Here is a 134,853-nt window from a genome sequence, read left to right as displayed (position 1 = left end):
TATTGGTGATCCTATGCATGGGGTAAGAACTCGTTCTTCACTTAAAGATGCATTCAATCATTTGCTTTTGTCTCTCATCTTGAACCTAAAACTATTGAAGAAGCTGAAAATATTATAATTGGATTAATGCAATGCAAGAGAACTTAATCAATTTGAAAGAAATAATGTATGGACTTTAGTATTAAGACCTAAAAATTATTCAATAATTGACACAAAATGATTTTTAGAAATAAATTAGATGAACATGAAATATAATAAGAAATAAAGTAAGATTGGTTGCTAAAGGTTATAATCAAGAAGAAGAATTGATTTTGATGAGACCTTTGCACCTGTTGCTAAATTAGAGGCAATTAGACTTCTATTGCATATACTTGCTTTATGAAATTTAAATTATTTCAAATGGATGTCAAAAGTACCTTTTTAAATGGATACATTGCTGAAGAAGTCTATGTAGAACAACCCTCCAGATTTTGAAAATCATGCTTTTCCTAATCATGTTTTTAAATTAAATAAATCTCTATATGGTTTGAAACAAGCACCCAAGGGCTTGGTATGAAAGGCTAAGTAAATTTTTACTAATAATAATTTTTCAAGAGGCAATGTAGACACAACCCTTTTCATTAAAAAAATCAAGATGATATATTAGTTGTACAAATATATGTTGATGACATTATTTTGGGTATACTAATGAATCTCTTTGTCAAGATTTTGCAAAGCTTATGCAGGGAGAGTTCGAGATGAGCATGATGGGAGAACTTATATTCTTCCTCGGACTCTAAATCAAACAAACAAAGGAAGGAATCTCCATCATCCCAAAGCAAGTACACAAGAAAATTACTCAAAAGATTTGGAATGGAGAACTCCAAAGCGATTGGCACACCCATGAGCCCTTCATGTAGCTTGACAAGGATGAAGAAGGTAAAAGTGTAGACTTAAAATATTATAGAGGTATGATTGGCTTCTACTATATTTAACTGCAAGTAGACCTGATATCATATTTAGTATCTGTCTTTGTGCTCGATTTCAATCTAATCCTAAAGAATCTCACTTGAATGCTGTTAAAAGAATCCTTAGATATTTGAATGGTACTCAAACTCTAGGATTATGATACTCTAAGGACTCATTAATTGATTTAATAGGATATTCAGATGCTGATTTTGCTGGAATGTAGATTAGATAGAAAAAGTACTAGTGAAACTTGTCAATTTTTTGGAGTTAACCTAATCTCCTGGTTTAGCAAGAAATAAAATTCGGTAGCACTGTCTACGGCCGAGGCCGAATACATTACAGCCGAAAGTTGTTGTGCTCAAATCTTGTGGATTAAGCAACAACTCGAAGATTTTGATATCAAACTTAATGAAACTCTTATAGATGTGACAACACTAGTGCCATAAATCTTACTAAAAATTCAATTCAGCATTCTAGGTCTAAACATATTGAAATCAGGCATCATTTTATAAGAGAACATGTTCAAAATAAAGACATAATTCTTGACTATGTTTGTACTGAAAAATAATTAGCCGACATCTTTACAAAGGTCCTAAGTGAAGGTAGATTCTGTGAAATTAGGAGAGAACTAGGAATCCTTGATCTATCTGCTTAAATATCTCTCTAATCCCAAGGGTTCAATGTCAAAATCTCTTTGAACTCAATTCTCATCATTTCTCTTGGGCTTAAAAGCTCAAAATTATCATTTCATAATTGATTATTGAGCAAATATCCTTCTCCTAAAGTTTCGAATTTTTCAAAAATTGTTCATCATTTTTTCTGAATTTCTGTGAACCATGAGTCGAACCCCCTAGGTAGGGGTCGACCCAATGGCAAACTTGTAGTTTTGGCCAAAATCCCACGGGCTTCTTCTTTTTGTTAAAATCCCATTCATTGAGCCGACCCATTCCACCATCTTCTTCCTCCCTCCAAAACCTTAAGTCCCCTTCTTCTTTTCTCCAAATCCAAGTCCTACCCCCAAGATTCTTCTCCCATCACCCCTTACACCTCAAACCGACCCTTAGGATCAAGTTTTTCCCCATTTCCTCCTTGTTTGGAATGGATTGAGCGTGCCCTAAATTCTATCCTTCTCCTCCAAATCGGGTTTCACTCCTCTAAAGATTCCTATCCTTCCCCTAAAATCCCTCTATCTCTTCACACATTTGACCTCCTAAGACCCTTGCTTGCTCTGGTGGTGGAAATGGGTCCAAAAATGAAGCTCTCACAAAGAAGGAAGTCGGTCCGCGAGTTGGAAGAAGCGTGCGTAGGAAGAGACAGGCTTCTCAGACCTCATCAGCTTCCATCCCTGTTTGGCATCTGCTCCAGGTTTTTCTGGTCTCCATTAAGTCCCAGTAAAATTTCTTATCTGTTAGAAAGGTAGAACCCGGAAAAAATATAGATTTCAGATTTTTTGAAAAAGAGGGGTTCTCCATTGGCTCAAAAATCAGAGATCAAGGTTGGAGGTTTTACTGCTCACTTAAATAAATTACCTATGTGGATTTGGTTAGAAATTTTATCTGAACTTGAGCTATGGCAATGGAACAGTAACATCCACTGTTAAGGGTATAGATATCTGTTTAGATCCTGTACTTTTGGGAAGAGATTCTTCATTTGCCCTGCGAGGGATACTCAAACATGGAACTCCCAGTCAAGGAAGAAGGAATTAATGTGATTTTAGGAGGAACCTTCTCGAGAAGTCTAAATAAAATAGAGGCCAAGATCTTTCCATTGAGATGAGGATACTACATCAACTGGTAACAAAGCTTTTCTTCCCAAGAAGTGGTAGACATGACCTCCTCTCAGGCCGAGACATCTGCATCATGTTTCATGTGATTACCCAAACCCCCCTAAACCTCCCAGCATTAATGATGAGGCCATGAGAGAAACACTGAATAGATCCAAGGCACATCTGCCTTTCGGTATGGCCCTCACTTTGGTATTCAGGAGGTTTGGAGTTAGTTTTGAGGAGGAGGCAGCAGCTAGGCTTTCTCACTCTGACACCATCAACCAACATACTTTGCACCGTATGGAATTTACTAAGACAAATGGTGGTTGGACTAAAGGTGTAGAAGAGAGAGTTGAGGATAGAGCTGAGGAAGAAGATCCTTCATCACCTCTCCATGATATCAGGGTAGCATCTCCAGACATTCAGTTCGTTTCATATCTCGAGGCTAGCCCATCAGAGTCTACTAGGAGGCACACTCCAGTCCAGCAGCCAGACAGCAGAGCATATCCCTCAGAGATCAGATTGGCTGATGACCAGATTGAGATGATCTCTCAGCATGTGGCTTCCTTACTTTCTCGACAGTGGGGCACTTCAGCTTTTGCACAGGGATCCACATCACATGATGTATTTGATCAGACTTTGATCCCTCATATCTCCACTATCTTTCAGATGATTTCAGATCAGTCAGTTCGCATTCAGCAGCTTGAGGGTTATATATTGAGACTGATTGGGAGAGTACTTGACTTGTAGGGGCAAGTGTTAGCTCTGGCACATCTACAGCCACAGGAGTGCATCACTGAGGTCTCAGACCTATCTACGGAGGCAGCCAGACTTAGAGAAGTTTTGGAGAGCGGATTTGATTTCCTGAGAAGAGAGATCAGAGGCTCTAGTGAGCATGCATCCACCCAGTTCACTGCACTGCTACAGTCTATTTCGAGAGCCTTGAACCTTCTAGATACCATCAAACTCTCTCTTGCAGTTCAGTCTGTTGCTTCTCAGCCTTCAGGATCATCTCACCCGCCCACTCATGCCGGCACCTCCACTCGTGGCAGAGGTAGACGGGGTCGAGGTCGAGCCCTTGGTCGTGATCCTTCATCTCCTCACCCCATCTCCGATTCATCTGACTCTGATCCATCCAGTCATGATCTCTACTAGATCCTTGTAGTTAGTCTTGTCTTTAGTTTCATTCTAGGATCTATCTTTTGAGCCGTGTAATGATGTTGACTGATTGACTTTTGTATTTTGGTATATGTATTGGAACAACTATGTGGTATCAGTCACTTTTTGATTGTATATATGTATACTCTTTGACTTTCAATGAAAGACCTTCAAATTGAGTTACTTTCAATTATGTGCATGCTTAAAATACTATGAATTGCAATATGCTATCCATGATATCTGGTATATCTTTTATGTTTGCTGTATTCAGGGGAGTAAAACAATACGCAACTAAGAAACAAGCAATAAAGAAGGAAGCTAAAGAAGTAACATTAGTAAAAGGAGGAGTAAACAAAAGTAACATTAGTAAAATTAATTCCATCAAAAAAAGAAATAGAGAAAATTTATTCAGAAAAGGGGGAGTAAATAATTTTTGTTGATGCTGTCAAAAAGAAGAAGAAATTAAAGAATCAAAAGCAAATTAATAAAAGAATCAAAAGCAAATTGATAAAAGAATCAAAAGCAAATTGAGCAAAATGTTAAGCAAATGAGCAGATTTTCAAATTCTTAGGCATGCTCTGATACCAAAATTAAATAATCAAATGAGCAAATGAGCAAATGAGATATTTTCAAATGAGCAAAGAGCAAATTTTTAAAATTCTTAGGCAAATTCTGCTTTGCTCTGATAACAAAAATTCTACTCTGATACCAAAATTAAATAATCAAATGAGCAAATTTTAAATTATTAAGCAATAGATAAATTTTTAAGCAAATGAGCAACACAAGCAAATGGGCACATGTATCACGTGCCAAAGAATCAATCTTCTTTTCAAACAAATGTACTTATAAGTAATTTTCAATTTGGTAGCAAATTTTCTATTTATCTTCAAACTACCTATGATGTATTTCATTCCTTTGAAATTCATGCTCAATGTTTCATATATATGCTTTTGCTCAAGTATTTTGTCATCATCAAAAAGGAGGAGATTGTTGCTCCTTGGATTGATTTTGATGATTACAAAGTATTTGAAGGGGTACTAATGATTTTCGTTTGAAAAAGACTTATTGCTTTTCAGGGATAAAATTATAATTTTATCAAATCCTGATTTGAAAGCATCAAGTGATAGAATAAAAGATTTGTGATCCATTGATGAAAATTTTATTATTTTTGGATATGTATTTTGAAAGATATCCATGTTTGAAAATTTGAGTCGACCCCATGAGTCGACTCATGGCACAATGAGCTGATTGGTACGCAGAATTTTTGGCTGGCACAGTCTTGGCACTGTTTGTGAGTCGACCCCATGGGTCGACCTCCAGGCATGAGTCGATCCATGAGTCGACCTCTGCTATTTTTAGATCAAATTTACAGAACCTTAGTTTTCTGTTGGTTTTCTATTGTTTTTCCACGGAGGTCGACCCATGAGTCGACCCCTGTGACGGAAAAGTTCTGCAACGGCTAGTTTTTAACCCGTTTTAAGTACTTTTAATGCTCATTTAATGTGGTCTAACGGCTCTATTTCAGTCCAGATTGTTCTCCACCATTTCTTAAAGCTATAAAAGGGACAAAAAGGTGGGAATCAAGAAGGAGAGAGATTTTTGAAAAGAAGATTTCAAGCTTACTTTTCAGTCCTAAGCAAGAGCTCACTCAAAGCATTCAAGAAGCTTTTAATTCAAGCTCACCAACTCCTCAAGTGCACATTCAAGTCTCCAACCACCTTGAGAAAATCGAAAAGAGCTTTCTTCTCTTTGAGTAAAGTGTATTTAAAGCCTCATTCGCTCATTAAAGGATCTTCTTTTATATTTTCTGTGCTATTGATTGTTATACTCTGTTTGAGTTATTGTTTTTATTTTGGAAGTATTTCAAAACAAGGGAAGGTTGATCCGAACCTTGAATCGGAGTGTATTGGATTGGCTTGTACCCGAAAAATAAGTGGACTAGCTTGGGATAGCTAGAGTCAGAGTTTCCGACTAGTGTATTCAGGTTGAATACAAGTTAGTGGATTGAAATTCTCAAGTAGGAGCTTGGAGAGTGGATGTAGGTGCAAGGTTGGCACCGAACCACTATAAATCTTTTTATTTGTGTTGTGCCTAATTGCTCTTCTTTAGAACTTCTTTATTCTCTTGCATTCTTGCATTTAACCATTAGCCTTGAATCAACTATACTCTCCTTATTTATTTAGCTATTGTTAAACATTTTTCATAAGACATAAGTTAAGTTCAAAATTTTTAGAAACCTAATTCACCCCCTCCCCCCTCTTGGGTTGCATAGCTGGGCAACAATTATCTATTTCGGAGCCAAATAAATGTCATGGACGCTTTTGAATTCTGAAATGATGGTGCAGATTGAATTAGATCAGCTTCTTTTATTGAGGCTTTGGCGTGATCTGATGGAGGAAGATGCCGAAGGGAAGAAGCGACTGGAGCTAATTACATTTAGTAAGATAAGACCGATGAGGGTTGAAGTATATTTACGACTGAAGTCGGAGATCGACTAATTCAGATATCTGGTCGTTTATAGATATTGGATAGATGTTGGATGTCAGCTGTCATGAAGATTAAGATAGGTTTGAAGTTGAAGTCATGATCGATTGATCCCATATGTTCTACTTAGGGGAATCACCAGGAGTTAAGGATTGTTAAGGGCCGAAGTTGGGATCGGAAGGTCCCAGGTTATGAATTGAATAACCTTAAATGGTTCTTTTATGATACAGGAGAAACACATGTTCCTTTAGGATAGAACATTGCCATTCCTAACTGTGCTGTGATATTGGCCTTGCATATCACATCATCTATTTTTCCATTAATCTATATCTCCAGCCTAGGTGATGAATTTTTCTCAAATAATACATTTTAACAAGTCTCTTCAACCCTCCTTTCTTCCTTCTTACAAAGCCATGGATCATCGTTTCACGCATTGAGGGTCATGATAGCATCCTTTTTTCACCATTCCATCCCAAACTTCAGTCAACCAATTTTTTCATATGTAATTTTGAAAAAATATTTTAATTATTAGAACAATTAGTAATTTATTTTTTTTGAAAAAATAGTATTTAGCTTTGGTGGGTATTTTTTTATTTTTTAAAAATATGGAATTGATACAAAAAATATGTTTTGTTCGTCTATTTCTTTTTTTTTAATAAACAACATCCATTATTTATTAAAAAATAGAGGTAAAATTTTCAATTCCATTTTTTAAAAAGTGTTTACCCATTTCATCTTGATCCTTTTTCTCCTGCCTCACCTCACTCTTAATCCTGTTGCCCCTACCTGACCGTATTGACTTCTCAAGTCTTGCCAATCATCTCTCCACTGCAATCTATTCCTCATCTTTAGTTGCATTATTGACCCCATCCTCACTTCCTCTCCCTCTGTTGCTCCCTAAATTGTCTATTTGTTTGATGCCTAGCTCTCTTTTATTTTTGATTATACTGTTGGTCTCATTATCTCTCCCTCTTTTTATTGCTCTTTTGGCTGTCTCTCTTGATGTTGAGATCTTCCTCGTTACCAACCATGTCACAATTCCTATACCCCCTTCTCTCTCTCCTTATACTATTTCCTTGGCCATTTTTTCCTCAATGTTAAGTTCTCTCGTATCCTGGACATATGGTTTGCTATTGTGTATTTTAAAAAAAAAATAAAATACATTTTTTTGTTGTTAGCAATATGAAAATAATGGAAATAGAATTTTTATTTTTTTTTTTAAATTGATAGCAATGCTAAATGAAATCTTAATTTTTTTTTTATTTTTTATTTAATAATATCATATATAGGTTAATGATTAGTATTTTATCTTATTTAACTAAATCTTGTATATCTTAAAATATTCTATTACCTTTACCATTTGCAGTCATAATTATGTATTGCACGATGGTCCATGATATTAAATTCTTAATGGATAATATACTAGGGGTATATTTGGTTATAAGGAGTTAGATTCTGGAATGAGAATGAAAATGAGTGATTTTCATTCCAGTTGCTTGGTTGAGAAAAATCTCATTTTCATTTCGACTACAGAGGGAATGGAAATACTTTAATCCTCTAAAATTCAATCCTTATTCTTTCATAGTATTTGTTACGGCCAATCTCCTCGTCGCCTGGTCACCGGTAAAGAGCGCCTGCAAAAGAAAGTCCGCACTGATCGGAGGTGGCTCCGGTGGGGATCCTCCGATGGTCAAGTCAGAAGGGAGACTAGGCAACAGTAAAAAAAAACAAGGAGCTCAACGAGAGAGGGTGAGAGAGCTAGAGAGGAGGGAATTCCAGAGTTTCGAAAGGGACCTCCTTAGCACTGTTGCCTTCCCCGATTTATAGTAGGAGGTATGGTCCCACCGTCGGTGATGTAGACAACTGGTGAGTTATCAAATCGCCAGGGTTGTCACGTCGTTGACGAGCTGACAGGTCCTAGGAATTAATTCGCATCCTTGGCAGGACAGTGCCCCAGGCTCTTGGCAGGACAACGCCTCCTGACGGTTGCACGATATGTCCTTGATAGGACTGCAGTCCATACCGCCCATCCGGCATGTAGAAGGGCCTGCAGAGGTCAGACGTCAGTTGTCCAAACCGATGGTGAGTCAGTGGTGTCCCACCCGATAGGGGGTCGGCGACGGGGGATCGGCCTTAAGGCGATCGGAGGTGGCGTTGGCCCGTTAGGCCGATCAGCTCCGGTCGGGCACAATCGGTAGTTATCGTCGGTGTCGCTCACCGTCGGTCGGACGAAGTCGGTCGGTCCATTCTCATGGATGGGTCGGCATCGGGACTCGCAGTTGAGTCGGCGTCGAGGATCGATCGGCGTTGGTGAGCCGACGTTGGGGTCGGTCGGTACATCACAACAGTTGCCCCCCACTCCTGAGCTTGATGTCACATCGGCTCGCATTTCCACGTGGGTGGGGCGTTGGACGAAAGGAGTGGATTCTTTATTGCGTCCTGCCTTGATTTTGCTGACCTCACCAGCGGACGATCCGGACAAACCGATGTCAGGTGTTCCGTCATTCGATGACTCGATGTCAGACGATCCGGTGTCAGATGACTGGGTGTCGGACGATCTGGTGTCAGATGACCCGGTGTCCGACGCCTTCTAGGGAATGCAAACCACCACCCGACGCCTACTTTGGGAGCGCGGGCCGTTGTCAGGCATCCCATCGGGGATGCGAATCGCCGTAGGCGATTTAATTCTGAGGCGCAGTCTTCCTGCCACACATCGGGAGGTCGTTGGGCCGGCGTCATTCGTATTAATGAAGGCGACGTGGCCGGATCTGGGATGGGTGCGCCGAATCGTCGGGCCGGGGGAGGGCCCGGATGCCGCCACATGTCGATCATCCGAGAGGTTCTCATCGGCGCGCCCATATCCCGGCCGTCGAAAGGCCCTATATATATGGGGCCGCTTGTACCCAAAGCCTCACTTCTCACGGTCTTGCTACGGAGACTCTGCCCAAACGGTCTCTCCTCCATCGCAGGTAGCTGCCCCCATCCCCATTCTTCGGAAGGTTCATCCAAAGTTTATGTTTCCTTTTGTCTTGCTCTTGCTTCCTTTGAAATCTTTTCTTCTCCTTCTTCTCTGGTTTTTCCTTCTTCTTGGTTCTGGTGTCATGGCCAGGACCTCTCCTCGGGAGGCTCGGTCGGGGAACCCGACCGATGATCTTCAGTCGACCCCGGAAGTGGAGGTTTCCTCACTTTCGGGGCCGAACGTCGATCGGCTTCGGGAACAGTATTGTATCCCGGAGCAGTTCCGACTCTCCGCCCCTGGGGTCGGAGGGTGGGTCAACAACCCGCCTGCGGGCCAAGTGGCTCTGTACGTTGAGGACCTCCGGGCTGGTCTTCAGCTTCTGATTCTGGAGTTTGTTCGAAATCTGCTAGATTATTACGGACTTTGTCCGGTGCAACTAGCGCCGAACTTAGTTCGGTTGATAATTAGCTTCGCCCTGTTGTGTCAGCTATTGCCGACCAACCCTCAGATCTCTCTCTTCCGAGCATTCTTTGTCCTCCGATCCCATCCTAAGGCTCGAGGGTGGTGGCTCTTCAACCCCCGTAAGGGTCTTTCTTTCATTATTGGTCTTCCATCGTCCATCCACGGGTGGAAGAACCAGTTTTTCTTTGTTTCCTCTTCTTCTCCCTAGGGTTTCCCTTCTAGCTGGGGCGTACCTCGGATCGAGGCAGGGCCGGTCCTGACGTTCTTTAGGCCTGGGGCCAAATAAAAAAATGAAGCTTCTCTATTAAAAATTAATATATTTTAAATATTAATTATCATTAAAAAATTAATCTACGTGCATTTTGTAATGCAAAATTTCTTATAATTTTTTTGTAATCAATATTTGACAATAATTTTTCTTCAATAGACAGTATAGCTAAACCATTTAATCTTTCTTGTAACATCGTTGATCGTAAATATGATTTTAATAATTTTAATTTTGAAAAACTTCTTTCAGTAGAGGCAACGGTGACAGGTATGGTTAATAATATTCTATATGCAATTGATACATTTGGATAACAATTCATTTCATTAATATAATTAAATATATTCATAGCAGTATTTTTTTCTTTTGGCATAATTATTTTTAAAACTTTTAATTCTGAAAATAAATCAATCCTATCAAGATCATAATGATTATCATTTGTTAAAATACTTTGAAGATTAAGATAAAATTTTTTCAGACTTTCTTCATCCAATGAAATTAATGTTTTGAAATCAATCAAAAATTCAAAATTATTTTCATATAATTGAAATTGTTCAAACCTATGTTTCAATGAAAAGATAGCTTGATCTACTAAATATAAAAAATAATTAACTCTAAATGATTCTTCTGGTGATTGTTCAATATCCACATTAACATCTTCATCAAATTATTTTTTCTTTTTACTTGATATTTTATACGAAATATAGAATCAAGGGAGGTGTTGCGAGGCGATGAGAGGGGATGAGAATTGAGAAATTATGAGAGAAATCGAGATGACGAGAGCTAAAAAGCTCTTGCTAGGAGCCGTTGGGGAGTCGGGACTCCGGAGAGGAAGAATGACATTTGGTTTACCCAAAAAAAGGGAGAAAGGCGTTGTGAGGTGATGAAAAATTATGGGAGAAATCAAGATGACGAGAGCTAAAAAGCTCTTGCTGGGGCTTGGGAGCCATTGGGAGTCGGGATTCGGGAGAGGAAGAATGGCGTTTTGTTTGGAGAGTCGGGACTCCAGAGAGGAAGAATGACGTTTGGTTTACCCAAAAAAAGAACAGGAGAAAGGCATTGCGAGGTGATGAGAAATTATGGAAGAAATCAAGATGACGAGAGCTAAAAAGCTCTTGCTGGAGCTTGGAGCCGTTGGGAGTCAGGACTCAAAAAAAGGAAGAATGGTATTTCGTTTACCCAAAAAAAAAAAAAATTGGGGCCTGGGGCGGTCGCCCAATTTGACCCGCCCCAGGGTCGGCACTGGATCGAGGCGAACGAGAACAGTCGAGTGGAGGCGGATGACTGGGAGGACTTCTACCGACTCAAAGACATGTCGGTACCGAAGCAAAGGGAGCTTGTTACCGAACAAGCCCTCTATGATGCTAGCCTAAGCTTGGTCTCCCGTCTAGGTACCGCTCGATCCGTCGGTTGTCTTTTCGTTTCGCGTTTATCCCCGAACATGCACTGATTTTCTTGTTGAAACTGTAGGGATGCCACCAAGGATGAGGCCGACTGATGTCGAAATCAGACAGTATGCGGTGAGGAAAAGGTCGACGTCCGGTGTCGGGCCCTCACGGCCCTCGAAGAAGCCCTCGAGGGCAGTGCCGGCCGCCACCACGTCGGAGGCCGATCAGTCGGAGCCGGTCATCGTGCTTTCGGCTCTGACTGTGCTACCGAAGGAGCGACCGGTGGAGGGAGTGATCGAGGGAACATCGGCAGTTTCGCCAATGGAGGAGGCACCGGACACCGTTCGGAAACCCGAACATCATCCGTCGGCGCCCGCTGCTGCCGTCGGGGGTGCTCAATCAAGCTCGAGCATCCCCTCCTTCCCCGACCTATGGGCCTGGGCGGTCGATCGGGGGAAAGCCCCGATGGCCCCCCCTGACGACCCAAGATCGGGGAGTCGCGCCGTGTCACCTGGCGCTCGGGCCCCCGAGGGAGCATCAACCCTGGCCGACCATAACTTGGCCAGGAGGCTATGTCAGGGAATCCTCCTCCCAGCCGACGTGGAGGTTCTGAAGGCTCGGTAGGTGATCGAGATGCTGTCTTCGTTTTATCCGACCATGGTCGGGGTAAGTTCCGCCTCGTCCCTTTCCTTCTTATTGTTATTTCATCTTTCTGACGGTCAGCTCTTGTTTGCAGTTGATCTACACTATGTCCGAACTGGAGGCTGAATATCGGAGGTTCGGGGACATCCGGGCGGCCTAGAAGGACAGGGCGACGGCTGTCGAAGCCGACAGGGCAGTACTGGTCGAGCAGTTAAAGCTGTCGACCGACTGCGAGGCGAGGCTGGAGGATGAGATTTTTCATCTCAGGGCCGAACTCAAGTCGGCTCGAGGGGAAGTCAAGCGCAAGGGTCGGACCGTGCATCGAATGCGAGCAGCTCTGGGTCAGCCTGGAGAATCTCGCCAAGGTCGAGGAGGACATGTCGATCGCCCAAGCCGACGCCGACATAGCGAAGGCGGAAGTAGAGTCGGCGAAGGAGTCCTTCGATCGGGTGGAAGCGGAGGCGAGGTCGGTGAAGGAGTTACTGAGTCAGGCGGTGGAGGACTTCCGCAGCTCCGACAGATATCGAGAAGAACTCCTGGAGAGCATTTTGCATCGTACCGGGTGGGGTACAAAGACGGTCGGGATGCAGTCCAGGCCCTGTACCCAGAGCTAGACCTCAGCGGTATCGTCCCTCCTGGATCCGAGGACCAAGCCACAGAAGAGGTGGCCGACCCATCGTCGGGAGACGCTGCTGCAGTGGAGGAGACCGTCCCGGAGCAGATCGTCGAAGAGGAGACGGCTCCGACTGCCGACCCGGCTCCGACTCCCGACCCAGCACCGACCACCGATCCTGCGCCGACCGTTGATGCTGCACCGACCATGGTGGATACCCCGGTCGAAGAGATCGACTCCGAGGGATGATCGGGGTCTTATATTCTTTTTGTTTTTCTTCACATACTTGTAACCGGGCTTCGGCCCAATTTTGTAGACTTGAATATACTTAAGAAATTTTTGATTTCGTTCTCAACTTCTTTCTCTCGCCTGTCAGGATGTGCTGTGACTTAGAGTCGTAGAGTCATAGGGTCGGAGAGTCGCAGACCCGACGTACCACATTAGGTCACTTAGCGACATCCCAAGTCGTTAATCGAGATAGTCGGTAGCACACGCCATAGGGTAGGCAAGGCGAACTCCAATCACGAACCGTCCATCCTAAGGCCTGAGCCGAACGTCCATGAGTCGTGGGCCAAAGTCGAACGTGCATCGTCCTGGCATGAGTCGGGCACGTTCGTTAAGTCGGGGGTCAATCGGCCTTCAGACATGTGTCTGTTGGGCCGAATGACGTCCGACATTATCAGTCGGATGGCGTTGACGCGTTTGGTCGGAAAAATGATGGTAAGTTGAGTTTTCATTACCCAGACTTAGGTCGGGTACTTGCACCGCACTGTGTGATAAACGATGGTAAGCCGAATACCCTTCGACCGATCGTGACTGGGTCGGTAAGTTGCGAACGCGATGTTAGCCACGTCGATGCTTTGTCTTTCTCGACCGGGGCTGAGTCGGCAGGTCGGCTGATCATTCTGCCGATTGTTTTGGCTGAGAGTTTTAGCTGTAGAAGGAGTGTAACTCCCGTCGTCGCGGATGCGTCGGTCCCTTTAAGCATCTAATGCATTGGGGTCGGTCCGTCGATCCGCGATGGAACGTTAAGTTGAGTCGGGACGTCGGAGGCTCGCACTCCTTGGCGAGCGCCGAACAACAGTCGAAGAGTCGAGATTCCAGACTCCGAAGTTTGAAACTGAATTCGTATTCCAAGTGAGGGGATACAGAGTTCACTGGTAGTACAACCTCAGATTGTCGGCATTCCAGGTCCGTGGGACGGCCGTCCCCTCCAAGGTCTCTAGCCGGTAAGCTCTCGGCCCGTAGGTGTCGGCTATCTTGTAGGGTCCCTCCCAGTTCGGGGACAACTTTTTCGATCCAGGGGCTTCGAGACTTCCGCCTTTCTCAAGACCAGGTCTCCGGGTCGGAAAAGCCTCGGCTTAACCTTGGCGTTGTAGTACCGGGCCACCTTTTGTCGGTAGGAAGCCATACGGAGTTGTGCCTCCATCGGAGTTCGGGCAAGAGATCCAAGTCGGCTCTCCGACACTCGGAGTTGTCTGGCTCGCGATACTGCTCGACTCTGATCGATGGCAACCCGATCTCCAGCGGGATCATGGCTTCCGTTCCATAGGCTAAGTTGAAGGGAGATTCCCGATTGGGACACGGGGCGTCGTTCGATACGCCCACAAGACAGAGTTCAATTCTTTGACCCACAGGCCTTTGGCTTCATTCAGTCGGGTCTTTAGTCCATGCAGGATGGTCCGGTTGGTCACCTCGACCTCACCGTTGGACTGTGGATGCCCGATCGAGGTCAATCGATGCGTGATTTAAAACTTCGCACAGAAGTCTCTGAAGTCCTGGTTGTCGAACTGTCGTCCGTTGTCGGTAATGATGGTGTTTGGCAATCCGAACCTGAAGATGATGGACTTTTGTACGAAGTCTTCCATCTTTCGCTCAGTGATTTGTGCCAAGGGTTCGGCTTCCACCCACTTAGTGAAGTAGTCGATCGCGACGACGATGAACTTTCGTTGTCCGGATGTCGGAGGAAAAGGTCCGAGTATGTCGATTCCCCACTGGGCGAAGGGCCACGGGCAACGACTGGAGCAAGCTGGCTGGCGGTCGGTGTTGTATGTTGGCGTACCTTTGGCATGGCTCGCACCTCCGAACCAACTCAGCCGCTCCTTCTTCATAGTGGGCCAGTAGTAACCCTGTCGCAAACTTTGTAAGCCAAGGACTTGCCCCCCAAGTGGTCACCGCAGATCCCTTCATGTACTTCTCTGAGGGCATAGTCTGCATCGGTCGGCCCCAGGCACTTCAGTAAGGGAAGGGAGAATGACCTTTTGTATAGTCGGCGTCGATCATCACATATTGGGAAGCTGCCCACCGGAGTCGTTTGGCTTCCGCGGGGTCTTCGGGGGGATCCGTCGGTCAGGTACTGAGCGATCGGATCCATCCAGCTCGGCTCTGTCGCCAATTGTAGCACCTCTTCGACCTCGTCGATGCTTGATTGTTCAAGATTTTCTATGAACGTCCGACCCAAGGTGCCGTAGTCGGATGTCGCGAGCCTGGAGAGTGTGTCGGCCCGAGCATTTTCCGCCCTGGGGATGTGGAAGATCTCGAAGTACTTGAAGGGTGCCACGAGATCTTTCACTTTTTGGTGGTATTTGGCCATGGTCGGATCCCGCGCTTCGAACTCGCCTTTGACCTGTCCAACGATCAGTTGAGAGTCGGAGAAGACCTTGAGTCGGTCGACCTCGAGCTCCAGTGCCAACCTCAAACCCGCGACGAGCGCCTCATATTCGGCCTGATTGTTGGAGGTCTTGAAGTCGAATCGGAGGGCGTGTTCGGTAACCACTCCCTCCGAGTTGGTGAGCAGGAACCCGGCCCCGCTCCCTCGAGCGTTGGAGGCTCCGTTGATGTGCAACACCCAGGTTGAATCGGGGTCACATTCGGAGGTCCCAACCTCTTCGGAGCTCCCTTCTCCCGACGCTCGGTCGGTCGTCGGGCATTCGCGATAAAGTCGGCCAGAACTTGGGCTTTGAGAGCAGGTCGCGGCCGATATTGGATGTCGAATTCGCTCAGTCTCACAGCCCACTTCGCCAGCCATCCCGATGTGTCAGGGCGGTGCAGGATTGCTCTCAGGGGTTGGTCGGTGAGGACCACGATAGCGTGTGCCTGAAGTACGAACGAAGCCGCTGTGCTGAAATGACCAGAGCAAAAATAATTTTCTCTGCCTTCGAGTACCGAGTCTCAGCTTCGTGAAGCACTTTGCTGACGTAGTATATCGGTTGGTGAACTCGATTTTTGTTCTCTCGGACGAGCACCGAGCTAACTGCTTCCGGGAGGTAGCCAAGTAAAGGTACAGGATCTCCCCGACCTCCGGCCTTACAAGTAAGGGTGGAGAAGCCAGGTATTTCTTCAGTTCTTCGAAGGCTTGTCAGCACTCGTCCGGCCAAGAGAAATGCTTTGCTTGCCGCAGATTTTGAAGAACGGGAGGCATCTCTCGACCGACCGAGAAATGAATCGCTGAGCGCGATGATCCTTCTGTTGAGTTGCTGCACCTCCTTTTTGGTGTCCGGATGTCGCATGTCGATGATGGCTTTGATCTTCTCAGGGTTGGCCTCGATTCCTCATTGCAAAATGAGGAACCCGAGGAACTTCCCCGAGGTCACTCCAAAGGTGCACTTAGTCGGGTTCAGCTTCATCCGGTGTCGTCGTAAAGTGCGGAAGGTTTCTTCGAGATCGCGCACGTGATCCGAAATTTGGCACTTTTCACCAGCATGTCGTCCACGTACACTTCCATGTTGCGTCCGATCTGATCTTTGAAGACCTTGTTGACAAGTCACTGGTAGGTGGCCCCGCGTTCTTCAGTCTGAAGGGCATTACCCTGTAGCAGTAGAGGCCCTTGGCGGTCACGAAGGTGGTGTGCTCCTCGTCTTCGAGCGCCATCCGGATCTGGTTGTATCCGGCGAAAGCATCCATGAAGCTGAGCAGTCAATAGCCGGACGTCGCGTCTACCAGCTGGTCGATCTTTGGGAGTGGGAAGCTGTCCTTCGGGCAGGCGCGGTTTAAGTCGGTGTAATCGATGCAGATCCTCCACTTTCGTTAGCTTTTTTCACCATTACGATATTGGCGAGCCAATCGGGGTAGGTGGTCTCTCTGATGAAGCCGCCTCAAGTAGCTTGTCCACCTCTTCGTCGATGGCCTTCTGTCTTTCAGGAGCAAAAGACCTTTTCTTCTGCCTCACCGGCCTCATCGCTGGGTCGATATTGAGTCGGTGTGTCATTGTCTCTGGGGGATGCCCGACATATTCGCTGCCGACCAAGCGAATACGTCGCATTGGCCTTCAGCAGCTCCGCCAACCGTCGTCGCTCGGGTCGGGTAATTGTGACCCGACCCATACCTGGCGGTCGGAATTCTTCGCCATCGAGATGGGAACGAGCTGTTCGGCCGGTTCACCCCGTCTTCTTCTTTTCGTTGGTCCAGCTTGTCGACCGTCAGGGGGCCCTTCGATTCGTCGCTTTGAGCGGAGATCTGGAAGCATCGCGAGCGAGCTGTTGGTCTCCGCGCATCTCCCCGACTCTATTTTTGATCGGGAACCGAACCAGGAGATGATACGTTGAAACTATCACCTTGAGGGCGTTTAGTCCGGGTCTTCCAAATATGGCGTTGTAGGCCGAAGGCACTCGGACGACCGCAAAGGTCAAGTGGACTGTGCTTTGTCGTGGTTCGGTTCCAGCCGTCACGGGCAAAGTAACTTTCCCTTCGACCGTGACAGCATCTCCAGCGAAGCCTATCAAGGGCGTAGAAACTTTCTTGAGTCGGTCGGCCGACAGTCGCATCCGGGAGAAGGTCGAGTAAAATAAAACGTTTGTTGAACTTCCATTATCTACAAAGATCCTTTTTACATCATAATTGGCTATTGTTGCCAAGACAACAACAGCATCATCATGGGGAGTTTGGATGCCCCGAACATCTTCTTCTGTAAAAGTAATTACATCGTCCGGACGTGGCTTCTTCGTCGGCTCCCCTCCAGCAGACGTCCCCGGGCTCAGTCGTTTGGAAATCATATTGATGACCCCGGCCATAGGTTGGTTATTCGTTGCTTCTTCAGTCGGCTGGAGTCGTCGGTCGGCGACGGGCCGGGTCGGTGGATTCCTCCGAAACTTGTCGAGGTATTTCCGACGTATGAGGGCCTCAATTTCATCCTTAAGTTGGATGCATTGCTCGGTATTATGGCCGTGGCCCGATGAAATCGGTAGTACTTCCGTCGGTCGAGGCCCTTTGCCTTCAGAGGCGGAGGCCATCGCAGGTACTCTTCCCTTTCGATCTCCATCAAAACTGTGCACGAGGAGCAGAGAGAGGAGTATAGGAGTCATACCTGGGGCGTGTCGGCCTTGGGCTCGCCGTCGGGGCGACCTCTGGTTTCGTTGCGGGGGTGAGACCCGACTGTCGGTCGGGGGCCTGCTAGGCACGGCAGGGTCCCGACCCTTCCTTCGCTTCTCCTTCGGGCCCTTGGGCTCTGTCAGGTGCCGGTCGGAAGCTCCTTCATCCACATGCATGTACTTGTACGCGTGCTCCCGCAATTCAGCTACGTTCGGGGGAGGATCTTGTCCAGAGAGTAGGTGAATCGGGATGCCCTCAGTCCCCGCTTCATGGCGAGATGGCCATGTCTTCATTGAGGTCCCGAACCTCAAGCGTGGCTGCGTTGAATCGTGCCATGAAGTGTCGGAGCATCTCATTTTCTTCCTGTTTGAGGGAGAAAAGACTGTCCGACATTCGCGGCGGCTTCCGACTGGTGCTGAAGTGGGCCACGAAGGAGTGCTCGAGCTGTCCAAAGGAGTGGATGCTTCCAGATCGAAGATCGGAGTATCAGGCCCTGGCAGCTTTGCGGAGCGTGGCGGGGAAGCCGATGCAAAGAAGAGCGTCGGTTGCCCCTTGGATCGTCATGAGAGCTTTGTAGCTCTCCAGGTGGTCGATCGGGTCGGTGGAGCCGTCGTAAGGCTCTACGTGCGGCATCTTGAACCGATTAGGGATCGGTTCGTCGAGGATGAGTTGGGAGAGAGGTTGGGCAGTCTGAAAGTCGACGTCGTTCGAGGACTTCTGCCCGTCCACCTGTAGCTGGGCAAACCGACGGTCGATTTCTTCGAACCTATGTTCGTAGTCGTCGATCCGTCAGTGCTGGGAGACCCCGAGGGTGGAGTCTCCCGATGAATCCGAGAGGGAAGCAGATGGTGTTCGTGGCCGCTTCTCCTTTCTCGCTCGTTCCAGCTGGGAAGGAGATGGCCGTCGAGACCGATGGGTGCCACGTCGCGGGCGCCCCTCCTCCTCTCGGTGGGAGCGCTGTGGCAAGTACTCCGGAGGAGGCGACGGAGATCGGTGCGGGCGTCGGCGGCTGCTCCTGGAGGGCATCGGATGTGCTGCCGGTTGCTCGATCGATGAGGGCGGCAACCGGATTGGTTGTTGTTGAAGGCTTTTGACCGCGTCTGTCAGCACGGTCATCTGTCGCACGATCGCCGCGATCTGTGCCTCGTAGTCACCGTAGGATGCGGAGAGCTGGGTTCCGCCATAGAGGGTGGCAGAGAGGCCTCTTCTCGGCGGGAAGAGCGCCTCGCCGATCCAGTGACCCTCGACCGCTGAGCTCTTGTCTTTGTCATCTTGAATTCTGTGGGGGTTATAATCCTTGGTGCTGTTGATCGTCGTCCCCCTTCCTGGCGTGCCAAATCTGTTGCGGCCAATCCCCTCATCGCCTGGTCGCCGGTAAAGAGCGTCTGCAAAAGAAAGTCCGCACTGACCGGAGGTGGCTCCGGGGGGACCCTCCGACGGTCAAGTCAGAGAGGAGACTAGGCAACAGTACAAAGAAACAAGGAGCTCAGCGAGAGAGGGTGAGAGAGCTAGAGAGGAGGGAATTCAGGGTTTCGAAAGGGACCTCCTTAGCACTGTTGCCTTCCCCGATTTATAGTAGGAGGTGGTATGGTCCCGCCGTCGGTGATGTAGACAACTGGAGAGTTGTCAAATCACAGGATTGTCACGTCGTTGACGAGCTGACAGGTCCTAGGAATTAATTCGCGTCCTTGGCAGGACAGCGCCCCAAGCTCTTGGCAGGACAACGCCCCCTGGCGGTTGCACGACATGTCCTTGATAGGACTGCAGTCCATACCGCCCATCCGGCGTCTAGAAGGGCCTGCAGAGGTCGGACGTCAGTTGTCCAAATCGATGGTGAGTCGGTGGTGTCCCACCCGATAGGGGGTCGGCGACGGGAAATCGGCCTTAAGGCGATCGGAGGCGGCGTTGGCCCGTTAGGCCGATAGCTCCGGCCAGGCACGATCGGTAGTTACGTCGGTGTCGCTCACCGTCGGTCGGGCGAAGTCGGTCGGTCCATTCTCATGGATGGGGCGGCATCGGGATCCGCAGTTGAGTCGGCGTCGAGGATCGATCGACGTTGGTGAGTCGGCATTGGGGTCGGTCGGTACATCACAATAGTATTCAAATTCTATTTAATTTTGATCACGAACCAAATGTATTAGAGGTATGGCCATTCTAATTTAATTTTAATATATTTTGATTTTATTTCAATCGTGAACCAAACACACTCTAAATGATTTGATAAAGTTCGATAATTATGAGCTGTTGCAACCCTATAAATAAATGGTCATGATTGCTGGACCAAACCTTTCTAATTCAACCTTAAATCACATCCAACTCACCAGTCACCACCCTAGATATATTAAAAGTGGTTGTACCTCTCCCCCATCCCCCCGCCACCCCAATAAAAAAAAAAAAAAAACTTAAAAGTTAAAATCTAGTTTATATAACACTATTTATTTTGGATTTGAGCCATCACAGTCATTTATCTTTTTTTCACATCCATCATGATAACATCCATGCTTTAGTGGCATCGAGGGAAGTTCAATGATCCTTACATGGGTAGCCTCACAAAATTGTTCCTACCTGCAGGCTTAAAAAAACCACAAAGCTTCTTTATAATAAAAAAAATAAGTAAAAGATTATCAGATGAAAGAAGTTCTACAAATCTGATCCACTGATCCACTCACCGCAAGGTCCAGCCCCTCCCATCCCGCCAGCCGCAACGGTTTCTCGCCAGCACCAAATTCCAGCAACTTTTCATTTTATTTTCACTCGAAAACCCAAAAGGCTATTCCAAAAATATATATAAAAAAACGCAAGAATCGGTTTCCGAAAGAAGAAAAAACCGCAAGAATTTGATTCCGATGCAATGCGGACCGTTACGCTATATAAAGCCTCCAGCTTCGACAGCTTTATTCTACTCGCAGCCGCCATCATTGTTATTTTCTCCCCCTTTTCTCTCCTCCACCTCGCCCCTCTTCGGTGGCAGCAGAAGAAAAAGGTTATCGAGGCTAAAGAAAAAAGGCGTAATTATTAGGGCAATGCCTTCTTCTTCTCCTTCTTCGCCTCTTTCCCCGCCTTCCGAAGCGAAGAACAACGCCCTCGGATCCTTCAAACTTAGCGAGTCCACCTTCTTGGCCTCTCTGATGCCGAAGAAGGAGATCGGAGCAGATCGCTTCCTCGAATCCCATCCCGAGTATGACGGAAGAGGCGTCTTGATTGCGATCTTTGGTAATCTTTCTTGACTTCTGTCCATTGTTGATCTTTTAGGGTTCTGGTTGTGCTTGATTTGACTGGGAACTGGGAAAAGATGGGTTCTTAGATGAAATCTTGGAAGATTTGGTCTGATTAAGTTGAAAGGATTGTGTTTTTATCTTTTAGTGTAACTTTGCCAGGTGAAGCTGTATTATTGTTTTCTTCTGATTCTTTTTCGTCGAATGTCCACATGTCATGTTCTTTGTCACTTGGAGAAGCTTAGCTTATATATGTCTGGTAGGTAGATGTTGGCCTAGTATGATCCATGCGCTTAGACTCCTTTCATTCAGTGTCAGTTGATGAGCTTACAGGAGACTGGTTTTTGTTGAAATATTGAGACCCTAAAGCGAACGTTGCTTTTTTTCTTTTCCTTTTTTTAATTTGGGTGAAGATGGGTTATTGTGTAAAATATTGGAAGATTTGGTCGCTTAATGGTGAAATGATTGTACCTTTATTAGGACCATAATGACTGGTGTCAGTAGATTTTTTAGTGTTACTTTACCAAATAAAGCAGTATTATGGTCAGCTTCTGCCTCTTTTTCGTTCAGTGTCACGTTGTTTGCCCTTGTAGGAGCTTATATATGTCTGACATGTCCCGACTCCATTTTTCCAGCGTCAGTTGATGAGCTTGGTTTGATTTCGGAATGAGAAAAGACTGGTCTTTGTTGAAACGTTGAAACATTAGATTGGATTATATGCTGGAAAGATTGCAACTTTTTTTTTTCCTTATGGAAATATTGTTTACCGATATTAAATAGGAAAAATACAAATCCTAATTTAGCTGTGAATGGGGTCATAAACCTAATCTTTTAGTGCTGTTTTACTAGTTAAATCTTCATTGTTGTTTGTATTTGATTTTTCTCACTCTCTTGCTTTATGTGGTGAGGTCCGACACATTCTGATTCCATTCATACATTGTCACATTGTTTGCCACCTTTAGAAGATTATTTATATACACTTTAAACTTAGCCAATTATAATTTTTTCTGAGTTTTTTTTTTGAATTTGACTGCTGCGTCCAGATTCTGGTGTGGATCCAGCTGCTGCCGGCTTACAGGTGACATCAGATGGCAAACCAAAAATTATTGACATCTTAGATTGGTAATTTGACTATTACTTGCAAGTTAATGATCTCTTGAATGTTGTATAGATTTTCTGACTATCATTATGCCTTAGGTATCTGTAAACCTGTATTCTTGTCTTCTGCAGCACAGGGAGTGGTGACGTTGACACCTCCAAAGTGGTGAAGGTTGACATTGATGGTTGCATTGTAGGGGCATCAGGTTGGTATTGCTGGAAACTGCACTTACAATTAGTTGTAGAAGCAAATTTGTATGAGGAAATTAAATAGTCAATTACTGGGTAGGTCCTAGCAAAAGAATATCTTTTGGAGCAATGAGGTTACTTAGTGGGCCTGACCTGGAAAAATGTAGCCTCGGGTCTTGGGCTGCCCATTTCTATTTAAGGCACAACACTTAATCTGAGGAGGGTATTCTTCTTGTATATCTTCTGTCATCTCAACACCTAGGTGGACATTTTTGATGAGTGTTTCTTGATCAACTTAAATGCTTGATCCAGGTAACTTATTATGAATGGTTGTTTTGCACTACTTGGATAGTCATACAGAATCACATTTCTTTTTCTTTTAAATTTACCAAAATTTTCTTATCCTCCCTTTTATTTTTTGCTGATGCTGAAGACCAAATTCACTAAAGGACAATTAGTAACAACACCAAAGGTGTCTATAAGAAAGATAGTAAACATGATAGAAATGTCATCCATACTACAAAAAAGTCATGATGGAATGGTTATGCATGGGTTTAACCACTAAGGGAAGTTATGCAAGAGAAGTCTGGCAATAACCATGATGAAAGTTATGTATGGAGGTGGCTACCAAGGGAAATGTGCTGGGGGTAGCTACTAAGGGAAGTTGTCCATGGAGACAGCTACCAAGAGAAGTTGTGCATGGGGATAGCTACCAGGGTCCTTTCATTAAAAAGTTAAGGGGGGCTATTAGAGGCTCTTCTATGGCACAGTTCTGAATAGATTCAGCATCCACAAGGCTTCTTAGCTGCTTACATGCTTTTATCTTTGATTAGATAATTTGGTTATCAAATATTTTTTAGTTTTTAATCTTTCAGTTAAAAGAGCAGTCATAGTTTACACTTGTTTCATATTCTCAAATCGCTTGTAGTTGTAATCTTGTATTCTAGTTGAGTGAATGCATCATGGTTAAACTGTAGTTGCATTTTTCATGCAATCCACAGCTCACAAGGCCAATTCAAACTCTTCTGGGAGGAATAAAAAAGGACATATAACCAATGGTCGAATTTGACTCAAATAATCCATTTTGGCATCCCAAGAGATGTTTCCTGAGAACAAATTAAGCTATTATATTGCTGTCATCTGTTTGATCAGATCTTTGATTTGTTGTGTTCCATGATCCATTCTCATCAGCACTTTTTCAACATTGTTGGAACTTGGAATCATGTTTCTATACATTGTCAGGCTCCATGTTTGATGGGTATAAGCCATATTTTAGCGTGTCATTTTCACATGTTGGGATTGTGTTTGCTAAAGCTTCAGTTAATTATACTCAGGGAGGAAGTTGGCTTTAAATCCATCATGGAAGAATCCTTCCCAGGAGTGGCATGTAGGCTGCAAATTAGTTTATGAACTTTTTACAGACACTCTCACATCTCGGCTAAAGGTACACCACCATGTTTAATATCAGCCCTTCCATTCTATGAAAAGCATGTGCATGTATGTATCTTATTAGAAGGCACGGAATTTATTGAAATTTCATGACAGAAAGAAAGAAAGAAGAAGTGGGACGAGAAAAATCAGGAAGCAATTTCAGAGGCTCTAAAGAATCTGAATGAGTTTGAAAAGGTTTTTATCAATTTTCCATCCCTTTTCCTTTCAAAATGGAGAATATGCAGCCAAAGTATTTATATTTTTGCAATGTAATATATTTGTAATGAGATGTGATAACATGTCTAAGAAATGTGTGTTAGTATGTGTTTCCATTTATTTCAACTCCTCGAAGTTAAAAATTGATTCAAGGGCCATCTCTATATAAAGGAAACATGTTGGGCATCCTTTTTCCTTAAAATGCATTAAAACTGTTAATTAATGGAATTATGGAAAAGGTTTCAGTAATCACTGAGATGGCTTGGGGAGGGGGGGGGGGGGCGTTGGTTGGTTAAGTCTTGGCCATCCTATCTTGTTTGTGCGAGAAATTGAGTTTTGGGAGAGGGGCGGGACCTTGAAACCCTCGGTCCCTTGCATGTGGTGCTCTCTTATCTTGTGGAAACACCGGCTAGGCTGATTTGCGGAGAAAGCACATCCTCCACCACTTTGCCCTCTCTCTCTCTCTCTCTCAGTTTAGTGCACAGCTCTTCCTGTTAGGTTTGTGAAAGCACATTCCCTTGGTTAGGCGGTCTGCTCTTGTTGCTACGTTCAGAAAAGCACATCCCTTAGCCTTTTTTTTCTTATTTTTTATTTTTAACAGGGCCTCTGCCTCTTTCAAAGTTGGGCCGGGGCCTGCTAATTCTTATTCCCCACCTAGCATGTTTGATAGGACAGTCATGGGACAGGACAAGATGGAGTGGATGCGGGATGTTCCACTCCATGGGGAAACCAGAACTTCGCCATCCCACGGAATTGAGAACTTTGATTTTAAGAACTAATAAGTTGTATCTCAGCAAATTTCTTAATTATTACTATTCACTGGACCAATGGAATCTGGCTGTTGGCAGTGATTAAAGTCACTGAACGTTGGAGAGATGATTCCCATTCAGTTTCATGCATCTTGGGAGGACAGAGTTGTTCCTTTGACAGATTGGAGAAACAAACATGGTTGCGGTTGTATGTAAGCCAAATGCATGTTCAATTTTTTTTTATCAAATTGCTCTATTCTCTTTCTAAAAAAAACTTTGCTTGAAGATAATCATAAAGCAAATATGAGATTTAAAATTTGAGAAGATATCTAATGGGAGCACCTTTTACCAATAGCAAATTTTAGAAGATAAATACATCTGAAGAATTTATGAAATTGTCAACTTGACGGGGACTGAACATTGAGACGATGATTGTCGTTCTGATGAGTGGCATTGTCTCCTTTAGTAATTGAGTGAAGATTATGATTAACAGGATTCTGAACAAACTTTTGGATGAGTCTTGAAGACTCTAATGATACTTATTTTAATGTCCTCTGGTTCTTATTTGAATCTTCATAACCTCATGCTTTATTGGGACAAGGTTGTTCCTTTCACTGACTGGAAGGAGGAAAAAATATGGTTGCAGTTCTGCACAAACCAGGTCCAAATTTTCTTTTTGATCAAGCTGCCCCTGATTATGTTCACGTAAAGCTAATCAATAAGCTGAAAAATGATAAATAAGAAATTTGATATAAGTATGTGCTAGCATTTTATTTTTGGTTGGGAGATGAGCATATTAAAATCTAAGAAAAGTAGAACTATGGCTATGCTAACACCTTTTAGAAATAGCAAATGGCAGCAAATACCCTATGTTGATATCTCTGAAACTGTCAAAATTTTTCAAAAAGTGGCAGCTATATGCAGGTGACTGGAATGATGCATAGTGCATATGTGCTAGTGCAATGTGCTTGGTGTATTAGAAATACTAAAAAGTTAAATAGAAAAAATAACTGAAGAAAAACAATAAGTATGTAAATATTTAGAAAAATAAGAAAATAATAATTATTACAATTTCATGCATTTTTGAAAGCTTATTTAGTATTTTTTGACATGTTAACCAGAAAATTTGCAATATTTCCCAATGTTTTTATTGTTGCATTTCAAATATGTTAGTGCAGCAAAACCTATCAATGACAAATGAAGAGGAGAGGGAAGGGGTAGAATACATAATGATCAGCATAGGGCTCAGGATGCATACACAGGCTGCTTGAGCGTATGCAAGCACCTTGTGGCCCATAATGTGGTTTTCCCACGATGCTATGAAGTCACTAAACCACATCCCCATAGGGTTTCGGCTGTATCTTTCACATGAAAGAATGATTGATCTTCTTTCATGACATCAACCATTGGATTGAGCATTGCACGGCTTTCAAAGTGCTCCAACCTCTTCCTTCTGCAGCACAGATCATGTCGTGCTTTGAAAGATGTGCGATCGTGGTCCAATGGTTGATGTTGTGAAAAAAGATCACTCATTCTTTCGTGCGAAAGATAGAACCTGAATCCATCCCCATATGCAGCAAAGCTAAGCATATTTTAAGACAGTGACTAATGCAATTTTTAGTTAAAATATTATTCTAGGGCTATGTAAAAGTTTTAGTAATCATGATATAACCACCAGTTACAACTTTGGATGAAGTTGCTTTGGTATGTGTATCTTAAATTTTTTAGCTCAATTTGCCAAAAATACTTAAGGGGAATGTGCAACAACTCTGCATGTGTTGGGTTGCGATTAAATCCATAGTTCCATTGGCCTCATGCATTTTGTTTTGATAGGTTTTCATTTACAGACTTTCCGGTCTTCATAGGAAGGTGCAGTCAATTTGAATGCTGAATATTGGCTGCGTTTCTATATCATGCACATGTTCTGATATATTTCATGAAATTTACTTTGCCTACACTTCAACTTCTATGGATAAATAAGCTCGTTTAGTCAATGTCTATTCGCAGAAATATGGTAAAACAGAAGATTTGAAGCTAAAAAGGGCTCATGAAGACCTTCAAGATAGGCTCGATTTCCTAAGGAAGCAAACTGAAGTAAGAGAGCATATCTTTATGTGTCAACAATGTTTTTCTTACTTGCTGCTACCTTTTAGGAAAGATTCTCATTGTTATCCATTTTAGAGCTATGATGACAGGGGCCCCATAATTGATATTGTTGTTTGGCACGATGGTGAGGTTTGGAGGGTTGCTGTTGACACACACAGTTTTGAGGATAGCTCAGAGCATGGAAAACTGGCCGATTTTGTTCCTTTGACAAACTACAGGTGCACAGTGATAATGTTTTTCTAAAACCTATTCATAACCTTAAGCTGTTTTCTTTATGCTTTCCTGTTTCAGCAACAAGAAAAAGTATTTTCTTTCTGTGTTATTGATCACATTACAATGTTCACATAAATATTGGTGCTGACGCTCATTTTTTTTATTTTGGGCATGTAACCTGGGTAATGAAACTAGCATGTTCTATGCTCTATTAGGATGCATTCTGTCATATTAGGTTGGAAAATTTTGTTTAGTGCTAGTTTGTAGTTCCAAATGTTTGGAGCTGTCTTCATCACTAGCAGCTGCAAGTTTGCAACCATCATGATCACATTCTTCGTAAGATTACCTTATGTTTGATCCTACTTTTGCTTAGCCTGGTGCCAGAGAACGTTTTTGTCCATCAAAGCGTGTCCAACCAATGTCTTGCTTCAAGATGTTGGGAATAGTTGTGTTTTGATTTTATTGTTCTTTGGCTCTGATTGGCCAGTTTTCAATACTGTATTTGTCATGGAAGGCTGAACCGGTACCGGCCAGCATGCCGGTAGCAGGCCAGTATGGTATAGTACGGTATCGTACCAACAATAAAAAAAATCCCACCCACCGGCACTAAAAAAAAAAAAAAGAAAGAGGGCCGAACCGATTCAGCCCTGATTTGAAAAATAGGGCTGAATCGGACCATTTCCGCACCATTTCGGCTCGGTATGGGCCGAACCGGGCGGTTCGGTCCGGTTCAGCAAACCATTATTAGTCACAGATGCCCATGATATCTTGATTTAACCTGCTAGAAGTGGCCAAAGATGCAAATGTGCACCATAACATCCTCAAATGCAATTGCTGTTCCTCTGCTCATTCCTCTTAACTCTATTGTTCCACTCAAGCCCAGGATGTCTCAATCTGGGATCTTACCAGTGATATTAGTGATCTCTTTTTTCTTTTGCTATCTCACCGTTTACTTGTGGTTAGAATCTGTGTCACACATCATATGTTATTAAAATATCTAGCATTCATACTTGTATTTCATGTACTCCGATGTACAATTCTAGCTTGGTATGCCTTTGATGCTGGTGTTCGTACCATCATTTGGCATGTAAATATCGGAGGTTTCTACTTTTTTTTTTTTTGCTCTCATCGTATTTTTATGCATCATTCTAGGTTGATGTTGACCTTGAATGCTGATATACAATGGTAACCTCTCTTCATGTGAACCCTATCATGCTGCAAGATCCCAACTCATTTGAAGATGTGCAACTAACCTTCTCATGCCCTGAGATTCCAATTTATCGAAGTGGTGTGACCATCATGGAGGATGACAATATCATAACTATTAAACATCCTTTAAAGAAACCATAAGATCAAACATTGTAATAGCCAAAATTTTATCATTGTACACATTTCATAAAAATCTGTTTAGACATGCAAAGCAACTTATCACAAAAGCAACTAGAGACAACATTATATCTAAATGTCAATTTCAAAACATGGACTCTTGTTCTATAAACAAGTCCATAGGGATCTTCCTAATCACTATGAAAAATTATATAATAAATAAAGTGACGTAGAAAGCTTCACGAGCAACCACTACCATGACCAAATGGCTCAGGGGTGCATAGGAAATGAACGACTTGGAGACTGAGTGCACAATCAAAATATTAACAGAAAGAAATTCACAGAAATTACTTTTCATTAATTCCATAAAATGTGAAGCTTAAGTAATATTAAGTAGTTGGGTAGTGTTCAAACACAAGTTTAGAGAAGAATCCAAATAGCTTGCACAAATTCATAAGTTGAATACTTGTTCAAAATTAAATGATCATAGATAATTTATACTGAACATATAGTACTTTCTTGCAAAGCTTTACTTGTACCTTGAGGCCACATAAATCCTCTTTGCAGACAAGGCGGCATAAAATTCTGACCAGTAAATTTGATGAGGCCACATAAATCCTCACCACTGAATCGTTAAGCTAAATGAGGCAATATAAATCCTCCATGCTAATGCAGATGAGGCCGCATAAGATCCTCAGATCCACAAATAGCACTTAGCACCGCGTCCACATATCCTCATCCATAAATTTGAATGAGACCATGTGTACCAGTTAGCAAGAGTTTTGAAGAAACCCTGATTGATAATTTGAATTAGACTGGATATACCACCTGACTAGGGGTCCACCTTTGTCTTTCACATTTGCTATTATTTCCAATTTATAAACGTTGAAAATGCGTTACAAAACGCTTATAAAATGTTGCAATGGAAACAAATTGTTGCAGGAGTTTAAAAGCAGTGGATTTTCAAGCCATAACATATATATACTCATTCCAAGATATCAATTCAAAATCTTATATAAGTATTAATACCAAAGCATAATTTCAAACTAACACAGCACCAACTTTCACAAGAAAGAAAAGATCAAATGTCTTTCAACATATTGTAGGTTTCAAGTCACTAAACAAACTAAAACTAAACCTTATTAGAGAATCCAAAAGCTCAAAAGAAAAGTCCTAAGTTTGAAACAATCTTGTGGTTTAAAATCTTTTAATGTATTTCAATCTGAATCAAAATTTGAAAGACAAAGAAACTCTGAGCTTTAAACAATAGTTGAGGCTTTATAGTTCTTCAAACAACTTTTAGGTTCAGAGTTGACTATTCAAAAGAAAAAGTCACTTCAAAAATACCAAGCTTAATTCAAGATGTGGAAATATTACTTAGAAAGAAAACCATAGATATTGAGAAAGAAGCTTTCTATTAGAAATCCAAAATAGTATATAGAAAAACTAACCAAAAACTTGAATTCAAATTCATGGAGAAACGTTTACTTAAAAAGAAAATCATAAATTTTGGAAAAGATCAATAGTTTAGAACTCGAAACTAGGCAAAAGGTGTCATAGCACTCAAAACACAGATAATTCCTAATCAAAGACATGGAGAGAAGTTTACTTATGTGATGAAGAAAGCAAATACACATCTTATCCAAGCTTCCCCTCTTCTTCTTCATCTTCATCATCTTCTTTTTCTCCTCCTTCCTCTTTTCTTCTCATCCCCCTTTCCCTAGCTTGGGTACCCTTCTTTCCTCATCCCCTGCTTGCCCTCCTTGTCTCTATTAATAGGAAAGGTAGGTCAGTTTAGACAAGGGGGAACTTGGTCAGTTCCAACCTAAGCCAGGTCTCGTAGGTTGGCTAAATGACTACTAGGTTAAGTTGGTTAGGTCTAAGTCACTATTGTAACGATGAACAAACTAATAAATAGATAGATAATAGACAAATGTTCTCTTCTTTCTTTTTACTTCTATTTCCATTTATTTAACACATTACATGTAAACAACAAAGTACTCTATATATGAACAATGAAGTACTTAAAAATTCTAATTTCTTAAATAAAAAAGTTGATTTCCCAACTTTAGTTTGAAACTCTATTTTTTACATGAGTGAAAATAGGTCACTGATCGAGTGCTCTTGTGCCAATGGGGCTAAACGATTTGCTGAAGCTGTGGGATGTAAAAATGCATCGGTAGGGAAGCACTCAAGGTTCCCTGTACCGGTATCGGACGGCGTACCGATGCCAGATCGGTACGGTACCATATTGATACCATACCGTACCGACACACGGTACGCTTCGGCGTATCGGTTCGGTACTGGTACAAAATTTTTTTTCTTTTTTATTTTTTTTGGGTGTTCAAGTTAATAATTCATAAATACAACCCTAAAATTGTATTATATTGCATATTATTGACATATTTGGGTTCAATTTTGAGTTAGGTAGCGGTACAAAGACTCTTGATCCAAAATTTCAAATATATATTTATTTACATTATATTAAAACTATATCATCTTAAAATTAAAAAAAATATATAAAATATGCATTAAAATATATCTAAACGTTTAAGTACAAAGCACAATAACTGATATGTCAACCTCAAGATCTACTCTGCATTTAATTTTTCGTCGAGTATCTGTGACGCTCATAGATATTTGGATGATCAACATAATCTGGAGGAACATCAGTCCAACCTTCTATATAAGCTACATCATACTCTTGAATATTCATTCCATAAGGCATCCTTTCTGGATTGCAAGACATTTCAGATCTCTCACTCAAATTCTGGCTCTGAGAAGTATCCTCAGGATGATAGTATGGCTGTGGAGGAGCCCATCCAAATATGTCGGTATCAAAATCTGATCCGTAAGATGCTTCAGATTGCATAGGTAGTAACGACTGGAAGACGATGCCTCGGATGCACCATATGGATCAAATAATTATTTTGAATTAACTGTAATATAACACTAATTTTATATATTTTTTATTTGATAATAATTCTTACTATTTAAATATTTACAAAAAAATTTCAAAAAAATCCTAAGTTAGATTCAAATATTTCAATTGCTTGAATCATTCTAAACATTATTCTCAATTGCATACCAAACTCTGATTTTTTATTTTTTTTATTTTTAATAATTTTTGTATAAATAAATATATGTTAAAAAATAGTTGATTAATTAAAGTCAACGAACGTCATGGTCTAAATTTTTTTCTTATAGCAAGAACACAAGATTTGTAATCTATTGAAGGTAATTTTAATATTTTTGAATATGTATTTTGAAAGAAAATCATGTTTATATATTTGAGTCGACCCCATGAGTCGACTCATAGCAAAAGAGACTGAACGGTATGCTGAATTCTTTAGCTGGCACACTCTGTGAGTCGATCCCATGAGTCGACCCCTGAGTAATGATAATTAAAAAAATTATATATAAATTTAAAATAATTTTAATAATAATTTTAAAACTTATAAATTCAAAATAAATATGTTATATGCTTCAAATAATTTTTTTAAATTAACTAAAATATAACACTATTTTTATATATTTTTTATTTTATAATATTTTTTTATTATTTAAATAATTATAAAAATATTTTTTAATTTTAAATATTTTAAAAAATTTTTGAGGTTAAGATTTAAGTAGTTTGAATCATTCTAAACATGATTACAAAACTCTGATTTTTTTAAATTTAATTTTTTATTAATTTTTAAATGAATAAATATATAAAAATATTTAAAAAATATATAATTAATGAAAATTAACAATTTTGGTGTCATCATGTAGATCTTCCAAAGATCTATCACATATAATTAAATCATACCAAATCACAAAATTTTGACATGATTTTCTCTTATTTTCATACTTCCTCATTCTTATCTTATTTTTAACAATAAAAATAAAAAAATAAAATATTTACTAAGAGAATAACACATTATCTTATTTTCGGTCAAAGATCAGCCTCTCCTCGAATCACTCTTGCAATTTGACGGAGTTTTTTTCTTTTTTTCTAATTTTTCATAGGTCTCAACAGTTTCGTTGAGACCAAAGCACCTTCGGAAGTTCTTTGAGACTTCTCAGAGAACTCTAGGCACTGGGCTACCACTTAAAAACAGCCCAGGCCCCACTCCCCTCACCCCCTCCCTATTTTTTCACGTGGGATTGTTGGCACGGTTCGGTTCACGCCGAACCGTTTCATACCGCTCGATTTTGGGTGGTATGGATCGGAACCGCACCGAACCGGGTGGTTCGGTGCAGTTCGGAGTGATTTTCCGAAAAAACCCCCCGAACCGACCGGCAGGGCACCGGTCCGGTTCGGTACGGTATCGGCGTTCCCGTACAGCGAACCCTGGAAGCACCCATTTTCAAGTTTCAACTTTCAGATAGCAAGGTATTTTTTAAAGCTTAAAGTTTGATAAATTCTATTATATCTAAACCAAGGAATGTCGTACTGGACCGAACCGCCCGGTACGGGGCATGCTGAACTGTACCAGCGGGGAATTGAGATGGTTTCGGCATGAAAAACGGCACATGCCGGTGCCGGGGAAGAAAAGAGAGAAAAAGAGGGAGAAAAGAGAGGAAGAGAAAGAGGGAGGGGGGGTCCGTCGGAGGGCCTCCGACGGGCCGTCGTGGCCGTCGGGCAGTGTAAACGCCTCTTGTGGCTCCGCGGCATGAAACGGGGCGATCCACCCCGTTTCTCATATTTTTTTTAAAAAATATTTTCTTAAATGAAGCCGGTATTGGGTTTGCCGGCTTCATTTAAAAAATATTTTTTTTAAAAAACACAAAAATAGGGGCGGATCGCCCCTGTTTCATGCCGTAGAGCTGCAGGGGGCGTAAATGCCGCCTGCGGGCCACGGCGGCCCACCAGAGGCCCTTCGACGGCCCCTCCGGCGGACCCCCTCCCTCTTTTTCTTTCTTCCTCCCTCTCTCTCTCTTTCTCTCTTTTTCTTCTCCGGTTCGGCTTCGTTTTTCTTCGTCGGTTCGCCTCGGTTCGGAATGGAACGGGGGCCTGCCGAACTGTACCGCCGGCCGATCGATCCAGCCGTCAGTACCGGTTCCGCAAATCTTGATCTAAACATTACTAAAATCAAAAAATCTGGTAAGAAGTATGTTGTCTGTAAAACATATTATCTAAAATGATGCTTGATAGCCAAGGTTTGTTGGATCAACCCCAACCCTCTTGTACTCGGGGTACCATACCATCTTTGATAAGGTGATATGTATTATTGAGTTCTATTTGGATATGAGTAGAATCGGGCAAAAGTATCCCATACCACCTGGTTCCATGTTGTAGTGAACTGTGTTGCTTAGTTTTGGATATTATCATCACTAAGCATGAGAAATTACTGTATTGGTAGTTTGGTACAGGGTGCATACCTTAATGTACTGATTGTACTGGGTAAGGTGCCCATGTGGTAGCTGGGACCAATATAGTGAACCTTGTTGACAGCACTTATTGCTTCCACAAACTTGTTCCTTTCAAGTGCTGCATGCACATACACATGTATACATTTATACACAAACATGTATGCATGTGTGTGTGTTTCTAGTTACAAGTGCTGTTGTTGGAAAACTATTGTGCCTTTTCAAATTCTAAGGACACTTTCTAGCAAGGTTTTACGTCCTGACAGGACAGGGGGCGTCTCGGCTGTTCTATCCCATTCCTACGAGAAATCGGGATTGGGACATGGTTGGAACTTTGAAATCCATCCATACAGAGAAAGAAGAAGAAAGAGGAATGAAAGAAAGGAAGATGAGAAAAGAAAAAAGTGAAAGGAAAGAAGAAGAAAAAATGAAAGAAAGAAGGGAAGAGAGAAGAAAAGAAAGGAAGGAAAGAAGGAAGAAGGAAAGAGAGAAAGAAGGAAAAAAAAGAAAAAAAAGAGAGAAAGGAACGGATGATAAAAAGAAAGAAAAAAATGAAAGAAAGGAAGGTAGAAGAAAAAAAAAGAAAAGAAGGAAGGAAAGAAACAAACAAAGAAAGAAAAAAAAAAAAGAGAGAGATGGAGCATATCTATCGGAATGCATGACTGGGACAGCTGATGGAATGGGACGGGACGGGATGGGACAGCGGGGTGTCCTGTTACATGGAGATACCAGGACACCTCCATCCCATGGGATTTAAAATCTTACTTTCTAGTTATAAAATATAAATACATGTATAACTGTATAAGCATGTGTTGTGTGTGTGCGGGGTGGTTAGAAAACTATTTTGCCTTTCCAAACACTGAGGACACACTTTCAACTATGCATTATTTTGATTTTGGTTCCGGAGTTTGGACAAAACATTGGAACCATGAGAGCACAAGAAAGAGTTTTATAAAGGAAAAGATAACCAAATTTATAAAACCTTTACTAGTGTTGCACAAATTAGTGCCAATGCCCATTATTTTTTTTCATAAAAGACCAAGAAACAAAAAATTTCTTTCAAGATCTAAAATATATAATTTGATGTGTTGAGGGGATTGGGGAACTTAAAATAGTTTGACACTAGCAAAAAGTCTAAAATCATATCACTATGGTATTGGGCTCCTTAGATTTTGTTAGATAGGGAATTGAGAACCATATTTTATATATTCTTCTATTTTGTAGTTCCTTTCTCTTGCTGCAACTTATTCTCAAATTATTGATAAGAGAAATTTGGCTTTGTCAACATATTAGGTTCATCTGATAGGAATTGCCATTTGTTTGGAAATTAATGTGCAGGATTGAGCGAAAATTTGGCATATTTAGCAAATTGGATGCTTGCTCTTTTGTTACTAATGTTTATAATGATGGAAATCTGGTAAGTATAGTGACAGATTGCTCACCACATGGTACCCATGTTTCTGGTATTGCAGCTGCTTTCCATCCTGAGGTATTACAGACGGATATGGTTATTTCTTTACATTTTTCTAGTGCAATACTACATGTGATTTTCTAAATATAGGATTTCCATACAGGAACCACTGCTAAATGGAGTTGCACCTGGAGCCCAGTTGATTTCTTGTAAGATAGGAGATACACGTTTAGGCTCAATGGAAACAGGAACAGGTTTGATAAGAGCATTAATAGCCGCAGCAGAGGTAACTGAATTTATGTTCGAAGTGTTCAATTTTTTAATTTATGCGGTTACAATCAGGATTGTTTCTGTTACTATGAAAATCAATTAACTATTTTTTCCGATGATGAATTGTTTAATAGATTATCTGCTCCACCCTTTTTCTTTCTAATAGCACCTCTTATCACTAAAATAAAACCTTTTGTTGGTCCTGGCAGAGTAGAGTATCTTTATAGTTACAGAACTGTTTAATTGGTACAACAGTTTTCTTTTTTTCTCCCAAAGAAGTGGTCTCTGCAATGGTGGCCACTGTCTATTGTTAAGCATTGGCTCATGTGAGCCATAATTCACCCTATCATGTGGTAAACTTTTTATGCATGCCATAATAACAGGGGCACTAGGCAGATGTTGTATATACAATGATAACTCTGGTCTTTAGATCAGGCATTGTTCTGATGTTGACTGAGATTGATCTCCATCAAATGGGAGATATACTTCAGCTGTGGTGCTTTTGTAGGAAGCAAACCTTCAAGATGGAGAAGTTAAAGGGAAACTTCACTGACAGAGGTCAGTGCAAAAGCTGGATACAGGAAGCAGCCAGCAACATTTGCATGCTGACATGTCTTCAAACTCTGTTATACAGGATTTGGAAGTTGAAATCAGCAAGCCACTACAATTGTTTTCTGATAATTTAGGGCTCATTTGGTGTTGTTGCTGTTTTTATGTTTTTGTTTCCATACAAATTAGTAAAATACCACATGTAGATGGCTGTTGAAAATATCATCTACTGGAGAACTTTTGCCATTCCTTGTATTTGTTTTCACATTTTTTGAAAGTGGACCTGTTCAATGAGCGGGCTGGCCAGGTTTGGGCCAGGTTCAGTCCAAGATATAACTAGAATTAGTTAGGCCTGACCTTCGGGCCTACTTCCTTGGCTCGAGCCTAGTACTTGGGCTTTGGGCCTTAATCTTTTTTTTTTCGATTGAAAAAATTGAAAAGGACCAGGGCGTTCTGAGTAACTTCTCGCTGCAGAATTTTGTCGAATAGCTTGTGAGCATTTGTGTCCTTTCTTGGGCTCCACCATTACCTTAGTAGCTGTGTCATGCTCCACCAGCCTTGATTCGAGCTGCTCAAATGCCAACCGAGGCACCAAAGGTGGCTTGTTGAGGACAAGAGGATAAAGCCTGATTTATGCTCTTAATCACCTCAGAATCTGCAGCAGAGAGGAACATTGATGCCAGAGTGCCTAGGACATTCATGACGCCGCATGGGTTGTGGGTCCCATATGCACAGTTTGTAGAACCCAATATGAGTTTTGTCTCATTAGAAAAGTTTGATGTTAGTTAATTCTAAGGAGTTTGATTTTTGTGAACTTTTGAGAATTTTTGATGTTATCAAGAAATTTAGATATTAGAATTCTTTGAGTTGGAATATTACTTGACAATACCGTCATTGCCATAGAGGGCTCTTTGATGATGAAAACAAGCATTCCAATGAAGAAATGGAAGATTTCAATTCATTCTACAATAGACAAGCGTCTTCATTGAGTGAAGAAGATGCCCATCAGCAACGCGAATGAAGACCACATTGCAGCCATTGTGACTTCGAGATCAAAATAGATATCCCTGACTTTGATGGATGTCTACAACCCAGCGAATTCATTGATTGGCTCTGCATTGTTGAATAAGTTTTCGAGCTTAACAAAGTTCCTGATGATTGATGTGTGAAGTTGGTTGTCGTCAAGCTTAAGAAGAATGCATGTCGTCAAGCTTAAGAAGAATGCATCAATTCTGGGAAAATCTAGAGCGATGATGTGAGCATAAAACGACATGACAAGATCTGAATGTGGGACAAGATACGTTGTGAACTCAAATGTAAATTCTTCGCTGAAGATTATTGCTAGAATAAATTGCTTAAGCTCCAAAATCTTCGGCTGCATGACATGATTGTGGAAGAGTATACAATCGAATTCGACCAACTCCTCATGACATGCGACATCAAGGAGCTTGAAGAGCAAACTATAGCATGATATCTTAGAGAATTGAAGCTAGAAATTGAGCAAGTTGTACAACTCTAATGCTCTTGGATGCTAAACGATGTGATACGATTGGTAACAAGTTGAGAAGCAGCAACTAAGAATAAGCAATTCACATTGGTATAAAGATGGAGCATCCAACTGGGAGAGTTCCCCATCAAAAATGTCGGCACCCTCCAAAGCCAGCACCTTCCAACCATCTAGAAGAAGGACAAGGGCATTCTCAACAACCCCAGCCGTTCCAACACTATCACCTCCAACCTTCATAAGTGTTCAAGCAGGGTTTGCTGTACCGGGGTGGTTCCATACCGGGCCGAACCGCCCGGTACGAGGAGTATCGAGCCGGATCGGTAGTTTACCGGTCCGGTTCGGATTTTTTTTTGAAATATTTTCCGAACCGCTCGGTTCGGTCCGGTTCGCATCCATACCGCCCAAAATCGGACAGTATGGATCGGTTCGGTCCGGTTCGGTGTGAATCGAACCATACCGACATGCCCACATGAATAAAGTGGAGAGGGGGGAGGGGGTGGGGTCGGAGACTTAAATTATTGAGTGGCTTAAGAGTTTTCTGAGAACTTCTCAGAGAACTCCCGAGGTCCGAAGTTTATGAAGGTCTCAACGAAACCGTTGAGACCTCCGAAAAATTAGAAAAAAAGAAAAAAACTCCGTCAAATTGTAGGAGTGGTTCGAGGAGAGGGCTGATCTTTGGCCAGAGATAAGATAATATGTTATTTTCTTAGTAAATATTTTTTTTATTTTTATTGTTAAAAATAGGATAAGAATGAGAAAGAATGAAAATAAGAAAAAATCATGCCAAAATTTTATGATTTTGGTATGATTTAATTATATGTGATAGATTTTTGGAAGATCTACACGATGCACCAAAATTGTTAATTTTCGTTAATTATATATTTTTTAAATATTTTTAAATATTTATTTATTTAAAAATTAAAAAAATTAAATTTTAGAGAAAAAATCAGAGTTTGGGAATCATGTTTAGAATAATTCAAGCTACTTAAATCTAATTTCAATTTTTTTCAAATATTTGAAATAAAAAAATATTTTTTTAATTATTTAAATTAAAAAAATAATTATAAAATAAAAAATATATAAAAATAGTGTTATATTTTAGTTAATTTAAAAATATTATTTGAAGTATATAACATATTTATTTTGAATTTATAAGTTTTAAAATAATTATTAAAATTATATATAATTATTTTAATTATCGTTAAACTATCGTGTTTTGTTGTACTTGCATATATTTATAAGAAAAAAATTTAGAGCATGACGTTCGTTCATTTTAATTAATCAGCTATTTTATAGTATATATTTATTTATATAAAAATTATTAAAAAAATAAAAAATAAAAAATCAGTGTTAGTTTTGAAATTGAGAAAATGTCTAGAATGATTCAAAACAATTGAAATATTTGAATCTAACTTGAGATTTTTTTGAAATTCTTTTTGTAAATATTTAAATAGTAAAAAATATTATCAAATAAAAAATATATGTAATTAGTGTTATATTACAGGTAATTCAAAATAATTAGTATTTTGTTATACCTGCAGAAATGAGTAAGAAGAAAGATCCAGAGCGTGACATCGGTTGGGATCATGGCGAGATGTTCTCGGCTCGGCATCATTGGAGATGCATATGGTGCAACACAGAGTTCAAGAGAGGAGGGGTGACTAGGTTGAAGCAGCATCTGGCTGGTGGTTATCCTGATGTGTCCATGTGTCGGAAATATCCGCAAGAGGTCCGACAATTGATGAAAAAGCACTTTGCTGATTTGAAAGCAGCGAAGAAAAGGGCAAAGCAGAAAAAGATCGAAGTAGACCGTCGAGCTGCAGAGCCACCTTCTTATCACTCTAGAGAGTCAGAGGAGGCTTCTGCTCCAGATGATGAGGAGGCACAGATTGAGACTGCCATTCAGGCGAGTTTGGCGGATCAGTACCAGCAGGAGGAGATGGTCCGATACAGAGAGCGATTCGGACCATCATACTGCGAATCAGAATCTGGATCAGCGACTGGTAGGAGAGAATTCGAGTTAAGGAGGACTACCTCAGTCAGAGAGCCTGGTGGTAGAGGGAGCAGATGCAGCATGTCTTCTTTGTTGGGAGCTTTTGGCAATAGGAGGAGGTCCTCCAGAGATATTCCAGCAGGAGCCAGCATTCAAGATTTGGATCCACATGCTTTGCCCAGCAAGAATTCAAAGCAGCAGAGAATTGACAGTATGCTGAAAAAAGATAAGAAGGATATGTGGCGAGCTATTGGATCATGGTTTCATTTCAGCCATATTCCAGCAAATGCAGCAGCCAATCCTTCTATCGATTTGTTATTTCAGCCATAGAGACTGCCGGCCAGGGTGTAGATTCTCCAGGACCTAAGGACATTTATGGTCAGCTTCTTGACAGCAATAAGGAGGATCTGCAGAGATGGATTGCTTCTTACAAAAATAAATGGCTTACATACGGTCTGACAGTTATGTGTGATGGTTGGACAGGTCCTACTAGGCGGAGCATCATTAATTTTTTGACATACTGTGATGGAAAAATATTTTTTCACAAATCAATCGATGCTTCAGATAAGATGCACGATGCCACATATATCCTTGGTCTGATGGAGGAGGTGATTGATTCAGTGGGTGAGCAGCATGTTGTGCAGGTCATCACAGATAACGGACCACAATATAAGGCTGTCGGAGAGTTGCTGATGGAGCAGCGACTGCAGATATACTGGACCCCATGTGCTGCACATTGCATTGATCTTATATTGATGGATATCGGAAAGATTCGCAGGGTGCAGCAGGTAGTGGAGATTGTCCAGACCATTACTAGATTCATCTACAAGCACACATGGGTTCTTTCATTGATGCGGACGTATACTGGGGGAGATCTTACGATCGGGTATCACACGGTTTGCTATCAACTACATAGCACTTGATAGTCTTCTTCAGAAGAAAACAGCCCTACGTCAGATGTTTGTCAGTACCGAGTGACAGGAGAGCAGATATGCGAGGGCCGGCACTGATGGAAGTCATGTGGAGAACTTGGTGACGAGTCAGTCATTTTGGCAGCGGACTGAGAAGATAGTGAAGGCTATCAAGCCTTTATATGAGGTGTTTCGCACCGTGGACAGCGAGAGATACCCCCAGATGGGCTTCCTAAATTACATGATGGAGAGGGCAAAGAAACATATCAGTGAGAATGATCCCAAGCATGCTCAAGAATTCATTAACATTATTGAGCGTCGTTGGGACTATCAGATGGGCAGAGATTTGCATCTAGCTGGTAAGTTTGGATTCAAGAATGTTTTAAAATATTTTTTCGAAGCATGAAAATAAAATTATGCTTAATCAGTCTTGAAATTTATCTGCAGCTTATTACTTGAATTCGAGATTTCAGTATACTATTTCGGGGATAGATATGGATAGCGAGCTTCTTGCTGCTCTTCGCAATGTCATATATAAGATGGTGTCCGATCCAGAAATCGCGTCGTTATGTCTGCAAGAGGTATGCTAGTTTAAAACAGATGTAATTATTTAACTGAATTCGATCTGATATATTTATAAATAATAAATATATTTTATTTCAGACGAAACAGTTTAGAGAGGGATCAGACAGTTTTAGAGTTCCATCAGCTGTCGTAAGCAAAAAGCAAATGAATCCAGGTAAATTACATATCAATAATGAGCAATGTAGGTTGATATGTAATTTTGCTTAATAATATCATCAAATTTGATATGTAATTTTGCTTTTGTAGCTGAATGGTGGATTCATTTTGGAACGTCAGCAGAAAATTTGAGACATATGGCTGTCCGTATTCTTTCTCAAACGGTCTCTGCTAGTGGCTGTGAGCGTAATTGGTCCACTTTCGCCCTTATCCACAGCAAACAGAGAAATCGTCTGACACAAAAATGCCTCGACGATCTTGTATATATTCACTATAATCTGAGGTTGAGGTTAAAATGTATTCAGGAGGAAGTTTAGTTGAAGTACACTGATCCGACGCTGGATGATTATGCCGACGAGGATAACGATCTGATCATCGGATGGCTTGCAGGTCAGCAGCAGGAGCCAGAGCTTGATGAGCCAGGATCTCCTCTACGACCAGCCAGTGTGATGGTGAGGGAGATCATGGTGGATTCAGGGCAATGGGCAGAAAAAAATATTTCACATAGGGTTCCAGCTGATCAGCCACAGTCTGAGGGGACACAAGGGACTCATTCATCACATGACTCGCTATCCGATACATCTTCCCAGAGATTCGAGCGAAAGATGTATAGACGATCCTTCCGGCAACCAGCAAGAAGGCATCCATCCTTCCAATCACAGGAAACTCAGTCACAGAGGGGCACAAGGGGGGAAAGGAAAAGACAGTTGTACGTGCACCACTCTCGAGAGTACAGGAGCTATCTGGTTCAGATACGGACACTAGGGAGAGTGATGATGATACTGGTAGTAATAGCCATGGATCTGATGATCAGGGAGGAACTAGAGGACAGGAGACCACCGTTTATGAGACACAGCCATAGGGTGATATTCGATTCACCGGTGAGTTTCAGTTTACGTATGTCACACAAGATAGGGATCATGGTGGACGAGTCGGTAGAGATCGTGGGGAGTCGATTTCATATAGACAACGGGCTCCTAGAGGTCGTCCAGCACATGATGTAGCTGCGGACGATCTTGCACGTGGAGTAGGGTCCATGGATGTATCTGGATCATTCTCGCATTATGGATCCTATTATCGCATATGGTGCATCCGAGGCATCATCTTCCAGTGGTTACTACCCTATGCAGCCTGGAGCATCTTACGGATCAGATTTTGCTACTGGCATATTTGGATAGGCTCCTCCACAACCGTACCATCATCTCGAGGATACTTCTCAGAGTCAGAATTTTAGCAAGAGGTTTGAGATGTCTTACAATCCAGAGAGGATGCCTTATGGGATGATGAATATTCGAGAGTACGGTGCAGCTTTGCTAGAGGATTGGACTGATGTCCCTTCAGATTATGTTGATGATCCAGACATCTACGAGCATCACAGACACTCGACAAGAAATTAAATGCAGAGTACATCTTAAGGTTCGTATATTAGTTATTGCGCTTTGTACTTAAATATTTAGATACATTTTAATGTGTATTTTATATATTTTTTCTTTAGTTTTAAGATGACATAGTTGAAATATAATGTAAATAAATATATGTTTGAAATTTTGGATCAAGAGTCTTTGTACCGCAACCTAACTTCAAATTGAACCCAAATATGTCAATAATATGCAATATAATGCCATATTGAGGCTGTATTTATCAATTATTAATTTTAAAAATCCAAAAAAAAAATGAAAATTGAAAAAAATTTTGTGTATCGGTACCGGATCGGTACGCCTGGGCATACCGTGTGTCGGTATGGTACGGTACCGGTCCGGCACTGGCACGCCGTCCGGTACCAGTACAGCAAATCTTGGTCTCAAGTGCCAAGGGTTTGGCCATATTGCAACTTATTGCCCGAATAGAAAGCTTGTTTTTTTGGTGGAAGAAGGCTTATGCACAGAAGAAGAAGAAGATCTTCCAGTCAAGTGGGATGAGGAAGGCCCAAGCAAAGAAGAGTTAGTGCATGTCGATGAAGGTGAAGCCTTGGTGGTCCACTGCAGCCTGAATATGATCATGAGAGCTGAAGAAGAAGATATGTTATGCTACAACATCTTCCACACTAAATCCACTTCACATGGCAAGATGGAGTAATCCAGCCAAATTTTAACATCCCAGGTACCTTATGCATGTGAGGATTTCCTTTTGGCATCAGAGTCATCAGATGTTGCTGATCATGGTCTAAATCTCGGGTCAGTAGTGTTGGGTACATCAGACAATGAACACCACTTACATCTTGCTGAAAAACAAGATTAGGCTGTTGTCTCCTAGGCATCAAATCAGCAGTCTGGTTATTGGACTAATACCACATCATAATAGAGCTGAGATTATTCAGAATCCTTATGAAGATTTTGAAGACATATATAAGGAGATTTGCTGTATTGAGATGAATGAGAGTATCAGACAAACAGAAGTAAAAATTTGAAACCTTTCTTTATTAAAGGCGACAAAAATCTGTTACAGCTAAGTATAGATTCTTTCAAGCATGACTGTGTCGATGTGCTCTCCATGACCTTCGTAGAACTGCAGCCAGTAGATGATTTGGGCTACCATGGAAGAACCTACAGGTTCTTCAATGGATCCACCTTGTATCCATTTGGCAACAGTCTGAGTGATACAAATTTTCCTACAAAGTGGTTTCAAGTTTCAACTCAGTAGTCTATAGAGAAGTTGGCTTTGAATCAAAATTTTCTATCAACTCCCTATAAACAGTCTGCATATGTTCTGCTGTTTTGATTGAATATTTGAATTGTAAGAGAAATATTGGAGCAGAGGGACCCATAAAGTGCATTAGCCTGGATCCAATCATAGACCGCTTGTATTCTTTTTTAAGATGGCCACTAGAGATTGATAAAATGCAACAAAAGATAATTGAGCTTTGGCATGCATGCGATGCGTCCTTGGTCCAAAGAACTTACTTTTTACTGCCCTTCAAAGGTGATCCAACATTTTCCATCAACGTGGGAGTGGAACTCAGGAGAGTATCTTTTCTAAAGAATACTCTCTCAAGGAAATTTTGATAAAACAATAGGTGGAGGTGAACATGCTACTCTCTCATTGAGTGCAAAGAAGCTTAGCAAGAAGCACAAGGACTTGTACGGCAAGAATGTGGGCCTAGTCTGAGTCAAGATTAAAGATTGTTTCGATGTTTGATGGCTTTGTTACACCTACAAGTTGAATGTGGATTATGAAAAATCTACTTGCTTCGGATAATCAATGCTGCAATCGATGATTAGCTCTTCTTTAGGGTAGCTGGGCACTCCTTCACCATCGTCACCGTAGAAGCTAGCTTCAACCATAGCTTGAATTCTGTAGCCGAGTACTTGCAGTTTATTGATAACCCAAACTTCTCCGTCGATGGTGTGTTTGCAACTTTCAACATAGTTGACCTATCACTTTACTATGAAGATCAGGAGGACCAAGAAACCTAGACTCGATGGCGAGTCTTCTCCAATCGAGCAAGCATGATGCCAGAGCACTTAGGACACACATGACGCTGCACAGTTCGTGGGTCCTGTACGAGAACCTAATATGAGTTTTGTCCTGTTAGGAAGGTATGATATTAGTTAATTCTTGGGAGTTTGATTTTTGTAAACTTTTGAGAACTTTTGATGTTATTAGGAAAGATAGCAACTAGGGTTCTTCAAGTTAGAATATGACTTGGAATCCCATATTGGAAAGTTGTAGAAAAGTGTCCCCTGTGTACTACTTATAAATTCCCCCATTAAGTCTCCTCTAGTAATCATACTTGAGATTCTTGAGCAGTGCAAATTCTATTGTGGGAATTATTCTTCCCCTGCCTTCTCTCTATTCTCTCTCTTCTCCCTTTTGGTGGATTCCTAGGATTTGCAAGTGAGTATGTGAGAGTTGTGTCCTTGGGAATGGCCAGTGAAGATGTGTTTTTTAGCCTTGGAAAAGAGTGATCCACCTCTGCGAGTGATCCACCTTTGCTCCTCTTCCATCTATACCCTCCACCCTTGTTAGAGCCTATTGGCTTGCGAGTCACCACTGCCTTTAGGTTCCAATCTCGTGTTGTTCGTGCTATAGTGGGTTTTTTGTGTTCGTGCAGTAGCAGAGTTTCTGCCTCACCACAATCGATTCCGACGAAATATCTTTTCATCTTTCGAATTTTTAGTATAAGCTCAATACCTCCCTGACATCAATCATCTTCATCTCTTGGATGTGGTTGACTCATGGAGGCCAATATGAGGTTGGAGTTGCCAAGGGCGGTGATGTCAGGGGTCGTTCTGAGGGTAGTGTTGAACTTGGATGGATGCTGGCGAGGTAGTTTATGAGGATGAGGTGGGGCGGCTTGATGGACGTTATTGGAGGACATTGATGACCCAAGTGAGGGCCTTGGAGTGAGTTATGGAGATGTAAAGGTGCTTGAGGGTGAGGTAGGGCTGCTAATAATGAGGGCTTGTGAGACAACAGTCTCCTTTGAGTACCTTGGTGATGGCTTAGTTGTAGTTCTTGAGGTTGAGTAGGTTGAGGAGGCCAATGCCAACTTTGATTGTGACAACGGACAAGTAGAAATAGGTGAGGGAGAGGCCAATGTTGGTGGTGATAGTGGTCTTGCTGACACTGCCCTTATTAGAGGTGACCACCACCATGTGGGGGTGTTGTTGGGGAGTTGGGGCTTGCGGCAACGTGGGGCTAGGGTTTGTGGGTGGAGTGCAAGAGAAGGGCGGAGATAGAGGAGGAGCTCGGCTAGGTGTTCAGAAGAGGTGGCGAACCAAGGAACCTAGCCATCTCATTCCTAATTCCCAAATGAATCAAGTGAACACTTGAATCTGGTTCACTTATCACTGATGGGCTAGGCTATGTGGCACATGTATAGTATCATATAAATTAGTGTTTGACTTTCGGACCCAAACCTGAGTTTGGCTCGTTTAATAGATGGGCTTATATTTCAGGCCCGACCTAGTTGGATGGGCTTAAAATCTAGGTCTAGGCTCGTCTGAAAGGTTTTGGGCTTGAGTGGGCCTAGCAAGCCGTCCGGTTTGTGATCAAGTCTATATGAAAGCAATAAATCTTTGCTATCAAAAACTTTAAAGAATTTACAAACAATTATGAAATAGAGAGATTTCATTATACATATTTGTGTAGTCTATATCGTTTTTCTTGGGTTTTTAAAAGCAAAAACAACACCAATTGTGCCCCTAGTTGCAACATCATTTCCAGTAGGATCTTTTGTGAAAGAATGAAGTGCATAGAATTCAGCTACCATTTTGTTTGGATGCAGCTATATATTAGATTAGCATTTTAGATGGATGATTTCATACTTGAAGCTCTTTGTGCTACCTATCCAAATTATGTTCTCCAAACTGGGCAAGGAATTGTGTTGATTCACTATATCCATCACAATATAATTTTTAGATATGATTTTTGGCTACAATGTGTTATTATTTTTTGACTACATGGAGATATGTTATGAGCCCCAAAATCAAGGTTCCACTACTAGTACTTAAGGTTCATCGAACCGCATCGAACTGGACTGTTCGGGGCATGCTGAACCATACTGGCGGCTAAGCGATGTGGTTCAGATGTTCGATTTAGAATGCCGACAAAGATGGAGTGAGGGAGAAGGAAAGAGAGGAAAAGAGAGAGGAGGGGAGGGAAGGAAAAGGAAAGGTCGGCAAAGTGGCCCGCCGAGGCCTTCGGGGTTCTTGGTCCTTCGTGAGAGAAAATGTGAGAAGAGAGAGAGAGATAGAGAGAGGGGAAAGGAGAGAAGAGGAGGGAGCGGAAGTCGGCTTCACTATGCATCGTGTTTTTTTAAAAACACGACAAAATAGGGGTGAACCCCTGTTTCGAACCTGCAGCGGCCCACAGGGCCATTTTGGGCAATCCGACGGCCATGTCGGCCACCCGGCAGCCCTTCGACGGCCTCCCCACTGCCTTCTAGTCCCTCTTCTCTCTTTTCCTCTCTCTTTTCTCGCATTTTCTCTTACGGAGGACTACGGAGCTTGGGAGGCCTTGGCGGCCATCCAATGGCCTCCACGGCCTCCGGTGGCTATTGCTGGTATCTCTGTCGGCCTCCCTTTCCTCCCCTCCCTCTCCCTCTCTTTTTCTCCCCAGTTCACCCTCGTTTCCAGATCAGTTAGGGCTTGATATGATCCAGCATGGGGGCATATCGACTTGGATTGCTGGCTGGCTGGCATGGGGTCCGATTCTGAGTCGGTGATCCTTGCTAGTACCTGTACCGGTCCTATGTTGGTACAATATTGGTATAGGTCAGTTTGGCGTATTGATACTTGATATAGGGGCTTGATTAGCCCCTTCAAATTTGTTTCTGCTACTTCTGCCTTTGTCTTGTTTCTTTCTTGTTTTTCTCTTTGGATCCACATCTTGTTAGGGATTTGCTGGCTGACTGCCAAATAGCAGCTAAATGATTATGCTAAAATGTCCCATCTGTTATGGAAAGTTTGATCTCCATCTGAGCATCAACATTGAGATCTTGAATTAGCTGGAGGGCTCTTGTTTCTCATGTAAGCAGCTGTATTGTTTTTCGAGTGTTTAAATTGGGAACCTTCCAACAGTTCATCTAACGTTAGTTTGATTTGACATCTTCTAGGAATTGAAACAGTGTGTTCAATATATGTTGTGAATTTATCCCAAAAGACACATGCTGGGTTTGTCAATTAGTAGTGGGATTTTGGAAGCCAAGGACAATTACATTACTGCAAATATTAGTGTGAAATTTTTCAGTGACCAAGGATTAGTTCTTACAGAGAAGATATCAATGCTTTCATTACAAAGCAAAGTTTTAAAAACAATCATCAGCCTGTAATGATTACGGGTTGATATTGTAGGATATTGCGGTATGGTCCTGTATTGACATGTGGTTTGTCTGGCATGGCTGACACTGTATCAATATAGGTTGGTATGGGGTCCATATGGGCAGGTACTGGCAATATGTACTGGTACAAATACAATACTGCAGTACCTTAATCCTTGTTAGGAAGCTTGTTTACCTTATAATGACTTGACCAAATTCTCCTTTGAAGTGAGTAATCAAATAAATTTCCCTTTGCTGCTGTTCGCTACCATGTACAGTTCTAAAAATCTTGTACCACACGGAGGTTTTTGTATGCAACTGTACTTGTATTGATAGTAAGAGCTATTCCTATGCTTAGTGGCTTGCACTTGCATTAATAGGTGATCTATGGTAAACTAGTTTTCTTGGCAGCATTCTTGACATGTATTGAACCAAAATATTGAATGTTGTGGCAATGCCAAGTGCAAAAGAGAAATGCAGTTGGATAGTCCATATCTTTTGATAGTTGACTTGGTGAAGATCTTCATGAGGAAAATGAGCTTTGTAATTAGTGAAACAATGGAAATGCCTTGCATTGTCAAACTGCAGCTTCATTGCCAATAATGCCATTTATGAGGACAAAAAATATTTCTTAAGCATGAGACATTGATTTGGTTATTAATTATCCTTATTTGTGACTTCTTTTCTTCGTCATTTTATGCTTCTTTGTCTTCCCTTTCTGATTTTTTTTTTTTTTAATTTCTGACATTTGATTTAGAGATCTAAATCCCATAAAGGTTGAGGCCAAATTTAGAGATCTATAGAGGTTGTTTGCTGACTTTAATTCCTTAGTTGAGAGAAAATTTGTCAACTCAATGCAAATTGTTGCTCTTCTGTGTAAGTGACAGCTACATAACTTCGTCAGTGATGATGTAGTCAGAATTAATTCTGCTATAAGGGTGTCATCTAGTGTAGTTGGTAAAATCATTGGGAATTGGTATAAATGACCTGGATTTGAGTCCTGCCCTCGCTTAGTTTTCTGCTGGGTTTCCTGTAATCCTAGTTCCTGCTACATTTTGCCAGTAAACTAAAGGACTCTCACTGTGAAATGGATCTTCTGGTATGTGCAGTTTATAATAAGTTCCTGCTGAATTTTACATTATCCTCTATGGCATAGATCAAAAGACATGTAATTAGATATAGTTTTCCCCCTCAGGTTACATTCATTCCAGAGAATCTATCTTAATTTCTTTCTTTTTTTTGCAATAAGTTAACTGGGTTGATATACAATTTTGATGAGTGCAACTTACAAGCACTATAATTAGTTCCTTTCTGTTTCTATGTTATTATGTTCTTGTTAAAATCTTATCTTTTGTGGAAACTATTTATGTGATACTTGCAGCACAAATGTGATCTAATCAACATGAGTTATGGCGAGCCTACATTGTTGCCTGATTATGGATGTTTTGTTGACCTTGTTAATGAGGTAGTGCTTTCCTAATATGCAACCTTTTACTTTGTTGATGATTTTCACAACTTTTTTATTCTTTTAAGTTTTGTGAAAGCTGCACTGCGTATACGATCAATTGTATCTACAGGTTGTAGACAAGCACCGCCTGATTTTTATTAGCAGTGCTGGAAACAGTGGACCAGCATTAAATACTGTGGGTGCACCTGGTGGTACAACTTCAAGCATAATAGGTGTTGGTGCCTATGTCTCCCCTGCCATGGCTGCCGGAGCTCATTGTGTGGTTGAGGCTCCATCTGAGGGGATGGAATATACATGGTAAACTCAAGTTTGACAATGTTTTTTGTTGCTATTAGAAAAATATTATTCATTATATCTGAGGGGATGGAATATACTCAAGTTGACAATGTTTGTTGTTGCCATTAGAAAAATGTCGTTCATTATATCTGTGAATCTCACTTTGGAATTTATCATGGGTATACTACTAGATTTTACATATTGATAGTTATTAATTGGTATTAAGTTCTATGGGCATATTCACTTTTACCATTTCTTTTTATTGTATCTACATTTGAAATTTGTTGGAACTCATATTCCAAAATATTCTCTTGAGGATATTCATGTAATAAAATCAACCTGCATTAAATTTTATTTATAGGTGCATGTTACATTGCACCAACTTCCATATTTATCATTGTTTGTAAATTATAGTTTGTCCATTTGTTGATTCTTTTCAATTTACATGCACTGTTTTCTGTTTGGGTTGATCCTTCAGAAAATTTTTATTGAAATGTAATACTTCTCAAAACCTATTTCCTTAATATTTATATTGAAATTATAGTTCGTTCCATTTGTGGACCTTGGTATGCGTTTCTTGTACCAGGGATTTAGTTCACTACCAGTGTGGTATGATATGCCTGGTATAGGGCAGTATGCATTGCTACGGCAAACCTTGGATAAAAGGGCTTATTCTGCAATTTTCGCTTTAAATCTTTTGTCACATTCAAGTGTGCAATCAAAAATATTCATTCTGCAATTTTTGCTTTTTAGTTCAGTAGTGGTGTTATTCTGCTGTATTGATCAATCAAATTTATTATATTCTTACTTGATGTACATGCTTTGACGAACTGTCCATCATGCATTTTAAGAACATAATAAATCTGATTGAATAATACAGCAGAATAACACCACTGCTGAACTAAAAAACGAAAATTACAGAATGAATATTTTCAATTGTGCCAACTTGTTTGCCAAATATAGTTAGTCAATTTGTTGATTCTGTTCTATTTACATGCACCATTTATCTGTTTAGATTGATCCTTCAGAAAATTTATGTTGAAATGTTTACTTCTCAAAATCTATTTCCTTAATATTTATATTGAAAATATAGTTTGTCCATTTTTGAACCTTGGTGTGTGCTTCTTGTACCGAGTATTAGTTTGGTACTGGTATGGTATGGTGTGCCTGGTACAAGGCAATATGCATTGCTACAGCAAACCTTGGATTGAAGGGCTTATTTTGCAATTGTCACTTGATATCTTCTATCACATGCAAGTGCACAACTGAAAATATTCATTCTGCAATTATCCCTTTTTAGTTCAGTAGTGGTTTTATTCTGCTATATTGATCAATCACATTTAATATGTTCTTAGAATGCATGTTGAAAAGTTGGTCCAAGCATGTAGGTCAAGTAAGATAAGTAAATCTAATTACCTATCAATGTTACTTAGAGAATTTTTTATGGAATTTTCTGTTCATGGTTTCTCAAAGACATGCAGACAAATGCACTTGCTATCTTATTTGTTATTTGCTTTTGGTTTTTTGCTTGTTCTGATCTGTAAATAACATTGGAATATATACTTGAAATTTTACAGGTCTAGCCGAGGCCCAACGGTTGATGGGGATCTTGGTGTCTGTATAAGTGCTCCGGGTGGAGCAGTGGCTCCTGTACCGACATGGACCCTGCAGCGACGCATGCTTATGAATGGAACTTCTATGGCATCTCCATCTGCATGTGGGGGAGTTGCTCTACTTATTAGTGCTATGAAGGTGTGTATCAGTTGTTTGGGCAATGAGATCTGGTTGCTTTTGTGGATCAGCATTGAAAAAAAAAAAGGTGTGTGCATTTAACCTCATCTTTACAGGCTGAAGGAATTCCAGTAAGTCCATACACTGTGCGTAAGGCATTGGAGAACACAACAACCCCTATAGGTGATACACCTGAAGACAAACTAACTACAGGCCAGGGGCTTTTGCAAGTTGATAGGTTGGTTTAGCTATTCCTGCCTTGGTTCCTTCTTCCAGTACATGACTGTGGCCTGTGTGTTCAAACATAGTACAATTTATCCAGAGTTCCATTAATTCTTAAGAGTCACTGCTGCATTGATTGCATGACAGGGCACATGAATATGTTCAGAAGTCGAGGAATTTCCCATCTGTTTGCTATAGAATTACAATTAATCAGGCTGGGAAATCAAGTGAGTACTCCGCTTATTTATCGTACCTAGCCCTTTCTTTAAAAAAGTTTTTAGTGTCATACTTAATGATAGTAATAGAATCAACCTTTTCTTATTTTTGTTTTAAAAACATAGAATAAAACCTCAGTATTCAGTTCTGCAAATTTATTATCTTGTGAACATGGACAACATTTAGATGTGGATATTGTTTGAGACAAGAGAGTCAAAAACTTACACTTTAGTAGATTGGATTGTACTCAGAATTTTGTGTTTATGGCAAACAGATATCCTATCTTTTTTGCCCTTTATGCCATATTTCTCTAGCATTAAACAATTGTATACGGTTGTAATTTTAATATTTCCATTTTATGATATCTAAACAAGAAATCTATTACTGTTTTTCTTATAACATCCTATATGGATTGCAGCTCCTACATTACGTGGGATCTATCTAAGGGGGGCTAATGCTTGTCAACAAACCAGTGAGGTGAGACAATGTTCTCTGTTTTATATTGTTTTTGTTGCTAGTTCAGCAAAAAGTTAGATGCAAAAAAAAAATTTAGATATGAGAAAACCTATCAATAGGGTTTTGGTAAATTAAACTCTATAACTCGCTAAGAAATTGCCCTAGCCATACCATTGGTTGCTTCCTATGTTTGTCCAGCCTGGCCAACCAGTTGACAGCTGAATTAGTTTCATGAGGCACATAAGAGATGTAATGATCTTGGATACTTGCCAATAATCTGCGAACATCCTATAATATGAACTTCAAATCGGCAAGCCATATTGCATACCCTTGAAATTATATCACTGGGAATGGGTGCCAAACCTCAAAACTATTTTCTTTAGCCCACCTTAATTCATCTCTGATTACAAGTAACTTGACAACATGGATACTTCCCTATTACTTTGTCAAAAGTGGCCTTCTTATGTCGTCTCTGTTACTCAACTTTTTCACTTTTAGATCTATCTGAGATTCTGAATCCATCTTAATTCTTAAAGCTAGATGACTCGGGTCGCTTCAGATCCACTTGTTTAGAATGCAATCTGTATCGGAAGACCCTTCTTTTTGAATTAATTTAGATTGTTCCTTTGCTTGAAACAACAGTTTGTAGCTAGTTTTCTCATTTCATTCCTTTTGGCCTAGAATGTTGATCTATCATTCCACTGTCCCATAAACCATAACCTGGCATACTTTGTCTTCTTTCGTGGGACTCATTGGTGATATGCTCAAAAATAACCATAAATCTCTCTTGCAAGGGAACATCCATTGCTCCTAACACCTCATACTTCTTGATCTCCTAAATTAATTCGCCTTTGGGCATCTGAAAAATAAATGCTTCAAGTTTGGTCTTGGGTCGGTATGGTACTGGGAGATTGGGTTGCTCCTATGCTGATATGTGGGAGAGGCCAACATCCCAGTCCTAGATGCCATTTTGCCACTTTTTTTTTAAAATTTTTTCTTCATTTTAACTTTGCTGCTCTTAATGAAATTTACTTGTTTGAAGGTTCTTCATGAGGTCTTTGAGTCGACAATGGGGTTTAAATTCTTCCTCTCTTTTCTGTGTTTTTTCCAATCCGCTCCTTCCTCTATTTCTCAATTTTCTTCTCTCCTATGTTTGAACAATGGGGGACAAGAGAGTGCCCTAATGGGTTTCTTTTTTTTCTTCCTTAAGCGGGATAGCCTGTCCCCTGCAATCAAATATGTTTTTATATAAGAGCTTCAGTCCTCAACTAGATGTGGAAACGTGAATGATAAAACTTGTTTGACATGATAACTGGCAACATCCTAGATATTGATTTCTAGAATTAACATTAATGATGCTCTAGTCTTAACATAATGCATGAGCACACTATTACCATGTAGCTTGTGCATTTGTCCTAGCTTCTAGCCTATGCATAGCCCTTCTTATAGATTGAAGTAGCTGCTCACCAGGGCAATTTGGTGTACTTAGGGTTCAGTGTGCTACAGACTACAGAGAGAACATAAGAATGAAATTTATAGATAGCAGCTGCTATTATTCAACTTAATAGAAGTGAAGGTTAAGAAGAACTTAAGATTCAAGTAGGCTTTACCTGCCAGGTAAAAGTCCCTGCCCATTTGAGCGCCTTATCTGCTTGTAATAATCTGCAAGTATAGTAGCTTTTTTTGGTGTATGGCATATATGATCTTCTCTTAGGTCACACACGTCTTGGCATACAAATTTGCCCATTTAAAGGTGCATTTCCCTATCAATTGCTCTTAGCACCATGTATAAAGTTTCCATTGCCTCGACCACCTTAGTGTATCTATCATATAAGTGTGAGCTCAAGATGACCGTCTCAATTCTATTTTGCTCTTGCTACCCGTTTTAATTGGAATGCATCCACTCATTTGAAGTAAACATTGGCTTGAGACTATCTTCTCAAGGAGGCTATTCAAGGCTAATAATTAGTAGCAAACCAGGCCCCATCAGGACTAAGCGGCTCCCCATATATGACCTCATCAAAGCTAGCACCCCCAGCTATGATTGTAGACATATTTAGATACTGCTTGCCCACTCTCCATGATTGACTTCGCTTGGCGCAAGTCATCCTTCAGCATGAGGTCTTTGCAGTATTCTGCACAAGGAGTCTAGTGCAAATATGGCTCCAACATCAAGTGTGTTGCCTTCTTATACTATAGGCCATTGTTTTTAATAACTTGGAAAATATCTTCTCACTGATCTCCTCAATGCAATCCCTTATAAGATCTATAATCTATTGGAGTCATGAACCTATTAGAAGTGTGGTTTACTTTAAGAGGAAAGCGCCTCTATCACAATAGACCAGGAAATTGATGGTGCTTCTCCTGGTTAGCCCAAACCAGCCATCACATTAGTTTATCCCCATATACATATTGTAAGCCCTTGAATGAATTAATCTGAGCATTGATATCCTTTACGTTTCCATCCAAATATGGGCTGGCATATCTAGGAAGGTGCAGAAGGCTCAATGGTTGTATCAGCCTCTTGCACATCAGTGATCATGGAGCAAAAACAAGTGTCCACCACTGCTAGTTCCGGGATGTGAACAAAGTGGAAATATTTGTTGGTTGTGGTCCTATATCTTTCTAGTCCTTCTTTGCATGATCATTTATTTTGGGCTGCTTGGCTTTTGGATATGGTATGCAACAGAGTGCAACTCGCATATGGTAGGATATCCCTTCTTAGACTTCTTCTCAAAGACGCAGATCGTGGATTTGATAGGACTGGCCTTGACTGTTGGCTTCTTTGTAACTTGACATGCTGCATATAGATTGGCTAGAAAAGCCTCTCGAATCTTTAGTTGCTTCTTCCATTTCATCTAAATTAGACTCGTCATCATTAGAATCGACGATCTTGCAAACACATCTCTTAGCTGACAATAATCTTTCTTAGCCTTTTGAGATCTGGCAGTTTGTTCTGTGCAGTCTGTTTTGCCTCCTCCAAAATTAGCAGGTGGTCCCTCATCATTTGTCAAACCTCTCTAGGCATCCTCTTGCACTTCTGGACCTCCCAATGGCCACCCACGAGGTGCTGCTTCATTCAGGCAATCCACTTCCTTTGTTCTCCATCCCATGATGGTTACATGTCACCGCCCCCATCTTTCCATGATACCATCTGATGATGGGTTCTTTTTGCTTCTTGCTGGGCTCCATCCGGACACAAGATCTGTGTTCCCTGCAATATCAACAAATAGTCAGCTGGTTAGTCTATGATAAGTTGTATCTAAATTGGTTTATCTTGTATTTTTAAATTTGATAGGGTTTTTTTGGGAAAAAAACTAAATAGGTAAGAGTAAAGCACATATCTGCCACATGCACTTCACTGATGCCTTTAAATTACATAAAGTTGTGTTATATTTCGTAAATCTTAATCTTATTTTAATTTTTCCACTTCTAACCAATTCTTAATTAATACTTACAATTAATATGATTATTTTGGATAATTATCGACATTCTTGCTAACAACCGACAATTAGTTTTGAATTCTCTATGCTTATTCAGCATTTTTACTATGTAATCTAGTTTTTATATTAAAATAATTTTTTTAAAAATTAAATGAAATATTACAGAAATTCTAAAAATTATGTTTTCTTTGGGGATTTTGTTTTCTAATATGAATAAAGGCTTTGTATGTCAATTTTAGGCATAAGTTCGTGTACTCTTGAACTTGCCTGAAATTAATCCAGATCCAGCTACAGCTTAGTATCATGTGGGCATTAATAGTTTTTCCTTCAGTAAATTATTTTGGTATTATTTTTAATAATTAATTTATTTTAATTAAGGTTCGTCGTTTCGATACTGGACCTTGTATTGGTAAAATCTTATTATAGTGTTGGTATGTGGTTTAGTATGGTATGGTAGTGTTAATATGGCTATCGGTACAGTATGGTATGTCCCATATCGAGCGGTATGGGGCAGTACAATGAACCATGATTTCAATGGTAATATATTTTTTTGAGAATAGATATGTATTCAATAAATAAAAGACAAGGTTGTATGTTGATCGCCTCCTTGCAACCTATTTAATTTGATGCTAAATGAGATAGTTTGGGCATGATATGCCTTAATGCTAATAATTTTGTGCATGTAAATAGTAAAATAAAAAAGGGATAGTGGATGACCTTATTGGATGTGTGATGTTCTATTGGAAAGGAGGCCGGATCTGTGACCTCCTCTCTTTTTATTCCATCCTCTCTCTATTATCCCGTTCTCTCCTTCCTTTCATTTCTTTTATCCTCTCTCCCATGCCTAAACCAAATGAGACAAAAGAGGGCCGGGAGACATACAGGAGTCCTCAAGCTCTCTTTTATTACGAGCATAGACCTAACCGCCCCGGTTAATTTTGGGTGACCCGGCTAGTGAATTGTTCTATCCTCACCATTATCAACTAGGATGGTTGGGAACATGAGATGTCTCACTTCATGAGGGAATTGGTACTGGGTGCATCTTAACAACTATTCTGTCGTTGGAGATATGACTTATGAGGATGCTCTGAGACATGACTTTGCTAACCTTTTCTTGATTTAGATTTTGTATGACACGATGGTGAACTCCACTCAAAGTCCATAAGTTTTTTATAACTCTCAATCCTCATCACTTGGACTTGGATCATTCAAATTTGGATCTTTCTCATGGCCAAAAGAAAGTGGTTTCAAATAAGTCCATAATTAGTATAAGCTGTTAAACATTTTCTAGTTACTCCAGGCAAATAGGAATAAGCAATCTTCTTGCTAGTACCTTTATTAGCAAGTTTCTTTTGAAGAACTGGTGAAATGGCTGCTAGAAGAAAGCTTTGATGCAAGAAGAGACATTAATTCTAGCTTATGGTAAAACAGAGAAGCAACAAACTCCACCATCAATAAGTTTTAAGCTAAAGAAAAGAAAATGACATTAGTCCATCTCCATGAAGTTTTGCCAAGTGAGTCATCTTAATGAAAGTTGCTCTTAGGTTTACTATGTCTTCAATCTGAGTACAGGTTTAGTCTCTTCTTACTTTAGAGAAACAATAAGAAGCCTCTCCCAGTTAGTCTGGTATCTTTTAGACAGATACCTGCCATCACATGCGACTCTAGCAAGCTCAGGGAACCGGGCAGAGAGGAGAGGGAAGTCATTAACCAAATTGCCAGTCTATATAAAAGTCATTACTCGATTCTTGATACTTAAAGAAATCACAGTTAAATTGTGTTAGTTGTGAGATACGAGTCATCTCTGCAAACCTTGGTACTTGTTCACCATCTGATAGCTTAGATGCCTATGTTAGAGATAATTGCAAGATTATGACGACTAAAAATGATATTTAGAAGTTTCTGAAACCACTCTGGCATTACATTTTGGTTTATATCCATAACCAAACAAGGTGCCCATCATATTGGCCGCGCCTAAATGCTTAACCGTATCTAAGTAGCTGGCACTATTATGTAGTCACCTTTTCAAAAGAAATTTCTCAAGAAAGACCTGGCTAGGTATATCTAGATTGCTGGACAATCAGAATGTAAAAGAACATCTTTCCTTTCAAAGAAATCAAAGTTCTTTTCCTTCTAGTCAATCTTTCATCAATCTTTTTTGTTACCTATCTTCATCTTTCAGAATATGAGTAAGAGGAACTTCCATGTGTCTCATTATAGAACATTTCACTTCTGTTCCACAATTCTGCCAAACCTTTGGCTTTATCCAAGTTCTTACCTGGAAAGATAAATAGAGGCTGTTAAATTATTTTTTTCTATGAATTCCATACTTTGAGTTAAATTGGCTTTTATATGTATGCTCTTCAAGGTCTGTATCTTTGCTTTCTCGAGGAACTTAATATGTTAGTGCATCATAGTTCATAGTATAAATTAAAAGTTGTGAGTATTCTTGTCAATGATATATCAAGCTGTTGAAACATGTTTATGTTGCTTGTTTACAGATGTCTCTACATTACTTTCTCTATCCTCCTCCTCATTTCTTATAATACCAAAGAAATGGGGCTGGGTATCTGATAGGCTTAATTTGGTAATAATAGCTCTTAGAACATTGGCAACAATTAGTGACCTGCCCCTTGGATCCTTTTTACTTGAGACAATATGGTATTATAAAGAATCAATAAATTCATGAACTCCAGCTGAAACACTATTTTAAGCATTTGAGGCTAGGCTGCTACTTGTAACATGTACTTTTCATCTTGTATTTCTATTGTTTCTATGTTCGGAAAAAATCATAACTTCTTGTTTCTTATAGTGGACTGTTCAAGTTAACCCAAAGTTCCATGATGATGCTAATAATTTGGAGCAATTGGTTCCATTTGAGGAGTGTATACAATTGCATTCAAGTGAGAAAATTGTTGTTCGAGCTCCCGAATATCTCTTGCTGACACATAACGGACGAAGTTTCAAGTTAGTATGCTTTGTTTTATTTGGTTCTTTTATGACATAATTGCATATAATTCATATAAATAGAAGGTGATTGGTGGTGGCAACCAAGATTTTAGGTCCTGTCACGACGTCTCGCAGGACATCGGGATGGGGCGCCTCCCATGTGTCGGGACAGTGCTGTCCTGCCAGCATCCTAATGTCCCAGGATATCTTAGGACATCTCCTGTGCCAAGTGATGGGACGGGACGGGATGGCGGCACATCCCGTTCCATGAAAAAACCTGGATAGCCCCATCCCATGGGATTTCAAATCTTGGTGGCAACAAACATTAACTTTTCCTTATGCATGATTACATTCATGTCCATGAAAGAGTGCTCACCTTTGTTCCATGTGTGCTCATCTATCTTTGTGTATATCGGTCTTCATTGATGTTCATCTCTTTGATACAGATTCATACAAGATAATGAGTAGCTTTATAGATTGTACCATACTCTCTAAATTTTGTACCTGACCATCATGAACAACCTATATTTCAAGTCTAGGTCATCAAGAACTCTTCATGATCAATCTTTCTTTATCTGTAAGGATTCAAGAGTCTATTTGTAACAACCTGGAACTTGGCTCTGCCATGTCTCAAGTTTGACTACAATCTCAATCAATCAATGGTGGGATTTGATTTGATTATTGTTTTGCAGAAGCGCATACCAATTTAAGCATTGAGGCATGTAATATGAAATAAATGGCCATTTATTATACAGAGCAGACTAAAATTTTGTCCAATTTATTTTTAGACATAATCTTGGAACCAAATCAGGATTTAGTTCATTCCATTGTCTTATAATGCACAGAATAGTTCATTTTAGAGGCAAATATTACAACCCTCAGCATAGGTACATTGCAAACCTTCTCCTTTACGAATACAGTCACTTATATAGCTGCAAGCCTTAAGATACAAAAAAGGTTGCGACTCTTCCTTCCGTGGCAGTTGCATCACTATGTACACCAACAGCACCAAGCGTGCTCGTAGCCTAATGCCGGTTAGCCTTTTGCTCTGAAATATCATAATGAAATGATGAGCTACACAGCTTAGCAAGTGTCCGGACACAGCAAACGGTATATTTTGAGAAAAATAGAACGATTGGAACAATAAAGGTAAATAGTTACTAAATAATATCTTATAATACATATCAGTAAGTAAACTTATGAATGTAACTTCATTTTTGAAGCACTGGAATGCTTTTTAAAACAATTGGTATCATCAGGATGCATGCTTTTTCATGCAAATTATTGAAAACACTTGTTTAGGGAAACACTGAAATACACTTTTAAGGAAATACTTGAATTACACCAAGATACAGTTAAAAAACACTTGAATACACCGAAACTTTTGAAACATATTATCCTGCTCATCTAAATACAAACTAGTTATTAACCAGCTATTTTTATACCTGCTGGTCATGGGTTCGTGAAACGAACTATCATACCTGCTGATCAGGGGTTCATTGGAACAGTCATATCTGCTGATCTGGAGTTAATTGATCAGTAGAGCCATTGCCCAAGTGTTTACTGGAACCAGCTATTGTACCTGTTGTTCAACTCACTGCATGATGTCTCTGCTAAGAACATGAAGGCCAACAACTTATCCTTTCCTAACTAAGATCACTGCATCGTATCTCCACTCCAAGCATGAAGGCCAACAACTTACCTGGTGCCGTCCAAGGTCACTTATCACAATATGACTGCTCAGAAGTTTTCATTTCAATTCATTACAAATGAAATTTTTCGCTTTTAGGAAATGTAATTGTTAATTAACATGTCCAATGACTTAAGTCAAAAGAAATCTCTTTGATATGTGGACATAAATTTTAATCATGATTACTGAACACTGATAAATTTGGATGTCAAATAGTCATTAAAATGCACATAATTTTCAGAATTCACTTGCACTAAACCATCAGAGAGAAAGAATCAGAAAATTATGAAAACTTTGGTCATATACATATAACAAAGTTGTATAACCTATAAAAACATTCATGTAACCAAGCACAATGGTGAAATTAAAATTAATATGCTGCCTCAACACTAGCTAGAGAATGGGAATAGAAACTTCCGAATCACCATAAATTCAATGCAATCATTTATAAAAAAAGGATGTTGATTATATAAGGATACGTACCCACTCTAGATGATTTATAAAGATTCACAACACACTCTCATTTCTTCTTACTTGAGCCAGATTCACTGTACCGATATCGGACGGCGTGCCGGTCCCGGACCGGTATGGTATGGTACCGGTACCGTACCGTACCGACACATGGTATGCCTGGGCGTACCGGTCCGGTACCGGTACACAATATTTTTTCGATTTTCAATTTTTTTTTTGGATTTTTGAAGTTAATAATTGATAAATACAACTTCAATATGGCATTATATTGCATATTATTGACATATTTGGGTTCAATTTGGAGTTAGATTGCGGTACAAAGACTCTTAATAGCCATAGTTGCAATCGAATCAATTTCATGCAGAAGGAAGTGGGTTTGAAAGATTCAGAACACATCATAAAGCCTCAACCATTTAACTTGATTAAAATTAGGGTGGTAAAATACCTGAACTCTCTCCTATTTGACTTATTTATGAAAAGCCTTGCTCCAATTGTGATCCTATATGATATCGCATATAATAGTTTAAGCTTCCAGCATCACAACATTATGCAACCAGAAGTTATTCAATTTTATGATTCCACCATAAGAATTTCTTCATTAACTCTGAGACATATATACCACTACTAGCATCACAAGATTTATGATATTGATACAACCAGATATTATTCAATTTTATGATGCCATTTTGAGTTACTAATTGGAATATTAGATATCGCCTATGCTTCTTTTTTAATCATAAATGCTGAGTGTTATGTGATTATAATACTGAGATTTTTATTTTAAAATCTTGTTGAGACCTCTAAACTATCTGTTACAACTGCGATTAATTGTTTGGAAACGAATACTTAAAAGTTAAAACGGTACGAATGCACAGGGTTAAATGAGCAAGGAGTCATGGTACCAAACAGGGAGAAGGGTAATGGTAAATGCTTAGTAATTGTTGGGACGGGGAACCTCCATTACTAGCTATCAGAGGTTCAAAATTTTCTTTCAGGTTCTCTCAAGTTCTCAGAATGCTTCCCTAGGCATTTCCATCTGTTTGGTGATGAAAAACCAAATCAAATTCATCTTACGAGTTGGATTCCGATGAACTAATACATGGTACAAACTTTACAATCTCGGTACCGGATCTTATACTGACACCATTCTATTATAATACCGATATATATTTCAATTTGGTACACAACAACATACCAAATATTGGTATAATATGAAATAACATATCAATATGATATAATACATCATATCAGATACTACAAGACAGATGGTATAATAGATATGATAGAGAGAGAGAGATGTGCTTGAGGTTTCATTTTATTTCAGATACTAAGAAAATAACATAAGATTCTCATCAAACTGAGCCACCTTCCCCCTCCCCCCTCTTTTCCATGGGCGGTATGGTTCGGTTCACCCGAACCGGTCCAGAACCGAGCCGTACCACCCGATTCCGGGCGGTATGGGCACGAACCGCCCGATTCGGTGCGGTTCGGGGTCTTTTTCCGAAAAACAGGTCCGAACCGGACCGATAAGGGGCCAGTCCGGCTCGGTACGCCTCGTACCGGGCCGTCGGCCCGGTACGGCGAACCATGCTTGTCCCTATTCCTCACTTTCTATCTTCACTTCACTAGATGCTTTGTAAGGTGGCCGTGGTTCTCTAAAGTTGCAAAACTGCAGAAATAGGGCAGCACCTCCTTTTTATAAATGTTTCTTACTTCTCAGCATAAGCTGTCAACTAACCTAAAATAGTAGCTCGGTGTAAAGCTAAGGTTTAGCATGGTGGCTGCCTTCCAAGCTTGAGGTGGCTATTTTTATTAAGGACAAGCATGAGGTGTCAATCCAATTCTTAGCACGAGTTTGCATCAAGTAGGAGATGTGTGTTTAGTGGATAACCATGAGTTTTGCAAACATGAGGTGGCATTAAGTAGGTGGTAGCAGCTTATTTGAGAAAGCACGAGGTGGTAGCTATTAAAAGTATGAGGTTGCTCAAATCAAGAATTCAAGTCCGACGGGATGTCCCATGCGACACTAGGATGTGGTACCATCCCATGCGTCAGGACAGGACCGTCTTGGCATTGTCCCAGCATCCTAGTCAGCTCATCTTGAGACATCCCTTGTCCTAAGTATTGGGGTGCGGCGGGGGGCGGCATGTCGTATTCTATGGGAAAATTAGGATAGCAGATTCCATGGGATTTAAAATCTTGACTCAAATCATGGAATATTTACAATTGAGTCCTTAATTCTTCAAACTTATTTTAAAGATCTCATTAGCAGTTCTCTTTTAGTCCTCAACATTTACTATATCCTCCTAAGGTAAATTATATCAATCATTTCACTTCTAAATAGGCTAGTTGGTAAAAGTTATCATTTATTCATTTATCTTGCTTAACTATTATCAATAGACAACATCATGTTACAATTTTGGGTTGTTACATTGTCGGAGTCGATAATAATAAAAAGTTATTATTATATGTTGGAATAGGAGTTAGAAATCAACATAACTCACAGCATGTAAACTTTTCACGATGCTATCAACCAAGGTTCGCCATCTTGGTACTAGACCTCATACCACTACTATTCTATTACAATGTTGGTATGCATTACTGTACGAGACAGTGAGGCTCATCGAGTGTCAATATGATATGAGACTATGAATTGGTTTGATTCTAGGATGTATGGTACGGCTGGTACCATACGGTGTGGCTGGTACAGTACAATACCGAATGCAAACCTTATCAACATCTAAGTTTCCCAAAGTACTAGAAATATGTGTCCAACCCTGTCTATATGCTGTGAATATGTAAAAGTAATTACATGTGCCTTTATGAGTTTTTAGAATGAATGTGCAGCTTATTTTTGTGATTAATGTGTAAAATAGTTGTGTAATGTTAAATCTATGTCAGTTCAGAGTTCAGACTATGTATTGCACATGTTGAACAGGAAGTAGGATAGATGTTTATAATGTTTTGTATTACTGGATTTATATGCATTAGATTAAACCTTGTTATTTATTTAAAAGTGTGTTTATGTACTACCATACAGCATTCAAAATTTGTTATGTTTTAAAAATAATTGAACAAAGTAGAATATCTTAGCATTCTAGTTGCAAATGTTTTACAGATGTGTATCTTTCTGCTCTAGTTCTTGTCAAGTGTCGGTCACAATATGCCTATTGCTCTGGTTTCTGAATTGCACAAATGTGATACTTGCTAGGGAATCTTGACTATTTTTTGGGAGGTCTAGAATCTAATACACAGCGTGTATCATGAATCCTACTTTCAAGTGCCAATGAAGATATATCAAGTTATCAACATTACACTATCAAATAATTGCCACACTTATCTTGATTGGAATGCTTTCTTTCCATGGTTCGCCATACTGCTCGTACTGCCCAGTACCATGCCCGGTACACCCTACCACCCTGTCCCGACACTACCATACCATACTGAACCACGTACTGATACTATAATAGGATTTTATTGGTACGGGGTCTGGTACCGAGACGGCAAACCTTGGTACTTTTTTTGAATGCTTTTTTTTGTTAACTAACTACTAGAATCTAAAAGCTTAAGCTGTCAAGGTAGGGGTTAACAATGTACATCAGGCCTTAATAACCCCACTCACAAGCAGATGATTGTACAGCTTTGGCCATGAAGGGATGATGATTTGGGATCTATAGGTGCATATGGAAATAGATGGGAGATGGCTTAATAACAAGTCTTGACTAGTTGCTCCTTTTCTATATCAAACTATTTAGTCCATTTTTGTATTCTATCATCTCAGCATAGTTGTTGATTTTAGTTTTCAATGATGGCAATGTTGTATTAATTAGCTGTTATATTCGTTTATTTTTGCAGCATAGTTGTGGATCCCACAAGTCTTGCCAATGGTCTACATTATCATGAAGTCTATGGCATAGACTGCAAAGCTCCATGGCGTGGTCCTCTTTTCCGAGTGCCAATTACAATTATAAAACCTTTTGCTTCAGCAGGCAGCCTCCACTAGTTTCATTTTCAAATGTTTCCTTTCAACCAGGTATCCTTTTAACTTGCTGATGCATTATTAACTATAAATACACACCATTTATGTCAAACTTTTTCAAATTGATTTTAGCGTATATTGCATTTCATCTCATGATGTAGCCTACTTCACAAGTCAATCAGTGGATTAACAAAAATGAGTTTGATTTATTAGTTTTGCCATCATAAGCTTGCCATTTATTGCTAAGCGAAATTCTTTTGTTTTCATGCCATTGCCAACCTGTGGCAAATGAGGTGTGTTATGAATTTGAGAAAAATATTACATGGAGAGGACTATAATAAGATGATGTCTTGAACAGGATTTTGTTAGGATTTGCTGAGTGATTGTTTTCAAAGAAATTGTTAGGACATCTTTTTGAAAGCTACAAAAAATTTTGCCATTTTCATTGAAACTGATGATGCGAGCCTGCCTACCAGAGGATCAGGTTCATCGTGTGTTTGAAGTCATGTTCATAGTGACAACAAAAACAATGCTTTCTTTCAGTGCATTTTGCAAAATTCTTTTGGATTAAGCACATGCTTATCTTACAATTATGACTATTTTCTAACCTAGGCAGTTCTTAGTGTAACTTATTATTTTTTTCTTTTTCTTCCTTTCCCTTTTGTGGATATGATGACTATTGCATCCTATTCACCATGGTTGCGGATAACCTCATGCACCTAAAGTTATATTAATGTTTTGCCATGTAAGTTCACCTCTTTCAAGTTAATAACAGCTCTTTTATAGTCCTTTTTCATTACATAATTGTATATTTTACTTGACTCACCCAAAAAAGTTATCTATTTTACTTGAAAATTTGTACTGAGATCAAAGGATGTAATATGAATCACATATGTGCCTTTCTTTAAGGTAATAATGTCATGGTTTTTTCTATTCCCAGTTTTTCATAAGGATATTTCAATTTTTGATCCTAGGCATCTAGCCCTGTGTGGTTCTTCTTGAAGCAATTTGGAGGCAATTTTTATAGATGAACTCTCTATTGCACCTAGTCCCACTCCTGGTCCTGAATCTGGTCTTCCTTCATGCTACCATATGTCAAATCTTATACCATCATTCTTTCTGCTTTGTTCATGCTATAAAGTATAAAGCTTTGCCATATTAATACTTATTACGTTGGTTGTATTTTTTATATTTATGTGTATAGCTCTATATTTTGCTTGTTCTGTTTAATCAACAGGTCATATTGAAAAGAGATTTATCGATGTGCCACTTGGTGCTACATGGGTGGAGGCAACAATGCGAACTTCAGGGTTTGATACTGCTCGGAAGTTTTTCATTGATACTGTTCAGGTACAATACTTTCGAAGAACATTATGGCTATTTTAACGTGCAAGCTTTTCTTGGTAATTTAAGATGAAAGCTTTAATGTTGTGGTTTACAGATCTGTCCGTTGAAGCGACCTATTAAGTGGGAGGCAGTCGTGACATTTTCATCTCCTTCACTTAAAAGTTTCACTTTTCCTGTTCAAGGTGGTCTAACCATGGAATTGGCTGTTGCTCAATTATGGTCCAGTGGCATTGGTAGTCATGAATCTACTATTGTTGATTTTGAGGTATTTCCATTGATCAAAATATATTTTTTCTTTATAAATAGCCCTTTTATACTATGTACATCCTTTTACAATCATAACTCACTTAAATTTTGAAGTCTATTATGTTGCTTTGATAATTTTTAATTATCAAACTGTGAGTTTGTATGGTTTGAGAGCTATAATGGCCGGACCAAAAACTTGAACTTGCTAAAATACCGAGTTTTGACCATTCCAATTGTTAAAAGTAACGTTATTTTGGGCCATTGTAAAATGATACCATTTGATCAAAATCATAATTGAAAGTGTATGATAAACCAAAAGCTCTTAATTAAATTCCAGGCGTAGAACATTGGACATAGTGTTAAGATTTGGTAACAATATGAGGAATGCTATATTGCTGATGTCACCTAAATGTTTCTAGATCCAAAAGCAACATCAAAAATGCTTAGTCCTCTCTCTTTCAAAGACTCAATTATATCTATCAACAACCTTTAGACAAAGGTGACATGATGGATGAAGTGCGCTAAACAGCTTAGTAACTTATTTAAAGTGTCCGCTAAAAGCAAATGGCTATTAAGATGCAACATTTTATAAAATTTTTACTTGATAGCTCTAGCATAAGTTCCCTGAAAACATTTTATTATGAAATGCCAAAATCAAGATTCTTATATGAAATGCCAAAATCAAAATTCTTATAAGAAATGTGGCACTGTAAAATTATCAGAAGCCGTAACCAAGGATTTAAGTCTCGTCGGGACGGGGGTCCTCACGGTCATCCCATACTGTTCCTTTGGGATTCCGACACCAAGGACAGGTGCGGGACCCCGAAATCAATTTTCGATCTTTGTTCCGGCCGTCCCGTCATCTCGATCGGATTAGGCATCGGTACGACCGTCTCAATTGTGCCCTAGTTGTTTTCTCATTGCCGACTGCGAATGGGCCGTCGAGACAGGAGAAGAATGAAGGAAAAAGAACACTGACCTCTTTTTTCGATGGTGCGTCGGCATCGTCATTTGCATCGGCATCGTCGTTTGCATCGGCATCATCATCAGAGGGAGAATGGTCTTCTCCTTTCGATTTTCGTTTTTCGAGAGCTAGGTACGTCGCGAGGAAGGACAACTGGAGAGAAGAGAGTAGAGAGGAAGGAGGCCATCGGATTTCGACGAGTAACCAAGCCAATGGACGAAGAGGGAGGGAGGAGAGAGCACCGAACAGAGAGGAAAAGGAGCTCGAGCCTCGGGGTCTTCGGGCTCTGAAATGAAAGGGTCTTCCCGATCGAGCGTAGCATCAAACCCAGGCCATGTGAACCAGGGCAAATCTCGAAGCATATGCACGGTGGATAGCACGCGATCGGGAATCCGCGAGCCAGAAGGGCTAGTGGATGCATGGTGGATAGCATGCAATCATGAATTGGCCTGATAGGAGGGCTACGGTGGATAGCACACAATCGGGAATTGGTGAGATAGAATGGCTAGCGTGGCGTGTTATGGACCATAGGATTTGATGTGGTCCAATTGCACCAAGTGCATGCAACAGAAATCTGAATTCAGACTCCGTAAATTTGGTCTTCACGTCTGTTGCACTCTAGTATAAATAAAAAAAAATCACATTTACAAATAGATTAGTAAAACTTCAAGATAAATTCAAAAAAAAATATTTATATATATAAAAGAGTATCCCAAATATGTACCGAGACGTCTGATCGGGATGGCCACCGAGACTGGGCGGGACGGGGGGCATCCCATTCCGGGCGAAAACTGGGACGCCCCCATCCCATAGGATTTAAAATCTTGGTTGTAACTACGGGAAGTGTTCGTAGTTCATAATTTCATATAAAATCACAATATCCTTTGTAGGTGCATGAGATAGTTTAAATAATTCATATAAAATCACATTTTCTTGATGTTGTTAAAGTTGCACCTAGGCACATGGTGCCCTAAGTGTAACCTCAGTGCCTTGCCTGCATCAAGGTGAGGCAACTTTGTTAAGGAGCTAAAAAGGCATGCCTTGCATTTGCCTTATTGAGGTTTTGATCCACAAAAAAGGCATGTCTTGATGACTATTTGTGTTGGATGTACGTGATTATGGGTGGCTTAGAATGTGCTATTCGCATCCATGTGTTGTGACTTGTGATGTTTGTGAGTTTGGGTCCATGACTCTGTAATAATCTTCGTGTATGTTGAAATTGTTTAGGTGCTGTAATGCATTTTTGTTTGTGTTTTTTGTTTGTTTATTTATGTAAACTAATATGTTTGCATGCCTATATGCAAGCATACATGCACCAGACACACGTATACCCATATGCATGCATGTAACTATCTATTTGTGTGTCTTAAGTTAGGTCCTTTGTGTTTTTTGTGTTATGTTCATTTCTTTTATATACATATACATATACATGTGTTGGTACATATAGATTTCTAAGACAAATCCATATAAATATACATACATATTTGGGCTGCAAATGATTTGGGTTGGACCGGGTTATGCTTGACCCGACCTGACCCGATTTCATGTATGGATCCTTATTTTGAACCCCGACCCAATGTAGTAGATGATCGAATTGGGTCTGGTTGGGTCCATAGAAAATATTTTAGGACTAGTGAGTCATTCAAATTGGGTCGGGGTCTTATACGACCTAGACCCAACCCAAAATATTCGGGCCCGGGTTGAGTCCAGTTTAGGTCTAGGCTTACATTTGTTTACTCACAAGATTTCATGAAGAAAATTTTGATTTTACTTGTGGATCAAGCTGAATTTTGACCGTCACAAAATTATTTGCTAACATGGTCAAAACCCCACGAATTAATGTTTATCTAGAATTGCAATTTGTTTCGAGGTGTTAATAATATCAGCAGCTGCCCTTTCTTAATGTAGTGAGATTACTTTGAGTACTTTTTTCTTAATCGAAGAAAAGAAGAAATGATTTGGAAATACTTTCTTTAGGTCATTTCGGATGGGTTAGGTGGGTGAGGTTAAGTAATAGGAAGCCTCAAAATGACCCATATAGTGTACGGACTGGGTTGGGTTGAGTCAAAGTTTATGAAATTCAGACCAAACTTGAAATGTGGATGGGTCTAATATTTGAACCCAACCCAGCCCCATGGGTCTTCAAAATGGGGTTGGTTAGGTCTAAATAGGTGGGTCGGGTCGGGTCGTCGGTCAATCCGACCCATTTTCAGCCTCAATGCAATGCATAATATATACATATTGTCATGGCCAGGGTTTGACAAACCATGTCGAACCAACTGGTTCAGGGTGTATCGAATTGAATCGGTTAGTTATTGACATGGTTTAGGGGCTCGAATTGCTATAGGCCTTGTCTCCCCCCTCTGGCTTTTCCAATGCTTTGAATCTTGCCTGTCCTTTCTTTCCCCTCTTGCCTCTTCCCTCGGCCTCTTTCTCTCTTTCTGTGTGTCAAGGTTCACTCGAAGCCCTCATTGTCGAATCTGGAGCTTGAAGCCTTCTCTAACCTCTCTCTCTCTCTCAGCCATCCTTTGGATTCAGATGCATTCAACGGCATCTTTATCCATGTCCAATGACGACAATGATGCCCCACCAGGTGAGTCCCCATCTCTCTCCCTCTCCCTTCCTCTCCTTTGTCTCCCTCCTCTCCTTCACCCTCCCCTCTCTCTCTCCCCCCCTCCCTATTTTGGTAAGCTCCAGCATGGTAGGGTATGGTATGATAGTATGACTAGTCACCGGCCTGTACGAGCCCCAGTACTAGTTCGACAAACCTTGGTCATGACCCAATCCAAGTACTATGTTTTAGGTGCATGACTGTTCAAAATTTGTCATAGCATGGGCAAGATTATAATTCATATTTATCAAAGTAGAATAATTTGCTATAACCACATGATAAACAAGTTCTAATAATTATACCCACAAATCAGTGATTTATGAAATTCTAAACATAAAAAATTATATCAATACCATACTGCCTTCTAAACAAAGATAATTAACATCATAATTGTTCTAGCTAAAGAAGAGTTTTCCTCCATAGTTCAAGTGATAATGAAATCCTTAACAAAAATATACAATTCCATGGAGCAATCTATATTTTCTATCTAAAGAGAAGCAACTTTGACAAAAGCTCCCTAGCTAACATAAATGCCATGAGTCCTCTTGATTTGCCATCTGTACTGGTAGAAATAGTCTGCTTCGCTGCCCAATAAGCAGTAATATACAATATACAAGGAATGAAACAACCCATGGTATTGGTGGAAAATGATATTGTAAAAACAATTGTGACAATTTCTTTCAAAATCTTTTATAATTACAACTAAACAATGTGTAGTAATCTATAGACACTTACCCATCATCAATAATCAATGTAAGTTGCGAATCTTATTTTGAAATATTAGAATACCACAATATATAGTGAACATTGATAGGTGAACTTACAAATTATTAAGCTGTCAACCTATTACTACATTGTATGATGAGTAAAGCGGCACACCGTAACAATATAGCTCATTCCTTCCACTCACTAGGAATTGAAGGCCTTGCTAGGTAGCACTCGAACATCCTCGATCATGGGCCTTGGGGACAACAATTCGTTGGTACCAAACAGCAACACAACACCTTGTTGATTGGGGTCATGGTTCATCATGTCTCCACTGAGATCGCAAAGGCCAATAACCTACCTCTTGTTGGCTAGTGTCCGCTTTTCACGATATGAGTGGTTATGGGACTCAAAAATACAGTAGCAGTCATCAAAATACATTTTTCATATATTCTATGAAACTGTGGTGATTTCATTATAACAATAACTTTTATAAAATCATAACTGAAAGCAATGACTTGCATTGTCATTATAAATATACATTTGAAAGCACAATAATTTGATGTTAAAGAAAATTTACAATTTCAAGATTTTTGATAAGCAAACAAACAAAAAGATTGTAGATCCAGATTTTAAAGTCAAAAGTATGTGTGTAACTACTTATCACTTCTCTTCAATTTTGGCAGCCAGTAGTGTTTACGAAGTGCAATTTAATCTCAATCAAACCTAGAGTTCATTTAAAACATATGCAATAAAATGCATACAAGTCTGATTATGGTAACTCATAGTACCAAATTTGTCAAAATTCTAAAATATCACTCTAATACCCTAGCTCCTATGGAAGGCTTTTAAACATTCAAAAGCATCTCTACATTGTTCCCTGACAATCCACAAGCCTATGAAATTTCAATAACCATTATTAACTCTAGTATAACTTTGCCGATACTCCAAAATCTGCAATTTATTGCAGAAGAGAAAAAAACAACTCACTTAATTAACTTAGTATTGGAATTTTAACTACAATTGCAGAAGAGAAAAAAATAATTCAACTTATATCTTCAAGTCATAAAAATTTGGGTTCAAGTACAAGTCTAGCATAGCTTAAAAAACCTCAAATCAATATTACAGCTAAATACAATCTTCTTGGTCTAACGTTCCAAAATATATCCAAAAATAAGCTCTAGAAAATGATTTACCTCTTGATACTCTGCAAATCAAGGGACCTATGTATCTCCTAATTTTTCTTTCTGGGAAAGATACCGGCTGAGCATAACTCAAAGTTCTGGAAGAATCCGGTGAAGTGATTGAAAGTAAGGTTGATGCAGAAATCGTGATCTAGCTCCTAGGAGATTTTAGGGATTTTTTGTTTATTTCTACTAGTCATGACTATTATGTATAGTTTTAATCCCTTCTGACTATAAGATAAATCCAGCTTGAATTTTGGGACCTGGACCTAACTACTATAAATAGATTGATTGTAATCAATTTGTCAAATTAATGAAAGAAAAGGGGAACTAGAACCCTAGAACAGATTCTCTTCTTTTCTATTATTCTCTATATGAAGTCCAAGTCGAGTGGCTCAAAGCAGTTGCTTCCTTCTTTCTTTGATTAGATAGAGTTGATCTGGTTGGTTATCGCATCCTTCTAACACGCTAAAGATCTCTGGAGAGAGAGCAGGTTGTTCGGAGGCCATCCAATCTTTAAATGGTGATGGCAACTTAACTGGTACAGTCATCGAGGGGCCATGAATAAATTGGCTTATTCATTGTCTAGTCCTCCATGTTAGACCAAATTTTGTGTCAAAATTCAAATCCTAGATTAACCAAAACAAGGGTCAAAAGAAGTATACAAGCCATCGTTGTCCTCAGGGTACAGCTCTTATTCTCCTTCATGTTTAACACCTATAAGAGTATATTTGATTCTCAATTTTCTCCGGATTTGAAGGTTTATAAGTGAACACTACAACCAAATTCGAGATCCAAACTGATTTTCTATGAGGTTGTAACAAATTTTACAATACAATATGCTGTGTTGTCTTTTTCGGACATTATCATCATCTTTTATTATGCCAAAGTATATGATTCAATACTAATCAATCTAAAGGGTCTCAATAAAAAGTTTAGAAGTTGGTGCAGTACGGTATGCACCCTGTATTGAGACAGCCCACTCACCATTTTTTTCACTTTTTATCTCGGTGCTCCTTGGTATGGGTCGGTACATCTTGGTATGGGTTGGTACACACCTTGGTGCATCTTGATACACCTCAATATGCCTCGGTATATGGTGGTATGCCTCAATACATGGTGGTACAGGGCCTGTATGGTATGATATTCCCTATACTGAGCGATGCGGGATGGTACGGCGGTCCATGGTGGACACCCTTAGGATGCCTTGTTGTGAGTTTGGTTTCAATTGAAGGTCTGTGCTTGGCTAGTTCTGGCATCTACTGCCATATTGGTACTAGGCAAGCTGCTTGATACCAAGTGGTGCCCACCTATATCAAGCGATGCTGGTTCAGTGCAGGTTGAACAGCTTTTTGCATTAAGCCAAGATGACTCTTAACTTATTTATCGATTTTTTTCATCTATTTGTTTGTTTTGGTATGGAGTGATGCATGTGTTGCCAAGACATGCACACATACTATGCTGGACGCTAGCCAGCATGCCCTGTGCTGGAAATAGTTAAATCGTTGGATGTATTGCATATTATGCAAAGTGTTCCTTCCCTGCTTGTCTTTTTAATTTCACCTACTTCTCTGGTTGTTCTTTCAAAGTTCAAACATTTCTTTTGTTTATTCTTCTAAAGAACAGGTCAATCTTACAGATCTACATATTCACCGCTCATGATTGGTTAGCCCTTCAGACTATTTGCATGAATGCATTTGAACTTCAATGTGAGGCTACTGGGAAATTTTTGTCGTACATAGAACTGAATAGTACAATCACAGGCAGGATTTTTTTTTTTTGTTTTTTGAATATGACAGTATAGTATCTTTCTGTCTCATCAAGGATCTTAAGATTGATATATTATGATGATACTGCATTTACATTGATTGGTATGTTGTATGTGTGCAGGTGCAATGTTCTATTGGGCCTTTAAAAAAAAAAAAAAAAAATTCTTGGTTGCTACCATTCTTCTCAATCTCCAAACAACGTATTTCTTTTTTTTTTTTTTTTCTTTTAGTTTTCTTCTATTTCTTCCCAATTGTTTGCTCTTGGAATTTTTTTGAAAAAATCAAATAGATTCTTTGATTAACTAATGATCTATAGCGATGTATGTGCAAACTACTGAAATATGCACTTTAGATTGACATTCCTTTTTTGCTCATGTATTTCTTGATTCTTTTAGTATGTCTCTCTACATTTTGTTACATACACATGCCCTTCAAGGTTGAACCATCAAACCTTTGAATAGGCCAAATGGAGGACGATGTTTGTTTTTCCAGCAGTCTTGAGTTATAAAAACTACTCTTTATTATACTGTATGTACTGTAATGGAAATTAGCTATATAAAAATAAAAAGAAGAGTATTGAACTTGGTATGTCTTATTTTAAATTTCTTTCTTCTCATTTAATTTTTTTAGATTGTGTTAGATTGTGTTTCATGGAATCAACATCAATCAAGAGGTAGTGGTACTTGATGGAAGTGAGGCACCTATGCGAATAGTTGCTAAATCTCTATTAGCGTCTGAGAAACTTGTCCCAGCCGCTACTTTAAACAAGGTAAAACATTGTACACATTTGAAGAAAAGTTTATGTAGGTCCTGTTAGAAGTTTGGTATGTGGGATGCAAGCATAAGGACAACCATGCAGAATTCTTTCAAGAAGTTTCATGGTTTATGTTCGACTGTTTTTAACAATGACATTTTGCAGTTGAAGATACCATATCGGCCTGTGGAGTCTAATTTAATTTCTCTTCCTACGAACCGCGACAAGTTACCATCTGGCAAGCAGATTATTGCGCTGACACTGATGTGGGTTCCCATTTGTTCTCTAATTGTACACTTGTTTAATAACTTTACATATGTCTAAATCCTTTCTTTTCTGTTTGATGCCTCCAGTTACAAGTTCAAATTGGAAGAAGGAGCTGAAATAAAGCCCCATATACCACTTCTAAATAATCGGATATATGACAATAAGATCGAATCCCAATTTTATACTATCTCTGATTCTAATAAGGTTGTTTTCTTTTCTATTTCTTAAACTTATAATTCTAGAATGCATTTCCATTAAGTTTTCTTGTTTGTCCTAGTCATGTTGCTTTTGCTTTTCTATGTATTAGTCCTTTTATTATGATATAATTATTCGAGTCACTTTGAATGTAAATTTCATTCTATATATTCATGGTGAGTACATTCTTTTAAATTTTTCATTGCCTCTCTTTTTGCTGGTCAATGCCCTATTTCAACTTATCTCAGGAAGCAATGCTTATTTAGCAAGATTGTTAATTTAGGAATCAATTTAATTGTCTTATACTAACTTCTATTAGAGGTTTCATGACATGTTTTCTTAAATTTCTTTAATGCATCATAAGCTTGATTCAGATGACTTCACCATTCCAATAAAATTTTGGTCTGTTTAGAAACCTCTCTTTTCTATGTTCTGACATTTCTTTTCATGCAATTTGCCTTACCAAATGAGTTATCTTCTTTTTGAGGACAAAAGGGTGTTCTGCAGGCCCTTTTTGTTGCTTGTGATTTTCTTGTGATGTGATGGTCTTATGCTTGGTAATTTTACGTCTAACGGTCTAATGTACATTTTTTCCAGCTTTATTAGAACGTCACTGTTAACTTAAATGACACAATAAACAATGCTCAACATGCTTACTTATTAAAATTTTATTTTAATTTATGAGAAATTTTAATTGGTCCAAGTACATTGCTTTATCAAACTTTAAAAAGAAAAAGAAAAAAGAAAAAGTGCCTTTGTTTGTGCATTATAGTACAAATGGGCATATGCATATACATAATCCCAGTCAACATATACATATTCATAACAAATAAATAAATCATAATTTTCTAAATATCTCAGTATATGCAAATCACTCTTCATTCAAGTACAATTTCATAAATCACATATAATCAACAACTAATTATTTACTTGCAAAATAAATTATGAAATATCTCGAAAAGACGGTTTATTACTTATCTCTGTAAAAATAATGAATGTCCAAACTTAATCAATCCTGGATGTGTCCTTCAAAACCTATTATTCAAAAATATATATTTTCATTAATTTTAATTTATAACTAATTAAAAATTAAATTCTAAACTAAAATCCTATATAAAATTGAACCAAATGTTAGGTGTGCCTTACAGATTAGGTTCCTTTGTATGGGATCATACTAGGATTGTTCTAAGAAATCTTGAAAGATTGATCTTCTTGATTCACCAATCCCAAGAAAGAAGAGAGAGAATAGGCATGATAGAGAGAGAAAAACATTGAAGAGAGAGAACAATCTAGAGAGAGAAAATCTGTAGAGAGAGAAAATAGAAAGAAAGGAGAAAATAGACTAGAGGAGAAAGAGAGAGAAGAGGGAAAAGAAAGAATCTTTCTTTTCTTTTCCTTTTTTTCTCCTTTTTTTTTTCTTCTCTTCTTTGTCGGAACAGGGACCGTTGATTCCCTTATTTTCGAAGTAGGGGAGGTCCCCCAGTCGGTGGAGCCCATGGTCGGAGGCCATGATGGTGCAACCAAGGGTCGCCAGTTTGGCGATCAACGGTGACAATTGGTGTCGGAAATCAAGGACAAATCATGGGAGAAAACAAGGGAAATACAATCAGATTTTGTAGGAAAATTTTCAGCAACAATTAGATAAAATCAAGCTTTAGGAACTAAAAGAGATTGAGAGGAAGATGATCCGAGTGAGTTATCTTGTCTTCAATGAAGATTGGTTTGATTTTTAGCGGTTGAAGTCAGTCTAAACTGTCGGCAGCCAAGAAGAAAAGAGGGAGAGAAGGGCGGTGAACGGTAGCGATCTTCGATGAGGAAGAAGTGAGGGGATTGGGGACTTTAAATAGATATCAATGGAAAGAATTTGAGCTCAATTCCAACTCAATTCCTAGTTGATTTAGGATCCTAATTGCCGAAGAAGTTGAGAAGGAAGAAAACTCCTTGGGAGGAGTTCCTTCCCATCGTATTTTCCAGCACATGCTGGCTTTCCGCCCTTTTTATTTATTTGGGCTGCTTGGGATTTTGGGTATTACATCCGGTATGGTATACATCTCGTATCGAGACAACTTTTGAGCCCTTCTGCTCACTTTTTATCATAGTATCTGACGCAGTAAAAGGATAGGACAATAGGTATTGACAGATTACAGACTAGTAAAAGATTACGATTATAAGAAGGAACAATTAGGGTTTTAGGAAAATCTCAAATTTATGAAGTTTATTGTTAAAAAGATGACAAAAGATGGCTGCAAACCTATGTTGCAATGCTTAAATACTAGGGTTATAAATATTTCTTTTAATTCCAACCCTAGATTAGCTATTTTAAATCCTAGCCATTGAGAACTATTAAAGTAAATCCTTAGCTATATATCCGTGAACAGTAATGGAACTACAGTAACCCATGAACAATAATTCGCTACAATAAAATAGCAATTAAAATAAATAATCTATTTAAAATTTAACCCTAAGCTCTTGCATTATTCTCCTCGACTTGGAAAACTCGACTTAAGCGAGAAAGCTTTCAAAATTTCAACATGCATCTCTGGATCAATCTTCTTCAACTCATCTTCAGCAATCCAGTAATCTCACTAGCTGGTTTACCCAACTACTTTACCAAGAATCTTCTATATTAGTTGCCCCTTCGAGACTTGATTTCTTTGACATCCAAAACATCTTCAATAATCTCAACTGAACTCTTAGGATACTGCTGAATCAGATTTGAAACTTCAGCCACTTCTCCATCAAAACCCTCAAATGGATACAAATTTGAAACATTAAACACTGGACTAATTTGTAGATCAACAGGCAGCTTAATTAAATAAGTATTTTTGAGCTTATTTTCTTCAACACTTTGTAAGGCCTAAGCTTCCTTGACTTGAGTTTGCGATAAGTACCTTTAGGAAACCTCTTTTGCCTCAAATGCACAGGGACCAAGTTTCCTTCCTCAAATTTCTTGACACGATGATGTTGATTGGCTGCATTCGCATAAATCTCATTATTGATTTTTAGTGTAGCTTTTACCTTCTTATGACCTCGTCGAATGTGATCCGTAAATGCCTCCCTATCATCACTAACCCTTGCTTCTAATGGCAAAAGAATTAAATCAAGCACATGTTGAGGTTTGAGTCCATAAGCAGCTTCAAATGGTGTCTTCTTGATTGTTCTATTAACTGAATTATTATAAGTAAATTCGGCTTGAGGAATAATCAAGTCCCAACTCTTAGCATGATTTTCCATGAGGCATCTTAACATATTTCTCAAACTCCGATTAACAGCTTTAGTTTGTCCATCTATTTGTGGATGACAAGTGCTGGAATATTTTAGTTGAGTTTCCATCTTCCTCCATAAAGTCCTCTAAAAGCGTCCCATAAATTTGACATCACGATCAAAAATAATGATAGAAGGAACACCATGTAGTCTCACCACCTCTTTGAAAAATAAATCAGCAATATGTGTAGCATCCCAAGTTTTGAAACAAAGGATGAAATGCGCCATCTTGGAGAAATGATCCACCACAATAAAGATGGAATCATATCCCTTGGATGTCTTTGGAAGTCCCAAGATAAAATCCATGCCCAAGTGAATTCAAGGTGCTTCCGTATAGGTAAAGGAGTGTACAATCCCATGTTTTGTGAATTATCTTTACCGAATTGACAAGCAAAAAATTTTTTCACCACTCTATCCACATCCCGAAATATCCTTGGCCAGAAATAGCGATCAGCCACCATTGTCATGGTCTTATCTCTACCAAAGTGACCTCCTAAACCATTGCCATGAAGTTCTCTAATAATCCGCTCCCTCAAAGATCCCTCTGGAATGCACAGCTGATTGCCTTTAAAAGATACCCTTCATGTAAGTGGTAAGGTAAAGTCTGAAGTCTTGCTGGCCCCTCTAAATTAGCAATTATTTTGCAGAAATATGGATCAATTTTATACTGATTTTTTAGTTCTTCAAAACCAGTGACTTGAGTACTCATCACCATTAGTAGGGTAGATCGTCTACTAAGTGCATCTGCCACAATATTGGACTTCCCTATCTTATACTACAATGAAAAATTAAATTCATCCCAATAAAAACTCCACTTGGCATGCCGTTTATTAAGTTTTTTTTTAGAACTTAGAAACCTCAAGGCTTGATCATCGGAATAAATTACAAACTTTCGATAAACCATATAATGCTCCCCATGTTGAATAGCCCTCTCTAAAGCATAAAACTTCAAATCATAGGTCAAATAATGCTTTTTAGCATCAGATAATTTCTTATTGAAAAACTCCATAGGCTTCCCATCTTGATTAAGAATGCTCCAATTCCAACATGAGATGCATTACGCTCCACAACAACTAACTTCTCGAAATCTGATAATGCAAGAATCGATGCTTCAGTCATCAAGGTTTTGATGCGTTCAAAGACCCTTTGGGCTGACTTTGACTACTAAAAACTTTTCTTCTTCAAGCATTCAGTTGTAGGACTCATAATAGAGCTAAAATTCTTGATGAACCTCCTATAAAATGAGGCTAACCCATGGAAGCTTCGAACATCTTTAATGATTTGTGGTATAGGCCACTCCCTTATTGCATGCATCTTCTCTGAATCAGGTTTAATACCTTCAAGTGAAACAATCAACCCTAGAAACACCACTTCATTGCACATAAAACAGCACTTTAAGTTTATAAAAAACTGCTCTTGTTGGTGTACCTCCAAAACTTGCCGCAAATGAACTAAGTGTTCTTCCACATCTTGACTGTAGATTAGGATATCATCAAAGTAAACAACAACAAATTTGTTCAAGAAAGGTTTTAGTACCTCAGTCATGACTTGCATGAATGTGCTCGGTGCATTAGAGAGACCAAAGGGCATCACCAACCCCTCATATAAGCCATCCAGTGTTTTGAATGCCGTCTTTCATTCATCACCAATCCTTAATCTGATTTGGAGGTACCCGCTTTTCAAGTCAATCTTCATATATACCATAGAACCAGCTAACTGATCAAGCATATCGCTCAAGCAAGGAATGGGAAATCTATATTTAATGGTGATTTTATAAATAGCATGATTGTCCATGCACATCCTCCAAGACCCATCCTTCTCCGGTGCAAGCAAGGCTGGACAGGCACATGGACTTTTGCTTCACGCACCAAACCCTTGGCTATCAACTCCTCAACTTGCCTTTGCATCTCAGCATGTTGCTTAGGTGGCATTCTATAAGCTGGTAGGTTTGGTAAAGAGGCACTTAGAACAAATCAATGGCATGTTAAATACCCCTCATCGATGGCAAACCTTATGGTAAGTCACCACTAACCAGATCTGAAAACTCTTCTAACAGTTGCTGAATTTCTGATGGCTGTTGAAGGGATTCTACCATCTGGTCACTTTCTACAACTTTACTCATTAGGGCATACACTATATTTGCTTCTTGGTATTCCAATTCAAAATTTTCAGCAAATAAAAAGCCACTAACCTTGCTGGCTTTTGAAGAACCAACTATTTCTTTTGTTTGTTCCTTTAATGGATGCAATGTATACTTCTTGTTACCTCTATAGATGGAATAAGTATTTAGCTTAGCATGCTGCTCTGTGATGATCATATAACCAAGGCCTTCGTACAAGGATATGGCTAATGTCCATAGGCACAACATCATATAATGCTTCATCATCCAAATTACCCCCCATTGTAAACTTTACCAAGCATCGAGAAGTCATCGGTATTTTATTACCTTTCTTGCGCCAACGAATCTTGTAGGGATTAAAGATGCTTTTCAATAGGCAGCTTTAATTTTTCTATAACATCTTTCGAAATAACATTCTCCATGCTACCTCCATCAATAACTAAATCACATACCTTCTCACAGTAAAGAACATGTGTCCGAAAAATACTACGTCGCCTCTAATCTTCCTTTTCTTCTTTATTCATGGTTGTCATCACTCTCTGCACCACCAACGATTCCCTCTGAACAGTATGGACATCTTCTTCTTCATCTTCTTCTACATAATCATCATAAACTGGCTCTAGCTCATCATATTTATATCTTTTGGCTCTGCTAGATTCACTCGTTGCTCAGGACATATATAAGAGTTATGATCCTTTTCTCCACAAGTATCGACTTTGTGAGCTACTATTCCCTTTTAAAGCAGTAGGAGCAAAATTGTTTTGTCCACCATAATGCACTGCAGCCTTTCCCTTATCACTCCGCCAAAAGTATGTGAGCTCCTCCACTTGGCTGACTGTTTGCAAAGATCTCGACTGGTTCGCGGAGCACATTTTTAGTACTTCGAATAGGCTCCAGGCCCTTTTGCACTGCATCACTGAATTTTCCACCTAAGGGTTTTCTTGCACCATATCTCCACACTCGTTTCTCCACTAACAAAGCATGTTGTTGAGCATCTTCAAGATTAAACAAACGAACAACCTCCATCTCATCTCTAATAGATTGGTTTAATATAGCAAGATAACGAGAAATTATCTGTTTATTAGTTTCAGCGAACCCTACTCGAATTCAGAAGTTATAGAACTCCGAAGTATATTCTTCGACCGTCGTGCTTCGCTACTTCAAGGAATAGAACTTCTCATACAACTCTATCGTATAATAAGCCGGCAAAAATTGTTTCTGTAGCTTCTTTTTCATGTGTTCTCAAGTGCTGACCTTTGGTTTACCCTGTTGCGCACATTGCTCTTCAATTGTTTTCCACCATTGAAGTGCAGTGCCCTTCAATTTAAGCTTCACAAATAGCACCTTTCTATTTTCAGCCATGGGCTTTCACTCAAAATAATTCTCTAAACTAGCTTTCCAATCAAGTAATCTTCGGCATGCATCTTTTCATAGAAATCAGCAACTTCAATCTTGATTCTGCCGTGGTTTAGATTTAGGGCATGAATCAATCGCTCCTCCAATCTACCTTGCACCACATTATCTACGGCTCCAGCATCATGAAAGGGATTGTCAAAATCTCCCAGATCAGTTTCATCCTCTAGACCACCTTCTGGCATGTCTATTGGGTCGTTATCGCCTTTTGGATTCTTCATACGGGCTACCATAGGTTCCTATCACTGTAAAGCTGGAACAGCTTGTGACAAATCTTCAATCATACGCTGTATCTCAGCCATATCTGCTTGTTGACCTTGATTCCCTTCTTCGACCTCTAGCGCATCCAATGATGGCTTAGGAACAAAAGTCCTAATATGATTTAATAGGATCTTTGCTTTGATGCCAAAATTGATGCATTGAAGGGGGAGGACAACAAGCATTGACAGATTATAGATTAGAAAAAGGTTAGGATTAAAGAATGAACAATTAGGGTTTTAGAAAAATCTCAAGTTTCTAAAGTTTATTGATAAAAAGATGATAAAAGACGGCTGCAAACCCATGTTACAACACTTAAATACTAGGGTTACAAATGTTTCTTTTAATCCCAATCCTAGATTAGCTACTTTAAATCTTAGCCATTGAAAACTATGAAAATAAATTCTAAGCTACAGTACCCATGAACAGTAATTTGCTGTAGTAAAATAGCATTTAAAATAAATAATCTATTTAAAATTTAACCTAAGCTCCTACATCAATATCATTCAAAAACGGGCAGTGTGGTCCAATACAAGTCAGTAAGGTATTGTGTTGTTTAGCTTGGAACTGGTCGGTACAGGGCTATACCGGCCCAAATAGTATCTTCATGCCAGTTCTAACCTAGTACAATACAGAATGGTGTGGTTCAAGGTTGTGGGACTAACATTGCTAGTATTGTTGTCTATATATATTCTAATAAAATGGGAAATATATTATAAAATAGTCGAAGAGAATAGCATTCTATATATGGTCATAGCTTAAATATTTTCATGTAACAAATCCTTATAAATCCTTTTTGGTTTGTTGTATATATTATCTAAGATTCTAAATTGTTTTTCCTAGACATGTTCAAACTTTGGGTTTTCATGTAAAATGGAAACGTTTCTTACTTCACTACAAAGCATGGTTTACCATGTGCTAGGCTATGCTGCTTTAGCATTGGCCTGGTATGCTTCATGTCATTTTGTGCTAGTTTTTGGCATGCACAAGCATTCATAAATTCCATATTGTGCTAGGCATTGGCATGTTACCATGCGACATGCTGCTTTGGTATGGGCACATTACCGGTCAAGTACATAACCAGCACTCGGATCCATTCTAAAAAGCTAAAAGAACTAAATTATGGTATACAAAAGAAACTAAATTGCTTCTGTTTCTTATGTTGTTGAGTTGGGTTGGGTGTTTAGGGGTTGATCAACTTGGATTTGAGATGTCCTGTTGGCTCCTTTTTTTGCTCTCTATATGGTTATGGCTTGGTTTATTGGGTTTGACCTCCAGGCTGGATTTCAAGGAGTGCCAAGTGCCATCCGATTTCTAGACCTAATGTGCTTTGTGGTGACAAGTACATATTTTAATTTTCTTGCTGCATACTTATTTATTAGTATGTATAATATATATTTTTTTAAACTCTTAACATATTTGGCTTGTATATTGCCTTCTAAAGAATATTAGGAAGCTTTGTAGGAATTCATAGGTTGATTTTAGAAGAAACTTTGATACTTCATCGATTCCTTTGTTTGAGTCCACATATAATTTAGGAGTTCTTCAAGGAAAGGAAGGGTGCCTAACAATTCCAGAAGGAAATTCGAGACTAAAATAAAGAGATTGAGAGGTGTGATGATGTAGAATAGTATTTGTATCCACTGATTAGGATGCTAATCGGACATATACACAGATAGATTATTACCTCCCCAATAACATACCCATGATCCAGCCATTTTTGTCGTGGTCTATAATTCTATATACATGAAGTTAAAACTATTTACATATACTAAGATTTATGATATATCATGAAATTATTCCGGAATACAAAATTTTGCCATTATTTTCCTACATTTTTGAATTTCTTTTTCAATTTTTCTCCATTGGTGGAATGTAACAAAGAAAAGAAAATGGAAGAGAGTGATACCTGAACTGGAGTAAGAACTAATCCTTCCTGTCTCTCCCTTTATTTCTCCTCTCGTACCTTGAATGGAGGGAGAAAATGGTGTTGGATCCCCTTCTCCCTCAATTGTTGAAGTTCAAAATTGGTACAGGGCCCTTACTAGGCCAAACTGCTACTTGATTTAGCCTGTGAAGGACCAGTTTGCACCAGTCCAAGCAAATTCCAGTACTGAAACCACAAACCATCCCAGGTTCACGTTTGGTACGGTACGATATCGACTGAACAAGGTGGTTCTCTACGGTATTGCATTCTTTACCAGGGAGTGCATGAAGCGACAATAACAAATGTTATTTCATATGTTATAGTTACACTAAAGTAATTTAGTTATTCTATTCTATGGAGTTTAGATGGGTTTTGTATGAAACTATGAATTATCAGTGTTTTTAAAATTGACTTCGACCTATATAATACCACATGTATATATAAATTTTCTACACTAGTTCTACAAGTATATTCCTTTTATATATATTTGAAACTTGAAAGAGGAACTACTTTATCTGTTGTTATCTTTGCGTAGCGAGTATATGCATTTGTGATGTGTACCCTGATCATGTGACAAATATTATTTTATTGACTGACCGAGTAGTTTGCTATGGTATTGCTTTCTTTGCCAGGAACTGCGAGAACCAACAGTGACAAATATTGTTTCATAAGTTCTAGTTATGCTAATCTATTTTTCTAACTTTTTAATTCTATGGAGTTTAGCTAGGTTTTGTATGAAACTATGAATTATGTGTTTTTTACAATTGACTTAGATCTATATTGAGCTGCATCTACAAGTGAATTCCTTTCATGTATAGTTGAAAGAGGAGCTAAATTTTTTGTTGTTTTGTAGCGAGTATATGCATTTGGTGATGCGTATCCTAAATATGTGAAGATTCCCAAGGGAGAATACACTCTACAATTGTATATAAGGTATGGTTATCTTTCATTCAAGGGCCAAATGAAAAGTGCAACTTGCAGTAGTAACAATAAAATTTTCAATTAGATTGACTAGGCATGCTGCTTTCTAGATCTGTCTAAAGATATGTATGCTTTTTCCCAATTTTTTGACCAGAATAGGCATGGAAGCCACACACTCAAATTGAACATGCTTATAAGCCTCTAACCTTCGGTAGGTCAAACTACATGAACTATGAATATTTTTAACTACATTTAATCATACACCTCATTGGATTTTCTTTGGAAATGTCATAAAACTTTAAATAGTTAATTGGCCTGGAGAAAAAAAAATGTAAAGCTCATCAAAAAGTCAATACCCCAAAATATGTTATTACCAATATTTAGGACATAGGCCCATTGTATACTGAAAAAAAAAAAAATTCATGCTGTTAATTTTAAATTTTAATAATTTCTTACTATTGAAATTATGGAATAGTTATCCAAAGATCTATTACCTTGGCTGTTAAGGCAGGTATGTATCCTCCTAGGAAGCATCGATACTATAAATCAAATGCCATGCCCGTATCACATCAAGATTAGATACCAATATTTGTTGGATATTTGTTGGATGTGTTTCATACTTGTATTAAGTGTCCTATTTGTTTAAATTTAAAAACAACACTCTAGATACTTATGGGATATTCTCCTGATGCCTCCAAAAGTGAAGGGGAGGGTCAGCATTGTATTCTATGGTATTAATTTTAAAATATAAATTATGGATTATGGTCAATGAAATAATGAGTAAATGATGAGCCTATAAAAATTAATGCTGCCGCAAAAAAGTACGGACTATGTGATTTTGATAGCCTACTATACTTTATGGGTGCCTTTTTAATGCACATACATTTATTTGTATGTATGCATGCATGCATGGATGCATGTATGTATTTTATACATACGTCCATACATACATGTATAAATGCATAATATAGTGCATTTATGGTGATTGTTTTTGGTCATCATCTGGATAACTGCCCTGCAATTAGTATAAAGGGCTTTCCTTGTTTATTTATAAGGCTTCACTATAATGTGTTATGGATCACTTTATGGAGTGCTGATTTCTAAAGCAGTCTTGTTTAACTGCTTGCTATAGCCAGTGTTGGTTCTCTCACTTGAAGGTATTTTACTTGTATATTAAAACTATAATGATCTGAATCCTTCAAAAAGTGTAGAAATAATTTGATGTCCTCTTCTCCATTTGAGTGATTTCTAATCTTGCATGGAAGCTAGGCATGATGATAATAGCAATCAGCTTTCATTGTCCTTTTCTTTCTATAATAGTTCTATTTCTACCAGTACGTACCAAACTGTATCGGGCATACTATAATGTATGAGTACTGAATTGAGATTCAATATGGGTGGCACATGGAGTCTCAGTATGCCAAACCTAATCCGTACTTGGCATACCAATAGATGGTACTGGTATGGGGTCCAATATCAAGATTTTGATCCTTTGTTTGACTTGTTTTACTTCCACATAAGTTATAAAATTGTATTTGGATTTAATTCCTATTTATGAGATTTCACAGCCTATTTATTATTTTATGAATGCAATTATTGCTAATCATGCCTTTCTAGCTAGCTACTTGTTGCATTAAACTAATTCTCTCTAGATTTTGCGTTCTTGTGATGATTTGGCATTATCTTTTGCATTTGGTAGTGTTTTTGCTCTTTGTAAAAAGTTCTGGGTGATCTTTCTTTGATGTGAGTTGGTTTCATATGCACATATGCATGTTGATTGGATTAAACAATGAGTTTACTCATCCTCATGTCATCCATGGCCTGTAAACTTTGGATTTGATGTTAAGGGACAATCAGTCACTGTGTTTTCATCTCCATGAATCTTATCATCATGGATCAAATATTTAGGGTGGTCATATCAGAGCTATATATCCCCATTTTTGACGTAATGGTTCGAAGACCATCAGAGAATTGACCTTAGTAGATGATCATGCCGTGTTGAATTTTTTTTGCTTGGTTCGTTCTTTTAAACAACATTATATTAAGGAATTTATTGCTTGGACCTTTTCAGACTACATTATGGATTTATCATTTATACCATTTATGCTCATATGTTCATTCAAAAGTGTTCTTCATGTACCTATTAGGTAGCAATATATGGGAATTTACCTCTACGATCATGGGCCATTAGCGAGTGCTTGCTACCACAAATCTTCTTTTTTGTGAAATGACATGCCCAATTAGCTTCAATATCGTCTTTGTAGTTCTTTTTGATGAGGGGACAGGCCTCCACCTATCGACTTTTCCTATCAGAGATTTGCTGATGCTTCTTGAAGCTGTGGCATATAGTTAACTCAATATACTGTAATAGCAAGTTTCTCCTTTAATTCTTGTCCCATGTTGGCTGGATAAACTTTGTCGCCATTACCTCGCCATAATTGTCACAGTTGCCTCCACCGGTAGCATTTTTGTTGCTAATGGCATGTCTTGTGTTTTTATTGCTAATGGCATGTCTTTGTTTGAGGTTACTACTTCCCATCATATACATGATTGCTCAATTATTTGCTACCATTAATGATATAGGCCATGCTATGTTGTTGTGGTTGGCATCGGTGCGTATTGGTGTACCCGATCATACCAGTACCAAACTAGTAGTATGGGAGGTGTACCAAGTGTTGATATGCTGAACTGACCCTTGTACTGAGCATGACTGATACTGTAACAGGATGGTATTAGTATGGGGTTTGGTACTGAGACAAAATGAATCTTGATATAGAGCTTCTCAGCTTCAATCAACCATGCTAAGGGTGACAATGTTTTGGGCTTTGTTCTGTTAATCTTGGATCAGGACCTAGATACTTATATATAAGAGATAACTGATGTCCAGTTTTCATTTGAATTGGCTCAAGAGCTTATAGTACCAAACTTAACCATGTTTACTGAACTGGTAACGTGACATGACAAATTTAACCCTGATTTTCTCCATCCTTCCCCTTCCAAAACCTTGGTTTCTTCACCTTCCCACAGCCATAACTAGGTAGAGTATAATGGCACCCCTTACTCCTATCTCTTTCTTTGCATCAGTGGCTGATGTCTCTCCTAGCTCTCACTCTTTCTATCTCTCATGCATGAACCCTTCTCCTTCTCTTGCTTCTCTTCTTTTTCTATCTGAACCCTAACCTTCTATGCTGCTTGATGCAAACGTTGCTTGTTAGCCCCTTCTTGCCTTCAATTCAAGCCTAGCAAAAACTCAAAATAAAAGAACTTATGTTGGCTTGATTTTAACTGAACTTAACTTGGGCTAGGCCTTCATTTTCATGATGAACATGAACTGAGTTGTAATAATGCTGGGATTTGAGTGCAGCTTGAGTTTACCCTAGTTTACACAGGCTTGTCTCATCATTACTCCCCATTCATCTCCCTCTGACCGGAAACTTGAAACTTAAAGTAACGCACACATTCCCTGCAAGCCTTGAAACCTAGCCATTTATTTATGGCCAGGGAACTTAATAACAAATGCATTGGATCAGTCTAGCCAGCTGTGTTTTTGGATTCAAACCTTTCCCTTCACTAAGAGATCTGAGATTCAGTTTTTTCTTCTGCTAACTTGACATCCAATAATCTAGCAATTCCAACCCTCCATTAGCCCTGAAAGGAGACTTCTAAACAAGCTATATTAGGTGGTTGCTGATAACTGGACTCTATACCTACTAGACCATTTTGGAATGGCTCTTCAATATGTTAGAAAGGCCTTTGATGGAGAGGAAAATAGTATCTTACATACTATGTTGGACTTTTTATCATTTGATTGAATAATATAAAGCTAGAATTGTTGGATCTTAATAGTTGAGGATCTTATTTGCTAGATGAGCTGCAGCTATTTCTTTATATTAATTTGGAAAACCTTTTATTTTTTTATTAGTCTTGTAAATTCCATCTTGTTTTATTGTTGCAATCTTGCAGATAACATGCACTGTGGCTGACCTATCCTACTTTATTGCACTTTACGTGATCATCTAGAGTCACATCTGGTTGACCCCTTGAGTCTTTGTTACATTGCTTGATTGTCCTTTGAAGATATTGAGATATCTTTCATAGTCTTTTAGAACATCTAACTTATTCCTTACATAAGGACTCACTTATTCATGACTCATGAGTTCAAGGGCATATAAAGTGGCCATAGTATGGTGGTGGTTGGGCTCAACATAGTCCCTAATCCCTATGCGATATATGGGCACCTAATCAAGAACCTAGGTGGAAGAAAGGAGAGGAGAAAGAGGTGATGGATGCTGGGCTAGGAGGGGGAAGGAAGAACAATTGGGAGAGAGTGGAGAAGGATTAAGAGGAGGACAAGGATGATGAGCCAAAAGGAGAATGAGGACGGAACATAGAGGAGAAGTGGAGCTAGAGGGAGGAGAAGCTAGCGTACAACATAGCCCTTGACTTTTTCCACATGGCATATATGTTGGACTACAAGGCTTTGCAGATGCTTGGGTGCTTGCCAGCACCGTTGCATATCAAAGCTGCTCCTCTAGGAGCTATGCATATGTGGCCGCGTATAGAACTTTTGAAGGAAACATTTGAGCCATGTAATAATTAGCAGACTTCATCTTTGTGGTGCCATAAGACCATTCTTCTGGGGTGCTTGAGAAAAAGTATTTTTATGGCTTATTTTCTTAAAAAAGTACTTCCCCTCAAAAAATAAATGTTTGGTAACATCTACTAAAAAGTGCTTGTACAAGGAAAAAAAGATAAAAAATGTGCTTTTTGGAGGAGTTAGAAAGCCTAGCTTGTAGCTTCTTTCTTCTAAAACAAAGGAATGCTAACAATGCCCTAAGATTCCAACAGTAGCAATCAAGTTACTATCAGCTTATTCTACCGAAAATACTACGAAAATACTACGAAAAATAGCAATGGTCAAGAAATTCCTGATAAGGGATGTTGTGATTTCACTAATTAGAATTTACAGATTTCAAATATAGACTGTTTTTAAGCACAATCAGCCATCGACCAGTCAATTGATAAAGCTTCCCCTAAATTTCCATGTACATCGAGGTTTGTTTTACCAGTACCAAGCACCATTACTAGTAGCTAGCTGGTATGGTATGTCACCGTATTGATACATGGTATGGTGCTAGAGGTGAGACTCCATGTGTCAGTGCAAAGTCCTGAATTGAGCCCTTGTGCTATACTGTAGTAAGGTGTGTCTGGTGCCTAGGTATGGTAAACCCTATATACACATGTTGCTGGGCATTGCACGGGCACATTTGTGCAAATCAAAGTTGGATTTGCACCAAATGTCAAACTCGAAAAGAGAGAGGAGAGACAGGAAAGCAATTGACTAAGTTGTGTCTATATAAATATGATAATCCTGCAGAATATAGAATATGATAAGATACTATTCCTTCAGATGTTTCACCTATTACAGAAAGAAATGGATCAAAGCTTATTTAATGCTACATGGCAAGCTTTGGTGTTCGATGTCACTCTTGATATCAAAAATTTCAATGATCAACTTTTTTGGCATTCAAGTTGAAAGGCTTATTGCCATCAACTTGATGAGGCTTACATAAATTTTTGAATGTAGTCACATCTCACAAATATAAATCATTCAATGATGTTATTCATGGTCATATTGAATAACAACTAAAGTGTATTATGTTAAGAATTGTTGAAAAAGGCTGGTAGCATGCTGTCTTTTAAAAGCTAAAACTTCATTATTGTTATCTGCCTTAGCTATAGTATCATAATTAAAATACGTCTCTCCCATTCAAACTCCAAAATTAGTTCAAGGATATCTGATTTATATGCCTTTGTCCTTTGTCAATCTTCAAGCCAGTAGAATTGTACTTCTAGTTTCTTTTTGATTTCTGAACTTGTTAATTATTTGATAAGCCTCCAAATGTTTGATGGATATCCGTTTCACCGATATGTATGCATTCCTTTGTGTCAGATGGGAAACTCTTGGTAATACTGCACATCACACACCATGAGTTATGCTATAGCCTTTGAACCAATAACATTTGCATGAACCCAAAAGACAAAGGTATCATTTTGCAAGGAAACAGATTCTTGGATTTGGACACATATCCAAGTGTCTGACTTGGTAAGAGAGAAACAGAGAGATACGAGGATTCGAAGGATGTTTAACTAAATTGTGTATTTGTACCTTTAAATAGTATCTGTTTAAACAGTAACAGTTAAATGTTACAAAGCTTTTGTTTGTTAAGATCTTTCAATATACATGTTTCCTCTTCAAACTTCCTAATTAACTTAAGGATATTAGTGAAATAATAGTTTGCAAAGTTACTGCAATACGTGCATCCAATGTTTGCCGTACCAGGCGATACTGTACCATTATGGGTGTATCGTACCATACCGGTACTGAACTGGTATGCAATCTCGAATTGCACTGACATTTGGTATGGCTTACTATCTGCCGTACTGTGTACTGACCCTATATTAGAATGGTACCATTATGAGGTCTAGTATTGAGATGGCAAACCTTGCCTACATCCTTAACAAATCTCAAAAAAGAGCAACTACTAACTCCTAATATCAAACTAGAGGATCAAACTCATTGTTGGAAGAGTTCAACTCTTTTCCCATTTTCAAGTGGCTATCAAAGAATTTCAAAAGTATCCAAGTATCTGATGCGTATTTGATACAAATTTTTGGAGCTGGATGTGAATATCCAAGTGACATTGCAAAAGTTTGTGGTAACTTATTCTTTTTGTAAGAAATGAAACAGTGCTTTTTGCAACATCTACTATATCTCTAGTGCAAACCAATAGAAACCTGTACATTTCTCCCATCAAAGATAAGGTTTACAGTAGAACAAGTAGCAACTGAGTTATTTAACAACGTCCGCAATGTGGTACTGAGCACCAGATTGGTACCTTATTGGTTTTCGTATGGTACGGAGCGGTATGCATCCTGTATTGAAATAGCCTTTCAATCATTTTTCTCTTTTGTTTTTAATCTCGGTACACCTCGGTATAGGTCAGTACGTCTCAGTGCACATCTTGATATGTCTTGATACACACCTTGGTATGTCTCAATATGGGGCAGTATACCTCAGTATGGGGCATTATGGGATCTGTATTGACCCGAACTTAAGTTTCTTATCAATGCCCTCCTGATACGGTACTATGCCCCATATTGGATGGTACGGCCGTACTGGATGGAATGGGGAGGTAGGTAAGTGGAGAAATGTGCATAAAAAGAAAAAAGATCAATGATTCAGATTGCTATTGTACAATGTGAATTATATGTTAATAGCTAAAATGACATAGGAAAATGATGATGAAGAAGAATGTTTACTTTTAAGAATGGAGTGGCTCAAAAAGTCAAGAAAAAAAAAGAAAAGAAAAAATGGATAAGTATGGGCACCGAAGATCATTGTCAGGTTGCTTCCTTTGAATCTATATGGCATCACATATCCATGTTTATTAGTGGACAGAGGTTCATGGCCATACACACTTTAGCAGAAATATACATGTATGCCACCTTTCACATTAGTTTGGACTTTGGAACATGATAATTATATGAATCCCTTAGGTAACCTGCATGAAAACAAATTAGAAGTAGAAGCTATTGAGGAAATGTGCTCGGGGTAGAACATCAACTGTTTGTTTTTAAGCATTCTTGGACTAAATATATTAATCTCATATGTGCAGGCATGAAAATGTGCAGTTCTTGGAGAAAATGAAGCAACTAGTATTGTTTATTGAAAAGAAACTGGAGAAAAAGGTAAAAGCATTATCAAAGTCCAGAATGATAATTTTTTTAAAGGAATCAATCTGTTTATATAATAGTTGATCATGTTTAGAGGTTTTGCTGGCTGACATATAAATTGTTTGGACTAATAAGATAGATCTTGTATATATTGAATTCTTGATCAATAATAGGTAAAGTTTTTCAATGGCTATTACAGTTTGTTTAAAGATTTTACTGTATTTTGGCTTACATTGTAGGTTTTATCATGTCAGACTGAGCATGCAATTATGGAGTTATAATAGAAATTTTTCTTAGATGGGTTTAAGTTAAATATGCAAATCTCTTAATACTATTCTACTTGATGCTTTCATTATCATTTATTATCATTGTAGTTGATATGTGGATATTGACTGGTTGCATCACACTTTTCCTTTGAATCAGCCTCCTGTTCGTTAGTGAATTGATTTCTTCTGTGAAGCCCCTTTATTCACTTTTCAGCAATCATGTCCCTCTTAGTCATCTGTCTTTTGATCTTCCTGACTATGTATTCCTTTCTGTCTACCAACTTGCTAATTCCCCATACCACACTCAAATCCTTATCCTCTTAAGCATTGCATATTTTGCTTCACTCAATTGATTTCAAGATGGTGAAATTAGTGGAAGATCTTCCTGTATCCTTGATGGCATCCAAGAGCCTTTTGGTTAACATGAGCAAGTTGAAGATCAGAAAATTTAATGTATGCATAAAATTTCCTTATGTCATATTTTTGACCTGATGAGCCAATATATGGTGGTGTTTTCATCATGGCAACCTTCTAAAACAAGCATATGATAAATTAGCCACCTTACAAGAAATTTATTCTCTCCCGAAAGATGTTGCTAGTTCGACAAGTTATAGATTTTCTTATAAGAAATTTCAATTAACCTTGTACCAAGGTTTGCCGTACTAATTAGTACCGAACTATACTGGTATGCAGTCTCATACCATACTGATACTTGGTATGCCTCTCTATCTCATACCTCACCATGCACCGATATTGTAATAGAAAACCTATATGGGTCCAATACCGAGATGGCGAGCCTCATCTTGTACTATTTCTTTTGTTTTTGCATGAAGAATTAACCTGATACTTGAAATTGCAAAGAAAACAATGGATGCCTTTTTTGATGAAATTAATCGTAAAGCAATCCCATGTGGTGAAAGCTACAGTAGGTTCTAGATGGCCAAATAATTGGTGGCAATTGAGTGCGAGAATTGGGAACTATCAATATGGCTAGACCAGCTGCACATTCATCATCTGGATGGTGTCCAAAATGTCTATAACCAATGAAAATTTAACATTTCCTAATCATGTGAATCCTATTTTTAAATCCCACTGAGTTGTCATCTATAATAGTAAATCTATTTGTGCAGATCCAGGTAGCATGCATAATTTAAATTCAAATTCCACTTGGATCATTGCTTCCATCAGCAAACTCCATCTTCCTCATCTTCTTTCAAAAAAGATATCTATAAAAATCTTTCTTCATGGTTGAACACCTCAAATTCTCACCCATTTGATAGCTACTACAGCTAGGCCCTCGATTAAGGTTCGTAGAATCGGAACTGGATCCTATGCCAGTCGGCCGACGGTACAGTTTGGCATGCTTTCATATCGAGTGGTATCATATCTGAATTGACACATCAAAGAAAGGGGAGGAGAGGGAGAACTGGATAGGAAAAGAGAGAGAGAGGGGGCTGGGGAAGGGAGGGAGAGGAAGGCCGGCGGTGGCTGCTGGTGACCCACCAGGGCCTCCAGAGCTCCCCTCGAGTCCAAATAGATGAAAATATAGAGAGATAGGGAGGGAGAGAAATGAATGGAGGGGGAGATGGAGGGAAAACCGGCAGTGGTTGCCGAAGGGCCATAGAGGCCTTCGAACGGTCGGATTCCCCCCCACGATTTCCGTTGGATTAGAACAAGGGCAACTTGCCCCTATTTTGATCAGGTTTTAATTTTTTTCCTGATCCATAGTGAAGTCGACAATTTTGTTGTTTGAGAAAAAAATTGAAAACCCAATCGAAATAGGGGTAAGTCGCTCTTGTTCTGATCCAATAAAGGCTGTACAGGGAAAACCGATAGTCCGGGGGCCTCCGTGGCCTTTTGGAAGCCACCACCAACTTCCTTGCTGTCTACCCCTTCATCCATTTCTCTCCCTCCCCCCCTCTCTCTCTTTTTTCATCTATTTGGACTCAAGGGAGTTCCAGAGGCCTTGACAGCCCTTTGGTGGCCACTACTAGCCTTTTTCTCTCCTTCCCTTCCCCCTCTCTCTCTTCCTCTCTTTCCTTCTTCCTCCAGCCAGTGTTCAGAATCGAAGAACTGCATCGGCAAGTTGCTGGTACAGTTTGGCAACACGGAACACCCAGTTCAGGGCTGTTCAGTGAACATGCCTTGGATCTTTTTGGAATCTCATAAATGATAACCAAATTGAGAATATTTACTCAGGTTTGAAGCCCTAATCTCAAATAAAGGTTGACATTATCCAAAACCACTTCCTCACCCTCTTTTCATACAAACCCACTAAAATTTTCCTTCTGGATTCTAACCCAAATCAATTCACAGTTGATGCAAATAAGCCAGCTTCTTTTTTTTTTGTAAATAAGATCCCAGTTAGAAACCTTTTTGTTTTTTCTTTTTTTTACAAAACCTCTCATTGATAGGATATCTGCCATGTATGAGTCCCACTGACCCCTTTTCAGATCTTCTACCCCAACAACATGCAGTCTTACTGAACCTCATTCCCTCACTTCCAGAAGTTTTCTTATTTCTTTGTAAACAAGCTGATAAAACATATGCTACCACACCAACAGAGTATTTTTTCTATTGATCTCACTCGAAAATTCCTTAACCTCAATCTATAAGAGCCATGCTGGTCATATAAAAAGAGGAGGATGTACAAACTGATTCCGTTGAATCAACTCTTAAAATACAATTTACATAAGATGTATCATTATATGCTCCTTATTGTCCATGTTTCTTCTAAAGCTGGGGAAATAATTTTCTTTCAGATCACTCCAATAACAAAAATTCCATGCTCCAAAGACATATCAAAATGAGAAAACTTGCTATGATCCTTATTCGAAACATTTCCCAAAAACCAAATATGGATCCATAGTTTGGTCTTTTACTACTGCAACCCCAATCCTGAAAACCTACATAATGGTTGTGGAGAGAATATTTGTTGATCTTTTTTTTTAAAAAAAAAAAAATCCTTATCCTCTGATGTTGTTAAGTATGATTCCACAGGTACTATTTTATAAACTCTTGTATCTATGAATAATTATGGAAATATAATCTTCAATTTGGAGATCGTCCTAGTGGCCAGCCAGTGTCCTAAAGAGCATAAATATTATCTTGCTCTATGAAGAATCAATAAAGGGATGCCAGAAGGATCTCTTTTAGCTTTTATTTGGGATAGTTTGCTGGTCATTTTGGTTATCTTTGGCTATTTTATGAGTCAGGAACAATGCTTTCGTATCATGACTTAAAATGCAGTGACAATTCTACTCACTTCTTGTTCTACACTATTCATGCATTATCCTTTATTACGGGAGGATCCTTATAAGAAAAACAGTTCAAATATTTTAAACCATAATGCTGCACCTGTCATCTTCATTGTTGACTTTTGTATAATGAGGAAAGCTATTGGAAAAGAAACAATGCACTTAAGTCTGTCGCCACACCATCTACGAATTCTATGATCACTTGTGATAGACTTCGATCTTGCGTATCTACTTTTTACAACATCTTGTGCAGTGGGATCCTTAATATTGATGAATGTGCTAATTTCTAGATGCATTGCTTTCTTATCTTTTCTTATTAATGGTGATCACAATCAAGATTTTAAATCCCATGGGATGAGGTTGTTCTAGTTTTCCCATGAAATGGGATGCACTGTCATCTCGTCCTGTCCTGACACTTGGGCAGGGTATGTCCCAAGATGTACCGATTGAGATGTTGGGATGATAGTGGGACAATCTTGTCCCGACACATGGGATGGTACCCTATCTCGGTGTCCCGTAGAACGTCCTTTCCGGACTTGAATCCTTAATCACAACCAATATTCCCAATCTCGATACTGGACTGTGTATTAGTGGGAGATTGTATGGTACAAGTACCATATCGTATCCTTTGACCATATTGGTCGCATGAAAAAACCTATTTTTTTAGTTTCAAAATTTTTAGGCATCCATTATTTAGTTTATAGAAAGTAGGGTTTTATGAGTTTATTTTTGATGTTTAAATATAATATGCTTTAAAGTTCTTTATCTTATATGCCCAAAGAATTGTGTGGTTGTATAGTACATGTTAAATTAACTGACATTGAAAATGTAAAATACTTATATAAAAAATTGGGATACAATATGCATGCATATGTTCAACTCCAAGTCAAGCATTTTATGTCCCTCATACATGTCCATAGCACATTCTTAGTTGAACCTTGGGACTTGACTCTCATTGTGCCCACCCAGGATTTAGGTAAGTTGTTTGTACTCGATAGCCATACTAATACTGATGCTCCATCAGTAGAGGATGATGATCTTAAGTATCGGAGGAGTCTTGATACTTCCTTTAGTACCATGACCATCACCTATAGGTCCCCTCTTGTATGCTACATTGTCCTCCTCGCCCCTATGCCCATGGTTCCTATCCAGCATCCCATACTCAAATCGGTTGAATGAAGCATATTGGACTGCTTACCATGCCCTTCTATCCACTATCTCCACCCTGACCATTGAATTTGTCATCACCTCAAAGAGCCATTATCATTATTGCATGCATCATCAGATGACCTAGGATCCCTCATCGAAAGGCTCAAAGTCTTGAAGCCGCTATGAAATGGCTCCTTATCCACTCTGTCAAACATATATATATATATATATATATATATATATTTATATATATATATATATATATTATATATATATATATAACAAGGATTCAGGTCCTAGCATGACATTCCATGGGACACCGGGATGGGATACCATCCTATGTGTCGGGATAGGGCCGTCTTGCTAGTGTCCCAGCATTCCGATCGGGATGCTTTGGGACATCTTTTGTCCCAAATTTCGGGATAAGGTGGGATGGCGGCACATTCCGTTCCATGGAAAAATTGGGACTGCCCTGTCCTATGGGATTTAAAACTTTATATGTATATATATCTTCGTTCCTTAGTTTTACTTTGCCCTAGTGGATGTCTAAAGCACTAGCTTCTCACCCTTGCTTAATCGACCTCGGCTCTCTTCTTTGGCCCCAATATGCAAACTACCCCAACTAGTTCAGCCTCCCTTTTTAGCTTTGCTTCTCTTGCTACCCCTAGTGCCATGGTAATCTCTCAACATCCTTTTGTCATATCTCTGATTGGAGATCCCGACTTTGAACCAGACTATGATCTTAATTGGCTTCTCCCTGAACTTTGTGGTGGTTGCAGTTGTTAGGCATCGGGTGGCTACGGATGTTGTATGTGTCAATTTGCCAATAATTTTTCAGAAAAGGTTGCATGAATCCTTAATTTTTCATGCATGAATTAATTTTTCTATTTAAAATTACTCAAAAAAAAAGAAAATTTCAAAATTCCTAAAAAAATGCTGGCTACCTTAAAACTTAGTTCTGAATTTTCATACATTTTCATTGCATTAATAAATTTTATATTAAATTTGCAAAAATATGTATAAATTTCATGAGTATTAGGAAAATATGATACATTCGCCAAAAACATGTCAGAAATATCTTTAAATGCTACTGAAGTCCCATGATTTTTTGAATTAACTATATTTTTAAATTAAAATATAATATTTAGTCTGAATAAAATATTGAAAATTAAATTTTTATTATGTCTAATTACTTCTTTTAGGAGGTAGCACATTATTTTTGTTCATTGCATATGAAGTATTAATAGTGTAAACAATCTAGGAGTTATTATAAAGTTGGTCTTTTATTCGAGAAACAATTACTACACTGAAAATGAATCAAAGTGCTGGAAGAAACAATAGCAGATAGCATGCTTGATAATGAAAATAACATGAATATTGGGAATCTAACATCTCTTTTGTTTTTTATTAATTTTATACAAAAATATATTTTTAATAGAAAATAAAATAAATATAAATATAAAAGGTTATATCATCGCATAAGTTCGATTAAGATCTATGATATATCACGAAATCATGCGAAGATACAAAATTTTGGTATGGGATGTAAAAGAAAAGAAAATGGAAGAGGTAATCTTGAAAAATATCTTGGTGAACTGAGAATTTGCCCTTCCTATTCACCTTCCATTCTCTCCTTACCAGTCTCCTTTCCTTTCTTTCTTTGCTCTCTCTCCTCTCTTATGTTGTTCACAGGTGAAATGTTGGGAGAAAAGGGTGTGGTGATCTTTTCTCCCTCATTTGAGTGAATGGGTAAATCAGGCCCTAACCAGGACCTTACCAATTTGAACCATTCAAAATCATTAGGTTCCAAGTGGTTTGTCATAATGAGGACTGGCTCAAGTCCCCATTTGTACTTAGAGCATGAACCATCCTGGTTTGTGGTTGGGATGGTATGATAGACCGAATTGGGCCATTGGGTCCAATTATCATATACCAGGTCATAGACTAAACTTTCTGATCCTCAACAAAGCAACCAAATTGAGGTGACCAAACCATTAATTCTGAAGCAATATGGGTAGAAGGTAATCTTTTTCAAAAACATTTTTGAACTTTTGTTGACATCCAACGTGAAATACAAGATATAATAAACTGCACCAACAAACTAAAGAATTTCCGAAGTGGTTTGGTTGCCAGATCAACGAACAATTTTTCAACATGCAGAATAAAATTGATCAAAAGAATAGAATGGCATGATAGTTATACTTGATCCAATATGCTATCATATAGGGGGCATACCTTGTGTTAGTATGCCGAACCAACCCTTATATCGGACATGGCGACATTGTTACCAAGATTGTGAGCCTTCTTTGAAGTGTAGATCTATAGAGGGTAAAATTATAAACAGACATGGACATTGGTTGTCTATTGCTAAAGAATCTGAATATAAAAATAAGTGCCTGTGTTATTAGTGTGTGTGTGTGTGTGTGTATATACATATACTGCCTTCCGTGGGAGTTTGGGCTGTGTCACAGTCCCAGTGTGGTTGATCATCCTCTTGGACCAGCTATTGATCATCGTCTTGGTAAGCTATTGCCTCACCAACTAGCTAATCAGGCACGAGCCCCTTGGGCGGATTCCTCCTTTTGCTCAGCCTATGGGGTATTAACAACTATTTTCAATTGTTGTTTCCCTTCCAAGGATAAGTTCTTACATATTACTTGTTTGCCACTGGAAACACCACTTTCAGTTCGGCTTGCATATGTTAAGCATGACACTAGCATTCATCCTGAGCCAGGATTGAACTATCCATGAGATTCATTTGCATTACTTATAGCTTCCTTATTTGTAGACAAAGCTGATTCGAAATTGTCTTTATTCCAAGACATAACTTGTATCCATGTGCTTCATGTTAGTCTGGAGTTCCTCCCAGCAATATAGCCATCCCTATCCTATCATGTCAGTCCCACAAGCCTCTTAACCATTCTCATCCGATCATTATGGGGGAGCAAGTCAAAATAGGAAAACTCACACTGGGTTTATGGATAATCAAGCTCGAATTGATGACTTCCACTACGTCATAATGACACTATCGATTAGTTATATCCCTTTCTGGCCCTATCAAGAAATCGAACTAACTAATCCTAAGAAAAAGGATCCTGGAACTCAATGACACTATTCCTGAACAACTTGGAGCCGAACCTTTTTTTCGTGCTATTATGGTTAGTAAAATAATGGAAAAGATTGAATTCAATTGTCAACTGCTCCTATCAGAAATAGGATTGACTATGGATTCGAGCTATAGCACATGGTTTAATAAAATCCATACGATTTTCTCGATCCAAATCGAATAGGTTTTATGCGAATATTTTGTTCAGGGTGTTCTTTTTGATACTAGTAAGAGAAGAACTCGACTTGATATTGTTAAAAAAAGAGGGGAAGCATAACCAAGTGAAGATGATATGGATCACCCCTTCTTGCGTGAATGATCTTACATTTTTGAAGGAACTGGAGCTATATTTTTTTTCAATTTCCATTCAAGAGTTTTTATGTGTTTCACACCCTTTTTTTGAGACCTCGAAAAATAATGAAATGGAGAAATTCTTTTTCTTAGGAACACATACAAGAAAAAGGATAATGGTAACCCCACCATTAGCTACTTCATTTTCATTTATTAATTTAATAGTAATAGAAATACATGTCCTATCGGAATAGAATTTGTAAATTGCTATCCTCTTGCCTAGCAGGCAAAGTTTATCTTTGCTTAAAGACTGATTCATTTGGATCGACATGAGGGTTTAAATCTATTTATTGCCAGAATTTATGTTATATATTTGAAGTAGGTTGACCTCCTTGCTTCTCTCATGGTATAAGCCTCTTCGCCCCTTCTCCTTGGTCTATAGAGACAAAATGTAGGACTAGTGCCAATAGTTCATTACGGAAAAAAGGACTCACGGAGCCGGGAGCACTAACTGATACTAATAGTGATATAATAGAATGCAAAAGAACTATCTTTTCTGAAAGAACTATCTTTTCTGCTTATGTTTCCTGGTTCCATTACTATCGTGGGCCTTATGCAAGCAATCAGATCATATAGATCCCTTCAACACAGCATAGGTCATCAAAAGGATCTCGGATGACTCACCAAAGCACAAAAGCTAGGTCAGAAAATTGATTCCTATTTGAAGAGTGTATAACTACATGGATAAGCTCACACCAACCCGTCAATTTTAGATCCAATTCCGGATTTTCCTTGGGAGGTATTGGGCAGGAATTGGAATGTAATACTATCGATTTATACTGAAGAAAAGGTTCTCTATTGATTCAAATGCTGTACCTATGGGATAGGGATAGAAGAAGAGGAAAAAATTGAAGATTTCACATAGTACTTTATATATATATATATATATATATATATGTTATTCAAGATAACTATAAATTCTTGAATATAATTTGGAACTTTCTGCATTGTGCCAGCAGTAACAAGCTTTATTCTATTTGAAGGAAATCTTCGTACAACTGATATAAAACTTCATTTTTAAATGCAGGACCGCATTCGATTGAGCTTTTTTTCTCAACCTGATGGCCCCATAATCGGAAATGCCACCTTTAAAACCACAGTTTTAGTTCCTGGGTACACTAATTTTTTTCAGATCATGCCATCATCCTTTAACAAGCTTTTGTTGGCCTAATCTAGGCTTCCATATTTTTTTCCAGTGAACCAGAAGCATTTTATCTGGGTCCACCATCCAAAGAAAAGCTTGCAAAGGTATCTATCAGTTGCAGAGCGCCATTGTATTTTTTTTTCAAAGTGAACCAATGACTGGTTATCCTTTTCTCCTTTAATATATTATAGTGTATGACTTTTGAATAATTGTAATGCTTGCAGAACTCTCCTGCTGGAGCCGTATTGCTTGGATCAATATCCTATGGTACTGTAACAGTTAGCAGCAAAAATGATGACCAAAACCAAAAACCACCAGTATCTTATCGTGTATCTTATCTTATACCACCATCCAAGGTAAGAATATGGTTGACTTTCTTTAACTTTCTCAGTTCTTCAACTTTCTCAGTCAAGTGTTTTCAAAATTTTTGAGCTGCTTGACTTTGTGGTCTAAAGATCATGGTATACATGATATCCTTTGGAGCTGTTGGTTACCTCAACTTCATGGGTTTTTACTATATTTTAGAATTATGTTTTACAGGTTGATGAAGACAAAGGAAAGGGTACTGGTACCTGCACAAAAAGTGTCTCTGAGCGTTTGGAAGAAGAGGTAATTAAAATACAATTTGTCCATTGCAGGTTGTGGCTTATTTTGTTGTGTTTTACATGATATTCCTAATATGTGGTTTTGACTGGTAAAGTTCCTCATGGTTTGTGCATGTGCACTCATTTCCCTAGATTGACATATTGTGCACTATTCACATGTCAGTTGAGCACTAGTGCAGCTTCTATCCTGCATGCTGTGCCAGTGCTTAGTGTGCACCAGTGCTGTGGCATGCAGTGCACTGGTATGCAGCTGATAGTGTGCCAGTGCTGCATGCAAGGCATTAACATGGTATGTACTTTACCATGTAATGCAAATCGACCAGCATTTCTTTATTTTGCATGTTATTTTCCTAGTACTTGAATGCTTAAATCTGCTTTCTGAATTTGATCTAAACCTTGGTATGGTAAGATATTTCAAATACTAAATAATAGCCATATTAATGTCTCATTTTCCACTATAATTTTGGAGACTTACCAGTTCCTATTATTCATCTTTGTATATTATATGAAAGTACAAAAAGTTTGGTACATAGCAATTTAAATTGTACACATTTTTTTGTGTTCATCTATTTAAAATAGATCTGCTACACTAGATAGTTCTTTTGTGTTAACATGCTCACTTTGATCAGGTACGAGATGCTAAGATAAAGGTTCTGTCAAGCCTGAAACGAGATACTGAAGAAGAGAGATTAGCATGGAATGAACTTTCCACTTCTCTTAAGGTAGCATTCCATCTGCCATTTTCTTCTTTCTATTCCCATCTTTTAATGGTTTATATATTTTGATATTTCAGAAAAAGGGGAAGTTCTTAAAGGTTGGGTGCACTAGTGTATGATTTCAGCCTAGTAATTGCTAGTAGATCAAGGACCTTTTTAGACCTGTGACACCATATCTATGTGAGGTTTCCTGCTATAATTGGAAGGGTCAAAAAGAAAAGGTTGGCAGAGTGGAGAAATTGGGGGACTAGGGAGAGAGAGTTTGCAATCTTGAGATTTTTGGAATACAATAAATCAGAATTGTCGATGGGTTTCCTTAAGAAAATTGTGGAGAGGGATTAACTCCCCAGGATCCTTCCATTATCTTTTATCAGTCTGCTTCGTTGCCTGGCAACTTTGCATTAACGTGGGATATGTGACACAGTTAAAGGTGTCAAAACAGGCCGTGAGGGTTCCTTCCCTCATAATGTGAGAGATCTCACAGTGCAAGGTTCGGCGTGCTATGGCCGGTTGACTGGAACTGTGACCCACTTGAATCATGTCAAATTTTATGATGAGGTCTCATAAATGATAATCTAAATCATTTCATGTGATTTACTACGTCTAAATTGTCTACAAAACTAGAACCATTTATTTTGGATACCCTGGCCTGTGCGTCAAGCCCTTCCAAATGCACAATTCAAAAATATGACACAATGATTTGTTTTGTGTTTTATTAATTTTATTTTATCTTTACTTTCCTTTTATATATCCATATATTATTTTTATTATCTCTTGACTTATGTTTGCTAGCAAATGTTTCTTTTAAAAGGTCACTGCCTTATAACTCAGAATCTATCTTTATGTGGTGTTCTCTAAATTTTTGACCCTTTTTCATTTCAACCATCATTTTTGTACCTGCAGACGGACTATCCAAAGTATACTCCATTGCTTGCCAAAATTTTGGAGGGCTTACTTTCAAGTGGTGCTGACCAAGACAAGGTTAGCCGTGACAAAGAGGCAAGTATATACTAATATAATGATGTTTTAATTATTTGTGAAGACAGAATCTGTCTATATGTTGACGATCGCTTGTATCTTGAAATTGAACTCCAAGATCATCTTCATGAATATTTTTGGAAAATATTTTTTTTTAATATATCGATCATGTGCAATTTTGATAAACATGAAGATAGTCCCTCATAAGTACTTAATAAGTCGAAATCAAAGGCCGAAAATTAGAAAGTGATTATTTTGAATGATTGTGCCATCATTTTTCCTTTTGTTTGGTTTGTGTGCCAATTGTTGCTTGAATTTATTTATATTCACCTTTATGAAGAATAATATGATGTTACCATGAGCTAGAACAAAGTAACAATTTTTGTTTATGTTCCTAATCTATCTGTGAAATGTTCTTGTCCTGTTGTCCATTAATAAATTGCTTCCATTAGAACTGATGATCTTGGCCATCTTGGTGGCTACATAATACTAGGGTGAATCTAAATGTCAGTTATCTTGGGCTAGATATAAAGTTGGAAAATATTGGATACCAGGATTTCTAGAGATTTTGGTCAATATTGTAATAACTGAGATGTTGGATCCTGGCCAATATGATATAAACCTAGAACTAACTCCCGTATTGATGTTTAATATTTAAAAATTAATTTTAAGTGTAAAAGGATGATTATGAAATAGCAGTTTATGTCAATCTAGTTGTATATTAGACTATTAGTATATGTCAGTTGAGATAATAAAGGCAGAGATATCAGTTTTATCATATTGGTGAAAGGTTGGTAATTATGAACTTATATTTTGGTCAAGATCTTGCCTATGATGAAAACCTTCCAAGATTTCTTGATTTTGTGTTGGAAAATTCTATTATTTGTTTGGCACTGCTTTAGTGTCATTTTTCTTTTTGTTAAGAATGGAAAGTGGAATGCAAGGAACAAATTGTGCTGTCTTTCTTTCTCAAGAATCTTTTCTTATATATTTGATAGCGGAACATTTTGGCCTTCATTTAAATAAAAAAAAAAAAAAAAAAAAAAAAGAGGAAATCAGGTTCTCCCTGCTCTTTCGCATTGCCAGCTCCATTGCAAGCACTACTGGTGCCATTAACCCTCCACGAGCACAATCATTCCATTGTCACTGCCACGATTGCCACTGCTACCACCCCTTAATTGCTATTGCCATTGCCAGTTCCATGTGCCACCATACCATGGTGCCACCAACACCAAATGGGATGCATTATTGCCACTGTTGGACCACGACCATGCCACCTTACCATCAGCACTACTTTTTTCCACCATTGTGACCACTGCTATGACCATCACCTCCAATCGCCAAATTCTCACCATTACTGTCGACACTCCCACCACTGCTGTTAGTCATACCACTACCAGTTCTGCAACCTGCAGCCTATCTCGTCACTACCCTTGTTTCCATTACTACCTCAGCTATTGCCAAAACTATGCCATTTCCATCTGTCCACCGACCAACACTTCCAAATGTATTGAGTCTTCTGATAAAATAACAATTTTGACTACCTTCTGCTTCAAAATATCGGAGAGAAGATTGATTGGAAACTGAAACAATAAACAAAAAGGGAACCTGTGAACTTTGCTAAAAGCTACCTAAACAGAAAAAATCTGGTAAAATTACTTCTTAAAGGATAAGCATGTTATAAGTGTATTTTAAGTATCATTTTTTTATCATGAACTTCCTGAACATTTTATCTATTGTTCATTATATGCTGAAACTAACATGTTTCCAGTTTTTTTTTTTTTAACCCCCTTTATTATCCATCTCTTTTTCAGATCGTTGATGCAGCTGATGAGGTCATTGACAGTATTGACAGAGAAGAGTTAGCAAAGTGCTTATCCATAAAGTCAGATCCTGAGGATGAAGAAGCAGAGGTTAAACTAATTTTGCAGTTATTCTTTCATCTAATGGTTCTTGATTATTCGAGGAAGAAGTGTCTAGATTAAGATACTTCATTCAGGGCTTATAGTTACACTTCTTGTGTAAAGATTTCATGCATTAGCTTTTTATCTCAGTGAATATTATTTAATTCCTATTATCAATTCAATAGTCCTGCTTAATCCTTAAATTAAAAGCTGAAATTACATTTCATTTTGAATTCTTGCTCTTTTGCAGAAAATTAAGAAGAAGATGGAAGTTACTCGTGACCAATTGGCAGAGGCTTTGTATCAAAAGGGCCTAGCACTGGCAGATATTGAATCTTTTGAGGTAAGATTACTTATTTGTTAAGCATCCATAATTCCATATTATCTAGAATTCTAGATTAATCTGATTTCACCAATATTGTTTTGTTTAATTTTTGTCTTGAAAAGAGATCTAGCTTTTGTCTCAGTGAGACCAAAATTGATTGCAAAATCTACAATCTCTATGTTTCTTTAATCCTTCAACATTTTCTTATAAAAAAAACATGCAAATTTCTGACTACAGATCCATTCAATCATCTCTTTTCAAGAAAAGAGATCCTTTGTATCAAAAGGACAAGAAAAGGAATCTGTTTTTGACTCTTCAACTTGCATACCAGATGCCCTCCTCACTGTGGCATCTTTGGACAGTGCTGAGTGTGATGAAGCTATCTCAGATGATTTTTTTTCACTCATGTTCTCCAATGAGCTTCTCAATGCATCCAAAATAACCAAATGTTATTCAGGACGTCATATCTTTCGTCTGTTTTCTTATAATATAACTAACATAATTTTTTGTTTTCTGATGGCTCTTGATCATTAAATCTAAGAACACCCTCATCTTCACAGATATTCATTTCAATGCCAACTGCCTATACTCGTATGTTTTCCTAGTTTGCACGTAAAATTTGTCCTTTATTAACTTTCATATTTCTAAACAATATTCATTGTTTCCCTAGTCTCATTGTTCAACTCTGTTTCAAATGAAGTGAAATAATACAGAGCCACCACTTACACCTCAAGTCATCTGCAAAATTGTCCACTACAGCTACTATTGATTCCCCAGACCTTGCTAGGAATTTCTTGCTTTCATCACTTCTTGCTCTCATGACTCCTTGAATGGATATTTCACATTGCTATCATTTGTTTTTTTTATTATATATATTTCCCATTAATTAATCTTAAGAACAGGTATCTGAATGACATTACTATTTAGAATTGGCGGCTTCAAATTTATCCAAATGTATAGTACAGATTTTCTAGTATTTCCTTTAGTAATATCCTGATATACGCAGTTGCATTTAAGATGAGAGTGTTGTTCCATGTCATATGAAATGATGCTATGCATGCCATGAAGCAAAGTTGAGAACATGATACAGGGTGTAGATTCTGTATCAACCCATCTCAGTGTGAATTGGTTTATATTTCATTTTATTATTGGTAATCATGTATTGAATTGAAGCTATGCTGATAGATCTACGTGACATCTAAAGATATTACAACATTTGCACAAGATGCTTAATTTTTAAACTGTATTGAATTAAAATAATGATAATAGCAAATGTTAGTAAACTTGATTTATCTTTGCTTTGGACTGATGCTGATGTAATAATCAGCAGGTTAGAATTCATCAGTTGGAATCCTAATTCTCTAAATAGCACTTGGAAAAAATCTAAATGCATATGTTATTATTATTGCATACTGGGTAGTAGTTGAACGTAGCCAAAATACTAAAATTTAGGCTTGTGCAGTGTTTCTTATTGTTTCTTATGTGTACATATTAACATTTTTGCATCATCTCTTAGTGATAAGGTTCATCGGACTGGTACCAGGACTTGAATCAGTCAGTGCCTGGTGTGGTGCAATACCGGTTCCATATAGACTGACATGATATGGCAAGGCGTGCCAATTCCAAACCGGCACACAGTTTCTTTTTTTATTTTTTCAATTTTTTTTGTTTCAAGGTCTTTAATCATTTTTTTTTTGTTTCTTGAATGATTTTAAGTCCAAATTGATGTTTGTTGATGTTATTTGATATTTCTATTACACTAGTGCACCCTTAATGATGCTTCTAGACGTATAGGCTTAGATCCCAAGTCTTGGAAGGTGGAAGTCAACGATGGTGGTAGCAGATCTGAGCCCGGCGTAATGTGGATCTAAGCCAGACGTGATGCTTTGTTTTAGAGGTAGCCTTACAAGGACTAGCCTAGGGATAGCTTCGTAAGGATTAGATATTATCGAATTCTAATATACTCAAATCAATTAATAAGATACAAAACATAAAATGATACAATCAATTGCATGTTTTTAAAATATACATACCGATGTCATTTATAAATGTCCGGATCATTTGTACAATTAGGAGGTACATCAATTCATCCCTCTAACCAAGCGGCATTGTAGTCCTATATGCTTATCTCATAAGGTATGTGCGCTAGGTTGTAACTAGTCTGAGATCTCTCGTTGAAGTTTTAGCTTTAAGAGGTGTCATCTGGCTGATAGGGAGGCTATGGAGGGATCCATCTGAATATGTTGGCAGCAAAATTCAAACCGTAAGATGCTTCGAACTACATAGGATAGTAGTCATTAGAATATGATACCTTGGATGCACCATACCCATATCTATATGGATCATAAGCTGCTTATGGGTATGGATAATAGGATCTAGAATATGAGGATGAATATGATATATCCATGGATCCTACTCCACGTGCGAGATTATCTGTAGCTGCATCATGTCCTAAACGACCTCAAAGAGCCCGTTATCTTTATGCAATCGTATTATTGCGGGCTCTACTAGCTTGTGCACCATGTTTCTTATCTTATGTGGCATACGTAAACTGAAACTCACTGATGAATTAAGGACCATCATGAGATTGTATCTCATAAATGGTTTTTTGTGCTCCACTCTATCCCTGGCCACCAAAGCCATGACCATCAGAACTCATCACTGCTCTCCTTAATCTCTAAATCTGAGTGAACTGACTCCACGCTCCATTGCAATTGCCTTTGTTTTTTTGTCTCTGTGCTAAGTAGTTGCTTGTCCTCCCCTTGTGCCTCGCTTTAGGTGGCTAAGCTGGGAGGATGGATGTCGTCCTATTTTCTAAGATGAGCGGGTAGCGTGGTGGTCTCATCTGACCATCTTTTGATCAAATCTTTAGGAGCATGTCTCAAACATAGAGTAACATGATGAATGACTCTCCATGACCCCTCTACCTGTGGCTGATTAGCTGGTATCCTGAATGGAATGTTGCTATTTGCCCATTGCTTAGCATCCACCCTAGTTTCGCTAGTTATAAAATTGGTTGATCGTGGAGGCGATCCTGGTTCATCAAGCTCCAGCTCCTACTGTTGGCCTTCAAGTCATCTGATCATTGGATCTTCATCATCATGAACTAAAGCTTTCATGGTCGGATTTGAGTACTTCAGCTCAACTTTCTTCTAAATGCATTTCAGCCTCAATCTCAGATTGTATTGAAAATATACAAGATCGTTGAAACGTCTTGTGTTAGATGGTTCCCCTGCTTACCATGGATGAGGGCAAAGGTTGACCAATGGTGCTTATAATCACTCGAGGGGACCATCTGGGAGAAGATCCGGATGGCAACTCGTTTTAGATTTATTGTCGATAACCCAAAATGAATCCACCTTTCAATTGTAAAACCATAGAGCAAATTATGTATAAGATTGTATTGTATTAATAGTTATGTAATATCAAGCACGAGTTGTCATTAATATCTATTCTATTTGGATTCATCCTTTTTTTTTTTTCTTACAACATCTGTCGCACCTCTAAAGCTTTCGATGCCCTTCTAAATATTTTTGCCTGTGAAAAATATACATGTTATAATATGTTCCTGGTTGAAGATACAGTTAACAAAAACATGCCACCTAACCTAATTTAGCTCTTTTAGACGGTTGTGATATTTGAAGTATATCACATTATATAGGATGGTTAGAAGCTCGTCCATGTCTATCCCAGGTATGATTTATTGGAATTTGGGGTTCAAATAGTAAGCTGCAGATAAATTTTATAATTATTTAAGTAAAGTTGTTCAAGAGCATTGAAATTTTTAGAACGTTCATAATTTCTTGTTGGTTAAATACAAGTCCCTGTCCATTAGGTAGTTCCATCGTTGCTCAGTGATCTTGATGTACTCTGGGCATGTTTCGGATCTGCCATCCTGATCTGATGCTTTATCCTCTCCATCATGTGATATAAAAAGCCCATTTGGGATATCTCTCACTGTTTACGGTCTAACGCATCTCATGTAAAAGCTTAATAACCTTCACTATCTTCGTGGCCCGCTGCCAGAATGTCTGTTTGTCACTATGTTCTCAATAGTACTCTCCCCAATGCCGGCTCTCATATATCTGTTCTCCTACCACTTGGCATTGACAAATATTTGACACATCTACTTTCTTGTCAAGAAGGCTATCAAATGCATTGTAGTTACTAGCGAACCACGTGACATTTAGTCTCAAAATCTCTCCTTTATTCATCTCTGCATCAGTGACAGGACCCATATGTGCTTATAGATGAATCTAGTGATAGTTTGTGTTGACTCTACCACCTGCTGCACCCTATGAAGCCTTCCAATATCTAACAACATGAGGTTCATACAATATGCAGCACATGGATTCTAGAAAATATGCGGTCGCTGCTTTATCAGGATCTCTCCTGCGGCCTATTATTGATAATAACTTGCACGATTTTTGCTCTCCTATCTAATCAATCATCTCCTTTATCAAAGGATGTATACAGCATCATGCACCCGATTTAATGCATCAATTGACTTCTAAAAAAATATTTTTCATCATAGTATGTCAGGAAGCTGATGATGCTCTATTTGGTAGGATCGGTCCAATCATCACACATTATCGTCGGTCAATATATGGGCCACTTGCTCTGATATGATGCAATCCATTTCTATAGCTCCTTGTTATTGTCAAGGAGCTCATCGCAGATGTTCTTCAATCTTGGAGGATCTATGTTTGGATCAACAACTTGTATGGATGCAATGACAAAGCGATAATATGTGCTACCTGCTGCTCGCTAGGATGTGGCTGATGTAAAATCAGGATTCAATAGCTCGTCAGATATCCTTCTTCTTGTCCTTTAACATACTATCAATTCTTTGTTGCTTTGAATTATTGCTTTGGGAAGGTGTGTGGATCCAAGTTGTAGATGGTGGCTCATGGTGGAATCTATCTAAAGGACTTCTTTCTACTGCTAAAAGTCTCTAACATAAATGCAATATGGCCACCACCTCTATTGACGGCATCTCTAATTGAGGAGGTTCTCCTGAACTCTGATTCTCCTCCATTGGTTATAGGGCCCAATGCCGACTCGTAGTGGGATAGTCCAAATCCAGTCCTATGCTTGGCCAACTCCTTAAGTTGCCACTGATCATCCAAGCTCATTTTGATAGTAGCTTGGATCTGTGCCTCATTATCTAAAATAGAGGTCTCCTCTAACTTTCTGAAGTGATAGAGAGGTAGCTCTGTGACTCGGCGATCCATCATATTCTTCTTCGAAACCCTCTCCTTCACTGTTCTGAAATTAGTAAAGTGTTTCATCAGCTGTTGGACCTCCTGTGGGTATTTTCGGCATATAGCTACACAGGGTAATCACCAGCCAAGTGCTACTTCAACCTAGTTATCCTTACTTTCTTGAACTTTGTGTTGCACTAGTTGCATGTTTAATAGTGCTGACTGAGAGCATTTGTCCATGGTCCCAATCGATGTCACGTTCTAAGTCCTTTTTTTTAAAGAACATGTTTTCTATTTCAGAAAATACTTTTGAATTATGTAATACATAGTTCTAATTTTTCATAATTATTCTTAATCTTTAACAATATTTTTATTAAAAAATAATTTTAAATATCATAAATTCACAAAAATATGTTGTGTTTCAAAAAATACTTCTGAATTATCTAAATCATAGTATTATTTTTTTCATATTTTTTGTATTAATTATACTTTTTTTGTTATTTTTAAATTAGGAATATTTAAAATATAAAGAATTTTGAAAAATTAATTTTAGCTTGGATCTATGTAAAACCCTACCATGGATGTTATATATATATTTTTCTAAGCCGCTTGGCATGCATCAAAAGCTACTTATTCCTTAGTTTTTGTTCAAATTTAGGTCTAGGTCATTATGTGCATGATGCACCAACCTTTCATTAATGGACACCAAATTTATGTTTGAAGTAGCTTGTATGCCCCTAAATAATATTCTGATTTTATAATTATTTTTTAAATTCTTCAAATAATTTTTATTTTCAAATACGTATTTTTAATTTTAAAAATTATATATTTAATTAAAATTAATGATTTTCGTGTCATTGTGTATATCATCCATAGATTTACAATGCTGAAATCAAAACTTTTGGCATGATCTCCCCTTGTTTTTCTAATTTTTGAGAATATTTGAGCTTGAAAAAAAGAGAGAAGGGAGGTAGGGGAGAAGCATCTTACCTTGAATCCGGCGTTTGAGGTCAATTTCTAACTGTTTTTGGCTTGGGGGGGGGTGTGGGTGTGAGGGATTTTGAGGAAAATGGAAAAGAACGACTTGAGAAGGCTCGAGAGCCTTCTCATGCCTTTCCATCACTCAAATATGGGTGATGGGGCTGAACCGCCACAAACCAGGCCAAATTGAGTGATGAGGCTGAACTACCACAAACCGGGTGGCTTGGCCTGGTACCACTCTGAATCGCCCAGTTTGGAGTGGTTTGGGTTGTTTTTCAAAAAAGGGCTGAACTGACCAGGCCTAGCACCGGTTCGGCTCCATATGGAGTGAACCAGGTAGTTTGGCCCCATTTGGCGATCCAATACTGATGCCTGCCAAGTATTGGCAGGTCTTATGCACTTGTTATGCATACCTTCGTATCATCATGTGCATGATGCATAGTGCTTTAATCCTTGCTTGGAGCAGCTTACTAATTCATGCTTTTCATATTGTTCTTCCCTCAATTGTGTCACATTCTTAATCTATATGGTTCACACCTTACTAGAGATGCACATCAAGTGCCTGAAAGAAATGGATTAAAGCAAAATATTACTTACATAAGTTGTTTTCATTGTATGCAATCCGTGGCAAATTAGCTCTTAATTAGTTCACATGATTATCTGGACTTTCAATCTTGTGTTTAAATTATTCATTATTTTAGTTTAATACTTATTCTGTAACATCCATTACCATTGGGTAATTTTAAATAGCTCTATGTTTGGTTTCTTTTTGAGAGAGTAGTCTCAATTGGTGGTGAATTTTCAAGCAGTTTGATAAGTCTTGTCTTGTACCAGGCTGATCAGTCAGTGGAGAAGTCTGAGACTGCTACCAACAAAAGTTTAGATGGAGCTGAAATTCTTACCAAAAGTGATCAATCAGATCCTTTTGATGAGAACTTTAAGGAATTGAAGAAATGGGTTGATGTTAAATCCACAAAGTACTGCATGCTGTTGGTGGTACGTGAGAGACGTTGCAGAAGACTTGGAACAGCTTTAAAGGTAAATTCTTTTGAATTCTTTTTTCCAATAACTTATTTCTGATCCATTTTTTGCTGAAACTTCGTCAGAGTTTGGTCAATGATTTTTTTTAATTTTAACTTTGAAAAGCAAACACTAGCATAAGCTTTCATATCTTTTGAATTCTATGCTTTATTAAGGGAAGAATGTAAGATAAGTCACAATTTTTCATAAAATGGGGTATCTTGAATTATTTTTGATGATTGTTATAGTTCTGAACAAGGTTTCGAATATGGTAGTACGAATTGTACCACATCATTTTGGTTGGTTTCTGGCACCGGTATGCTGTGTCGGTGCAGGAGGCAATTCTGTATCATGTGTCGGTATGCGGTACCACACTGTTCTGGTGAAAAGCTAGTATGAGTTCAAGTATCAGTATTTGAATCCTTTTTCCCAAATTTCATATTGTCTTTATTATTGTTACTCAGCAAGTAAAGAGCCCCTCTTCCTAAAGGTTTTATTTTTCCTTTTCTTGCATGAAATTCACATGATATATTAATGTCATTGTTTCAATCATAATATGCATGACCAAACGAGCTAGGATATGATGCATGCTCTCTTGTAATTCCTCTCTTTAAGATGTCAGAACTCAAAACACCTCCTCAAGCATCAAAAGAAACCCTGAGATCAAAAAAAATTAGGTTGCATTGCATTCTCAGCTTTTTGTGTTTAGAATCATGAAGCATGTTAGTTGTTCTATTACATTCTTTTGTGCATCATGCTTGGTAGTCATAATTGTTTACTCTGCAAAATTAATGAACACAAAATGGGAATGAAAAGAAAGAGGTTTGCTACTATTCATGATGGTACCATGAGGATGATCATACAAACTGTAGAGAGAGACAAAATCAACGAACAACCCTGGCTCCTGAAGGAAACCAAGAGTGGCTGAGGAGAGCATAGGTCTTTTTATTTACAAAAAGGGAAATTCCTTCTATGTTGAGCATGGACGTGCTGCAGAATACACATTTGCAAGGTGGGGAGCGGGGAAATGCTTACTAAAATGTAGTAGGTAATAGGGCAAAAGAAATGAACTTTGCTTCTCTACAGAAAACTTTGAGACAGCGGAAAATGAAGATTTGAGAGGAGAGGAAGCAGTGCTTTTTCTGAGGCTGATTGGTTGGGGTTTGCTGTTTAGAAAGAGCCCACAAAGACTGGTCCTTGTTTGGTGTGGTTAATATGAAGTTTATCTTGCAATATGTCCTTGATTTGGGCCAGGTAGGTCTGAAAATGAGGCTGCGGTACTTAGAAACATGCAACTCCATATGTCACAGGTTCTGACTCTTTGTATTTGCTTTTAGATTTTTTTTGAAGTAGATTATTCTGGTTATGTTTCTGTCTTTAACATCTGGAAATGAAATGGCTTGAGTGAAAATATTCTTTTGCTGCTTTTAGTGTTAATCTGTTTCTTAGGACAAAACAACTAAATATTCTCTGATTTTTCATGCATATTTGAGAACCTTTTCTTTTTCCTGCAAAACTGCACTCACTCAAATGCCCTGACCGATAGTGTAGCAATAACTACCTTCAATTGTTATTCCTCAGTGCTTGTTATAGAGTACTTCTTGGCTCTCCTTGTACTTATAGAGCACTTCTTGGCTCTCCTTGTACTTACCATTTGGCGCTGACCAGCTAAATAGTGAAGATTGTATTAATTTATGTGTTCTAGAGTTCTTGTTCGTGAAAGTTTCTTGCCATAATCCATTATATATAAATTTGTTGAAAATGATCATAATGTATTTGAAATGTTGGATAATATTTAAATAATGTGTTAGAGAAATTTTTCGTACTTTCAGTTGTGCAAATTGCCAAGCTAACCAAAACTATTGCAGAAAATCCTGGGTTAATGCGATGGTGTTCGTTATGGCAGGTATTGACTGATATGATTCAGGATGAATCAGAGGCACCGAAGAAAAAGCTTTATGATCTAAGGATCCAATTGCTTGAGGAGATTGGGTGGACACATTTGGCATCATATGAGAGGCAGTGGATATACGTCCGTTTCCCTTCAAGTTTGCCTCTTTTCTGATTTGATCTTGTACTTCCAAGGATTATTTTTTTGAATAATACATGTGACGGATGTTCATTATTGCATTCTCTTCATGAGGTTAAGTGGTTTTTGCTTTTGCTATTGATACAATCGACAGACAACAGAGAAGCACCACTTGTTTTCTTTAGTATTTTTCCAAATAGAAGTTTCAGTTTCAGAATAACTTCAAAATTAAGCATACACTAGCCATTGCACTATGTTTCTTTTATGATGTCCGTTCATTAAGTTACACTAGCCATTGTACTAGGGTTTGACCTATCCAATTGGTTGGTAGATTGACTACATATTTGATAGGGAAATTAGATTAGTTGTTTGCTAAATTAATTACAATTTCAGTGGGTAAAGTTGCATTTTATTCCACCGTAGGGCTGCTTTCTTCATTTATGTTATCGGTGCAGCCTGCCTGCCCGATAGGGTCCAATTTTTACTAGGTTGGACTAAGTTTTTGACCCAACAAAATAGGGCCTGGCCTGGACTAGTAGGCCCGATCGGGAACTGAGCCCGATGTGTCTTTTATATATCATAGCGAAATTCTTTGCACACCGCAGGCGGTGTAGAAAATCTGACGAGGAGCGCATCGCTTTATATGATTAGTCCACGTAGGTATCGCTTTCCAACGCGCATTTAATATTTGCAGTTCGATTTTTTAATTTGAAAATTTTGAATGACGAAAATATCCTACTCTTTATAAAAAATTATGACATATGTTCATATTATGAAATTCTACATATAGGAAGTCATAATTTTGACGCAGGATGTCATAATATGTTATAAGATGTCATGATTTTTTTCAAAGAGTAGGAGTATTTTTGTCATTCTAAAATTTTAAATAAAAAAAAGAACTGCAGACATTAAATGCGTGTTGGAAAGTGGTTGGATAAAAATATCTCTTCTATATTATGACATCTTGGACCATATTATGACGTCCTGGATAATATTATGTTATCCTGCATGCAGGAAATCATAATTTGATGCAGGATATCATAATTTTCTGGATGATATTATGACATATTGCATGTAGGAAGTCATAATATATCATAGAATGTCATAATTTTTTCAAAAAGTAGGGGTATTTTTGTCATATAAAATTTTTAAATGAAAATACAGAACTATAAGCATTAAATGCATATTGGAAAGCGATGCCTACGTGGATCAATTATATAAAGTAGTGCTCTCCACGTCAGATTTTCTACACTGTCTGTGGTGCACAAAGAATTTCTTTATATCATATATAAAGTTATATATAATGGTGCGTGCATGCGTGTATGTGCATATGTGGGCTGATTTTGAGACAACTTGATATATACGCTAGGTATATCCAAATTAGACTAAAATGTTTAACACAAATTTTTTAAATTATTTAGATTAAATCCCATGGTTTAGATTTTGTATTGGCAAATTGGAGCGTGCAATTTTGTAGGGGGTATAAAGAGAGGTCTATACACCACCTGCATATTATAACATCTATATATATATATATATATGGAAAACGAAGATTAAATCTTGAGTTTAGTGGAAGAAGCCCTTTAACATATTTGAACCAATGACTTTTGGCTTACCATGGTATTGCTCCACTGCTGAGTTAAAAGGTCCGTTTTTATTTAATTTATGATCTCACTATCTAATGCATATATGTCTACACATTTGCTTATGATTGGGGTTTAAATGGTTCTCTTTTACGAATAATCATAGCTAACATGGTCTTGATATTATTGCGAACATTTTTCTGGCTACTTGATGCATAAGTCAGAGACTTGTGAAACATGTGATTTGTTGCTTTTAGGTATGTTTACGATCAACATTATAGATCATTGATTTGAGTGTTCAATTACTGATTTTGGATTTAAGAGAAGTAGATACTCATATATGATATATATATAATTCGTTTCAAACTTAATGGAAATGTGTACCCTTAATGATTTTCCTCTCTGAGATTCCTTTCTCCTTCTATGGTTGGTGGTGCCACCAGTGTTCTTATCCGCTCCTTCAGTAACCAGTAGCTGCCAACATCCTCTCTCCTCCATGGTAGGTTCTCTCTACCTGTTCATCATCTTCTGTCTCTTTCATTCCTTCCCTCTTGTGAAAAACCACTTACAGATCCTCCACTGGTTCGACAGGGGCGGGATGGGTCCAAAAAGACGAGCCTGACCAGCTTGCCTATCCAGCTTGAATCAGTTTGAGCCCTTGTTTTTCCATTGAGCCAGGTTAGACCTAGGTTTTCAAGCTCTGGGGCCAGTTAGACCAAATTTAGGCCATCTCATTCTCTCTAACCATTTGACTTATAGATATGTTGAACCAGCTTCAACCGGCAGTTGCTTCAACCGGTTCAGACTCATTGGATCGAGAGGAGGTTTTCTTGACATGTTGACTCCTTCCAGGGACTCGCATTTTTGACATAACAGACTGCTTCCAAGCTCAGCTCCAACATAATCCCCTTTCTGGAGAGATACTGGAAATCCCTAACATTTGATGAGGAGGACAAAATGGTCCCCACCTTCTAACTTGATCAACCTTTCTTAATCCTTTGTTTATCTCCAAATTATTAGTGACTTAAATAACAATCGTCCCACTTGGATCTTAGTAGATTCTGTGGGTGTGCTTGGTTCGCGATTGGAATCGAAATCGAAATGATCAAATTTCCTGAAGCGTTTGCTTCATGATAGAAATCGGAATCGGAATGAAAATTTAAATCTATATATAAGAGTGGGGATTGAATTCTAGGTACATTGGATCATTTTCATTCTATTCCGGAATTAAAATCGGTATGGAATTTTTTTCAACCAAATAATTGGAATGATAGTTACTCATTTTCATTTCGATTCTGAATCCTCACTCCCTCCAATCAATCACCTCTTTTGTTTTTTGTAATCTCTCTGTTCTTATCTACACCCACCATTTCAATCATCAGGGATAGACTACTGGCACCCTCTTCTCAGCCAATTATGGTTGTTGATAAGGATCACTCTCATGGAGTCGCGACATGAGGGGACTGTTGGTTGCCTACTATCAAGTAAGGTGCAATTCCAAGTGCAGCATTTGATTGTGATTTATCTATTGTAATTGTCTGAGTGCTTGCAATTGTAACTGCAACCTATGTTGGAAGTGTAGAAGAGCGTCCAAGTGTTGCATTTGCACTTGCAGAAAAATACCCACGGTCCTGATGGCGACCAAAGATGCAAATACCATCCCACCAACTTCTGTATTCTCCACACACCACCCCCCAAACAAAATCAACATAATTTAAATTGAAATTTAATATTATATATTTTAATAATTTAGTACAATAATTTACATAAATCTTATTATATCAAATAACTTTATAATGTTATGTTTATCATTGTAATATTAGTGTTCACTTAACATATATCCATTATTATGATCATAGTATACATATTTAATTATTATTATTATTATTATTATTGTATGATAATGATTCTTATTATAATCTGTATAACATTATAAAAATTATAATATCATATTATTGTAAATATTATATAACAAATATAGTTGTTACAATAATATATACTTTCATTGTTTATTTATGATTATAAAAATATATCTAGTTACTATAAGTTTAGCCTATCTTGTTACTGCAATTACTATGGTAATTATTGTTGTAGTAATCCGATAATAATTTAATAGCAATACTACTTTTCTTTTATAATTATTTAATTATTTAATGACAAGATACTTTTATCATATAATTTTTATATTTAATATATTACTTAATTTAATAAATATATTATTGCTATAAATTTATAATTATAACAGCTTACATAATTATTATAATGCAGAGCAAATTTATAGTATTATATTTCTAAAAACATAATTATTAGATTATTATATTTACCATTTAATAACATCAATGTTATTGTTTTGACCATAATATACTTATATAATTTTTATTATTTTACCATTTTTGTGATAACATACATGGAATATAGTAATAGTAAAAATAGTAGTATTTTTTATTATAATTATAAAAATAATATTATAGTTACTATATTATAATAAAAATAAATGGCTTATTATTTCTAAAGGGCAATTTTACTAAATCATTTGTATTATTCTAATTGTTGGCCATATAAATTTTCAAAAAATCTCCAAGACCATATAGTCAAATATTCAAAAGATCCCTAAAGGATATTGAAAGAATTTTGGAATCTATTATTGCATATTTTCTAAAGGGATTGCTGCAGCATATTTTTTGATGATCATTTGAAAATTTGGCTGTATGATCTTGAAGATTTCTTGAAAGATTTTCACAGTCAACAATCGAACTAATAACTTACAAGGTTACCAATCTCTTTTAGCTATCATATGACCCAATAGTTTAAATTGTATTTGCAGTTCTCAACTAAAATATTTCCACCCAATGTGATTTTGAGGTTTGATTTTTGTTTCAAAGAAGGATAAGAAGCATAAAAAGTTCCAATATGAGTACTTGCTATGAGTTGAACTATGATTTATTCTCCAGCCGTTTTCCTTTCCTACTTCGTCTATTAGTAAGAGGAAAATAGAATCATAGATGCCAGAAATGAAAGAAAATAAAGACAATTAAGGAAACCGAAAAAGACAACAAGAACAAGGTAAACTGATAAGAAGGAGGTAAATACCATTTCAATTCCTTTTTTTTTTACATGTTATGGACTTCTGGGTGTTTCCATCTATGTTACATTTAACATCTGCTGGATATTTTTCTTTGTTTTTTACTTTTGTAATTTAAATCATAGCAAAAACATTCATTACATAAGAAAGACAAAATGTGATAAGAACAGGGTTCCACAAGTTTTTTTTCTTAAAAGGAAAAAAAGAAAGAAGAAAGAGAGAAAAACTCATCCGGAGATGCAAAAACTTGGAATGCACTATCAAGATTCAGATATAGAATTTTTGGTTGCTAAGTAGAGGAGCCTCAGCATTAGGGTAAGCCCTTATTTATAAGGTACCAAGTTTTTTGATTTCTATTTTTACATATTATTGGACATTTCCGAACTATGTTACCATTCATTGTTACTTAAACATGTTAGATGTAGTTTTTCTTTTTTAAAGGATTAAATCATAGTAACAACATTTCATATCTGAGTGCTTTGTCCTTGTGGCATGTAGGACTTGCACCAAGAAACATCTCTATGCTCTCTGATGAGTTTTGGCTTTCGATAAACACATGGCAGAAAAGAAAAGAAAAGAAAAGAAAAGGGCTGGATAGATTGTCCATTTTTGATGTGGCATGGGAAGAAAAATAAAAGGAAAATTCAGCCTCTAACCCATCCTTACGATGCTGGCCTCGATGCATTTTTTGCCTGCACATTAGATTAATAGATAGACAGTAATTATAGAAAAGATTCGAAAGGAAAATTCAGCGGGCTTTTCTTCTGTAATAGAGTAGTTGCTGCAGAGAATTTGATGAAGCGGCGGCTACAAGCTCTGCTTCACTGGCTGTTGTGAGAAAATCATGAAGAAACAATAGACCATCTATTGTTTCTTGTGGATTCTCCGTGATGCTTTCGCAAAGGACTGCAAATAGCCTCATTGTTGAGTTTCGATCGTACAGTCACAAAAAAAACAAAAAAGAAGAGAAAAAAAGGTCTTTGGGAAGTTTAGCTGATTCTCCCTCCCAAATAAAGTTGAGTATGCTGGACTCTCGATGAAAGAAGAGGAATCGGAGAATATTCTGATTTGGAGCTTTCCTCCTCAACGCCGCATACAGCCGTTTTGTTTCAACGCTTGATGGTTGGACTTCTTGTTACAAAGGAAAGCTGGAGTACCACAGACCTTGTTGTCTGCACCGAAAAGAAAATAAGGGGGTATTTGATTGGGATAATTAAGATCTGAAATGAAAATCGAAATGGATGACTTTCATTCTAACTTTTTATTGGGGAGTCTCGTTACAATTCCTAAATGATCCATTCCTTTCATAATCGAATCTGGACTCATCCCAACGGAGTGAAAATCTCATTTCAATAAAATAAAATTAAAAAAAAATCATCTTCTTCGTCCGTGACATATCGAAGTTCTCGATGAAATTTTTGATGAGAGAGCAACTGGGGTTGTGCAAGAAGGCCACCGAGCGCGAGTAGGAGAGCGAGGTGCCATAGTCGTCGGAAGTGGTGGCGTGGGTGTTGTTGCTAAAGCTCCTCTTCATCGGAGCAGCTGGCAGCGACGGCGGTGCTGGTGCCGAACTAAAAGCAGTACGAGCGAAGACAATCCCCGATGGAGCAGCTGCATTCGCTGAAGAGATTGCTCCCAGGTCCCTCTTTTTCCTAGAGCCCCGATTGGAGTTTTTGTAGAAGTAGCTCAGCGTCAGCTCTTGGGGGCCGGCGGAGGAGGAGGCATCGGGCTTCTCACCACTATCGTTGCCACCAAAAAGATTGGATTTTGGACTGACGATTTCGAGATCGAGAGGCTTAGGCTTCGATTGGACAGCATCGAGCCTCGAAGAGGAACCCCTCGAGGGATCGGAATTTGCGAACATGGTGGAATTGGAGGAGGAAATGGGGAGAAAGGGATGCAAGAGAAGGGGCGAGAATCGAAGGAGAGGGTTTTAAGGAGAGAATTGTGATAAGTAATTAATTTTTTAATGATATCTATATTTTTTAATAATAATTTTTTAAAAAAAAATTAAAAAAATTATTGTGTTTAATTTTTATTTAATATTAATTTTTAAAATAATTAATTTTAAAAAAAATTAGTTAAGAATAAAAATAAAAATTTAAGTTGATTTTGATTTCTATCTTTATATAAACTAAATAACAATAATGAGAATCATTCATTCCAATTTCGATTTCGATCACGAACTAAATGTTTGGAGGATTAGACCATTTCGATTCTCATTTTGATTTCGATTTCAATTTCGATTCTCATTTTGATTTTAATTTCGATTTCGATCATAAATTAAACACCTTCCAAAATTAGCCTACGCTACACGGAAGGACGATAAAATTTTTCCAGTCGCCTCCTTACGTAGCCTAATCAACTGCTATTTCTGATGTCAGATAGTGAGATCCCACAACTCGCCCATTGTACAGTCCATCGTCCCTTTAAAGCCACTCGTAAATACCATCTTATGATAAATTATTGGATGGACTTCCCTCCCATTTTCATCAAAAAATATAGAAAAGATTCCCAACTGCTCATTAGAAATTGATTGAGCGTTCTAAGATTTTCTCACACATCAACCATGTACGAAAGGAAGCTTAATGTCATAGTTTTATATTGACTAATAAAATGGATGCCATATGATTTCGTAAGCCAGTCCTTTTCCTAATTGCTTAATCTTTTGGCCTCTGAGTCCTCAGAGCTAAGTTCATTATGCATCATAAATTTTATAAATCATGTGGGCCTTTCACTGAGGATACAAGGGCTAGGATGATCTAGAACCTAGGTCATGGGTGAGCCTCTCTTTTTCTCTATCTATCTATCTTTTGAGTAGGATCTAACCAGGACAAGAGCATCATGTGATTTTGGTTGGGGAGGGGGGAAGATTGTCATAGACCGATATTGACTTATTAAAAAAAGATGCCACATGGGTTTATTTGCTTGGGCTATCCTTTCTCCATGGCTTAAATTTTTGAGCTATGAGTCTGTGATATTGAGCTCTCTTGATATCATTTTTTTATTGCACATATTAATTAGAAGGAGAAATTCTTTGTGCATCACGAGCGGCGTAGAAAATTCTATGTGGAGTGCACCATCTTATCCGATTGGTTCACGCAGTCACCATTTTCCAACATCCATTTAATTCTTGCAGATCAATTTTTTTACTTAAAAATTTTATATGATGAATTATCTTTTGAAAAAAAATTATGACATCCTGTGGTGTAATATAGCCCATGATGCCACAATATGACATAAGATATCATAATATAAGAGGTGTATTTTTATCCAACCACTTTTCAATACGCATTTAATGCCTGTAGATTGATTTTTTCATTTGAAAATTTTGAATGACGAAATGCCCTTATTTTTTTAAAAAAATTATGATATCCTATGCATATTATGGATGTAAGATACCATAATATGGATATAAAATGTCATAATTTTCTCAAATAGCAAGGACATTTTTATCGTACAAAAGTTTTAAACGAAAAAGCCGATCTATGGGCATTGAATACGTGTTGGAAATGATGACTACGTGGATCAATCGGACGAGGTAGTGCACTCCACATCAGATTTTCTACACCGCGGGCGGTGCACAAAGAATTTCATTAATTAGGAGATATAACAATCTGCCAAGTGTAATGGACATAAATGTCATAGTTTTTCTAAAGGATAAGGATATTTTTGTCATACAAAATTTTTAAACGAAAAAATTGATATGCAGACATTAAATATGTGTTGAAAAATAATGACTACATGGATCAATTGGATGAGATAGTATATTTTATATTAGAAATTTTATATCGTCCATGATGCATAAAGAATTTCGCTAATTAGGAGATATAGCAATCTGCCAAACACCTATAAAAGCTTGGCCTTAAAAGCATGCAAGTCTACAACCAGTTAAAGAATAAATATAAACTAATCTAACAACAATCCAACAACAAAAAATAGGGTGAACTTTTTGACTTCAAATAATCTGAATTTGCCACATGCCATGTTGGATGGATATTTGACCAGGACACCACCTCCTAGGATCTTTTCGATACCGCATAATAAAGTAGGAAGGAAGAAGAAATAAAACAGAAACAATTAATTATATGGATCAACCAAAAAAGGGCTCACCTCCATGGGGCATGCAAACTTCACTACGAGGAAAAAAAATATTACAAGAGGATATCTCATCCTCAACCCTCGTACACCCAATTCTCCCTCACAGAAAATTCTCCCTCACAAAAGCTTTCTCTCTAGGAAGACTCCTTTGAACTCCTGAAGTGACCGCTGTCCGCTATCTAGGAACCCTACTACTTCTTCTCACAGTTTCCTCGCGTCTCTCTCTCTTCCTCCATGGGTTCTCGATTTTCCTGAGCTTTTCTCGGATCAACGACGCACCACGTCCCCGCTTCTTTGTTCACCGATTAGGCCTTTTAAAGGCTTAAACCCATGTTAGATTAGGTTTAGGAGTCCTTATCAGGCCCAAACAAAGTCCAGAAAAATCTCTAAGCCATCGGATCAACATCAAAAACAACCCATGCCCTCCGATTGCACGTCGGTCCATGGAACAGTGCCGTGAATCATGAGAAACACATGAGAAACCCCATGCGATGCACGGAGCTTCTTGTGCACCGCCTGGTCCATGATAGACTGGGCTATAGGTTCCCAGCAGGCCGCGTGGGCCTAGGCCACGCCCGCGCCGAGCGCTTGGGCCTGGGCCGACCCACGCGCTCGTGCACTTGGGCCTGGGTTGCGTGCAGCCGCATCTGGGACGCCCATCGCCGTGTGCGACCGTGCCGCAGCCGCTCCGTCGGTCCGCCGTCGGCCGCCGACGGTCCTCTGCCACTTCAAATTTTGTGCTGACTTCAATCGCTCGTATCTTGGCCATCCGTACTCCATTTGAGGTGATTTAGATCTTGTTAGACTTCGTTTTTCATCGCAGACCTCGCTGTGGGCTCAATATGGATCGAATCTTGAGGTATCAAATCTTAACAATTTTTACCTCGACTCGATATTCGGTCTCCTCCTAACTCCGAGAGCTTTTGGATCTCCTCGTCCCCATGCCCTGGGGCAATCGCCTGCTGATAATGGATGGGCAAACATGGGAGTCGAGTCAGGTCGCTCAATCCCATCTCCGTCGTATGCTGTGCTCCTCCTAATCTGAGACCTGCTCTGGGCATCATCCTGCGGTAATAGGAATCTCATCTTACGACGTCACTTCTCGTCCTCTCGAGTCTCCTATCTTATACCTGATCCACCTCCACCTGGAGCTCCACCTAACTCTTGAAGCTCCACCTCGCATTGGGCTCTCCACTAGGTAATAATGTCCTCTCCTCTCCTTCTTTCTCTCCAGAACAATTCTATCACCGCATAGCACCTTCAGGATTCCTCCACCAGCTACCGTCCTGTAGCCTCTCGAATTTAGTTTACTCAGTGAGATAAGGTTCTGTTTGAAATCGGATATATATCGGACCTCCCCCAATTTCTTCACTGCACTATCATGTTCCTCCAGCTGACCATCCTGATGCCTTTGATCGCACAGCTCGATCCATCTGGCAGATAAATAGTAACCTCACTGTTCTTCAGGGAGTCAAACTATTCCTCTCTGTAACATACATCATAGGTGCAACATCATAGGTGCATGCAGAATCTAAAATCTACTGCTGGAAGAAGTAGATACCTCATCAGATATCTCCAGGACATCTTCCTCTGAATAGCTACTGGCGTCGCTATAGTAGCCATCGTTCGATCCTTGAGTTGAGAGCAATCTCTGGCTAAATATCCCAACTCGTCACACCGGTAACACCTGATTTTGCTCAAGTTCCTCCTGACCTTGGATTGTCCTCGTTGTGATCTCTTATCGCTCTGTCTACTGCCTCCTGCTCCTCCAGAAACCACCAAAGCTGAGCTACTACCACCTGAGCTCGAAGTCGGATTCTCTCTCCTGAGAATCTCGTTCTGGAGTATCACCACGGCGACCTCGTCAATTTTGATGGTGCTCTTCCCCACTAGAAGAGCAGTCACCAAGGACTCGTACGAATGGAGAAGCAATGCTAGTAAGACCAGCGCTCTGATCTTCTCCTCAACATTCTCGCCAACACTGAGGAGGTCGGTGAGAATCTTCTAGAAGTGGCTGAGATGCTTCTGCACGCTGTCTCTCAGCCATCCGCAGCTGGTAGAACTACCTCTAAAGGAAGAGAGTGTTGGTGAGAGATTTTGTCATGTACAACTCCTTGAGCTTCGACCACAGTACCGTCGGAGAAGTCTCGTTAAGCACATGGATCATCACCTTATCCGCTAGATACATGCAGATAGTACTCACTGCTTACATCTGTAGCCGTTTTCAATTCCGTACCTCTATGGTGGACAACTTCTCCTCGCACAAGAGAGCATCAATCAACCTTTGTTGGATGAGCACATCCTTCACCCTTGCCTACCACAAGGAGAAATTGCTCTTTCCATCAAACTTGTTGATCTCCATCTTGATGGATCCTGTCTTCTCCATCTTCAGTCTTGCTCACCACCGCTGCAATCTGCGTCTTTGTACTGCCTCACTCTGATACCACTTGTTCGATGGATGTCTGGCCAGGACACCACCTCTCAAGATCTTTTTGATACCATACGATGCAGTAGGAAGAAAGCAGAAATAAAATAGAAACAATTAATTACGTGGATTAGCCAAAAAAGAGCTCGCCTCCACGGGACATGCAAACTTCACTATGAGAAAAAAAAATATTACGAGAGAAGATCTTACTCTCAACCCTCATACACCTAATTTCTCCCTCACAGAAAGTTCTCCCTCATAAAAGCTCTCTCTAGGAAGACCCTCTTGAACCTCTGAAGTGATCGCTGTCCACTGTCCAGGAGTCCTACTCCTTCTTATAGTGTCCTTGTGTCTCTCTCTCTTCCTCCACGAGTTCTCGATTTTCCTAAGCTTTTCTCAGATCAACGTTGCACCATGTCCCTGCTTCTCTGTTCACCGATTAGGCCTTTTAAAGGCTTAAACTCGTGTTAGATTTGGTTTAGGAGTCCTTATCAGGCCGAAACAAAGCCCAGAAAACCTCTGAGACGTCGGATCAATACCGAAAATAACTCACACCTTCCAATCATGTGCCGGTCCACGGAATAGTATCGTGGACCGTGAGAAATACGTGAGAAATGCCCACACAGTCCACGGAGCTTCCTGTGCACTGCCCGATCCACGATGGATCGAGCTATAGGCTCCAGCAGGTCGCATGGGCTTGGGCCGCGTCCGCACGTGGGCTTAGGCCACGCCCGCGTTGTGTGCCTGGGCCTGGGCCGGCCTGTGCGCTCACGTGCGGTGCGCTGGACCGTGACCTGCTGCGTGCGGCCGCACGGCCGCCTGCGGTCGGTGGTTCTCCGTCGCTCCGAGTTCCGTGCCGACTTCAATCGTTCGTATTTTTGCCATCCGGACTCTGTTTGAGGTGATCTTGATATCATTGAACTCTATTTTTCGTCGCGGACCTCGTTGTGCACTCAATATGGACTGAATCTCGAGATGTCAAATCTTAACATGTCAGTCCCAAAATCACAACAACAATGTTAAAACAGAACATTAAGGTAATTTACAAACAAACCCATAAAGCACCTTAACTAGTCCAAGTTTCAACAAGCTCTACAAAACCACAGGTCCACAATATTAAAGAGTGTTAGGACGAAACTATGATTGTGCCTTGGGTCTAACTATATTCAGGATCTTGCTCTACGCTCACATCCCAATAACAACCTGTTACCTTCTAAGCCTTAGGCTTTGAAAAAGAGGGAGAAGGTTGGGCTGAATACTCCATTAGAAACCAAAAATCATAGCTAGAGCGATTAAGCAAGTAGAATAAGAAAAATGCTTTAATCAAACTATTGATGCATAAAACAATTTAGTATCATTAATAAAGATAGGATTTTCATAATCAATAATTTTTATACAAATATTTCACAATACCAATATACAAACTATTTGTCCCAACCCATATGTCACATACAACTGCAAAAGGCTATTTATAAATTATTTTTCTAATAAATAATAAAATTTTTGAATTTATAAATTCAATAAGTATCTATACAAATATTTCTAATAAATATTTTTTTTTGAATTAGTATTTCACATATAATTTCAATAACTATTTTGTAAATTATTTTTTAGAACTACTATTTCAATGTTTAGTATTACTTAGCAACCCCAAGGTCCCAGCTCCAACAGAGCCAGCCCTCTTCTTGTTTAATTTGGGAACCTTCTCGTTTGGTGTGAAAAACTGTGTCAATATAAACCTTCGGAACATTAGACAATCAATCACATACAATTCTAGCTCTATAATCAACAACCTATAAATAGCCCTCGTATTCATCAATTTATGATCTTCTCTAAATACTGGACTCTTCCTGATATTTATTCTAATTCAGCAGCATTAGCCTCCCTAATTCTTAACCGTAAAAATAATTTTAACTCTTATTTATCACCAAATTAAAAATAAAAAAAAGGGAATAAATCTAAATACTTAAAATTCCAAAACTCTATTTCTGTCCAAAAGTCCTATCAAAAAGATATACTTCTATTACAAAAAATTCTTCAAACCCAACAAAGAAAGCAGTAACAAGAATAACCTCTTTGGTATGAGTTTGGATGACTATGGTGCACTCAAAATGTGAGAGTTTCTCTTATCAAAAAATCTAGTTATCGATGAGTGATCATTTCGCTTAGGCTTAAAGAGCCAAAGTCTCAAAACTCAGAACTTTGCTCAAGATAAGAATCGTAAGATTGTTCATTTTTGTCTAACATATCTTAGAAAAGTTGCTTCACATAAAACAGGTAGCTGCTACCCTCCGGCCCTTCTATTGCATTATATAGATCCTTTTCTTCCTTAAAAAAAAAAAAAAAGGTAATAATTGCGGGTGGAATACCATCATTACCAACTTGTACTAAGGATGACACTAGATACTTTGCTGCTATCTTTTTTTATTAATTACATGTTTTTTGTACTTAAAAAAATATTAATGATTCATGTTTCTTTGTTATTACATAAGTTATACTATGATTTATTTTATCTTTTCTTAATTGAAAAATATTTTTATTTCTTCCAATATAGCAAACAAAAACTATCGTGTTTAAGTATTAACCTGCAAATTAATACACTTTCTATCCAAATTGAAAATACTTGTTTGAGCTTTGTTAATCATAGTTATATCCAAATCCATACTCACATACATGCCTCCAGTTAGAGAGTGTTGGAACTCGGCATGTTTTCATGATAAGCCTTAAAATGTGGCTTGAATTTAGCTTGCTTTTAGTTGCACAAACTTGAAGAGCCAATCTAGAGCTTTAATTGTATTTATTTTTCCCATCAAGCTTTAAATCCTAAGCTCTATAAGAGTGTTATGATAAATTATAACGCTCCGTAATTTACAAACCATATCAAAGTTACGTACACAATGCACTAAATGAAAATTTGTAATTAATATAAAATTAATTAAACTAATATTTTATAAAGCTTTTATATCCTCACGTGCAATGCACGTGGCAAAAGCCTACGTTCTTGCGTCGGTGACTTTAACCGGTTCCGACCGGGCTTCCGAAATTTGGACTTCTAACCCTCCTGTCCGATCGCCGTCAATTTATCAGCTCACTGTCTCAACTCCGCACTGCCTTCCCCTCTCCCTCTCTCGCTCTCTCTGAGACATGGAACAACGCGGCAATCTCTCTCCAAATCCAAACGCCAACCCAAACCCTCCGAACCAGGAACCCGTAGCGCCACCGGCGGCGGAGGCGGTGGCTGCGGAGGCTCCTCCAGCAAAGAAGAGGAAGCTGGAGGATGGGGGGTTCCAGAACACCCCCTACTTCAAGATTCGCTGCATGGTCCGAGATCTTCGCCCTCTGTTCCTCGAGGTGATCCATGCTTTCTTCTTGCTTCAAATTATTAGAGCGATCTTGAAATTTCGTTCTCTAGCTAGCTTGTTCTTTCGCGGTTTGAGAATCTCTCGTGGAGGCGAGAAAAATCGTTTTCATCAAACGAGGTGATGAGGCTCTGTTGAGACTTGCTCTGTTCTTTTGTTGCTTTTTCGGGGCAGAATGGTTGCAGTGATAAATATCAAGGCTCTATTAGCCAACAAAATGTTGTTTATGCTTTTCAGTGGATTCGTTTCAATATTCTTCTTAAACCCAGGGAAAGATTTCTTAACTATGACTAAGATTCTTTTTTTTTTTTTCAAATGCTAGCTGAGATTTGATCAATTCCCCTAACTAAGAGGAGCTCTATAGATATCGGCATACCCGATTTTGTTGCTAGATTTCAACTAGAATTTGTACCAGAAGAGTGAAATGGAGGTATTTACTCCAAAATTTCCTAGAGTGTTCTACTGGCTGCGCAAGAATTTTGGATCAGATTAGTGTGGAATTGTAAAGTCAAAACATATTAATCAATACACTGTATTAAGAATACATTTAGCTGATCTGATGAAATGTAGAAGAGCCTCTGCTGATTAGAAAAAGCCGGTGCATGTTAGGAAGTTTCTTCATGGTTTGATGTCCCTCTGCAAAACACTGCAACCTCTATCTCCATCAAGTTTTGGAGATTGAACAAGTCTTAACGCATTTCAAATTATGTTGGAGCTTGATATAAATGCAAAAGGAAGTTCTTAAATATGGGAAATGCCAATGAGACATTCTCTAGAAGATTATTGAATTTTAGGGTTTGGGGGTTCTTTTAGTTTTCCAAAAATTTTGGTATGAAAAAAGCCTTAAAGAAATAGCAGATATGCTTTAGGGACGAAACAAGTTAGTTGTAGTTTTCCTGAGCAAAAGAAAAAGGAAAATGCAAAAAAAAAAAAGTTGGTTGTGGTATCAGGGTAGAAGTAGATATATACATAACTTTTGGTTGTTTACATATTAAGAAGTTTCCTTAACCAATGTTTCTTTTGTTTATATTTTTTTGCCAAATTATATTGTCATCATCCTTGAAATCTGGTTAATTGACATGATTAGGCTTTGATTTTGGGTTATGTCTTTCTTTTATTTGCTTAATAATAGGCAACACATTTTGAAAAATTTTCTGAATGGTTCTATCGAGGAGTAAGAAATGCAATAACTAGTTGTATTGAAGAATCAACAAACAGATAATTTTGTCAGTGTTTAGCCTTCCAAGAAAAGGCAAGTTTGGTGTCCTTTTCTCTTTCTGGCAGATATAAGTAAAATTTTATATTGGTTTTTTTCTTTTTTGTACATTCTTCTTCCTTGTGAAAATTTTGGTTTCGGAGTGACCCTTTGGTCATGAACTCAATCTCATTCAAAAACTTTTGTAAAACTTGAAATCAGTTTCATATATCTGGCGATTTCTTAGAAAATCATATTCTTCTTGTACAAGTATGATTTCATTACGACTGCAAAGGCCATGGATTCTTCTTGTGCAAGTTTTTTGAGACATTTATTTCTCAATATAAAACATGTTATAATGATTTTTGCAGATTAATGGTGTCACTATTCGTTCATTAGTAATTACACTTTTGATGTATTCCTATTTTGTAATTTCTCCAACATAAGATAGAGGCAATGAGCACAAGGTGTTTGAGTTTGAAATAGCTGCCACTTTTTCTCCATCAACCTTACCTAGCCTCATGTGTAAAAATTTTGCTACAAAGCACTCAAACCACAATTTTGTTCCTAATTCCTTGAGCAACTTTACCTAACCATTTGTATAGATGATCTGCAACCATAAATCTTATTTCACACGCCAGTTTGCCTCAAATATAAGTTTCCCAAGATGATTTGCAACCATAAATCTTATTTAACACACCAATTTGCCTCCAATATAAGTTTCCCTAGACATTTGATTAATAAAGTTAATCAAGTTTCTTCTCTACTCGTCTATCAAATTATCAGACATAATGGCGCACCCATATTTCTTCCAATTTGCTTATTGGATGGTTAAAAGTTCCAATATAGTCTTCCATCTCTTTTGTGAAAAGGCCTCCCTATAGAAGATATCGAGGAGGCTTAAGCCATGCCTTACCCTTATGATTTCATTGCTATGCCAAAATTCTTAGAATTGATTGTGGTAAAAAGTATCCCATATTCATACAGTTTGTCATACTATTTCTTGGATGGGTGTCCTCCTTTTTGTTGCTGCTATTTATTGATTGTGGTTTCAATGGTTTCAACATCTTATCTTGACACACTGTGCTTTTTTAGAACTTGCATTGTGTATGGTTAGTTATAGGTCATTGGTGCATCCTTTCAGGTAGAATCATCAAGGTCTATATTATTGGTAATGAGGATCGGGCCAAAAGAATGAGCCCTTGTTTCATTCCTACTTTATTAGGCAAAAGGAAGGACTAGTTGTAGCAGATGTAAAAAAATAACTTGTTGTGGACAAATCATGATGAATCATCTTTTGTCTTGAGCAAGGAGCCAGATCAAGAGGCCAATCTAAGGAGTTTAATTTTAAGGGTGAACATAAGGAATTCAAAGGTTTTTTTCCTGATAATTACATCATGATTAAACTACTGCTAGAGAATTCAAGAAGATTCCAAATGATTAAGTGGAGATTCGAACTAATATTATTGGTAAGAGGGGAGTTGATATAGATGCTACTATCCAAGTATCCATGAGCTATCTTAATGGCTTTTCCTAAAAGATGTAAATGTCAAGCAGTAAAGTGATTGAAAAGTTTATGTATTGAGGACTTTGATATTCTCATGATACAACCTTTATTGTGGCTGCATGACCTAAGGAATAAATGATATCTTGCTACCTTGTTTTTTTATGATAGCAGATTTGCAGTGTAGTATAACTGTAGCTATTTTGTACTTGAATAAATTTCATAAGACTTGTTTATTATTGAGATGAAAATACTGAAAAACAATGAACATGCTGGTTTATATGTTGCAGAAGGTTCAGAATGTACCAGTGGAACATCTGGGGACATGTCAGCAAAAACATGCTATTATACGTACTCAATCTTCAACAATAGCTAACTTTCCTCATGCGCTTGGGGTTGTCGAAGTGTTAACTTTGCTTAATCTAGTATTTTGAATGATATCACAATTATACCTTCTATTTGATGATGATCATATGTCTTTGAATTGCCACAACAAAGTTCAAGAGGATTTTGTTGAAAGGCCCTAGTACAATGAAAATATAATTGAGGTGGAAGATGAAATCACATCACGTGATCATGATGATGATCTAGACATTTAGTCACAAGGAGCATTTCTAACTTTCATGTTAAGGGAGTTGATAAATAGATACACAACATTGTGTATGCTATATACATATGGCTTGTAACATCAGAGACAGAACTAAATAAGAATGCTTGCCTAATGAGGGTTCATAAAACTGACACCAAATGGCTGGGGTGATGGAAGCCTCTAAAATGTAGCATCCAGTGACATGGTTGACAGGTCGGAGATGAAGTTAGAGAAAATTTTGTTTGTTGACACCAAAGAAGGATGCCCCTGTCATATCTTCACAGTGAGCTTTCCTATGAGCAAGATGACCAAAAAACATCAGTATGTTTTTTGGCTTGTTTTAATAGCAATGCTTATGTGGTTTCAGTTTTCGAAGTTATTTCAATTAGAACAAGGTAGGAGATGGGTGGAAAACCATTTAGAAATTCAAGGGTGGGTCATTTAAGCGGTCAACATCATTGAAGTTGTCTCCAATATTTTTGAGGCTAATGAACCAAGATTTGGAGCTATTTGCTGGGAGGTTTTTGTAGTATAGTTAGTTGACATCATAGCTGTAACATGGATGTTGAGCAGCACATTAAACATTTTTGGCAGGTGTTTGAGTCTTGAGAACAAAGAATCTCGATGAACTCAAAAATGATATGATATCAGGACTGACAGCTTGATTTTCCTGGACTTGGTCATATCTTTGTAGAATTCAAGGTGGACCAGGATACAGTCAAAGCTATTCTTAGTTGTCCTGTTCATACTCTGAGAAGAATATCTGGATTAGTTGCTTTTACAGATGATTTGTCTCTGCTTTTAGAATTGCTACTTCACTGATTTCTTGGATGGAGTTACTTGAATCGAGGATGGTGAGAAGTGTACCATGTTGGTTAAAGAAGGTAAATCATCACAGAATTAGCAGATTTGGAAGTTTTTGTGGACTAGCTACCTTATTTACTCAATCTTGTTGGCAGAGTCTTGTGTTTTATACTACAATATAGGCAGTGTCACTGGCAGCAGTGCCTCATAAACCTGGTACCTTTTTGGTGATCTAGCTCTACCACATATGCTAGTGAAGATTGGGGATGGGACTGATGGAGCATCAATAGTAATTCATACTTCGACTTGCCACATTTGCTAGTGAATATTGGGGATTGGTGATCTAGTACATGGAAAGGGAAAGGGTGTCTTCCGTTCGACTTGCCACCATATATTTTTACATATGGGGTTTGTTTGGTTGGGATATGACTTGGGGATTATTTATATGGGAAAATGATTGTAGGGGAAAATAAATTTTACCACGTTTGGCTTGTGAAAGAATTACTCGAAAAAATGACATTAGAAAAAAATTACTATATTTGGTTGGAGTTAATCTTATATGG

General features: G+C 38.5%; 3 protein-coding genes and 1 long non-coding RNA gene across 4 annotated transcripts in view; all 4 read left to right on the top strand.

The window, feature by feature from the left end:
- Positions 1–20,690: 20,690 nt before the first annotated feature.
- On the top strand, positions 20,691–115,880 carry LOC105042882 (tripeptidyl-peptidase 2). Its single transcript, XM_010920241.4, is given in 35 exon segments — positions 20,691–21,204; positions 22,250–22,328; positions 22,437–22,510; positions 23,828–23,937; positions 24,039–24,119; positions 26,897–26,983; positions 27,071–27,213; positions 35,228–35,378; positions 35,464–35,586; positions 49,413–49,496; positions 49,609–49,796; positions 51,353–51,527; positions 51,623–51,744; positions 51,876–51,955; positions 52,363–52,421; positions 58,656–58,810; positions 64,809–64,927; positions 64,930–64,986; positions 66,170–66,282; positions 66,374–66,544; positions 74,399–74,527; positions 74,678–74,778; positions 74,866–74,983; positions 84,809–84,888; positions 92,556–92,628; positions 101,770–101,855; positions 101,939–101,990; positions 102,111–102,242; positions 102,427–102,495; positions 103,121–103,213; positions 104,111–104,206; positions 106,000–106,098; positions 106,340–106,432; positions 113,434–113,637; positions 115,526–115,880. Coding segments are annotated over 35 exon segments (4,122 nt in total). The 5' UTR covers positions 20,691–20,837; the 3' UTR covers positions 115,685–115,880.
- Positions 40,754–41,588, top strand: LOC140857479 (uncharacterized). Its single transcript, XM_073256411.1, has 4 exons — positions 40,754–40,889; positions 40,978–41,111; positions 41,194–41,269; positions 41,362–41,588. Exons 1-4 carry the CDS (start codon positions 40,754–40,756, stop codon positions 41,586–41,588), a joined length of 573 nt encoding a protein of 190 aa, XP_073112512.1.
- A 1,227-nt stretch (positions 115,881–117,107) lies between the features above and the next one.
- LOC140856964 (uncharacterized) lies at positions 117,108–118,431 on the top strand. The gene is made up of 3 exons (XR_012140475.1): positions 117,108–117,730; positions 117,823–117,909; positions 117,991–118,431. It is a non-coding gene; the product is annotated as an uncharacterized lncRNA (long non-coding RNA).
- Positions 118,432–129,891: 11,460 nt separating this feature from the next.
- The window catches only part of LOC105042881 (uncharacterized), a 10,916-nt gene continuing 5,954 nt past the window's right edge, over positions 129,892–134,853 (top strand). Inside the window, exon 1 of the mRNA XM_010920239.3 lies at positions 129,892–130,190. Within this exon, the coding sequence (XP_010918541.1) occupies positions 129,984–130,190 (207 nt within the window). The 5' untranslated portion in view covers positions 129,892–129,983. The remainder of the gene's footprint in view (positions 130,191–134,853) is intronic.

The sequence above is a fragment of the Elaeis guineensis genome, chromosome 4 (assembly GCF_000442705.2).
Source record: "Elaeis guineensis isolate ETL-2024a chromosome 4, EG11, whole genome shotgun sequence".
In the NCBI taxonomy this organism is placed as follows: Eukaryota; Viridiplantae; Streptophyta; class Magnoliopsida; order Arecales; family Arecaceae; genus Elaeis; species Elaeis guineensis.
This window is presented reverse-complemented; position numbering and strand designations above follow the sequence as displayed.

What these genes read in the sequence shown, in the direction of transcription:
- LOC140857479 (XM_073256411.1), top strand. Translation starts at nt 40,754, where the DNA reads ATGGGCTTCCTAAATTACATGATGGAGAGGGCAAAGAAACATATCAGT. An exon ending in CAGAGATTTGCATCTAGCTG is followed by an intron (nt 40,890 to 40,977) that starts GTAAGTTTGGAT and finishes ATTTATCTGCAG; the next exon opens with CTTATTACTTGAATTCGAGA. An exon ending in CGTCGTTATGTCTGCAAGAG is followed by an intron (nt 41,112 to 41,193) that starts GTATGCTAGTTT and finishes ATTTTATTTCAG; the next exon opens with ACGAAACAGTTTAGAGAGGG.